The 144,179-nt window shown below is 43.2% G+C and overlaps 1 protein-coding gene across 2 annotated transcripts; it reads right to left on the minus strand.

Annotated features, from left to right (window-relative positions):
• Window positions 1-49,158: 49,158 nt before the first annotated feature.
• Window positions 49,159-93,957, minus strand: C7H10orf71 (chromosome 7 C10orf71 homolog). 2 transcript variants are annotated; one of them, XM_029609620.1, is made up of 3 exons: window positions 93,824-93,957; window positions 93,633-93,727; window positions 49,159-56,724 (listed from the first exon to the last, which is right to left on the minus strand). In XM_029609620.1, the coding sequence occupies exon 3, from the start codon at window positions 56,563-56,565 to the stop codon at window positions 51,043-51,045; it is 5,523 nt and encodes a 1,840-aa protein (XP_029465480.1). In that variant the 5' UTR covers window positions 56,566-56,724; window positions 93,633-93,727; window positions 93,824-93,957; the 3' UTR covers window positions 49,159-51,042. The 2 variants fall into 2 exon arrangements, with proteins under 2 accessions (XP_029465480.1, XP_029465481.1); XM_029609621.1 differs by having other exon boundaries at window positions 93,842-93,954.
• Window positions 93,958-144,179: the final 50,222 nt, after the last annotated feature.

The following is a 144,179-nucleotide window of genomic DNA, read 5'->3' on the forward strand; positions in this document are numbered from 1 at the left end:
CAACCCAGGCCATAAGAACCTGGTAAGTTCCCAAAAACTAAGTCTATCCCATGCTACTGATGCTAGTAATAGCAGTGGCTATTTTATGTCAACTTAATTAATAGCAGGTAATGGACTTCTCCAAGAACTTCTCCAAATCTTATCCAATCCTCTGGAGGAGTAGCCTAATGGTTAGAGCAATGGGCTATGAACCAGGGAAACCAGGATTCAAATGTCTCTGCTCATCCTTGTGTACTTGGGTAAGTACAAACTTAGCATCTCATTTACTAAGCATTTTTCCCATAGACACAGAAAAGGAGAAAAGCCATAGTAAATCAGACTGTTAGATTGTGGCACACTCGAGACAAGGAAATACCTACAGTACCCAAATGTAATCTGCTTTGATTGAAGTACCTGTAAAAAACAGAATATAAATCAAATGAATTCAATAAAAAAATCTCTAACATCCCACCCAATATGACACATACATGTTTAGCACCAGTCCCTTCTCTCTCACACACACATACAAACACTGCCCCCTATCCTTGTTTCCCTCTCTATCACACACATAGACCTACTCTCTTCAGCTGATCCTTCTCACTTCTCACCCTCTAATGATCTCTATACAGCCTCTCCTAATCTCCCCCAAATGATCCTTCTTTGTTCTGTCTGCTGTAAGCTCACTCCCCCTCCTCTCCTGTTCCTGCTGCCTGGAGGTGTGGGGTTGGATCAGGAAACAGTGCTATTCTCTGCTGAGTGGGATTCAGCACAGCAGAAAGGCACAAAATCTTCAGCAAGTCTGCTGACCCCCAGATTTTTGCCGCCTTAGGCTTAGGCCTGGTGTACCTATTGACAAATCCAGGCTAGGATATAACTACAAAGAACACTTAGGCCTCGATTTTCTAAAGTCGCAGACCTTAGAAAATCCGGCGGTAATGGGGGGCGTGGTGGTGAAGTGGTGGGTGGGCCTGCGAAAGCCGTTGCTAGTAATAGCAGTGGCTATTTTCTAAGTCAACTTAATTAATAGCAGGTAATAGACTTCTCCTCCAAGAACTTATCCAAACCTTTTTTAAACACAGCTACACTAACTGTTCTAACCACATCCTCTGGCAACAAATTCCAGAGTTTAATTGTGTGTTGAATAAAAAAGAACTTTCTCCAATTAGTTTTAAATGTGCCACATGCTAACTTCATGGAGTGCCCCCTAGTCTTTCTATTATCCGAAAGAGTAAATAATCGATTCACATCTACCCATTCTAGACCTCTCATGATTTTAAACACCTCTATCATATCCCACTGTCTCTTCTCCACGCTGAAAAGTCCTAACCACTTTAGTCTTTCCTCATAGGGGAGCTGTTCCATTCCCCTTATCATTTTGGTAGCCCTTCTCTGTACCTTCTCTATTGCAATTATATCTTTTTTGAGATGCAGCGACCAGAATTGTACACAGTATTCAAGGTGCGGTCTCATATCTGTGGAGAACCTGGTGCGGTGCGGTCTCATATCTGTGGAGAACCAGGAGTCAAGAGCAGTAAGTACTGCTCTTGACTCCTGGCTTTCTTTTTCCCACTTCTGCTTGTCATTGAGAACAGTTAGCATTCAGTATCTCTGAAGATTTGTCAAAGACCAGCTTTGAGTTTTTCAAAGTTGTAAGAGGGATCAGAAAATTTGTCTACAATAATACATGATTAAACTATACCTGTAACCCCATCCTTCATAGATTTCATAGAAAAAATATATAGATATATTTATTTATTAATACATTTATACTGCCAATTTACAATTCTTATAAAGATAAGATAGATAAGTTGCAAGAAGCTAAAGCAAGAATTTCAAATTTGGTTAATTTTGCTTTATCATCTAAATTGTACTGTCATTTATATCTCTCACCTTAAAATTATCATGAAACTGAATTTTAACTGCAAGAGTGGAAAAATTATAACTACAGCAGATGCAGATTTGGGATTTTATCTCTAAGTAGTTCTTATGTTTCCTTGAAATTTTTATGTACCAACAGCATTCCAGACCTTGGTTGGACTGGATTTCATCTGTTAGGGAATTATATCAGAAACTACAGTACCTACTTATTTGAAATGGGTGATTTTTTTTAATTACAGGAAAACAGTAGAATTTAAGTCTTTGTTGTAGCACAGAGACAAAAAATAAATGTATGCTTTTTAATTCTACTCATCTTAAAAGCAAGGTGTACATTTTATATACTGAGTGACAGATTAATGAAGGTAGAAACTAACATATGTATATGTAACACAGACACACACACACACACACACACACACACACATATATATATATATATATATATACATATATATAACTTGCACAGTTGATTAATGGAATATATGTTCAACACTGTAGGGTCATCTTCAGATTTCAGCTTAATTACTATGATATGAGTTTGGTAGTTTCAGCTTACTACTCTGTGTAAATTGGACATGTTTGCTTATGTGAGATCTAGGACTTAATCATAGTGGGCATCAGAAATCAGCATTGAAAGTAATGTATTTAGAGCTATGCAAAAGACTTATACTGTACCTGTCTATGTTGTAACTGGTTTCAGCCAGTGTCAAGAGTCTTAACTTTTAAAAGGATCAAGATTAATGATGATGTTGCAAGAAAGTTAATTTTGCTCCTTTACATATACATCTATACTTCCTCTAGCATGACACTTGAAACTGAAATAGTATGCTTTTCTTTATCAACCCAAATTCCTCATCGCTACTTTAACCAGGAATTTTTCAAGCACTGCTTCGCTATTATTAGATCTGGACTTTAGCATACTCCGGTCTTAATTTTTCCTCTTCATTTCTTTTTACAGCCTTTAGAATATAAGATATGCCATGTTGGGTCAAACCAAGGTCCATTGAGCCAGGAGCCCAGCATCCTATCACTGACAATGGTCAGATCCCAGAAAAGTAGATCTTATTATTGTTACTCACTCCCAGGAATAGTGATGACCTTTTGTAGTCTACATGGCTAATAATCTTTTATGGACTTTTTTTCCAGGAATATGTCCAAGCCTCTTTTTAAATGTATATCCCACCTTTTGGCATTTCAAAGTGGATTACATTCAAGTATTGTAGATATCTCCCTAATCTAAATTTGTACCTGAGGCAATGAAGGGTAAAATAACTTGCCTAAGGTCACAATTACAGTGGGATTTGAGCTAGGACTTTGCTGGCTGCTACTCTAACCACTAGGCTACTCCTCCACTCTGTATGCTAGTTACTTTGACAAAGACTGCTGACAACAAATTCCATAGCTTGTTACACGAGTAAAAATGTAATTTTTACAATTTTTCAAAAAGTCTGCTGGTTGTTAGTTTCATGGAATGTCCCCTTGTCTTAGTATTATTTGAAAGGGTAAACAACTGTTCTTTATTTATCCATTCCACCCCACTCATAATTTTATAAACTTCTTTCAGATCCCCCCTTGGTCATCTCTTTTCTAAGCAGAAAGGTCCTAACCCATGTAGCCTCTCAACATAGGAAAACCAGTCCAGCTCATTTACCATTTGTGTTGCTCTTCTCTGTACCTTTTCTAGTTCTGCTATTTCTTTTTTGGGATGGGTTGACCAGAACTTCACACAATACTCACAGTGTGGTTACACTATGAGTAATATGATATTTTCCATTTTATTATCCACCAGGGATATGCATTCATTTGAAATGAATGTACAATTTGAACAAAAAATGCTCTATAAAGTCTTGAGTGGGGTGGAACAGGTAAATAGAGAACAGTTATTTACCCTCACCAATAATAGTAAGACTAGGGGGCACTTCATAAACTAATATGTAGCACATTTAAAACAAATCAGAGAAAGTATTCACTCAACACACAAACTGTGGAATTTCTTGTGACAGGATAAAGTGAAAGCAGTTAGCATAGGTGGATTTAAAAAGGGTTTAGACAAGTTCCTGGAAGAAAAGTCCACAAACAATTATTTGCCATATAGACTTGGGGAAAGCCACTGCTTATCCCTAGTTATGAGCAAGAAGGACTGGAACTGTTCTTTGGGATCCTGCTGAGTACATGTGACTTGGATTGGCCAATGGCCAGTATCAGAGACAGGATGCTAGGCTTCATGGATTTTTTGGTCTGATCTAGTATGGCATTTCTTACATTTCTTATGCTTCAGGTGGTAAGAGAGAATGATGCCTCTTACCTTAGGGATGAACTGACCTGTTATGTTGCAAATTGTCAACTCTGCTCCAATCAAGGGGCATTGTTAACAATTCCTACTGTGTCTGACATTCATAAAGTACAACTGTGAAACAGAGTCGTTTTTATGGCGTCTCTCTTCCCTTAAGAATAAGGTCCTCTTAGAAATCCAGTTAGAAGAGAATTATCTTACCTGCGAAGAAAGCTTTTAACCTGGATTTTTCCCTAGTGAAGCTAAATGATTGGCTGGGGATGAGCAGAGAAGGAGTGTAGGGTGGGATAAAATGTAAGAGTTGTAGGTGGTAGTATGGGCTTATAGTGGTCTAGTATACATTGGTTTACATCAGCTGGGGTGATTATGGACTTTCTTCTCTAGTTTGTATATGTTCCAAATTATTTGTATTGTTTTATATTTATTTTCATTGTCATTTATTTATTTATAAGATTTGTGGGCTGCCTACTTCCACAGTTCTAGGCAGCTTACTACATAAAACATTCATAATAAAACATAAAACCAATCAAAACACATAATACATGCTACAGTGAAATTAGACTTCCTGATCAGTATAGGATTATATCAGTTCAATTAGCTGCTCTCATTCAGTAAATGACTGCTGAAATAGAAATGTTTTCAACAAGTAATAAGATGCAGCACTTCCTGTAAGGAGTTCTATAGGATATGTCCAGCTGCCAAAAAGAACCTTTCATGTGTTTTGGCCAGATGTGCAGAACAAATTCAAGGAACATCTAGAAGCTCTCTTTGTGATAATTTCAAAGCACACATAGAATTATAAATGTGTAATATAGAGTTCATCCATGGGAATGAATCTGTGAACAAAGTAATCTTAAATTGCACTAGCCATTAATAGGTAGGGATGTGAATCGTTTTTTGACGATTTAAAACAATCGTCAGATATATTTTAAATCGTCAAAAATCGTTCAGAGTCGCGATACAATAGAAATTCCCCCGATTTATCGTGAAAAATCGTAAATCGGGGGAGGGGGAGGGCGGGGAAAACCGGCACACCAAAAAAAACCCTAAACCCACCCTGACCCTATAAAACGAATCCCTTACCTTCCCCCACCCTCCCGAACCCCCCCAGAACTTTTTACGAGTACCTGGTGGTCCAGTGGGGGCACGGGGACCGATCTCCCACTCTCGGTCCATCAGCGCCATTTTGGCTGCCACTCAAAAATGGCGCCGATGGCCCGATAAAAAAAAAACCCACCCGACCCTTTAAAAACGACCCCTTAGCTTCCCCCACCCTCCCGATTTCCCCAAAACATTTTAAAATTACCTGGTGGTCTAGTGGTGGTCCTGGGAGCGATCTCCCGTTCTCGGGCCGTCACATCTCTATTAATAGGTAATGAGAGAAGGTCCTTCAGAACAGTGGTGATACGGACTATCCTATCAAACCCCGATATCAAACCTGCAGCCGAGTTTTGAAGAATCTGGAGAGCCCGTAGGGCAGATGCAGGTAAACCAAAAAATAGTGAATTACAAAAATAATTTATGTGGAATTTATGATCCACTTAGCATATCGTCAGTATTTATCAAATTTTCAGTTGGCTTATTATATTCCATCCACCACTTTACAGCAGAAAGACATGGACACCATGTCAAAAATGAGAGATCAAGATGATGCAACAAGGACAAAATGTTGGGGTCGCCGGCCACAAACCTCCGCGGCCAGCTTCTCTCATCCTTCGTGGCAAGACTCTCACCCCTGTGTCAGCCAGGCATGCTCCATTCCACCACCAGATCCGCGCTCCAGTCACGCGGCAGGGAGTCACCGCCTCTTCGTCCAACAACGTCGATGCCATCTCCCTCACTGGCCTTCCTACATACATGCATGCACTTCTCTCCCCAATTTAAAGAGCCAGCAGCAAGAAAGCTCCCTGTGGCCCCGACTGATGACGTCTGGCTGGGGAACTATTTAAGACCAGCCATGCCGCTCCTTTCTTGCCTCAGCAACAGGTCCATTCCTGGAGAGTAGCTGGTTGCTTCCTGACTCCGTGCTCCTGATTCCTGACTCCGTAGTGCTGATTCCTGGTTCCTGACTCCGTGCTCCTGATTCCTGGCTCCTGTTTCCATGTTCCTACATAGAAACATAGAAACATAGAAATGACAGCAGAAGAAGACCAAACGGCCCATCCAGTCTGCCCAGCAAGCTTTCGCACTCTTTTTTGTTTCTCATACTTAACTGTTACTCTTGCCCTTAGTAACCTTCTGGTTCTATTTCCCTTCCACCCCCACCATTAATGTAGAGAGCAGTGTTGGAACTGCATCAAAGTGAAATATCTAGCTTAATTAGTTAGGGGTAGTAACCGCCGCAATAAGCAAGGAACACCCATGCTTATTTGTTTACCCAGACTATGTAATTCAGTCCTTGTTGGTTGTTGTCTGTATATATATCCACTTTTCTTCATTCCCCCTGCCATTGAAGCAGAGAGCTATGCTGGATATGCATTGAAAGTGAAGTATCAGACTTTCTCCCCTGCTGTTGAAGCAGGGAGCTAAGCTGGATATGCATTGAAAGTGAAGTATCAGGCTTATTAGGTTTGGGGTAGTAACCGCCGTAACAAGCAAGCTACTCCCCGCTTTTTTTGTGAATGGAAATCCTTTTTTCCACATTACCTCTTGCCGTTGAAGCTTAGAGCAATGTTGGAGTCGCATTAACCATATGTATGTTTATTGAATAAGGGTATTATCTCCAGGTAGTAACCGTCATTCCCGCGAGCCACCCACGCTTCATTCACATCCTCTAGACTTTATGGATCCACAGTGTTTATCCCACGCCTCTTTGAAGTCCTTCACAGTTCTGGTCTTCACCAATTCCTCCAGAAGGGCATTCCAGGCATCCACCACCCTCTCCGTGAAGAAATACTTCCTGACATTGGTTTTGAATCTTCCTCCCTGGAGTTTTAAATCGTGATCCCTGGTTCTGCTGATTTTTTTCAGACGGAAAAGGTTTGTTGTTAACTTTGGATCATTAAAACCTTTCAAGTATCTGAAAGTAGAGATGTGAATCGTGTGATCAATCATCTTAACGATCGATTTCGGCTGGGAGGGGGAGGGAATCGGATCGTCGCAGTTTGGGTTTTTTAAATATCGTGTAAATCGAAAACCGGCACACTAAAACATCCCTAAAACCCACCCCAACCCTTTAAAATAAATCCCCCACCCTCCCGAACCCCCCCAAAATGCCTTAAATTACCTGGGAACCAGTGGGGGGGTCCCGGTGTGATCTTCCACTCTCGGGCACACTAAAACAACCCTAAAACCCACCCGACCCTTTAAAATAAATCCCCCACCCTCCCGAACCCCCCCAAAATGCCTTAAATTACCTGGGGTCCAGAGGAAGGGTCCCGGTGTGATCTTTTACGCCGTATGGCCGGTGCCATTTTCCGTACGGAAAAACGATTTGCGAGCAGGAAGTCGTTCCCGGACCCCCGCTGGACTTTTGGCAAGTCTTGTGGGGGTCAGGAGGCCCCCCCCAAGCTGGCCAAAAGTCCCTGGGGGTCCAGCGGGGGTCCGGGAGTGATCTCCTACGCTCCTGACGTTGGGGGACAAAAAACAAAATGGTGCCGGCGCTACCTTTGACCTGTCATATGACAAGGCAACGGTAGCGCCGGCGCCATTTCTACAACGCACCGGAGGCCTGAGAGTAAAAGATCACACCGGGATCCTCCCTCTGCACCCCAGGTAATTTAAGGCATTTTGGGGGGGTTCGGGAGGGTGGGGGATTTATTTTAAAGGCCCAAGGTGGGTTTTAGGGTTGTTTTAGTGTGCCGTTATTCCCGCCCTCCCCCTTCCCCCAATTTACGATTTTTTGACGATAAATCGGGGGAATTGTTATTGTATCGCGGCTCTAACGATTTTTGACGATTTAAAATATATCGGACGATATTTTAAATCGTCAAAAAACGATTCACATCCCTATCTGAAAGTCTGTATCATATCTCCCCTGTTCCTCCTTTCTTCCAGGGTGTACATATTTAGATTCTTCAATCTCTCCTCATAAGACATTCGATGAAGACCATCCACCTTTTTGGTCACTCTTCTCTGAACCTCCTCCATCCTGTCTCTGTCCCTTCGGAGATACGGTCTCCAGAACTGAGCACAGTACTCCAGGTGAGGCCTCACCAAGGACCTGTACAAGGTGATAATCAATTCCCTTTTCTTACTCGATATTCCTCTCTCTATGCAGCCCAGCATTCTTCTGACTTTAGCTATCGCCTTGTCACATTGTTTCGCCGACTTCAGATTGTTAGACACTATCACCCCAAGGTCTCTCTCCTGCTCCGTGCACATCAGCCCTTCACTCCCCATCAAATTCAGCTCTTTCGGATTTACACACCCCATATGCATGACTCTGCACTTCTTGGCATTGAATCTCAGCTGCCATATCTTTGACCACTCTTCCAGATTCCTTAAATCCCTTCTCATTCTCTCCACTCCTTCTGGCATGTCCACTCTGTTGCAGATCTTAGTGTCATCCTCAAACAGACAAACCTTACCTTCTAACTCGTCCGCTATGACGCTCACATAGATATTGAACAGGACCGGTCCCAACACCGATCCTTGCGGCATTCTGCTTAACACCGCTCTCTCTTCAGAGTAAGTTCCATTTATCATCACACATTGTCGTCTGTCCGTCAACCAGTTTGCAATCCAGGCCACCACCTTGGCACTCACTCCTAAGCTTCTCATTTTATTCACCAGCCTTCTCTGTGGGACCGTATCAAAAGCCTTGCTGAAATCCAAGTAGATGACATCGAGCGCTCTTCCTTAATCCAATTCCCTAGTCACCCAGTCGAAAACATCAATCAGATTTGTCTGACAGGATCTTCCCCTGGTGAATCCATGCTGCCTCTGGTCCAGCAATTCTTCAGACTGTAGATAGTTCACTATTCTTTCTTTCAGCAGTGACTCCATCACTTTTCCCACCACCAAGGTGAGGCTAACCGGCCTGTAGTTTCCAGCCTCCTCTCTGCTCCCACTCTTGTGAAGCGGGACCACCACCACTCTTCTCCAATCACTCGGCACCACTCCCATTTCTAGTGACCTATTGAACAGGTCATGCAGCGGACCCGCCAACACATCTCTGAGCTCTCTCAGTATCTTGGGATGAACCTCATCAGGCCCCATGGCTTTGTCCACTTTCAGTTTTTCCAGCTCTTCCCACACATTCTCCACTGTAAACGGAGTTACATCTACTCCACTCCCCTCCAGTTTCTTGTTAACTAGCGATGGTCCTTCTCCTGGGTCCTCTTTAGTGAACACTGAACTGAAGTATTCATTTAGTATTTCTGCCATTTCTTCGTCTCTCTCTACACATTGATACTTTTCACCTTTCAATTTCACTATACCACTTTGAACCTTTCTCCTTTCTCTGATGTATCTGAAAAATGTTTTATCATTTCTCTTTACCTCTTTGGCAATCCTTTCTTCTGCTTGACATTTTGGGTTCCTGGTTCCTGTTTCTATGTTCCTGGTTCCTGTTCCTATGTTCCTGCTCCTGGTCCCCTGTTCCTGCTCCTATTCATCAGAATCTTCAGGCTGCTTCTCTGGCTCTGACCTTGGTATGTTTTCTGGACTCTGCATTGTATGCTGCCTGCCTTGATTGTCTGCCTGTTCTTTGGATCTCATCATCTCACTGCCTGCTTCGACCTCTAGCCTCCAACCAGACTCTTCTCGCCACCGGCCTCAACCTCTGGAATGTCTGACCATGCTTTGCCTTCTTACTCTATGGGATTCTTCACCGACCAGCCTCGGTATCCAAGGGCTCAACCTGCGGGGAACGAGGGCCAGTACTGGTAAAGGTCCTGTTGGGTCTCCGCACTGACAGTATCTGCCTCCTGATGACAAGGACCTGCAGGGGGGTTAATGCCTGCAAGTAGCACCAACCTCGTCTCGGCAGAGGAGTCCACCAACCAACACAAAAATTAGTATGTCATCTGCGTATAGACTATCTGGCACAAAGCATGATCAAATGTCTGCAATTTGGAGCCATATACAAGGCAGAAAATAGAGCAGAACACTGTGGGACACCTATTGCCAATGCCTGTGTTAGCATTCTCTGTTTCTTCTGAGATTATGTCTTCAAAGTGGAAAGGTAAGGTTAGGGTCACCCCTCCAGAGTCTCCCTTCATTTTGGACCAGCAGCAAATGACCTCCTATATGATTCTTCTAGCAGCTTTGCAGGGAACCAAGGAGCCTGTTGTGCTTCATGTTGAGGGAGAGCTACATTCACCTATGGAGGATGCATCCCTGAGCTCCGACCAAGGAATCCCTCTTACATAGAGAGGCATTTCTTCCACTGGTCTGGTGGTGCACAGCAACAATGCAGCTAGTGAAAGTGCATTGGAGAGGACTGCTGTAAGGCTTTCATCTGAATCACAGATTTCACCTTTGCTCCTGGAAGATCTTGGTCTAGAGGACATGGTTGCTGTCTCTTCACCTCTCTCGGTTCCTGCGGGACCAGGAATTTTGGAAGCAATTGAGGAGGCAACTTTGTCGGGTTTGTCTTGTAAAGATCAGTTTGCCTCCCTTGGTGAGTTTTGCTAGATTCCACCATGTCCAGAGGAAGTGACACTAGACTATCTGGGATTTAATAGCTAGCTTCAGGAAATTCATGCAATGCTAAAATAGATACTTTGTTAAAAATTTCAGTAAATAACTATTAAGTTTGAAGATCAAATTACCACTGATAAATCTAAGGGTCACTAGAAATTGGAATACTATCAAGAATCAACAAGTTTTTAATTCATCAATAATGAAAGATCGTAATGCTCTTTCTAGATGTATTGTTCTGTTTGGCAGCTTGCAAGCCACCACATTCACCTCCCATTCCCAATGCCTCTCAGGCTCCACAAGCGAGGAGGCTGCCTGAGCCCCTCTCCCACACAGCCATGCCTACAGCCTCAATGGCCATCCTCAGAGTGTCTAGAATGCCATCGGCTCCATCTTCCATGACTACCGTAGGGACACATGGTGCGCGTAACCTCCGAAAAGCTGCCCCTTCCACCCCCTGTGCACGCCGAGCTTATCTTGCATAGGCTCAGCGGCGCGCGCAAGCCCTGGGATGTGTGTAAGTCTTGGGGCTTTCCTGGGGGGCGTGTTGCGACTGGCACATTATTGGGGGGCGTTCTAGGGGCGGGGCCACGGGCATGGTTCCGGCCCAGGTGCATTCCGGGGGCGTAGGCATCGCCTCCGGGGGGTAGGGCTGGGGAAGGGAGAGGAAGGTGGGGGAGGAGGCCGGAAGGAAAGTTCCCTCCGAGGCCGCTCCGATTTTGGAGCGGCCTTGGAGGGAACGGAGGATGGCTGCCGATTTTGCGCAGCCTTGTGCGCGTCGACCCTGTATTTTATAACATGCACGCGGCAGCGCGTGCATGTTATAAAATCGAGAGTAGATTTGTTCGTGGCGGGTTGCGTGAACAAATCTACTCCTGTGTGCACCTTTTAAAATCTATCCCAATATGTACTCAATGATAGAAACATAGAAACATAGAAATGACGGCAGAAGAAGACCAAACGGCCCATCCAGTCTGCCCAACAAGCTTTCGCACTTTTTAAAAAAATTTTTCTCTCACATACTTATCTGTTTCTCTTGGCTCTTAGTAACCTTTTTTATTCTATTTCCCTTCCACCCCCGCCATTAATGTAGAGAGCAGTGTAGGAATTGCATCTAAGTGAAATAGCTTAGTTAGTTAGGGGTATTAACCACTGCAATAAGCAAGCTACAACCATGCTTACCTGTTTATCCAGACTATGTAATTCAGTCCTTGTTGGTTATTGCCTGAATATAGATCCACCTTTCTTCATTCCCCCCTGCCGTTGAAGCAAAGAGCCAAGCTGGCTATGCATTGAAAGTGAAGATTAATATTGCTCCCCTGCTGTTGAAGCAGAGAGCTATGGCTGATATGTCAAACTTTCTCCCCTGCCGTTGAAGCAGAGAGCTATGCTGGCTTTGCATTGAAAGTGCAGTATCAGTCTTGCTCCCCTGCTGTTGAAGCAGAGGGCTATGCTGGATATGCGTGAAGTGTCAAACTTTCTCCCCTGCTGTTGAAGCAGAGAGCTATGCTGGCTATGCATTGAAAGTGAAATATCAGGCTTATATGGTTTGGGGTAGTAACCACCATAACAAGCAAGCTACTCCCCGCTTTTTTGTGAATGCAAATCCTTTTTTCCACATTTCCTCATTGCCGCTGAAGTTTAGAGCAATGTTGGAGTCGCATTAACCGTTTGTATGTTTATTGAATAAGGGTATTATCACCAGGTAGTAGCCGTCGTTCCCGTGAGCCACCCACTCTTCATTCACATCCTCTAGACTTTATGGATCCACAGTGTTTATCCCACGCCCCTTTGAAGTCCTTTACAGTTTTGGTCTTCACCACTTTCTCCGGAAGGTCATTCCAGGCATCCACCACCCTCTCCGTGAAGAAATACTTCCTGACATTGGTTCTGAGTCTTCCTCTCTGGAGTTTTAAATCGTGACTCCTGGTTCTGCTGATTTTTTTCCAACGGAAAAGGTTTGTTGTTATCTTTCGATCATTGATGGGGAAACTAGCATCAGTGCTCTCTGATAACATCATCGTCTTGGACCTATATAAGCCTCAGTCTTGCAAAACTTCTCTGCCTTAGCAATGTGTCTTCTGCATTGTTGATATAGTGTGTGTGTCTTGCCGATTCCTGTTCCTGTTGTCTTGCCTTGTCTAACCAGCCCAGCCTTGCCTCCTCTCCAGCCTCACCTTGTTTCATAGTTCCAGCTTAGTCTTGCCTGCTTGCCCAGCATCATCTTATCAAATACCCCCTGACTCCTGTCCTTTCTTGTCAAGTCAGTCTTGTTCCTTGTCTCTCTGCCTTTCCTTGGACTGATTTCTGGATCTGACCCTTGCCTGGACATTGACCATTCTTCTGTGTCGCCTGCCCTAAACCTATCCTGGCCCTGGATATGCACTTACACCATTTCCACAGAGACTCTCACCTAAGACCTGCCGGCCCTCAGAACCCAAAGGCTCAACCCAAAGGGAAAGGGGTTGTAATAGGCGAAGCTCCTATATAGGCTCTTTCCAGCATAGCTCTGCCAGCTGTCAGTGAGGACCTAAGGGGCTGACCCCATAGGCTGAGCCAACCTCACCACAGAAGCAAGTGTATTAAACACTTGAAAACAATTTGAGACATTTAAATCTTTGTTTTTTCTTTAATTTCCCCAAGGTTTTGGGTGAAATTAATTCCTTATGTGACTTTAAAGAACTATTTTCTTGACGTTCTTAAGTTTTCTTCTGACCAATTGCCTTCTGTGAATAAGTCCTATTTTATTTTCTTCCTAAGTGTTCCTCTGCTGTATCTCAGCAAATTACTAATGCCCAACCCTCTTTAAATTTAACCAATTTTCCTGAAAATTCCTCTGGTGAAATTTTTGAACACTGTACTTTACTACTTTCATTTATCTCTTCTCATGATTTGAGTAATATTATGCATAGTTATTATAGGAATTTTTCTACTCAGTTTCATGGTAAATCGATAAGGATTTTCCCTGATTTTGCACAAGTTACTCAAGTGAGAAGGAAGGTTTTTTTTGCCCTTTGGCAAGAAACCAAGCATTTCAGTTTTCCTTTATACTTCATTATCGCTGCAAATGTGGTGTTAATCAAAATAATGAGTGTTTCATTTTTTCTTACCTAAACAATTGAGAACTTTTTGGATTCCTGAAGACCTGTAACATCATCCCCAGTGTCTACTAATTAATGGGGTATTTGCTTTGTTTCTGCTAGCTTCCTGTTCAGCCAAATGTTATTTAAATTTCTTGAATTCTCCTTAAGAGTTTCTCTTCTCTCCTTCTTTAATTGTATTGCTTGGGTTTGAGTGACCGTATTTTGTTTTATAATTTCTTATGTTTATTTAGATTATCTGCTTGTTGTTATTTGCTCTCTTTATACTGGAATCCATATACTTCTGTAACAAATGTAATTCTTTGTTATATATTTTAAAAATGTATAAATGGAAATAAAAAAGAATGTCCAAAGTTGCAGAGATATTGAGTAATACTAAAACAAATCCACTATCAAAATCCTTGCCTAAACACATCAAAACTCAAAAGCAGCAGTGCTTCAGCAGTCAAGGGTTTTCTAAAGCCTAATTGGAATTGAGCTGGAGCCCGGACCGAGGCCCAGGCATTGGGACTCAGCCTCTGGGCTGGGCCCCAGGATCAAACCAGAGCCAAGGTCTTGGTGTAGGCTGAGGCTTAGGCATTGGGACCTGGCCACCAGCACGGGTCCCAGTGTCGGGCCCAGACCTGGACACAGCATCAGATCCCTGATGGAGAAGGTAAGTGGGGGTTGGAAAAATTTCCAACCAAAGTACAATTTTTGGGGCCTGGGCCATTGCTTGGATCTTAACTGAGAATCCATTATCAGGCTTGGGCCTAGGCCAAGACCCCAGCATCGCACATGGGTATAGGCTATGACCCCTGCATCAGGTCATGGCCTATGTCTAGGTGAAGCTCCAGCCTTAGGCCTAGACCTAGGCCTGATGGATGGCTTTTTAAAAAAATGTTTAAAGCAAAACGAGATTCCAATGAAATTGTGTTGATATTTACATTGTTTCTTTTAAAAAATAATCCAAAATGAAATAGGACATTTCATTGTCATTTCCTATTTCATTTCTCCCAAATGCACATCCCTAAAATGGAGTGATGCAAGAAGGGGTGAATAATTGGGGCAGAAGATGGGGACAGTACAAGAGGGTAGTCAGTGCTTCTCAGGGGAGTGTAGAGGGGTAAATGTTGGAAGAGAAGTGCAGGAGGAAGAATACTGGGAGGAGGCAAGAAAGCAGTGAAATGTCATCTTGTTCCTCATCTTCTTGAAGCCAGCAATGCAAACTGATTTCTCTGGCCCCTTATCTTTCTCCAAGGTCTATGCTGCCACATTTTCTACAGTAGGGGTGTGTGTGTTGGAGTGAAGGGGGGGGGGGGGCTAGAGCTAGGATGGGGAGTAGAGAGGCAGTGAAAAATGTCTGCAATGGGAATAGCATGAGAGCCAAGTGTGGGAGGAGGATGTGTGTGTATATGTGTGTGAATTGTTTGGAAGGAGTGAAGGGTGCATGAAAGAGTTGGTGCATAGGTGGCAGACCTTATGCGTCACCTGGATAGGATTTTAGACAGTGCTGGGGAGGAGCCAGCTGACATGGTACATGTGGGCACCAACAACATAGGAAAATGTGGGAGGAATGTTCTGGGAGCCAAATTTAGGATCTTAGGTAGAAAGCTGAAAACCAGAACCTCCAGGGTAGCATTCTCTGAAATACTCTCTGTTCCACGTTCAGGTCCCCAGAGGCAGGCAGAACTCCAGAGTCTCAATGCATGGATGAGATAATGGTGAAAGGAAGAGGGATACAATTTTGTAAGAAACTGGGGAACCTTTTGGGGAAGGGGGAGTCTTTTCCAAAGGGACGGGTTCCACCTTAAGCAGAGTGGAACCAAGCTGCTGGTGCTAACCTTTAAAAAAGAGATAGAGCAGCTTTTAAACTAGAACAAAGGGGAAAGCCAGCAGTCGCTCAGCAGTGCATGGCTCAGAAGGAGGTATCTTTGAAGGATACTAATGAAGCATTAGAGTTAGGGCATCCCAACAGAGAAGTTCCAATAATAAGAAAAGTAGTCCATGAGCTAATAGATTCCAAATTATCCCTGACAACTGAAAAGCAAACTGTTAATAACAAACAAGAAACACACTTTGAAATGTTTGTATGCTAATGCCAGATGGGAAGGTTAGAGGATATAGAAGTGAATGATGACATAGGCTTAATTAGCATCTCAGAGACACGGTGGAAGAAGAATATCCAATGGGATAGTGTTATACCAGTGTACAAATTATATCACAATGATCGAGAGGAACAACTAGGTGGTGGGGTAGTGCTTTATGTCTGGGATGGCATAGAGTACAACAGGATAAAAATCCTGCAAGAGACTAAATGCACAAGAATCTTTTTGGGTAGAAATCCCTTGTATGTTGGGGAAGAGTATAACAATAGGAGTATACTACTATCAAACTGGCCAAAATGATGAGCGGACAGTGATATGCTAAGAGAAATTAGGGAAGCTAGTGCAGTAATAATGAGATTTCAATTACCCCAATATTGACTGGGCAATGTAACATCAGAACATGCTAGAGAGATAAAGTTCCTGGATGGAATAAATGACAGTTTTATGGAGCAATTGGTTTAGGAACCAACAAGAGAGGGAACAATTTTAGATCTAATTCTTAGTGGAGACCAGAATCTGGTGACAGAGGTAATGGTGGTGGGGCCGTTTGGCAATACTGATCATAACTTGATCAAATTTGATTTAATGACAGGAAGGGGGACAGTAAGTAAATCCATGGCTCTTGCACTAAACTTTAAAAATGGAAGCTTTGACAAAATGAGGAAATAGTTAAAAAAAAAACCTGAAGGTGTAGCTACAAATGTAAAGAATGTGCAATAGTAAATCACCTGGACTGGATGGTATACACCCCAGGGTTCTGAAAGAACTAAAAAATGAAATTTCAGCCTTATCAGTAAAAATTTGTGACCTATCATTAAAATCGCCATTGTACCTAAAGACTGATGGGTGGCTCCAGGGTATATCCAGGAAACTCTAGACCGGTGAGCCTGACTTCGGTGCTAGGAATAATTGTGAAACTGTTATAAAGAATAAAATCATAGAACATTGAGATAGACATGGTTTAATGGGACACAGCCAGCATGGATTTACCAAGGGAAGCCTTGCCTCACAAATCTATATTTTTATGAAGGAGTGAATAAACAAGTGGACAAAAGTGAACTAATAGATGTGGTATATTTGGATTTTCAGAAGGCGTTTGACAAAATCCCTCATGAGAAGCTTCTAAGAAAACTAAAAAATCATGGGATAGGAGGCAATATCCTTTTGTAGATTGCAAACTGGTTAAAAGACAGGAAACAGAGTAGGATTAAATGCTCTATTTTCACAGTGGAAAAAGGTAAATAGTAGAGTGCCTCAGGGATCTGTACTACATCAGGTGCTTTTTAATATATTTTTAAATGATCTGGAAAGGGGCACAATGAGTGAGGTGCTAAAATTTGCAGATGACACAAAATTATGCAGAGTAGTTCAATCTCAAGTGCATTGTGATAAATTACAAGAGAAGGGCGACCAAAATGATAAAGGTGATGGAACGGCTCCCCTATGAGGAAAGGCTAAAGAGGTTATGGCTGTTCAGCTTGGAGAAGAGATGGCTGAGGGGGGATATGATAGAGGTGTTTAAAATCATGAGAGGGCTTGAATGGGTAAATGTGAATCGGTTATTTACTCTTTTGGATAATACAAGGACTAGAGGGCTTTCCATGAAGTTAGCAAGTAGCTCTTTTAAAACAAATCAGAGAAAGTTCTTTTTCACTCAACGCATAATTAAATTTGGAATTCATTGCCAAAGGATGTGGTTATGGCAGTTAGTGTAACTGGGTTTAAAAAAGATTTGGATAAGTTTCTAGAGCAGAAGTCCATAAACTGATATTAATCAGTAAGGATTAGTAGCTTGGGATATATTAATTTAATGTTTAGGTTCTTGCCAGGTACTTGTGACTTGGTTGGCCACTGTTGGACACAGGATACTGGACTTGATGGACCCTATGCCAGCATGGCATATATCATGTTCTTATGTTCACTTAGAGTTGTGACACAGATTTCATGAAAAACCAAAAAATCAGGAAATGTAACAGGCTGAGGGTAAACTTTGTCTGTATTCATTAAATTACTATAGATGGTGCAGGAACCACAAGGGTGATATCCAGGTGTAGAAGCAGACACTCAGGCACTGGCAGTGAGCCCTTGTTTCACAAAGACCAAACCAAGGTATCATTCAGGTTAGAACCTGTTTTATAGGCCACGCATGGAAGGTCCTTAAAATCTGGATACACTTGAAGAATGAGCCAGTGTAGTTTTTAATTCATGTGCCACAGTAGCCCGATTTAAAAAATTGCCAATCTCAGTGAGTCTACCAGGCTCTCAAATATGCATAAGGTATGACTGAGTAAGGGTAATCCTTGTCTAAACATATCCTGGCACAGATCTTAAAGTCTGACAAGGTTTGTTTTTCTGATATAGTCTGCCTAAAAAATAATTGGCAACAAGATAAATTAGTAAATTGGAAGTTCCTCAGGTGTTATCCATCAAATAAATTCACCAAAATGAGGACTATCCAATGTAACTATTAGGGATGTGCAGAGGGACGGCATACGTTGCATTCGTGATTCGGATTCGTCGGGGAGCAAATGCGTTGCATTCGGCCGTATGGCGCCCCGATGCGTTAATACGGCGAGTTATATTCATGTCCCAGCTAAAATTAAAATTAACTACAACCCCCCACCCTCCTGACCCCCCCAAGACTTATAATGCCAATACTCAAAATGGCGCCGATCACCTTTGCCCTCACTATGTCACAAATAAGCGTGGGAGTAGCTTGCTTGTTTTGGCGGTTACTACCCCAAACCAAATTAGCCTGATGCTTCACTTTCATTGCATATCCAAGCAGCTCTCTGCTTCAATGGCAGGGAGGGCGAAGAAAAGAGGATTTATATTCAAACAACCAACAAGGACTAAATCGCACAGGCTGGAAAAACAAATAAATGTGGGAGTAGCGTGCTTGTTGCAGCAGTTACTACCCTGAACCAATCAAGCCTGATACTTCACTTTGAATATATATACAGCACAGTTCACTGCTTCAACGGCAGGAGGGAATGAAGAAAAGAGGATTTATATTCAGACAACCAACAAGGACTAAATTGCCCAGGCTGGGTAAACAAATAGGCATGGGAGTAGCTTGCTTATTGCTGCGGTTACTACCCCTAACCATTTAGGCTTGATACTTCACATTGATGCAGCTCCAGCACTGCTCTCTACATCAATGGCGGGGGTGGAAGGAAATTAGAACCAAAAAGTTACCAATAAGGGCCCTGACCTCAGCGGTCAGAGTAACAGTTAAGAATGGGAAAAATAAGTACGAAAGCTTGCTGGGCAGACTGGATGGGCCATTTGGTCTTCTTCTGCTGTCATTTCTATGTTTCTATATGTTGTAACCTAAAAACTTGTCTAATCAGCAGGTTACTCTTGAGATCACTCAGATACACACTAAAATACCTTACAAATTATTATAGTCCATCGGCTTGTGAAACAAAGATGTAAGACAACCATCATTAGTCAACTTGATCACGAGATCTAAAAATGAGACATATTAATCATCTATAGTGGCTGTAAAATGGAGATGTGGATCTAAAGCATTAAGTCATTGCAAAAATTTTCCACAGAACAAAGATATTGGCTATGTAGAATCTACAACTTAATACATTTGATTTATTGTATATGGATTATCCTCTGTCCAAGATTATTAATTAAAAATGACACAAGGGTTTGCCAGATCAGGAGTGATTGTGGACTCCATGGTAGTCCCATGAATTCGTTGACAAAAGTGATAATTAAAAGCAAAAAAATGTTTAGTCAATGCTATATTTAATTTACTTGTGTAACCAAAAAGTAAGTGGGTACCCAATGTGGTCTAGGTCTAGGTCCTGAATCCAGAAAAAGAGTTGCAACATGAATGGTCTTTCAATGAGGAATGTTGGTAATTAAAGCTTCCACATCAAGAGTGGCCATTAACACACCTTTAGTATCCATGTGCATCTGTTCCAATTGTAAAGTCATATCTTAAGAATTTTTAACATAAGATGGTCGGGAGGGGAGGGTACAAAGGGAGCCAAGAAGTGATCCAGAAAAACAATTAGAGGTTCCAATAAGGAGGTTTGTCCTGAAACTAGTGGGTGTCCCAAAGGATTGATTATACTCTTGTGTATCTTTGATAATATATAGAACAAGAGAGTTTTTGGAAAGGCTTTTTGCAAAAGGCTGTCTCCTTCATCTTCAGCTATAAGGGCTCTCTAGTACTTCTGAATGATGTAACAGTGTGATAAGGTTTGGTCTGAGAGAAAACATGGCAAAGAACAGATAACTGTACTCCTCTTAATGCAGTATTTTATCCAAAACACTGGTTGCTGTCTGGGTTTTTTCTGGACAAGTAAATAAATAATAGATTTTTTTTTATATAGGGAATTGGTATGCAAAAGCTAAGAAGAGTATTTAGAAAGCATATATCTTTCATCTGGATTATTAAAATCATTTTCATAATTATTTTGGACTTTAACATAAAAACATCTTGTTGGGCTTGTTTACATCACTCTATTTGAGGTAAATGATTGAAAAGACCAGTGATCTTTTAGTTTTCTGAATCATCGACAGGCTTGCTGACACCTTTTATTTAAAGTAGTGTTTTTATATTTAGGATTTATTTTGATTGTCTCTTTCTGTGGCTAATATGGTTACCACAGACAAACCATTTCATGTATTATTCACAAGCTTATCTGCCTAAGGACCAGAAAAGTCATGACACCAAGGATTTTGGGAGAAATTCCTTGAGCACTATAGATTGTCAACTAGAATCCATAATTGATCAGAGAAAAAATTATGAGAACCAGCTAATAAAATACATTTTATTGTTAATATGAGTAAAGGAATCTTACATTACTTCATATGGTCCCCAAGGAGACCTATAACTAGAATGATTTAACAGGACTTTGATAAGCATGTTGAATATTTTGGAATCAGCTCAAAAGCAAAACTAGAGACAGCATGTTAGCTATTTAATACGTGCACATAACTGCAGAATGAACGAGTCCACTGGGTTCTCTCCACATTACTTAATTTTGGATGGGTAGCACATCTCCCAGTTGATCTTTGTTAGAAGTACCAGCTGATGATATGCTGCTTTGCTGCCAGAAATCTATGTGCAGTGCATTCAAGGGCTAAGAACACAAATGCAAGAAGCTTACTACAAAAGAGGCCAAGTATCAAACTAAGACCTAGATTCATCATTTTGCTATAAATATAGCAAACATAGTGCTTGCGGTAAAAAAAAAGCGGCATGTTTAGGGTAATGTGCTACCAGTGGCAGCGCATTGCTAAATATCGTGCGTAGCGTTGTGTCAACGTGCACAGCATTGTTTCATTGCATGCCATGTTGTTTCATCACACACAGCGTTGCATCACTGAGTCGTGCATTGCGTCATCTCACGGCCTGTTATTTTTCAGGTTATATATACAGCCTTCCTGCAGCTGCCTCTTTGAGGGTGTGTCGAGGCATGGTTTAGAGGAGAGGAGGTTGGTTGTGGTGCTAATAGGAGAGAGTTTATATTGCGAGTTCTGAGTGCGTTGTCTTGTGATTTACTGTTCTTCCTTTTGTTTACCTTTCCCTTTGTCTTTAGTTTCTTTCTGTGTGTGAAAGTTTGTGTTGGTTAGTGGTTTGTCTGTCTTTTTCTGTGGTGGAGTGAGGTGAGTGGAGGAGTGGAGGAGTAGAGGCAATGGTGTGTGGAGGAGTGGAGGAAGTGATGATTGGAAGAGTGGTGTGTGCACAAGTGGAGGAATGGTGTGTGGAGTGGTGTGTGGAGGAGAGGAGTAGCTGGTGTGTGGAAGTAGTGGAGAGCATGGAGTGTGAAAGGTTTGGAGACAGAGGACAGGAGAGGCATGAGGAGAGGAGGGGGAGGAGGGTGCAGAGGATGGGAGAGGATGAAGGCAGGAGTGCTAGGGGAAGGAGGTGTAGGAGTATGGACAGGGACAGGAGTAAAGAAAGGCAGCATGGAAGGGAAAGGAGGAGGTGGGTGGGGGAAGGGGATAGCCAGCAGAGCATGGAGGGAGAAGTATGCCAGGCTAGGGATAGACAGAGAGAACAGAGAGGAAGGGAGTTTTCAGGAAAGGTCCGAGGGGGAGGCGGGGAAGAAGGGAGATGAGAGGGGAGAAGGACAGAGAGTAAGGAAAGGGAAGACACCTCTCTGGAAGTGGAAATGGCATTCCCCTCTGCAGCCAGGCAGCAGAGCGCGGTCATCTCTGGACCATAAAGTTCAGCATCATTGAGAGCGAAATAGTAATTGCAGGAGTCCTGCTAAATTATACCACGCTGTTTGGAAACCGGGCAGCCAAAACATCCAAGGGACATAGTAGCCAAGTCCCAAATCCAGTCTGGAAGCCCCAGTGCTGCCTTGGATCAGAAAGGTCTCCCAGTAGGAGAACATCACCCTGGTGTAGCAGGAAGTGATCCTGTAGCAAGGACCTGCTCTCCAGGTGATGTATTGTCCTCTCGCACTGAGGACAAGTCTCCCAGGGCTACTGCCCAGGAGGGAAGGGTTAGGCCGGCCATCATAGTTGGTGATTCAATTATTAGAAACATAGATAGCAGGGTGGCTGGTGGATGTGAGGACCACCTGGTAACTTGCCTGCCTGATGCGAAGGTGGCAGACCTCACGCGTCACCTAGATAGGATTTTAGACAGTGCTGGGGAGGAGCCGGCTGTCGTGGTACATGTGGGTTCCAACGACAGGAAAATGTGGGAGGGAGGTTCTGGAAGCCAAATTTAGGATTTTAGGTAGGAAGCTGAAATCCAGAACCTCCAGGGTGGCATTCTCTGAAATGCTTCCTGTTCCACGTGCAGGTCCCCAGAGGCAGGCAGAGCTCCAGAGTTTCAATGCGTGGATGAGATGATGGTGCAGGGAAGAGGGATTCAGCTTTGTAAGGAACTCTGGAAACCTTTGGGGAAAAGGGAGACTTTTCCGAAAGGATGGGCTCCACCCAGTGGTGGATTCCTGATGAAGACTGGCCCAGGGATTCACCACCCAGGCCGGCCCAGGAGATACCACGTGGTCTGCTGAGCGCGGCTCTGTCACGGCCACACTCGGTAGACCATGTGACTAGAGCAACCGGCCCACCAGAGGATGCCTGATCCCCCGATAGGCCAATCCGCCCCTGGCTCCACCTTAAACAGAGTGGAACCAAGCTGCTGGCACTAACTTTCAAAAAGAAGATAGAGCAGCTTTTAAACTAGAACAAGGAGGAAAGCCAACAGTCACTCAGCAGTGCATGGTTCAGAGAAATGAATCCTTGAAGGATACTAATGAAACAGGAGAGTTAGGGCATCCCAACAGAGAGGTTCCATTAAAAGCAAATATAGTCCATGTGCCTATATGTAAAAAATCACCGAAGCTAATGATTTCCGAATTATCCCTAACAACTGAAAAGCAGGTTATTAATACAAACAAAAAACACACTTTGAAATGTCTGTATGCCAATGCCAGAAGTCTAAGAAGTAAGATGAGAGAGTTAGAGTGTATAGCAGCAAAAATGATGAGATTGACATAATTGGCATCACAGAGACTTGGTGGAAGGAGGATAACCAATGGGACAGTGCTATATCAGGGTACAAATTATATCGCAATGATAGGGAAGACCAACTTGGTGGGGGTGTGGCACTTTATGTCCGGGAGGGTATAAAGTCTAATAGGATAAAGATCATACAAGAGACTAAATGCTCAGTAGAATCTATATGGGTAGAAATCCCATGTGTGTTGGGTAAGAGTATAGTGATAGTATACTACCGTCCACCTGGACAAAATGGTCAGACAGATGATGAAATGCTAAGAGAAATCAGGGAAGCTAACCAATTTGGCAGTTCAATAATAATGGGAGATTTCAATTACCCCAATATTGACTGGGTAAATGTAACATCAGGACTTGCTAGAGACATAAAGTTCCTGGATGTAATAAATGATTGCTTCATGGAGCAATTGGTTAAGGAACCAACAAGAGAGGGAACTATTTTAGATTTAATTCTTAGTGGAACGCAGGATTTGGTGAGAGAGGTAGCGGTGGTGGGGCCACTTGGCAACAGTGATCATAACATGATCAAATTTAAACTAATAACTGGAAGGGGGGACAAAAAGTAAATCTGCAGCTCTAACACTAAACTTTCAAAAGGGAATCTTTGATAAAATGAGGCAAATAGAAAAAAACTGAAAGGTGCAGCTGAAAAGGTTAAAAGTGTTCAACAGGCATGGACATTGTTTAAAAATACAATCCTAGAGGTGCAGTCCATATGTATTCCACACATTAAGAAAGGTGGAAGGAAGGCAAAACAATTACCATCATGGTTAAAAGGTGAGGTGAAAGAGGCTATTTTAGCCAAAAAAAAATCCTTCAAAAACTGGAAGAAAGATCCATCTGAAAAAAATAGGATAAAACATAAGCATTGACAAGTTAAGTGTAAAACATTGATAAGACAGGTGAAGAGAGAATTTGAAATGAAGTTGGCCATAGAGGCAAAAACTCATAATAAAATCTTTTAAAAATATATCCGAAGCAAGAAACCTGTGAGGGAGTCGGTTGGACCATTAGATGACCGAGGGGTTAAAGGGGCTCTTAGGGAAGATAAGGCCATTGCAGAAAGACTAAGTGAATTCTTTGCTTCCGTGTTTACTAATGAGGATGTTGGGGAGATACCAGTTACAGAGATGGTTTTCAGGGGTGATGAGCCAGACAAACTGAATGAAATCACTGTGAACCTGGAAGATGTAGTAGGCCAGATTGACAAACTAAAGAGTAGCAAATCACCTGGACTGCATGGTATGCATCCTAGGGTACTGAAGGAACTAAAAAATGAAATTTCTGATCTATTAGTTAAAATTTGTAACCTATCATTAAAATCATCCATTGTACCTGTCCTGAAGACTGGAGGGTGGCCAATATAACCCCAATATTTAAAAAAGGCTCATGGAGTGATCTGGGTAACTATAGACCAGTGAGCCTGACTTCAGTGCTGAGAAAAATAATGGAAACTATTCTCAAGATGAAAATCGTAGTGCATATAGAAAGACATGGTTTAATGAAACACAGTCAACATGGATTTACCAAAGGGAAGTCTTGCCTAACAAATCTGCTTCTTTTTTTTGAAGGGGTTAATAAACATATGGATAAAGGTGAACCGGTAGAAGTAGTGTATTTGGATTTTCAGAAGGCATTTGACAAAGTCCCTCATGAGAGGCTTCTAAGAAAACTAAAAAGTCATGGGTTAGGAGGCGAGGTCCTTTCATGGATTACAAACTGGTTAAAAGATAGGAAACAGAGAGTAGGATTAAATGGTCAATTTTCTCAGTGGAAAAGGGTAAACAGTGGAGTGCCAAATGATGTCAAATCTTCTGTGCTGTTTGTACGCCGCATCTCAAAAAAGATATAGTTGCGATGGAGAAAGTACAGAGAAGGGCAACCAAAATGATAAAGGGGATAGAACAACTCCCCTATGAGGAAAGGCTAAAGAGGTTAGGGCTATTCAGCTTCGAGAAGAGACGGCCGAGGGGGGATATGATAGAGGTCTTTAAGATCATGAGAGGTCTTGAACGAGTAGATGTGAATCGGTTATTTACACTTTCGAATAATAGAAGGACTAAGGGGCATTCCATGAAGTTAGCAAGTAGCACATTTAAGACTAATCGAAGAAAATTCTTTTTCACTCAATGCACAATAAAGCTCTGGAATTTGTTGCCAGAGGATGTGGTTAGTGCAATTAGTGTAGCTGGGTTCAAAAAATGTTTGGATGGTTCTTGGAGAAGAAGTCCATTAACGGCTATTAATTAAGTTTACTTAGGGAATAGCCAGTGCTATAAATTGCATCTGTAGCATGGGATCTTCTTAGTGTTTGGGTAATTGCCAGGTTCTTGTGGCCTGGTTTGGCCTCTGTTGGAAACAGGATGCTGGGCTTGATGGACCCTTGGTCTGACCCAGCATGGCAATTTCTTATGTTCTTATGTTCTTAAGGCAGCCGAGGGCTAGATCTGTTGAAACCCAGCCTAGGCCATCACTAGGCATAGCAGAGTGACAAGAAGGGAGGAGTAGGTCACCCGCCAGTATAGGGATTAAAAGGCCTAGCTGAAAGCCAAAGTGGCAGCCCAAAACAAATACTGATGGCAGATGGGAGGAGGAGCCCCTTGTTCCATTGTCATCACCAACATGGAGAATCAGCCGATCCAATGGCTGGGACCTGATGTATTCGAGGGCATGGATGAGCAGCTGGACACCACGTGAGCCGCAGCCGCACGTCTAAAAGGGCAGGCAGCAACGGGTGTAGCCATATTTTGGCATAAGATCCTCACAATGCAAAGTGCACCTCTGACTCCAAAAGAAAAAAGGGTACTTGCTCCCATTGGTACTTATATTTTATGTTTTGTTTCCACAGCTCTCAACCACCAAGCTGTCAATCCCAGCCAGGATGCCCCAGAGACCAGCCAGCAAGTCCCATAGACCAGCTAGCCACCACCAGGTTTTAAAAAGGCCTTTCTTCATGGATGCTAGAGATGTGAATCGGAACTGGAATCGGTTCCAATTCACATCATGCATTTTTTTTCGTGCGGCCCGATCTGTTTTTTTTTTATCGGCTGCGCCCAAGCCGATACTTGGGCGCAGCCGACACTTCAAAACAGCTCCCTTGGCTCCCCCCCCCCAAAAAAAAACCCCAAAAAAACGTTTTAAATCACCTGGTGGTCCAGTGGTGGTCCCGGGAGTGATCTTCCGCTCTCTGGTCGTCGGCTGCCTCTAATAAAAATGGCGCCGATGGCCCTTTGCCCTTACCTTTGCCGGCCGTCCATTACTCCTACCATGTGACTCGTATGTTGAAAACACGCATACAAGAACATTTAAGCTGTATTAGAACACAGAAAGAAGGAGCGCCTCTAGTGGGCCACTGGTTGGTAACCTCCCACAATCTAGAAGAGATCAGAGTGGCTGGCCAAGTACAAGTTCCTTGGTCAGTCCGAGGAGGAGACCACAGTTTGAAACATGTGGAAATGGAACAACGGTTTATCTTTAATTGGAACACCAGGTTACCACAGGGCCTTAACAAAGAGATAGAATGGTCAGTGTTTTTCTGACCATTAACAGGATTTTGATTATATTGACAATGGTGTTCCTAGTTTAAATCTGTTAGTGTATTAACTATAGAAGCACGTATTTTCCAGGAAATTGGAAGTGACAGTAAGCTTTTCATTTACTTACACACACAGCACAAGGTTGCAGTTTATTTTTTGTAGCCTCTAATATAAGTTATTATGGGCTCTGATCGTCAATACAAAAAGCTGCCAGAGAATTAACAATATAGAAAAGTTTTTTTCAGTAAATTGGGAGGGATAGAAGGTTGATCTTGTATACATCTCAGCGGCCCCAAATGAAAGATAGTATGGGCAGAGGTCCTGTTTGTGGATAAAAAAATCTTCCTTGAGTGGGGATTAAAATCTCTTTTGAGTATGGACATGAATGGTCCCTTGTGCAACTTCATATAAAATTGCATTTAGAGATATTCATTCATACCCTAATGTGATTGTTTTATATATTCAGCAGCTTCTTTTTCACTAGTGACACCTTATGGACCTGAAAGAAAACTCACAGCCTAAAGGCTTTCTTGAGAGGGAACTGCAATACTACTTTCCTTTTTGCATGTTGGACGTGAAAGAGAACTATTTCCTCTCCAAGGTTAGAAAGAGATTTCAAGGCTCTTTGAAAAGTTCCTGCCATTCTCCGCCAGATAAGGGCGGGACATAGTTCCTTCGCAAGTCACCATTGGTCCCGGGTTTCTTTAAATGTATAGGAGGATAACATGGCCACCGTCCGATATATAGCAGCGGCATCCACTTCCCAGCTTGACGTCACAGTAAGTTTGAAATTATTATTTGTGTTATAGACCCTGATGCTATCACTGAGAATTATTTTTATACCAACAGTTGCCTCTCCGGCCCCTGAAGCAGGCATTGATTGTCGAAACACTGCCAGTGTCAGGTGGCTTCACAGAGCCTAGAAAAAGTTATCAGCAATGTGGGAAGCTTTACAAGCGCCTAGAGAAATTCATCAGTAACACGGCGGATCATTAAAAGAGAAGTTAAGTTGACAATATCACTTTCATTTTGTAAAACAACTTTATTATGTTTGATGTAAACCAATGTGATATCTCGATCGAATGTCAGTATATAAATACAAATACATAAATAAATAAATTTAGATGATCCTAAATACTTTAAGGCCTCTGGTTATTATGCAGAGATGTTTTAAAAAGTCTAATAGATTATTAATATACATATAATGAAGCACAAGCACTAAAGCTCACATGTCAAAATAAAAGTAAAAACGGTATATATTAATATTGAGGTACTTCCTTTTGGTTGTTACCCATAAGGATACCGGACATTAGGGTCTATTCACAAAGACTTGTATTTTCCCCATGTTTTGTTTGTTTGTAACTTTAGGTTGCTTTTCAAAAACAGAAATTAAGATACATATATGCTGACAGTATGCAAAAAAAAAAAAAAAAAAAGATCAAAGAGAAACATGGATACATAATCATATTGTTAGGAAGCAAATGTAAAGCATTCATAGTCAAGAACATTTAGGATTGAGCGGTGGTGGAACCAGAATGGGGGGTGGCGGAACAATAGATGGAGTTGCCAGTGGGGCATGCAGAACTCTGGTTTGGGGAGGCACCATCCAGGGTGGTGTTGCTGTAAAGGTTGGTAAGTGCTGCATTGAGGGAGGCATTACATAGTAGGTGGATGATGGAGCCTGCAGCTGGCAGAAGGGCATATGCTGCACATCTCCCTCCACACTGCAGTCTGGGCCTGAATTTCATCATAAATGAATTAACTGCATCTGCTCTTGGACGACATTCTTCAGGACCTGCATGTCATTCCGGAGGCCTGCAAGCTTCTCCACCACTCTGGCACTTAGTTCCATAATATGCCTCACACCTGGAATGGCCTGCATTTTCTCTTCTTTAGCCAAGGTAAGGTCCTCCTCATTTGATATGACCTCCTCACCAACTACTTGCTGCCAGAGGTCTGGTATACTTGACAGAGTTACAGTAGGCTGGGTTTCTGTCTCCTCCTCTTCCTTCTCCTCTATCATAGGGTATCAATGTTCTGGGGATGAGTGCTCCTCTGCTGATCCCTTCTCCTTCTCAGTTTCCTCTTCTCGGCTTCCAGGCAGCACCTGTGAATGCTGTCTTGCCTGTTGGAGGCCATTGGGTCTCGGTGCATAGAAGTCATCACCTGGCTCTGCTCCTGCAAAAAGGAAAAGTGTACATACTTCAATATACATGTTATGTGGGGTTTTTCTCTTTACACTCACTGCTCTTCCTTTCTGCTTAACAGAACAGCTCCAGGGGCCCTACTCTAGTACCTCCTGCTATATCACTAACTGCATTGAAAGAATTCCCATAAAATCTACTATCAAAGCACTTGTAAAGCACCAGCAGGCAAGGACAGAGAGGACTCACAAATAGGTGTGGTTCATGACTGTTGGCCCCAGGAGCCTTGTGCATCATTTCATATTTCTAATAGGTAAGATATCTAAATGAAAGGGGATGGCCATTTTCTATCCTTTGGAATATATTCCAGCCCTTTACTAATATCCTGTATGTGGCTTTAGCTGATCTGAGTGCCCTCAGTATGACAGAGGTCTCACCAGACCTAGCCTATCTGATGTCAGCATAGAGTCAGTATGCAATGCAGGTGCAGCACTCTCCCACTGGGTGGGAGTAGTAGTATAGGGCTGGTATATCCATAGAGGAGGGTCAGAGGATAGCTGAGGAGAAGGATACTAGGTAAGGACTTCTGGGAAGTGCAGAAAGTTGAAGAGGAAAAGAGGGTCCAATAAGCTGTGGGCTAGGGTACACGGAGGTGTTAGAGATAGGGTATCCTGCTAGGGAACAGTCACCGGAGTAAGCAATTCAAGACTGTAAGGAGAGTGAACATAACCTAGGAAAAAATATTTAAGCTAAATAATATCTACTTGGGGAGGGAGGTGTGTGTGCCAGGGTGGAATTGGTACCGTTCCCAAAGATCTGACCCGTGTAGTGGATCTTGAAGTGACAAGAAATTATTTCATAGTAGTTTCCTTATCCATACAGATACTGTGGGAACAGTATACAGAAAATTGTCATTGTTAGACATCCATTTCCCAGCCATCCGTCATCATTTTCTATAAAAGCGCAGCTGTGCAGAGTGTCTTATTGATGAGATTGACTAATGAGCAGGAAAAGTATCTGTTACTAAAACAGCTTTATGACAATGAATATACTCTGCATTTCCACCCTATGCAACAACCCTTGGAGATCATGAGACCTTGCATGGTCTATGGGCCTCCCTGTGTTCCCACATGTCCAGGATCTTCACTGGATTGGAACTACTTATATAAAATAATACCATGCATTATTATAGTCATTACATATAAGCAATTTATATACCTTTGCTCACCTTAATGGCCAGGTCCCTCTCTTGGTCTGTGCATGATAGTGTTTCCCCCCCCCATCAAATACAGCTCTTTTGTATTACCGCACCCCAGATGCAGGACTCTGCACTTCTTGGCATTGAATCGCAGCTGCCAAATCTCTGACCACTCTTCAAGTTTTCTTAAATCACTTTTCATTCTCTCTCCTCCTTCAGGTATGTCCACTGTGTTGCAGATCTTAGTATCCACATAAAGCAAGTTTTCCCCTTTAACCCCTCCTCACTGTCGCTCATTGATCAGGACTGGTTCCAAAACCGATTCTGAGGCATTCTACGTTTCTGTTATCAGAGCGGGTTCCGTATATGATACATATCATTTCAGTTTCAGTTAATCAATAGTAATCCACTCCACCACCTGGGCGCCCATATGAAAGGTGGTGGCACTAAGGTGGTGGGGTGGATTACTAAGTGGCTGTGGGCAATAGGAGAGCAATGGGGCAATATGGGTTTAGCGGTGGGGTTGGGGGTATTAGAGGGTTGGGGAAATAGGGGAGAGATAGGGGAGTGGAATTGGAGAAAACAGTCATCTATTGCGAGTCTGGGCTACAGCCCCATGCAAGACCTTGCAATACACAGTGGGTCTTGGAAACAGGGCAGCAGGAACAGCCAGGACAGGATGTGTTGCCTCATTGGCCTTGGGAACAGCCCCTGGATCAAAGGCAAGTATAGGACAACCCCCCCTAAGCAAAGGTGGGGGCAGGGAGGGCGATACGCAGCCCCTGGTATCTGTATTGTATTGATTCTTGTTAATAAATGCTGCAACCACATATTTTCTCAATCTACCCAATGGCTCAAGACAGGGCCAGCGTTAGCTTTTTTGTTGCCCTGTGCGAACAATTATTGTGGCGCGCCACCTCCCCCAACACACACACACACTTCATTCACTCTCTGTCTCAGATCTGCCATAAAAAAAAAAAAAAGCCCAGTTCTTTCCCGTGACCTAAACTTTAAACACTATCACTCCTCTATCCTCCGGACCTTCACCCCCTCCCCTGGAACCCATTGCTGGTGCAGGAGTATTAGGTTCCCTAGGCAAATCTTATACCCTTGCACCCCCACCTCCTGCTCTCATCGCAATTAAAAAATATGCATTTATAATAGATTTTGCATGAAAAAGAATATTCAAAGTACAGTCTTCTGAGGTAAAATAAATATCACAAGTATTTGCATGCACTTCTTTGGTGCCAACCAGAAAACCCTAAGACACTTGGAACCCATATGGCATTAGGGCTACTGTAATGCGTGTTAGATGTGGGCTTGACCCTCCGAAAGCCATGAGTAAATTACAATTAAAATATAATAAACCTCCCACACCAAAACAGCTCTAACTGCCAGCACTTAAAAATGTAACAACCCTATCTATGAAAGGGCAACACTGCAAATATTACACCAGACCCTAAAACCCCAATACACCTCGTATTACAAAATAGAACAAACCAGGCTGTTATAAATTCCTACACGCTAGCAGAATCTCTCATCTCAATCACACATGCAGAGCACAGGCAGACCCTCACCAAATACAGGAACAGAAACCATAAAGTATAAAAAGAAACATGCAGGGGAAAAATTGAATAGGAAAATTGCAAAAAGTCAGTCTCTGTGCAGTGTAACAATGGAAAAACAGAAACCGTCACCAATCCTCAGACATTAAACAATAAAATCAAAACATATAGCGAATACATTAATCATAATAGTATAAACATACTAATAAAAAGAATATTTCAACACAACTGGTAAACAGAAGATCCATTAATTAAAAACTCGTAAACAATTTGTTTTAAATGTCTCAAATACCAATAAAATATTTCAAAACAGCAGATGCAAATAGCATACAAAAATTAAAAATAATAAGAATAAAATAATTCACGCTCGCCATACCTGGAAACTTTTGATTTCTAGTCACTCAGATTGTTGTGGATCAGTGAGAGAGGGATGTATAAACTTTCTCCTCTCTCATACACATGCACTGTAACTCATACACGCACATGCTCACTCCCTCTTACATACACATGTTCACATGCATATGCTCCCTCTCAAACACATTCTCACTTACACACATGCCCATACATGATCCCTCCTACATACACTTGTTCACACACACATTTCCTCTTACATACACATATACAAACAAGATCCCTCTTACATACACAAACACATACAAGATCCCTCTTTCTCTCATATACGTTCTCAGACACACATACACACACTCACAAACCCGGCCCTGCAACTTCCTCTTGTTTGCTGCTGGTCCTTGGGCTCCTCCTCTTCTTCCCACATGGAGGTTCCTAATCCAATATGCCAGTCTGCCCATGGCACTAGCATGCCTAGTGAGGACCCTGAAGAGAGGGCAGGAAAGCTTCAGGTCTATAAGCTTGGCCGGCCCCTTTCACATGGTAGGAGCACAGGATGGCTGGTGCCATCTTTAAAAAAGGCACGGGCATAGCCGGCGCCATCTTTAAAAATGGTGTGGGCATGGCCGGTGCCATCTTTAAAGATGGCGCCAGCCATCCAGTGCTCCTACCATGTGACAGGGGCCGGCCAATGGCACGGATACCCTGTCACATGGTAAGGGCAAAGGGCCATCGGCGCCATTTTTATTAGTGACAGCCGACGGCCCGAGAGCGGAAGATCGCTCCCGGCACCCCCACTGGACCACCAGGTAATTTTAAAACATTTTTGGGGGGGTCGGGAGGGTGGGGGAGGCTAAGGGGTCAGTTTTAAAGGGTCGGGGTGGGTTTTTTTCTTTTATGGGCCATCGGCGCCATTTTTATTAGTGGCAGCCGACGGCCCAAGAGCAGGCGATCGGTCCTGGGGGCTTCACTGGACCACCAGGTGATTTTAAAACGTTTTGGGGGGGTTTGGGAGGGTGGGGGAAGGTAAGGAATTAGTTTTAAAGGGTTGGGGTGGGTTTAGGGGTTGTTTTGTTGTGCCGGTTTTCCCACCCTCCCCCCAAATAACTCCCATTAGTGGACACAAACCCGATTAACGATTTTTCATGATAAATCGGGGGAATTTCTATTGTATCGCACTCTTTAATGATTTTTGACGATTTAAAAAAAATATCGGACAATATTTTAAATCGTCAAAAAACGATTCACATCCCTAGTGGAGACAGACACACACTAGTTTTTTATTAAACAGTATATTGAACCACCAGAGGTGGAAGTAGTGAGCTGAAGTGCCCGGCTGGGCTGTAGTCCCTCAGATACTGGAACAGCGATCCTGGATAACTGAGCTGTAGACAAACTGAATATAGTGAGTAGGCAGGGTATGCAGAGTTCAGGAACAGAACCTTGATGGTAATACTCACACAATAGTTTCTTGGAAGCAGCCCAGGAGCTGAGAGAAGTAGGCCCTCGAGGAGCGAGTACCTGGTTCCAGGGAATGCTCTGAGAGAGGGAAGGTAACACACTGATGTTGGAGGCAGTGATGACTTCCTGGCAGAAGTGGTAATCAGTAGCAAGTCCGGGAACGAGGGCCCTCGAGGAGCGAGTACCAGTTCCAGACTGCGATCTGAAAAGCAAAAGAGAAACGAGGCCCCCGAGGAGCGGGTACCCCTGGTAAGTCCGTGGAGGCAGAGTAGCTTAGGTAGAGTAACCCGTGTACCATAACCTTTGCTAACTCGATTAGTTAGCGATTTCAGAGACCTTATATATCCGGTGCGGATGACGTCACCTGAGGGGGACGCCCCTGAGGTTTGCGCCACTGCTGGTACTTCAGTCGGGACCACGCCGCACGCACGCCCTTAGGCTCCGAGGAAAAATGGCGGTGTGCAGCGTCTAGCCGGTCCGGGGACGCCGGAGGAGGATGGCAGGAGGACGCCGCGGCAGCCAAACTTCCAACAGGCAAAGAGGGAGTCGCCAAAGCGGTAAGGTAGGTGTAGTGGAGACATCGGGCAGCGATGGTCACAACACTTTTGTGGATTGCAAACTGGTTAAAAGACAGGAAAGAGAGAGTAGGATTAAATGGTCTGTTTTCACAGTGGGAAAAGGAGACAATGGAGTGGCTCAGGGATCTGTACTTGGACCAGTGCTTTTTAATATATTTAGAAATGATCTGGAAAGGGTTATGACAAGTAAATTGATCAAATTTGCAGATGACACAAAATTCTGCAGAGTAGTTAAATCTCAAGTGGATTGTGAAAAATTATAGGAGGATCTTGTGAGATTGAAAGATTGAGCTTCCAAATGTCAGATGAAATTTAATGTGGACAAGTGCAAGGTGATGCACACAGGGACAAATAATAACCCTTGCTGTAGTTATAGAATTTTAGGTTCTATCTTAGGAATTACTATCCAGGAAAGAGATCTGGGTGTCATAGTGGATAATACAATGAAATCTTCAGCTCAGTGTGCTGTGGCAGTCAAAAAAGCAAACAGAATGTTAGGAATTATTAGGAAAGGAATGGCAAATAAAATAGCGGATCTCATAATGCCTCTGTATTGCTCCATGGTGAGACCGCACCTTGAATACCGTGTGCAATTCTGATCGCGGCATCTCATAAAAGATTTATTTACACTGGAGAAAGTACAAAGAAGAGTGACCAAAATGATAAAGGGGATGGAATGGCTCCCCTATGAGGAAAGGCTAAAGAGGTTATGGCTGTTCAGCTTGGAGAAGAGACTACGAGGGGGGATATGATAGAGGTCTACAAAATCATGAAAGGACTTGAACAGGTAAATGTGAATCAGTTATTTACTCTCTCAGACAATAAAAGGACTAGGGGGCACTCCATGAAGTTAGAAAGTAGCTCATTTAAAACAAATCGGACAAAATTTCTTTTTCACTCAATGCATAATTAAGCTCTGGAATTCATTGATAAAGGATGTGGTTATGGCAGTTAGTGTAACTGGGTTTAAAAAAGGTTTGGCTAAGTTCCTAGAGGAGAAGTCCATAGATTGTTGTTAATTAGTAAGGAATAGTAGCTTGGGATCTATTTAATGATTTGGGTATTTCCCAGGTATTTGTGACTTGGATTGGCCACTGTTAGAGACAGGATGATGTGCTTGATAGACCCTTGGTCTGACCCAGTATGGCATGTCTTATGTAAGTAATGATTTTGTTGCTGTGCTGAATGTTGCCAGATAAGTAAGCTAGAGACTTCCTGATATGACACTCTAATTCTGAAATGTTACCATACGATAGGTGATGAGAGTCACAAATATAGGGGCTGTGACTAGAACAAAGAGTGTCTGCAGATTAACCAAACGAATGCAAATCATATCAGGAAAGGATCAGTAGATAAATGGAGAGAGAAAAGAAAGAAGAAAGTTGCTTTTGTTATGTAATATGGCTGTCTGAACTAAAAGACTGAGAATATGAGATCTGGAAGAGCAGCCAAATACGGGTAACCTATGGATCGCATTTTGGCAAATTATGGAATTAAAGTCAACAAACAAATTGTAGGTGAAAACCTTAATTCTATGTGTCCAAGTAGACCAACACAGTAAGCACAATTCTTTGCTCATTTTGGTAAAAGGAATTTTATAACAAATATTAAACTCATATAATGTGCTACAGTGATATACTCAGGCTGGGCAGTAGCTAGATAAAACAATGCTCCAGCAAGGGTTAATTTAGCACCTCCCTTTCCTTTCATGCTTACATTCTGGCAGACTCACAGACTGACTTAACCGTCAGCCCCTTAGCTTGGCATCCTGGATGGTCACCCTCCTTGTTCACCTCTGTTGACAGTTTTGTTTCCAGTTACCTTATCAGAGTAACAAAAAATATACAAGTTAGATGCTTTTCCATCAATAGTTAGGGCTATTGCTAGAGACATGGGAACTTTCGCCAAAAAGGTAGCACAGAATTCCATGAACCAGCGGGAAATTTCATGGATCGGTCTGGTGATCTCATTTGTACGAAACAATGAAAAAAACATGTGACTCCGCAGCCCTACCAATGATTAGTACAGAGGCATTATAGCCTTTTTTTTTTTTTTCGTGCTAATCATCCTAGCATTTCACCAGCTCTTATGGCTGCCTTGTCACTCTGTTTTGTAACCTTAACGTTATCATATTTTGTACCCATCATTCCTTGTTGGTGCTCATCAGTACTTCATCCCCCATCATACATCTCTGCACCCCAAAAGTCCCCACTTTCCCGTGGTAGCTCAGGGAGAAATAGCAAGAGTTCAGAAGCTAGCAATTCAACAGCACATTCCCATGATTTTGTATAATATTTATATTATTTGATATGTAAAACTATTTTACATTAAAAAATACTTTGCCAACCTTTATAGTGTACTTGGATATTTTATTTTATTCTTTTTTGCTTTTCTTTCATTCTTTTCTCCATTTTGGTTTTCATTTCTTTTTAAATATTCTATTGCTTCTTCCTCTGCTTTCTTCTGCCACCCCTCAACTCTCAACACTATCACTAAAGGCCTGCTTTTTTCCCTCTTCAAGAGGCCATTCCTCTAGCCTGCCTCCACCTATCTACTGTTCTCTCTTCTTCCCATATTCTCTTCTTCCTTCTCTATCCTGTTAGATAGATAGCTCCTGAGTACGTCCTCTCTCATCCCTCTGTCTCCCAGTTCCAACTCCTGCGTTTCTTCTCATGCAGCCTTACTGCCCAATCTCTCATCCTGATTGCATTTCCCCCTTCTTTGTTCCTGCTCCCATTCCTGGACCTCTGCCTTTCCTTTCCCATTCCCACCTCATCCCTCATTTATTTATTTATTTATTTATTTATAGTTTTTTTTAATATACCACCCCACTCTATCCTCTCCACTTTGCGTCCCCCAATCCTTTCACTGTCATCCCAGGTTGATCTGTTGCTCTCCCTTCCTGTCACTATCCCTTCCCCACTGATACCCTGCTTTCCCTTCCTCTTTGACCCTGCTGATCCTCTCTTTTCCTGGCCTCCCTGGCCAGTCCTCACCTCTCAGGTTTTGTCCCCCTCCCAGCAGATTCTCTTCTTTAGTTGGGGAGGTCTCCTTCCCCTACATGTAGATACAGTGGCAGGAAGTGGAAGGCAACAATAGGGCATCATGCTGCATCTGCTTTTTCCAGCTACTTGGGCTATATTCAAGGTTTGTAAGACACCATATTGCACAAGGTTCAAAGTGACAGTAGGGCCTGGGTAGCAAGAAAAGGAAGAAGAGGCATGAAGTGCCAATGCATTGCTTTCTTCGTCCTCCTTCTCCTGCAGGATCACTGCACACCAGGGTATAGGGGGATCCCTGAGGGAGGGCTGCACTGTGAACGCAGCCAACCACCATACTCTTCTGGTTTCCTGTAATTTTGTGGGGATTACCCTCAGACTAGGGAATTCCATAGTAAGTGCTAAATATTTCAGTCCCCATGGCTGCAGAATCACAGAAGATTTCATTAGGGAACAGACACAGAAGTCTGTTCCCTAATGTATAACTCACACTATTTTTGCATTCAGTCTTCATTGTTAAACTATTGCCCATTGCTCAGCTTTCTTAGATCACTCATCATTTCTTTGATACCATCTTTATTATGCACCATGTTAAGAACATAAAAACATGCCATACCAAGTCAGACCAAGGATCCATCAAGGCCAGCATCCTGTTTCCAACAGTGGCCAAACCAGGCCATAAGAACCTGGCAAGTATCCAAAAACTACATCTGACCCATGCTACTGTTGCTAGTAATAGCAGTGGCTATTTTCTAAGTCAACTTAATTAATAGCAGGTAATGAAATTCTCCTTCAAGAACTTATCCAATCCTTTTTTAAACCCATCTTCACTAACTGCACTAACCACATCCCCTGGCAACAAATTCCAGAGTTTGTGCGTTGAGTGAAAAAGAACTTTCTCTGATTAGTTTTAAATGTGCTACATGCTAACTTCATAGATTGCCCCCTAGTCCTTCTATTATCTGAAAGAGTAAATAACTGATTCACATTTACCTGTTCTAGACCGCTCATGATTTTAAACACCCTCTCAGCCATCTCTTCTCCAAACTTAACAATCCTAACCTCTTTAGTCTTTCCTCATAGGGGAGCTGTTCCATCCCCTTTATCATTTGGTCGCCATTCTCTGTACCTTCTCCATCACAACTATATCTTTTTTGAGATGCAGTGACCAGAATTGTACACAGTATTCAAGGTGCGGTTCACCATGGTGCGATATAGAAGCATTATGACATTTTCCGTTTTATTCACCATTCCCTTCCTAATAATTCCCAACATTCTGTTTGCTTTTTTGAATGCTGCAGCACACTGAACTGACAATTTCAATGTGTTATCCACTATGTCGCCTAGATCTCTTTCTTGGGTGGTAGCTCCTAATATGGAACCTAACATTGTGTAACTATAGCATGGGTTATTTTTCCCTATATGCATCACCTTGCACTTATCCACATTAAGTTTCATCTGCAATTTTCCAGTCTCACAAGGTCTTCCTGCAATTTATTTCAATCCGCTTGTGATTTAACTACTCTGAATAATTTTGTATCATCTGCAAATCTGATTACCTCACTCGTTGTATTCCTTTCTAGATCATTTATAAATATATTGAAAAGTACAGGCCCCAGTACATATCCCTGAGGCACTCCACTGCCCACTCCCCTCCACTGAGAAAATTGTCCATTTAATCCTACTCTCTGTTTCCTGTCTTTTAGCCAATTTGTAATGCATGAAAGGACATCGCCACCTATGCCATGACTTTTTACTTTTCCTAGAAGCCTCTCATCAGGAACTTTGTCAAATGCCTTCTGAAAATCCAAATACGCTACATCTACCGGTTCACCTTTATCTATATGTTTATTAACTCCTTCAAAAAAGTGAAGCAGATTTGTGAGGCAAGACTTGCCTTGTATAAAGCCATGCTGACTTTGTTCCATTAAACCATGCCTTTCTATGTGTTCTATGATTTTTATATTTAGAACACTTTCCACTATTTTTCCTGGCACTGAAGTCAGGCTAACTGGTCTGTAGTTTCCCAGATCGCCCCTGGAGCCCTTTTAAAATATTGGGGTTACATTAGCTACCCTCCAGTCTTCAGATACAATGGATGATTTTAATGATAGATTACAAATTTTTACTAATAGATCTGAAATTTCATTTTTTAGTTCCTTCAGAACCCTGGGGTGTATACCATCTGGTCCAGGTGATTTACTACTGTTCAGTTTGTTAATCAGGCCTACCACATCTTCTAGGTTCACCGTGATTTGGTTCAGTCTATCTGAATCATTATCCATGAATACCTTTTCCAGAACAGGTATCTCCCCAACATCTTCTTCAGTAAACACCGAAGCAAAGAAATCACTTATTCTTTCTGCAATGGCCTTATCTTCTTTAAGTTTCCCTTTAACCCCTCGATCATCTAATGGTGCATCTGACTCCCTCACAGGCTTTCTGCTTCTGATATATTTTAAAAAGATTTTACTGTGAGTTTTTGCCTCTATGGCCAACTTCTTTTCAAATTCTTTCTTAGCCTGTCTTATCAATGTCTTACATTTAACTTGTACATGCTTATGCTTTATCCAATTTTCTTCTGAAGGATTCTTCTTTCAATTTTTGAATGAAGATTTTTGGCTAAAATATCCTTTTTCACCTCACCTTTTAACCATGCCAGTAATCGTTTTCCCTTCCTTCCACTTTTTTAAAGTGTGGAATACATCTGGACTGTGCTTCAAGGATGGTATTTTTTAATAATGTCCATGCCTTTTGTACACTGTTTACCTTTGTAGCTGCTCCTTTCAGTTTTTTTCTATTTTTCTCATTTTATCAAAGTTTCCCTTTTGAAAGTTTAGCACTAGAGCCATGGATTTGCTTACTGAACCCCTTCCAGTCATTAATTCAAATTTGATTATATTATGATCACTATTGCCAAGCGGCCCCACCACTGTTTCCTCTCTTACCAAATCCTGTGCTCTACTTAGAATTAGATCTAAAATTGCTCCCTCTCTCATTGGTTCCTGAACCAATTGCTCCATAAAACTGTCATTTATTCCATCCAGGAACTTGATCACTCTAGCATGTCCCAATGATACATTTACCCAGTCAATATTGGGGTAATTGAAATCTACCAAGCAGAGACATGAAGCAGGGGTAACTTGCACAACAGTCAAATCAATAAGTCCAGCGTGCAAGAAGCAATAACAAAGTCCATCAATAACTTTATAGCAGATTTTTATTAGAACCAAGATATCAACTGTTATTTATGGCAACTCCATATACCTTCAAAGATGCAAGTGCAAGAGTCCCCCGACACGGTCCGTGTTTCGCGGTCGCTGCATCGGGAGGGACCCACAGAAATAATTTCATCTACAACATATAAAGAGTAATAAACGATGAACCGAAGAAATGTGGCCATTGAAAGTTAATACAGGGTATAAAAAAGCATACCTTATGTGTTCATCCTGGAGCGCATCGGCTCATACAATAGGTAACTCATTTAAAGAAGCAATTTGGCGCCAAAGACAGGAGATATCGCGATAGTATCAGGAACAATCGCGATAGAATCAGAAATCAACATGAAAACCACGCCCCCACTGTGAACAATTCAGCTAAATAAAAACCACTCAATATCTTTATTGAGACCTGTTGGGTGGACAGAAGACAGTTTGAAAATCCATTTTTGTTCCCGTCTTCCTAGGATTTCAGAATAGTCCCCTCCCCGGAACGGGGGTGTCACAACCTCCAGAACTGAAAATCTTAAATCAGCAATACAGTGATGATGCTGAGTCCAGTGCGTGACAAGGGGTTCGTCCATCCTAAGAAGACGAATATTCGAACAATGTTCTATTATACGGGTTTTGACCATCCTCGAGGTCTTACCCACATATAATAAAGGGCAGGGGCACTGTATAGCATATACCACACCCCGAGTGGTACAATTCGAACTATTCCGTAGCTTAAACCGAATCCCCGTGTTAGGATGGATAAAAGAGTCTGACAAGGCAGTGTGGCTGCACATAGTGCAGTGGCCACACGGGCCGTGTTGGCCCTCCCTACTCTCCATTGTGGGTCTGTTGAAGCTGGCATGTACTAAGTGGTCCCGGAGATTAGTCCCTCGCCGAAAAGTAAACCGCAGCGATCCATGAAAAAGAGAGGATAGGGACAGATTATTCCAATGTCTACGAATCATTGCTGCAATATCTTTGCTAGCAGTAGAAAAAGGTAAAATACAATTGAAGCATTGATTCTCATCAGCCGCAGAGGGAAGGAACAACCAGTCACGATTGGTGTATAAGGCTCTTTTAAAAGCCTTCTTCACCACGCGGAGAGGATATCCTCTATCCACAAACCGCTGAGACATCAGCTTCGATTGTGCCAAAAAATCAGTACGGGATGAGCACGGATGATTACGGATACAAAAAGAGCCACGTCTCCATACTGAGAACTCTGCCTTTATATCCCGTTGGAATCAAATTTTAAATAAATGTTCCTTGGACCTTATGGTCCTTATTATTGAGTCGAACAAAGAGCTTCAAGAGACTTTAAAGGAGGAGCTCTCGTTTAAACTTGATCTGCTCAAACACTCCACCCTTGTGGACACGTTTCAACAACAGCTTCAAGAGTTTGAGGACAACTTGACTAAATTCCGTGAGGATTTAAAGTCCCTTAAATTCAGCAAATTTCAACGTGACCTCTCTGACTACAGTACTGGTTATGTCTACAAATGGATGATCAAGAAGCCTCAAAGAAAGGTTACCTTTGCGCAGGGCTCCTCCTCATCATCTTCGGAAGAATCTGGCAGCGAACAAATCCCTCGGGGCCGGGGACAAGGACGCAAGACTCGCGGAACTCTTCCTCCCCCCAGTGCTCTCGCCCCTACACAGGCACCAGTGGACAATGTACAATCCTATACTTCTGCTTCTTCACGGTACTCCTCGATAGCGGCGTCTTTTTTAGACTCCGGTCAACCCCCCAGGGACATACGCATAACACGTTCTCGCACAGGTCCAATCCCACCGGGACAGAAAATGCCTCGGACACCGCGGCCTCCCTCGCGCCTTCCAGAGGCATGGCAGTAAGCTCAGAGACAGTGTTTAACCTTTCCACTCGTGCTTTGTCTGATGTTGAAATGAGCTCCTTACAGAAAGGTTTGTCATTTGTACCAACTACCCGGTGTGATCAGTTCGACTTACAGGTGCACCTTTATCGTTTCTTTCGTATTCTGAAATTAAAACTGTTTTTTGCTGACTCCCCACCCACTGTGGACAATTCAGTTATCACTAACAAATCTAGATGGACCCCTCCTGGCCCTATCAACCCTTTATTGGGGGCTTTTGAACGTCTAGTAAGTACAGATGCTCAACTGTTAGCTGTTAAGAAATCATTTATACAATACAACTTTTCCCAACAAGAGGCTGCAGCAATTAGGGGTTTATCTAAAGATCCCTCTGTTGTCATCAAACCAGCTGACAAGGGTGGAGGGATCGTCGTGTGGGGCAAGGCAGATTATGAAGCGGAGGTGTTGCGTCAACTTAGCGACACCTCCTTTTATAAACTACTTGACGATGACCCGACACCAGGTTTATTAAAAACCATTAAAGAGCTTGTCCAAGAAGCCTCTGATTGTAAAATGCTTACCAGTAGAGAAGCCAAATTCCTGGTTAACTGTGCCCCGATTATGCCCCTGTTTTACCTTTTGCCCAAAATTCATAAAACATTGATTTCCCCTCCAGGTCGACCCATAGTTTCAGGAATTAATTCTCTGTTAGAGCCACTTTCACAGTTTGTCGACATTTTTTTGAAACCATTTGTTGCCAATATTAGATCCTACGTGAGAGATACTGCACACCTCATTACAAGACTATCTAATTCTACTGTCCCCCCGGCTGGCTTTTTCTTTGTTACCTTGGATGTCATCTCATTATATTCCAATATTCCCCAGTTGGAAGCACTTCAGCTCATCGAAACCATCTTGGACCAACGTCCGGCCCCTCACCGTCTAACCACGTGTTTTCTGGTACAACTAGCCACTCTTGCTCTTACCAAAAATTTTTTTATGTTTGATCAGCAATATTATCAACAGATTAAAGGGACGGCAATGGGGGCCACTATGGCCCCCTCGCTTGCCTGTCTATATATGGATCAGTACGAGTCTTCATTGGTGTATCCCTCTGAATGGTTCTCCTTTATTGATTTATGGTTACGGTACATTGACGATATCTTGATCATTTGGAAAGGGACAGATATTCAATTTTTGATGTTTTATGATTGGTTAAATTCCCTTAACCCACACATTCAATTTAACTTCTGTATTCACCCCGATAAAATTGCATTTCTTGACATTGTCATTTCTGTAGAAGAGGATCAATATATGACCACCCTATTTAGAAAGGAAACTGATAGGACCACGTTACTGGCATATTCTAGCTGTCACCCTAAACCGCTGAAGGATAACATCCCTACGGGACAATTTTTAAGATTAAAGCGTTTGTGCTCATCCCGTACTGATTTTTTGGCACAATTGAAGCTGATGTCTCAGCGGTTTGTGGATAGAGGATATCCTCTCCGCGTGGTGAAGAAGGCTTTTAAAAGAGCCTTATACACCAATCGTGACTGGTTGTTCCTTCCCTCTGCGGCTGATGAGAATCAATGCTTCAATTGTATTTTACCTTTTTCTACTGCTAGCAAAGATATTGCAGCAATGATTCGTAGACATTGGAATAATCTGTCCCTATCCTCTCTTTTTCATGGATCGCTGCGGTTTACTTTCGGCGAGGGACTAATCTCCGGGACCACTTAGTACATGCCAGCTTCAACAGACCCACAATGGAGAGTAGGGAGGGCCAACACGGCCCGTGTGGCCACTGCACTATGTGCAGCCACACTGCCTTGTCAGACTCTTTTATCCATCCTAACACGGGGATTCGGTTAAGCTACGGAATAGTTCGAATTGTACCACTCGGGGTGTGGTATATGCTATACAGTGCCCCTGCCCTTTATTATATGTGGGTAAGACCTCGAGGATGGTCAAAACCCGTATAATAGAACATTGTTCGAATATTCGTCTTCTTAGGATGGACGAACCCCTTGTCACGCACTGGACTCAGCATCATCACTGTATTGCTGATTTAAGATTTTCAGTTCTGGAGGTTGTGACACCCCCGTTCCGGGGAGGGGACTATTCTGAAATCCTAGGAAGACGGGAACAAAAATGGATTTTCAAACTGTCTTCTGTCCACCCAACAGGTCTCAATAAAGATATTGAGTGGTTTTATTTAGCTGAATTGTTCACAGTGGGGGCGTGGTTTTCATGTTGATTTCTGATTCTATCGCGATTGTTCCTGATACTATCGCGATATCTCCTGTCTTTGGCGCCAAATTGCTTCTTTAAATGAGTTACCTATTGTATGAGCCGATGCGCTCCAGGATGAACACATAAGGTATGCTTTTTTATACCCTGTATTAACTTTCAATGGCCACATTTCTTCGGTTCATCGTTTATTACTCTTTATATGTTGTAGATGAAATTATTTCTGTGGGTCCCTCCCGATGCAGCGACCGCGAAACACGGACCGTGTCGGGGGACTCTTGCACTTGCATCTTTGAAGGTATATGGAGTTGCCATAAATAACAGTTGATATCTTGGTTCTAATAAAAATCTGCTATAAAGTTATTGATGGACTTTGTTATTGCTTCTTGCACGCTGGACTTATTGGTAATTGAAATCTCCCATTATTACTACATTACCAAGTTGGCTAGCTTCCCTAATTTCTCTTAGCATTTCACTATCTGTCTCATCTTGGTATACTTGGTATACTCCTATCACTATACTCTTCCCCAGCACAGAAGGGATTTCTACCCATAAGGATTCGATTGTGCATGTAGTCTCATCCAGTATCATATGCAAAAAAAGCCAGTCTTTTCTACTATTTCTTCTGAAATATCACGTATGAAAATATTGAAAAGAAATGCACTCATGATTGATTCCTGAGGCATTCTACTGTTAACCCTTCTTTCCTTGGTGTGATGACCATTCATTACTACCTTCTGCTGCCTTTTACTAATCTATTTCATACTACTTCAACTTATTTCATTCTTATGCTAAGGATGTGGAAACTTTGGTGATATTTTGAGATTAATGGCCAAATTCTGAACCTTTGGATTGGAAACATCATCAGTAATTTGAGGTTTTGAGAAGTCTGAAAACATCTGTAAAGAAGACCAAAATGCAAACTTTCATTTTTGAAACATAATAAATATGTGTAAGCATAAGCAAATCTAGTAAAAGAAGGGTAACACAGATTGCTCTGCTGTGACTGGGGAGTGTGAAGGGTTCGAGAGAGAATCCAAGATGACTCATTGTTCTCTTGCCTAACTCTAGTATAAGTTAAAGATGAGTGATCTGGTTATGCTCTGTTTGAATTTCAGACCTGTTTTGCTTCAAACTTTTCTGTCAATTGCTAAACCAACTGTTCAAATTAAAATTATAATTTTCCTATCTTCCATTTTTGTCTGTCCATTTTTCAGTGGTTCGGTTTAGATTTTGTTATGAGTTAATTTGAATTTATTTGGAAGCTAGCTCAGATTTTCTGTTTTCTAAGTGGGGTTGGCCTAGAATGTCTCATGATCAAAAATAATTTTCTACATAACCAAACTTTTAACAGAAATCTTAAAGCAATCAGATATTTCGGCTTTCATTCTCATAAATAAACAGGGTGTGCAAATCTATTCCAAATATCTTTTATGCAACAAAAGTCAAAAAGCCACAGGCTGAATATTGCCACATTTGCTATATAGTACAAGAGGTTTTCACATGCGAGCTCAAAGTGATTGTCCACATTAAAGTGTGGCAAACCTGCTCATGTGTGTAATTAGCCAACTCATGTTCTGCTTGAATTCTGAGTGAGTTTGATTCTGTGCAGGCCATGTTTGATTGAGTCTGGTTCATATGGGGGTAATTTCCAAAAGGTTTATGTGCGTAAATCAGTCTTAGAAAATTATCCTGGAGTAGTCCGTGGAAAAGTGCACGCAGAACACAATTTCACACATGCTTTTCTCTGGAATAGCAGAAGGTGTTCAGGGAGTGGAATCTGGTGGCTGGGATGGGAAGCTTTGTACGTGCATATTTGTGATTTTTGCTAGCAAATACATATGCAATAAGTTGTACCCACTCAAGAGCAGGTTTTTTTTCCGTGCATATCCTCCCCAAAACTACTGATAGCACCTATGAGATTTCAAATGGGGCTTATGCACGTAAGTCTGCTTTGAAAATTCTGGCTTCTGAAAATTACCCTCCCTATAGGGGTTATTTTCTAAAGGCTTATCGCATGCAATACGGCCATATCGCGTGCGATAAGCCCCTATCGCATGCGAAAAGGCCCTTCTCACGTGCGATAGCATACAAATTTGAGTCGGGGCGGAGTCGGGGTGGGGGGGAGGGAGGAGTCGACGGTGTCTTCGCTACCGGCGATAACGTTACCAACGTTATCGTCGGCAGTAGCGCGCCGAATAGCACCACCTTTCACGGTGGCGCTATTTGGTGCGAAAGCTGGCAGCGAAGACACCGCGGTGGTGCGAAGGCTGCGGGCTTTCGCAGGCCCGCCCCCCCTGTTTTCGCTGGATTCATCATTCTGCAATGAATGATGAATCCAGGCCTATGTGTGGATTTTTTCATCCTTCAGTTCAGAGACAGTTTAAATCTAATGCAAAAAAGGCCACTCATCCTTAGTATAAATTTATGTTTCTCACTTTGTACCCTATTCACTAAAATTAAAAGGAAATCATTGAAAAAGAGTATTTTAGCATTCTGTTCTCTATGTACTTTTGAGCAAACGTAGGAAAGTAGATGCCAGAGAATGTCTTTTTCAGTATCTTTATTGGCTGGAGACGTATGAAAACAATAAAATCGCCCATGTACTTTTGCTACTTACATGAAAAATATGCAAATATAGTGGAGTATTTATGTTTGCAAAGCATCTTTAATATTATCAAAACAATTGTCAAATTAACACCAGCAATCTGAATTGGATGCTCTCTTTCAGAATTTAGAATGGGTTTCCAATGATCAATGCATGACTAAATTAGAACTTCACATATTCTAATTTCACATATGTGGCATCACACGTATGTGGCATCACGTATGTGGCATCACATTATACTGCAAATGAATGAAAAAATTTCTGCAGATGCAAGTAATGCAACAGTTTGGATAATGAAATAATCATTATTTTTTGATACAATTGAATACCTACACTATATATTTTAATAGAACATATTCAGTCAAAGTGAATAATACAGCATGTAAAACAAAGTAGTTTTGGTATAATTCACAAACATTCCTTTGTCAAATCACAGCATGAAATATTTAAACAAAGAATGTTTTTGCTTTCTCTTTAGAATGTCCATTACAGCTACTTTTAAAATCATTTATCAATATAGGTGGTGAAGAGTCAATGAAAATTCTCATCCTATTATCTAATTCTGGAAATTTTAATTACAAATGACTCTTTGCCAATGTTTTCTTGTGAAATTTAGGGCCATATTTCAAAAAGAGTTCTACCATTCTGCATATGTAGCAAAATTATTTTAACATCTTAAAATTAGGACTCTTATAGAAGCAATGAGGTAAAGTGATGGATACCCAGTGTTAGAAATAATGATTAAGTTAGGATTAGAATCTGCAAATCTCTGTGATTTAGCCCCATGCTGTATATCTCAATATCATTAATACAGTAGTTGAAGAATAAAGATGCTATGTGGTAAATAGAAAAGCTACTTTTTTTCATTTCAAATCTGGAGGCCAATGTTCTGCTGCAATTTACTGAAAAGTTGAGATTTTATGTGCATAAATTTTCTACCAGGACTCATATGCAAATGAACCTAATAGAAAAGTTGGGCATACAATTTTCCTACAGCGACTTTGCAAAAGAGATGATGTGTAGTTATCATTTTAGCGAAAACCAGTATGAAAAGACATCTTTGGCCTGGATTTATCAAAATGCGGTAAGTACCGCATGCGATAGCAAAAGGGGTGTGTTTTATGCTAATATAGCATTTATTGCAATTTGCACTAATTACCTGTGCAAATTGTGATACCCTTTTCAGATTCTGCGATAAGTGCCGACCTGTTGTATTTCCTGCATTCAACCACTGGGGGACCATTGTTAATGAGAGAGAGAGAGAGAGAGAGAGAGAGAGAGAGAGAGAGAGACTGGCTATAATGTCATGTCATGGCCCATAGGTAGGTATTTGTATCCCTATGGTAGGCCCACCTAGTAACTCGAGGTGGGGATTAGGTAAGAGTGTAGGGGGTTAGGGGCCACTTTGACATTCTATGTGACACCTACGAACAGAACAGTGGTCTCTTGTGAAGATTTGATGGCCTTTGGAGTGAGGAAACTCACTCCAAGATGAGATTTGGGCAATTTTCTCTCAACCTAGCTTGATGTTACCCAGGTAGAGAGTCCATCAAGCTAGGTTGAGAGAACCTTGCCCAAATCTCATCTTGGAGTGAGAGAGTCCATCAAGCTAGGTTGAGAGAACCTTGCCCAAATCTCATCTTGGAGTGAGTTTCCTCACTCCAAAAGTCATCAAATCTTCATGAGACCACTGTTCTGTTCGTAGGTGTCATGTACAATGTCAAAGTGGCCCCTAACCCCCTACACTCTTACCTAATCCCCACCTCAAGTTACTAGGTGGGCCTACCATAGGGATACAAATACCTACCTATGGGCCATGACATTATGGTCTCTCTCTCTCTCCCTCTCCCCCCATCCCCAGGGCTCTGGACCCTTCAATTCACCTGAAATAGGCCTTACAGGAGACATCACAAAGGGCAATGAAACCTTATCACACAGCCTAATGCAATCCAAAGAGGTGTAGTTAAAATTGGCATGATAGCTCTTCACAGACAGGCTAACCCAGCCCACAATCCTCCTATTTTCAGAATTTGCATCACACCATACGATATGGTGCGATCGCACGCGAAAACGCCTTATCACATTTTGATAAATGACCCCCTTTGTGTGTTGGTTTTTTCAGAATTCTGAGAAAATGAGTTGCTTTGCAGACTATGCTATTAAGTTTACTATGTGCAAAGGGGACATTTTTTCAATGTTTTCGCAAACAGACCCAATCTGTTTAAATATGGAAAAGTGAGAAATTACAGCATTTTGGCACAATTTTGGGAATTTTGCACATATTTACATTCTTAATCCCCCATCTGTGCAAACCTTTACAACTTAATATATCAACCTCTTTATTGCAACAATAACCATGTTAATATATAACATGATTACTCTGATTATAGCATACACTCCCACATTAGTGCACAATACTGTTACTTGGTTAATTCACTTTGACCACTGATTTAATTTCAGTGATAATATACTGCAAATATTTTATTTTTTTCAGATTCTAAACAGGAGTCTTATTGTTTTTTTTTATATATGAGAAGCTGAATGATCACTCAAGGATATCTAAACAACTTATACATGAACTGTTACATTATACTAACAAATCAAGTCAGAAAACTTTGCCTTACTAAACAAACTACTTGCTTTCTTTGGAAGAGATGGGGAGATAGGGTACAGAATAATTCACATTCCTTTGTCTATCTGGTGTTATTTACAGGGCAATACATGTCTTGATTATGATTCTTTCCCAGCAGTAGGAGAAAGGATGGCAGTTGCCTATCATCATATTCTGCTGGTTAAACCCCCCCCCCCCCGTCCCTCTCTTTTCCAGAATCATGAGTTTTGCTTCACTCTAACTATGGCCTCTACTCTCTGCAAGACAGATGTGGGCAAAAAAAACATTCTGCACAGGGGTAAATCTCTCTGGGATAAAACCAAACTTCTTCTGAGATGGGCTAAGTATATTTTTAAAAGCATGATTACAAATGACAATAACCAAAGGTATTCAGCTATAATTGTGATGCTCAGGAGCTTTGCAGAAATGATGCCTATAGATTTATCCAGAAAGGCATATATGAATTCCCACTTGTATTTTGACTATCTATAGATAAAAGGCACTATCCACCTTAAACTATTTTCTTCGAAGTTAAGTTGGAAGACCACAGTGTGATTTAGACTTTTCATTTGACATTTACTGGAATACTAGAAATATGTAAAAATGCTATTGTGGAAAATGCCCATTGTTCTTTGTGGAGCTTTACTATGCCCTGCAGTTTTCTGAAGAACCTCATTCCCCAAGCGACAACACATTCTGTCTAAATGAATGAAAAGGAAATGGAAATTGTTGCTCAAAATATTTGGTTGAAAGACTAAAACTGCACACTGAGCATTGCAGAAAGAACTAAAACTTGTTGAATTTACTAATTTTGTTGGTACAATTTCATTTGTCTCTTCTCAAGTAAAACCTTTCCTTTCCATGACAATAGGAATATGCCTACACAATCCTTCATAATAAGAGCAGTTCCTGTCTGCTTATCTATTCTGTAGAGTATCAGATGTCAAATGAAAACTTTAAATGTTAATAAATGGGTCAAAGGCTTAAAAAATGGTCCTGGTTGTGCATTTTGTGGGTTTTAGTTTCAGTACAGATAAATGGAATTTTACAAATGAAGTGCCAAACACAAGCTCAGAACCCACAAATGTTACTACACAAGTCAAAAGTCCAAAATATGGTCCTAGATTTACCTTTTGTGGGTTTTAATTTCAGTAGCAGACAGTAGTAATTCATTGTCGTTACAGCTATTCCAACCTCTGCATGAATGGGTATTATACTAGTATTAGTTTAATTAAAAATAGTTACTTTTGATTGCCTTTTTCCTTTCAAGATAACCCTTCTATTGCAAAGTCATCCAAATCACTTATAGAAATGATGTCTAATCCTCTAGAATCAGTGAAGTCTTTTTCAGGACTATATGGAGTTCCAGTTATACTTTGACTGTGAGAATCACACACAGGCTCAATATAGGGTTGGTTTTCTATGTATTCACTGTAAGTATGGTCACGGTTCCAGCTTGCACTTTGTTCTTCTTTGTGTTGTTCTAACATTAATGTAGCAGGTGCTGAAAGCTGTGATGATGATCTCATAGGTGTTAAAGAGGTCACAGGTAAAGGAAGAAAACTCGGGCATACTATATATGGTGTGTTTAAGACCTCTAAAGAGGATGCATGAGATAAATTACTGTCTGATGAAGGTACTGACATTTGGATGTATTTGCCAGTCTCTGGGTCATAAAAGGTCTTAAGACGAATTTGAACTGGTATGTCTACCATAAAGTACTGTCCAGAGTCAGGATCTTGAAGAAGTTTCCGTTGTGTCATAGGGAAAGAAGGTGTAGGAGTTAATGCCTGGGTGTTTGCATATCTAAAAACATTTGGGTCTGTAGGAGTATAAGATGAATGAAGATGTGCTAGAGATGGTGGAGAGCTCACTGAACGTAAGGGTGGAGGTGAGAGAGCCTTAGGAGATGGCATACTCAGAACTGAATTTGTATCTATGTTTTCTATGTGATGTTTTTTCTGTGCCTCTGTCTTTCTTCTTTTGTTGTTTAGTCGCTTTGCCCGTCGCAATGCTTTTTCTGTCTTAGGTGGAACAGTTGGGGGTTTCCCTGACATTTTTCCTGCATTGTCAATAAGATGTGATCGCTCATGTTCACTTTGTGATCGCTCATGTTCACTTTTGTTACCTTCTGTATTCTTTGGCACTGAACTATGTGTTGCAAAGTTAAGTATATTATCTGATATCTCCTTGACTGAAGTTGATTGTCCTTTAGTTTTTGATGCTATATTTTTCATGGTAAGTTTCTCATTGTCCTCAGCTATTTCTGATGCTGTTGTTTCACCTTGGCTTATAACGTTCTCTGATGATGACCTAATTGCGAGACAATGTGAAATGGTCTCCAATGTTTCATCAGTTACAGTAGAGTTTGGGATGATCTCAGATATTGGACTAGCTATCATAGAGCATGATATGTTGTTTTCTGACATTGGACTAATTACAGTAGAACATAGGATTTTTTCTATCACTGGATTGGTTACAATTGAGTATGAGATACTTTCTGACATTGGACTGGTTATTGAAGAGCGTGCAACATCTTCTAAGAATGAATTTGTATCATCAAAATGGATGACACTATCTGATGCTCTGCTTGTGATAGGAGAATATATTCTGCCTTCCAAAGCTGAACTTGTAGGAGAATTTATAATCTCTTCATTAATTTTGTTTTTAAGAAGAGAACTTTGATTCAACACTGTTTGATCTGTACCATTCAGTATTTTATTGTCAGCATCAGAATTTAAAACACTACAAACCATGTTGTCATCTAAATTTGAAGTTACTTGAACAGAATTGAATTTTGCCTTTATGAATTTAGGCTTATCTTCATCTCCATCTCTGCTCCTTCTTTTTTCATTGCTTTTTTCAGCTACTTCCAATAATCTGTTCATTTCCATTGAATTATCAACATCTTCCTTCAACTTTTGTAATGAAAAATTCACAGTTTCCTCCAATATGGGAATTCTGACTACTGGATTAGATCTCAATCCTTGAGTATTTTTATGAACCTCTGTCTGCTTTGCAATGCGGGATTTTACATTTAGTTCTAGAGACTGCTCTGTTTCATGATCATTAGTAATGTCCTGAAGCTCCTTGAAAATAGACTTTTCTTTCTGCATAGTACTTTCTAATTGACTTTCTGTTTTCTTCCTACCACATATTAATAAATCTTCTGACATGCTTCTAAGCAAAGGCAACTTCACTGCTTTTATTATAGGAGATGACTTAAATGTGTTATCTTTAACAGTAAACATATTTAGTTTTAAAGAAGCTGAAGAAGCCCTTTGAGGCACTTCTGAACTGGAACCTTTGCTAATGACTTTTTCTGTTACAGAATTAGGACAGTTGTCCTCTTGTTTGTCAGATAGTTCTCCCATTAGGTTATCTTTTGAACTTTGCTGGCATTCATACTGTAACATCTTAATCTCACTGTCCTCTAGTTTGGTACTATAGTTACTTAGAGCATAGTACTGCAGCTCATCTTTACCTTCATCCTTACATTTCTCCTTGCTTTCTTGACCACCAGCTACATTCTTTCCACTTTTTTCACCGCTCATCTGTTTCTTTATATAATATGATTTCTTTTCTTGCTGCTCCAAGTTTAGATCATCATCTAAGCTTAAATAAGGTTGTTTTGAAGAACCTGCACTTCTCTTATCAATATTTTCATTGTTTGATTCGAATACAATTTGTCTTTCATTGAAAAGAATCTCTTCTGTTTGTGAAACATGACTTAAAGGTATGACATTTCGATTGTGATGTAGATTTGGTTTCTCAGAACTTTCCTTTATTGCATAATCCCGTACAACTGAAGTTTGTAATTGATTATGCTCTTGATTTCTTTCCATTTGTTGTTCTGCATTTAATTCTCTATTGTCTTTCTTGTAAAGGTTCAATGATGGATACTCTAGATTTTTTCTTAAATTTTGCTCATTGATCTGGTGACCAAACATGATAGCTTTTTTACTGAGTTCTGTGTCTTCAAACATTTCTTGTGTATTTGGATACTCATGTTGTAAATTATTACTGTTGTGGTGGAACAAGCTGTCATCTGTGTTTCGTGGTGAACTTAAGGTGAGGTAATTATCTGTCAGCTGTGTACATAAGTCAATTTTACCATTCCTATCACCATTTTCTTGGGAATTTAAAGTCTGCACAGCAGGTAAATAAGCTATACTTTCCTTTATGACATTCTGTTTGCTACTTTTTCCAAGCAAATCATGTGTTGTAATATTAGGTTTCACATTCTCTTGTTTTACATTCTCCCTAAGTTTAGCTTTGTCATCCATATTTTTCAACAGAGGAGAAGTGCTGTAGGTACTTTTAACACGTTTTCGGACATCCTTGAGATTGAATAATAGACTTGGAGCCTTGGACTTATAATTGTCATGTGATTTGTAATCAATAACACCTCGATACTCTTGCTCTTTTATTGCTGTAAATTCTGTTAAGGGTGGTGTTATCAGAACTGTTTGGTCTTCTAATGAGTCTCTTGTATGTTTTCTTTGTATAATTGGTGTTAAAAGTTGTAAGATATTAAAAGTAGAGTTATCAGATTCAGTCCAGTTGCTCTGCATATTTACTTCATTTGCAAAAGCACCTGCAGCTATATTCCTTTTAAACATAGATATATCTTCTTCCTTGGGCTTCTGTTTTTCATTTGAAATCTGTTGTGATATTTCAAGACTTTTACTGACCTTAGATCGTCTCCAAGGTGCAGAGTTATTTCCCAGTTCATCTTTTGGTTCTGAATTGGAGGACTTTCCCTTATATTGCACTTCACCAGATTCAAATGATGATGTAGCTTCAGATATATCTTCCTCTTTTCTTGCCAATATTTTTTTGGTAAATAAGGATAATGGTGAAGACTCCCCAGTTATTTTTGTATCCTTCTCTTGGTTTGTAGTCATGCTCCTATTAGATATGCCTTTTGTTAAAGATGAGCAACTTATATCCATGCTTTCATCCTTTTCCTGGTTTGTAACCCCAGTCCTTTTGATGACTGGAGATATCAATAATGAATAATCTGCATTCACAGGAACTTTCGTTTCTTTGTGTTTGGCATTAATCTTTTTGCCATGTAATGATGACAATGAAAAACATTCAGTCATATGGACATCTTTTTGTTGGTTTGTGGTTACGGCTCTCTTATTAAAAGAAGATGAGGAAGAAGAATCTTCATCCATTAAAATATCTTTTTCCTGACTTGTCATTTTAGACCATAATTCTGAAGATACTGGTGAACCTACATCCATAAAAACGTCTTTATCCTGGTGTGGGACCATATTCCTTTTGCTATATGAAACTGATGTAGATGAGCTCAAACCCTTAAGGACACTCATTTCATGGTTTGGAACAATAGTTTTGCTGGTAGATAATGATGATGGTGAAGACCCTTTCTCTAACAGAATATCATTGTCCTGATTTAAGACTGTAGTCGTATTGCTATATGATGATGAAGATATTAAGGGATCCATATCTATAAGGATCTCATTTTCCTGATTTGTTGCCATTGGTATGGCTGTAGGTTTGTTAGATGGAGAAGGATATGAGGAACCTATATCCATAAGGATCTCCTTTTCTTGGCAAGAGACTGTTGTTTTTTTGCAAGACAGTAATGATGATGATGATGATGATGGTGATGGTGGTGAAGAACTAACCTCCATGAGGACCTCTTTTATCCGTTTTGCTCTACTGATTGTTGGACCAGTATTCTTAACTGCTTCTTCTTTCTGTCGTGATAACATTGACAATTTAGTAGCTGATGACTTTGATGAATCTACATTCATAGAATACTCCTTTTCCTGGGTTGTAACCAAAGCATTTTTACTGCGCAATGTTTTGTGCACAGGCAGATGAATGACATTTAATGATGGTGAATCTTCATGCCAGTTAAGAAATTCTTTTATTGGTACAAATTCTGTGCATTTTTCTTTTCCAGTCAGTTTTTTCCTATGGTCACTCCACGATTTGAAAGCACTGTGTTCACTATGAAGAAAATTGCTTGTATTTGTCAGTTCTTTATTTTCTCCTGTTCTATGTTTTCTGGTCCTTTGGGGGGAATTATAGAAGTTTGACGCAGATATATGTGAAGTTGTCATTAATGCAGTGCTTAAACCATCCTGAGCATGGTTTTCCAAATCTGTTTTAATTCTTCTTCTCTGTGTATCATATTTGTCATTTAGCCAGTAGTTTACTTGACATGCTTGTGAAAATTCAGATAGCTCTTTATGATTGATCATTACTGTGGCATTATCCCAGGGAGCAGATTCTTTTTCTGAGTATAATTTAAATTTCTGAGAACTTTTTGGAATACACAGTTTTCTTGTCACTAAGGGTGAACTCCAAGGATGCTCATTTTCAATATTATCAAATGTCTTTATCAATGAGGATACTTTGGACCTTTGTTTTTTGTTCCTCAAATCAGGCACAGGCAACACAACCATACCTGATTTGTACTTAGAATCATTTTCTTCGCGAGCAAATCTGGGTAACTGCTTGAATGCTGAGGCAGACTTTGCATAGTCATTGGATTGTGAAGAATACTTGTTAAAGATGTTACTATTATGCAAGGTATGACTTAATGATCCCTGGTTAGATTTACTTGAGAACTGTAGAGTCATATCAGGTGACTGTGAAATTACAGGATTTATATTTTCCTCCTCTGCAATGCATAAACTTCTAAAGGCACGATCTGTGAGACTGCTGACTTCCTGGTCTGTATCATCCATAATACTTCCAATGCTTGAAGAATCACTCAACCCATCAGCATGTTTCTTATGTTTCTGCATTGTCTCAATGTAAATAGTTAATTTATTTTTCAAGGTACTGCCTTCTACAGATGGGCCCTTTAATTAATTTCAGATCTTTGAAAATGTTGCTATTTAGTCTTCCTCTTGAATATTCTGTGTTCATTCACCTTACAGAATCACAAAATCGGAAGATTCTCTCTGAAAGACCAACAAAGACAAAAATAGAGCTAAATATATAATACAAGATATGACATGATACATAACATGGCGTATATTTTATTATAATATGACCTAGATATTGATAGTGTATGCCACTAATTTTAATACCTGCTGGAGCTGCTATTATGATGTTACAGCTAGGTAAAAACATCAGAAAGACTTCACAAACCACAACATTCAAATAAAATTGATTAATTCTATAGACTATTAAGATACCATAAAATTATTACTGCTTCTTATTTTTCTAAAGATCTACTAGAGGTACACACAGTAATGTACAGATACACAGAAGAGATACTCCTGCATGGAGTTTATAATCTAGTTAAGTCAAATATACATGACAAAAAAAGAGTATATGGGGAATGTATTTATTACAAGGAAGTGGTTAAGTTTAAAAGCAGCCTCAAAAAAAGTGAGTTTTTAGCTTGGATTTGAATATGGCCAGAGAGAAAGCATGACGCACTGACTTAGAAAGTCTGTTCTAAGCATGCAACATAGCAAAGTGGAAAGCATGGAGTCAGGAGTTGGCAATAGAGGAGAAGGCACAGATAAGGGTAACTTGCTGATGAGCAGAGTTCACAAGATAAGTTATAGGCAGAGAGAAGATAAGTAATGAGGAGCTGCAGAGTGAATGTATTTGTGGCTGAGTAGGAGAAGCTGGAAATGTATGTAGAAGCAGATGGAAGCCAATGTAGTGACAATGTAGCGACAATACATCATGCAACTGAACTTTGGAAGAAAGAAAAGTCATGCATCTAAATTTTGGAAGGAAGATAAGTTGTAAAATTGAATTTTGAATAGATTGCTGTGGAGAAAGATGATTCAGTGGGAGGCCTGTGAAGAGCAGGTTGCAATAGTTAGGCAGTAGGTGATAAGAGAAAGGATGAGTTTTCTGGTATATTGCTCACAAAGAAATGGAAAGATTTTAGTGATGTTATATAGGAAGAAATGGCCTGCTTTATCAGTGTTTTGTATGTGTGTAGAGAAAGAAAGAGAACCATCAAAGATGACCTGAAGGTAATGGGCCAAGGGGACCAGGGGGAAGAGAGTGTCTTTTATTTGATCAGCTCACAGGACCTTGAAGGTAACATAGTCATTGACCATAATTTCTGCTGTTTTCTTCATTTCTACACTGACTGGCCTGTATTTTGACCTAGAAGTTTCTTTTTGCTTCTTTAGGCTTCCAGCAATCAGAACCAGCTGCTACCGGGATTTGGTGCTATGAGCCTTCCTTTGTACTTCCTGGGGAAGGGGGAGGGGGGGAGGGGAGTGGAAGAGGGGTTTCTTCTGCATTTAAAAAAAAGTCTTATTTATAGAGCTGCTAATTAAACAAAACAAACTTGTACCAACAGTAGTGAATTGAAGGACTTAAGGAAATGCAAATTATAAGTAAATTAAACCACAACATATGGAAAAAGGAACCAGTGTCCCCATTTTATAATATCCCCAGCTCTCACTAAGCCCAGCCATCACAGCAATGTTCCCGGGCCCAGGGGGCACAGGCTACATATCACACACAGCACTTCTCCCAGAACCAGGTACATCTGCACCATGAACGGGTGATTTTCAAAGGGATTTAGATGCCTAGGGGGTATTTTTTTAAAGGATGTACGTGCTTATTCCTGGGTTTTACATATGTAAATGCACTTTATGAAGTCAGCTTTCAAATCGCCGTGAGGGTGTTCGTCGGTTTGTTACCAGGAATACAGCCATTTTATAACTTGTATGCGCATATGCACACATGCTATAAAATAACCTGGCCGAACGCTCATGTGTGCCAAATTTTAAGTGGGTGTGTGCAAGTGCACGCAAATGTGGTTTCTATTGCATAAATTGGGGGATTTTAAAAGGATGCACGTGCTGACATCATTTCCAGTTTTACCAGTTCATCCCTAGTTCATCCAGTTAAGAGTTAGGTCTTCCAAATCTTCCTGGTTTAACTAGCCTTCACTCCCCCCAGTTATTCACAACCCTTAAAACCCTGCCGATCTGCCTATTTATCTTTATTTTATAACATATGGCATCCAGAGCAGCAGTAAAGTTATGTGGCAGGGGACCCCAGAGCATGTAAGTATTTATGCGCACATCTCAGCTTTACACTCTGAAACGCCCATTTCCCGCCTAGACCACACCCACACCCTGCCCTTTTTAAAAAACTTCTGAGGTGTGTGCACTGTGGCTTTTATGTGCGCATCTCAGTGGCTTTTAAAATCTGCTTGGTGCATGCAAACCCAACAGATATCCACATCCCCTAATTAACGCGCACATTGGGGCGCGTACCCCCCAAAAACCTGCCCCAAGTTCCCCCTGCGCGCGCAAGCCCCAGGACGTGCGTAAGTCCTGGGGCTTTCCTGGGGGGCGTGTCGGGGGCATGTCGGGTGGGCGTGTCACGGCGGTGTGTCATCCGGGGCAGGGCCGCGGGCATGGTTCCGGCCCGAGGCATTTCAGGGGCATGGCCAAGGCCTCCGAAACTTCTCCCGGGCCGGGGAATCGTGCGGCCGGCGTGCGCGAGTTACGCCTGACTCGGGCAGGCGCAACTTTTGCAATAAAGGTAGGGGGGGTTTAGATAGGGCTGGGGGGGTGGGTTAGGTAGGGGAAGGGAGGGGAAGGTGTTGGGGGGGGGGGTGGAAGGAAAGTTCCCTCTGAGGCTGCTCCTATTTCGGAGCACAGGAGGAGACAGAGGCTAAGAACATAAGAATTTAAGAAATTGCCATGCTGGGTCAGACCAAGGGTCCATCAAGCCCAGCATCCTGTTTCCAACAGAGGCCAAACCAGGCCACAAGATCCTGGCAATTACCCAAACACTAAGAAGATCCCATGCTACTGATGTAATTAATAGCAGTGGCTATTCCCTAAATACACTTGATTAATAGCCATTAATGGACTTCTCCTCCAAGAACTTATCCAAACCAGCTACATTAACTGCACTAACCACATCCTCTGGCAACAAATTCCAGAGCTTTATTGTGTGTTGAGTGAAAAAGAATTTTCTCAGATTAGTCTTAAATGTGCTACTTGCTAACTTCACGGAATGCTTCCTAGTCCTTCTATTATTCGAAAGTGTAAATAACTGATTCACATCTACTCATTTAAGACCTCTCATGATCTTAAAGACCTCTAACATATCCCCCCTCAGCCGTCTCTTCTCCAAGCTGAACAGCCCTAACCTCTTCAGCCTTTCCTCATAGGGGAGCTGTTCCATCCCCTTTATCATTTTGGTTGCCCTTCTCTGTACCTTCTCCATCGTAACTATATCCTTTTTGAGATGCGGCGACCAGAATTGTACACAGTATTCAAGGTGCAGTCTCACCATGGAGCGATACAGAGGCATTATGACATTTTCCGTAACCATTCCCTTCCTAAAAATTCCTAACATTCTGTTTGCTTTTTTGACTGCTGCAGGACACTGAGCCGACGATTTTAAAGTATTATCCCCTATGATGCCTAAATCTTTTTCCTGGGTGGTAGCTCCTAATATGGAATCTAACATTGTGTAACTACAGCAAGGGTTATTTTTCCCTATATGCAACACCTTGCACTTGTCCACATTTAATTTCATCTGACATTTGGATGCACAATCTTCCAGTCTTGCAAGGTCCTCCTGTAATGTATCACAATCCGCTTGTGATTTAACTACTCTGAATAATTTTGTATCATCCGCAAATTTGATAACCTCACTTGTTGTATTCCTTTCCAGATCATTTATATATATATATTGAAAAGCACCGGTCCAAGTACAGATCCCTGAGGCACTCCACTGTTTACCCTTTTCCACTGAGAAAATTGACCATTTAATCCTACTCTCTCTTTCCTGTCTTTTAACCAGTTTGTAATCCTCGAAAGGACATCGCCTCTTATCCCATGACTTTTTTAGTTTTCTTAGAAGCCTCTCATGAGGGACTTTGCCAAACCCCTTCTGAAAATCCAAATACACTACATCTACCAATTCACCTTTATCCACATGTTTATTAACCCTTTCAAAACAATAAAGCAGATTTGTTAGGCAAGACTTCCCTTGGGTAAATCGATGTTGACTGTGTTCCATTAAACCATGTCTTTCCACATGCTCTATGATTTTGATCTTGAAAATAGTTTCCACTATTTTTCCCGGCACTGAAGTCAGGCTCACTGGTCTATAGTAACCTGGATTGCCCCTGGAGCCTTTTTTTAAATATTGGGGTTACATTGGCCACCCTCCAGTCTTCAGGTACAATGGATGCTTTTAATGATAGGCTACAATTTTTAACTAATAGATCAGAAATTTCATTTTTTAGTTCCTTCAGTACCCTAGGATTCATACCATCCTGGCCAGGTGATTTGCTACTCTTTAGTTTGTCAATTTGGTTCACAGGTTCACAGCGATTTTGTTCAGTTCGTCTGACTCATCATCCTGAAAACCATCTCCGGAACTGGTATCTACCCAACATCCTCATTAGTAAACACGAAAGCAAAGAATTCATTTAGTCTTTCTGCAATGGCCTTTTCTTCCCTAAGAGCCCCCATCACCCCTCGGTCATCTAATAGTCCAACCCACTCCCTTACAGATTTGTTGCTTTGGATATATTTAAAAAAAATTTTATTATGAGTTTTTGCCTCTATGGCCAACTTAATTTCAAATTCTCTCTTCGCCTGTCTTATCAATGTTTTACACTTAACTTGACAAGCTTATGTTTTATCCTATTTTCATCAGATGGATCCTTCTTCCAATTTTTGAAAGATGTTTTTTTGGCTAAAATAGCCTCTTTCACCTCACCTTTTAACCACGACGGTAATCGTTTTGCCTTCCTTCCACCTTTCTTAATGTGTGGAATACATATGGACTGCACCTCTAGGATTGTATTTTTAAACAATGTCCATGCATTTTGAACACATTTAACCTTTGCTGCTGTACCTTTCAGGTTTTATTTTTTTCTTTTGGACTTAGGTGGGCCTCGCAGGATCTCCCAGAAAGGAAGTTCAATGGTGTGCCCACCAGGATCAAGGGTGCATGGTCGACATCAGGGTTGGTGGTCTGGAGGACCAGAGAAGGTCTGAACAGTGTCTGAGATGACAAGGCTAGGAGCAAGGCCTGTATCAAAGAGGCATGGTCGGTTATAGCAGAGGTCAGGTTCCAAAGGTCAGTCCAAGAGTAGTCAGCCAAAGCAGAGGTCAGGTTCCAGAGGTCAGACGTGGTCAAGTAGACAGGCAGAGGTCAGTATCTGGGCAGTGGTCAGATTAGTCACAAACAGGCAGAGGTCAGTACCAGAGAGTCAGCCCAAGAGGTACTACTTGGGGGAACATAGGAACAGACAGATGCTGGAACAGAAGGACACTGGAACAGGAAGATGCTGGAACAGGACTGGAACAGGACTGGAAAAAGACTGGAACAGGCGATGAGACACGGAGGCAAACTAGTACACACACGGTGTGGACCCGATTGCCAAGGCAAGGAAGTGCAAGCAGGCACTTCCTTTTCTACTGCGCTCAATCAGGGTGGCCCTTTAAGGGCTGGGCGTTCTGCGCGCACGCGCCTAGGGGCGGGGCAGACGCCACAGAGGACGCCAAGCCCCGCCGTGAGGCCTGGTGCACTGAGGAAGGCCTGGCGACTGCCACCGCGGGACGCCAAGGCCTGGAGGAGCTTGTGGCTGCTGCTGGAGAGGCCGACCCGGGACCTGCAGAGGAGTTGGAGAGGTGAGCAGACCCGTGCGTGGGCCGAGCACTGATGGAGCGCGCAACACATTGGGCTTTTAAAATTCACCTTTTAGTGTGTCAATGTGCATTTGAAAATTGATGCAATATGGGGCAGATTTTCAAAGGGGTACGCACGTAAGATAGGTGTGTACCCCCCGAAAACCTGCCCCAAACTGCCCCTGCGTGCATAAGCCCTGGGACGTGCGTAATTCCCGGGGCTTTCCTGGGGGGCGTGTTGGGGGGCGTGCCGCAGTGGCGAGTCATCCTGGGGTGGGGCTACGGGCGTGGTTCCGGCCCAGGGGCGTTTCGGGGGTATGGCTGAAGCCTCCGAAACTGCTCCCGGGCCGGGGAATCGCGCGCCGGCAGCTGGCCTGCGCGCGCGAGTTGGCAGGCGTAACTTTTCAAAGGTGGGGGGGGGTTTAGATAGGGCCGAGGGGGTGGGTTAGGTAGGGGAAGGGAGGGGAAGGTGCGGGGAGGTGGAAGGAAAGTTCCCTCCGAGCGGCCTCGGAGGGAACAGAGGCAGGCTGCGCGGCTCGGTTCGTGCAGGCTGCCGATTTTGCACAGCCTTGCACGCGCCGACCCTGGATATTAAAATCCGGTGTACTCTTGTTTGCGCCGGTCGCGCGAACAAAAGTACACGCAGGCGTACTTTTTAAAAATCTGCCCCTATATGAATTGTCAATAGGTTTTACACGCGTAAGTGCACCTTAAGTATGTCAATGGACTTTTGAAAATTGCTACGATAGTATTTTATATTTACATGTGTAACTCCTTTGAAAATTATCTCCAGTATGCCCACTGCATGCTGTTATTGTGCAATGGCTGAGATTCCCTCCCTCCAGCAGCTATGAAGTCTGTGCTCTGCTTATTTAAATGTACAGTTATTTAGAAAGATAAATACTTTCCATGTTAATGCTGTATAGATTATCTAATGTATAACATGAATTACAGTGTGCCAGATGGCTGCTGTTGTTAGAAATTATAGTTACAAGTTTGGAAGAAAGTAAAGTTAGAACAGAAATGAAAGGGTGCTAATCTCAGCATTGCCTGCAGAAGGCAGGACTTTATTCTCATATCAGTTTCTTAAATGGCATCAACACAGACCACTGTGGTTTTCTAGTTCCAAATAGTTAAGAAACAAAAGCTAGCACCCTGTTTATCTGGTCATAATCTGTAACTTAAACCAGATCCGAAGTCATCAGTCGACATTACTATTTATAGAAATTTGATCTGTAATCAATCAACTAATCTAACAAATAAATCTAAGAAGTCAGTGCTTTAAACTGCACACTTCTGTTCACAAACAACTAAAACATTTCTGCACATAGACTTTGTGAGCTATTGTATAGTTTTTGGCTTGCAGTGTTAGAGTACTGCATTCTCTTTTCATATGTATAATAAAACCTACATAAATTTTGATTAACTTCACTGTCTCTCATGTACACTCTTCCACACACACACTCACACACATACAATATCAAGATAAGTTATTAATAAATAAAAGTAACAGACAAGCCTTAAATCACATCTGAAATCGTGCCTGTGATGTAAATTGGAATAGAACCCATACTTTGTGTGTTGTATATTTATTTATTTATTATTTATTTATTTGAGTGTTTTATATACCGTCATTCCATGTGAGAATCACTTGTTCACAACGGTGTACAGGACAGGTTTGACACTTAAATGTTTGTACTTAAAAGTTCTCTCACACTGTACTTGTGTTTGGTTTCCCAGCTTCCCATCTATATTGAGAAGTTAAAAATAGTTCAGCAGAATAAGATTTGACAGAAGTGGTGACAATCTTAATGTGTGCTTGGCTTTCAGTTACTTTGACCTTAGATAAAGACTGTTCATTAACATTCTAACATAGGTTCAGCTGATTGGCAATGACCATGTGCTATCATTGCATTTATTAGCTATTAATCTAACAAATGCAGCATTCATATAGAGGTGCCTTCCAAACAAATTCAACATGCTTTTGTGAACTTGAACAAAATACACACACATACGTGTCTCTGTCTCTCTCTCTCTAGATATATATCCTAAAAATGGCAGTGAAACACATAAACAAAAATAGTGTTCTCCACTTATAAATAAAGAAAACCAGAAAGAAGGGGGTCACACACAATTATATAATCTCTTTTGAAGGATGAAAAGCCAATTCATATCATTGAAGCAAGACTGTAAATAACAGTTTTGTCAAGCCAGTTCAAGGTGTGAATAACTAATGCTTTCAAAAGCATCCTTTATGTCCCTATACAAGGGTCCATAAATATCTAAAAACACACATTTACTTTCCACAATGCTCTCAAAAATGCTTTTCATAAAAATTAAATTATGCAGCAGTTTTTTAAACCCCAAAATGCTCCACCCCAAATTCAACATGACATAAAATCCAAAACACATGGAAACCTCAGACAAAGGTTTCTGTTTTTCCTAAGTTAGAATTCTTCAGGGAGAACAAATAGCACTTAACTTGTGGCATTCATATAACTAAAATTAATTTTTGTCTTTATTTTATTTTTTAAACACTTATGTTGTAGCGTTCATATAGTGAAAGTCCATCTTTATCCATGTAGAGACCAGGTTTATCCATATAGTAAAGCCCATATCACTGCAGATTAATTTTTTTTGTTGATTACTGAATTTCACTGGCCAATTTTTCTAAAACAAGATTAAAAAAAGAAAATCTTGGGGAATGCTAATAGATCCACATTTTATACGAGCAGTAAACAGAAACATGTTCCGACCAGTTATTCTCAGGGACAATAACTTTTTCAAACCGGCGCATGAGCACACATGTTCATCAGCTGGTGCCCAGGGACACAGCCATTTTATAACACTCACATGTGCATGCAATTTAAAGTGGACGCACGCCTATGCATGCAAATGCCGCTTCTATCGTGCAAGTGGGGGGATTTTAAAAGACACGTGCGCCAACTCTATTACCAGTTTTCCCAGTTCATTACTAGTTTTCCCAGTTCATTCCCAGTTTGCTCAGGTAAGGAATAGGACTTCCATACCCCCTAGTTTAGTTGCTTCCCATTTTAGGGATGTGAATCGTTTTTGAACGATTAAAATTATCGTCAGATAATTTTAAAATCGTCCTAAATTGTTAGAGTGCACGATACAATACAAATGCCCCCGACTTATCGTCAGGGGCATTTGTATTGTATCGTTAAATAGGGCACGGGAATTATTTGGGGGAGGGCGGGAAAACCGGCACACCAAAACAACCCCTAAACCCACCCCGACCCTTTAAAACCAATTCCTTACCCTCCCCCACCCTCCCGAACCCCCCCAAAATGTTAAATTACCTGGTGGTCCAGTGGGGGGGGGGTCCTGGCGCGATCTCCCGCTCTCGGGCCATCGGCGCCATTTTGGCTGCCACTAATTAAAATGGCGCCGATGGCCCGATAAAAAAAACCCACCCGACCCTTTAAATTGACCCCTCTTAGCCTCCCCCACCCTCCCAACCCTTTTGTTTTAGGGAGGCCCGCGCCGCTAAAAAAAACAAACTATACTCTATAATAGGGGCTGATGAGTAAAGATAGCCGGCGCCATCTTTAAAGATGGCGCCGGCCATCCAGTGCTCCTACCATGTGACAGGGGCCGGCCAATGGCACGGATACCCTGTCACATGGTAAGGGCAAAGGGGCATCGGCGCCATTTTTTTTTTAGAACAGCTGATACCTGGGAACGGGAAATCTCTCCCTGAGGCCCCCCTGGACCTCTCCTCTCCCCGAGGCCCCCCTGGATCTCTCCCCGAGGCCTTCCGAGGCCCCACTGGACCACCAGGTAATTTTAAAAGGTTTTGGGGAGGTCGGGAGGGTGGGGTCGATTTAAAGGGTCGGGTGGGTTTTTTTTTTTTAGCGGCGCGGGCCTCCCTAAAAAAAAAATTAGCGATGTGAATTGGAATCAGAAACGATTCCAATTCACATATCTTAACGATCAGATTCCCCCCCCCCCCCCCCCAGCCGAATCTGATCGTTAAGACGATCTGGCACATGATTCACATCTCTATCCCATTTCCCCTTTTAGCCCCGACCCTTAAAACCCCACCGATTTGTCTATTTATCATTGTTTTATAACTTGCATGTCATCCATAGTAGAAGTAAAGTTGCACAGCAGGGGACCCCGGCACACGCCTGTGCATGTATTTGTGCACTAATTTCAAGTTAAAATCCAGGAATGCTCATACCCCACCCAGACACGCCCACATGCCACTCCTTTGTGTTAACTTTTTATTTGTGCACACAGTGGGAGATACACGCATGCTCAGGCGGTTTTTAAAATCCGCTTGGCACGTGCCGGCCCAACTTGTGCACATATCTCCTGGTTTGGGCGTGCGCCAGGCTTTTAAAATTCACCTATAAATATCAAAAATTATTTACTAAACTGTTTTGGTTTATCTGAATATATCATGGGCAAATCTTCTTCTTAAATTCACAGGAGCTCATGAAAAACTGGAAGCACATGTGTACTTTGAAATATTTATGGACAATTGAATAAGGACATAATGGAGGATTTTGCTAGCTATGATTATACACACCTTGATTTGGCTTGGCAAAACTATTATTCAGTCTTTCTTCAAGGATATAAACTGGATTATCATCCTTCAACGGAGATTGTATAATTAAGTGTGTCTCCTTTTTTCTGGCTTTTCTTTATATTTATATGTATATCTATCTCTATCTATATATATGTATGCGTGTGTATGCGCACATGTGTATTTTGTGTGTGTGAAAATACTACATCTATTTATTTATCTATCTATCTATAAGTGAATGGGGATTGCTTCTGACCCATTTGGTTTGCTTTGACCCTAGGACTCCATGACCCTAGGACACCATGAATGTGGTAAGCTACTGTCTTAGGCTAGAATCTCTAATTTGCATGTTTTCTGTTTTACCTGTATTTCTTTAGATTAATTAGAGTAATTTCCTTGTTCTGAATGTGGTAAAAGTTTCAGAAGGAAGACACAACTAGAGCAACAGCAGAAAATCAACAAAGAAAAAAGATTGTGTTCAGCTATAAAATATGGTAATACCTTTTTAAATAAAGCAACCTTTAATGAAGGTTGCTAAGGGAGTAGGGGTGGTTAATCTAGTATAAAGTCCTTTAACTTTATTTGGTGTATTTTAGGTTAGTTTGCAATGACCTTTAAGGGGACACATCTTCAATCATCAGCAATATCTCCTTCTGCTCTCAATACTCCCAAAATACATTTTTTTCACTGAATTTTTCATTTTGCTTGAAAATGAATGTACACCATGGGGTAGATTTTATAATTTTGCGCAAGCGCGTACTTTTGTTCGCGCACCGCCGAGCCCAGCGCGCGCTGCCTGTTCCTTCTGAGGATGAAAATTTCCTATGAAGGGTTCCCTTTTGAAAGTAATTATTCCAAAGGGGCAAAGGTAATCTTTCTTTTGATAATGTCAGTAAAGCCACAGAAAGGTCCATCACTTGGATTGTCAGCACTAAGCAGTATTACCATACATATGAGGAGGGTTATTTTAAAAATATTTATCTGGGTAAGTACTCGTTTTTCAGGGTAAAAGGACTGTCTGAAAATTGTCCACACTTAACTCAGCTAAAAGTATGTGAGGGATTCCACATCATGCACACTTTTAGCCACAATAAGAGGAAACATTTCCAGGGGTGTGTTTAAGTTGTAGGAGGAAAATAATGTAAGTTATTTTCCATTCAAATTACCTACAAGAAAAAAGAGGTGCAGATGTCCATGGGTATTTTGTTCTCTGGAGATTTTCAAAGTGGAACAATGCAGGTACTTTCACTTTGAAAATGAGTGCAAAAACTGCAGGTAAAAAGTACCTGCAGACTTTGCAGCAATGTGGGCAGTTTGAAAATTGCCTCCAAAAAGGACAATGTTCTTAGTCATTTAGGTAGGTAAATAGCAATTTAAATGGGTAAATTGATTGTCTGGGAATTGCCATCCCTGAGTCAAGCTAAAAGCATGTTTGGGCTTCTAGAGCTCATGCATTTGAACTTGGACTGTGAGGAGGTGCTTCCAGAAGCAGTGTTTTCCACTGAAATTTGGCATGCAAGAAAAGCAGGTGCAAAGTTTGTGAGTACTTTGCACCCATGGACAACTTTTTAGAGGGAAAATATTCACCTACAACATAATGTTGCCAACCGCACCTGATGTCACTTTGGCACAATCCTCCAGGTGGTAAGCACCATTTTTAAACAAAATTGGTGAGGCAGGAGCAAATGAGCATTGCTCCTGCCCGTTTTTGGATCATCTACCCACCATGGAAGGGCTAAGTGAAGCCTGGAGAGGTTCCCATTCCTAGGAAGATAGTATGGGTTGGAAAGGCCCAAGGAAGCCCTGTCTGGGCTAGGCTCAGCCCAGCCGGGTAGATCTGAGCCCCAAGACTGGTTTTGTATAGTTGGAGGGGGAGGTCAAAGTCACCTGGGCTGGCCCCGGCTGGACTTGGATAGGGCCTCAAGGATGGTTCAGTAGTGGGAGAGGGGTGGAAAGGCTTTGGGGAGTCACAGTTTGGATTTTTTGTTTGTTTGTTTTGGGGAGTTTTTGATTCTTTAATGTTTATTTTTTTTGGTTCAGGAAACAAATTGAACTAAAAAAAATCCGAAAATATTAAACAAAGCCCCCCTCCCCCCAATTGAAAACAAAAAGAAAAAATTAACCAAAACAAAATTATTGGGCCTGCACATTCCTATTGATCATCATGAAGGGTGACACCTGGTGACTGGATTTAAAGTCCATAATGCAAGGTTTCTGAATGAGCACTGCCACATAGTTTCTGGTCACAGGACCATTGCTTCAATGATCAAACTAGGAATAGTGGAAGCCTGGGAGTCTATTGAAATAAGGAAAAAAAAATCCCTGGATAGTTCTAAATGAAAGATCCTGGCAACAGAATTCCCATACTGGTTTTGTTTAAGAAGGTAAAATTGCCCATCTTGACAATTGATGTGGTGATGTCATTTTATTCTTCTCCTGCATCTCTAGTGAGAAGTAGGGGTTGAGCTGACATCACTGACTGGTCTGTTGTTACTGGCACAAAATTGGTACTCCCACATGTATACACTGCTGGAGTGCTGCTTGTCTTTAAAAGTTGATGTTTAGCCAGGCAGGCAGAGTTATATAGCTAGACAATAATCCTTTGACCATGAAAACTGTATTGTAACTAATTAAAGGTGAAATTTAAAAGCCAGAGACACGCATTAATTAGGAGATGTGCGAATAAATTGGGCTTGCGTGTGCCGAGCAGATTTTAAAAGTCTGATACTTCATGCATATCCAGCATAGCTCTCTGCTTCAATGGCAGGGGAGAAAGTCTGATACTTCACTTTCAATGCATATCCAGCATAACTCTCTGCTTCAACAGTAGGGGGAATGAAGAAAAATGGATCTATATACAGACAACCAACAAGGATTGAATTACATAGTCTGGGTAAACAAATAAGCATGGGTGTAGCTTGCTTATTGCGGCGGTTACTACCCCTAACCAATCAAGCTAGATATTTCACGTAGATGCAACTCCAACACAGCTCTCTACATTAACGGTGGGGGTGGAAGGGAAATAGAACCAAAAGGTTACTAAGAGCCAAGAGTAACAGATAAATATGAAAAAAAAATGCTAAGCTTGCTGGGCAGACTGGATGGGCTGTTTGGTCTTCTTCTGCCATCATTTCTATGTTTCTATGTCTCTATGAGATGCGTGTGAGTCTGCCGGAGCGTGCACACCTTGAAAATTTTCCAGAAGGGGCAGGCTGTGGGTGTGGGTGCGGTATGGATGTTTTGGGGTGTGAATCTATGATGTGTGTTGCGTGTCCCGTCCGTGCTCAGCCCACACCTGAGCCTGCTCACCTCACCTCTGTTCCAACGAGACCCGGGTTGTCTTCCCCCGCTGCTGCTGCTGCTGCTAGCTCGGCCTCGGTGTCCCATGGCGGCAACCGCCGGGCCTTCCACCTCCTACCAGGGCTCACAGTGGGGCTCGGTGTCCTCCATGGCGTTGGCCCCGTCCCTATTGTAAATTAAGGTGGTTTCTCTGTTCTTGATTTTAACATGTATACTGTCGTCCTCTTTGTTCATAAAATTTTAACTGTAATTTACTTAATTCTAATTTATTATTGTTAAACTTAATATTTACTTAATCTTTTACTACCTATTATGATTTAATATTGGGTTTGTTTTTAATTACTATTTACTATTAATATTAAAATGTATGTAATTTCAGAGCCCCTGATGCAGCCATAAAAGGCAAAACTTTGGCCAGAGTCGGGCTGATTATATCCAATTGATTAAAATTCTTTTACCAAGGCTCCGGTCTTGCTTTGTTTTTTCACATCAGTGTCTCTTGTTCCAGCGTCTCCTGTTCCAGTTTCTTCTGTGTCTCCTGTTCCAGCGTGTCCTGTTCCTTCATCTCTCCATCCCTGGTAGTACCCTTCGGACTGATCTCACGGTACTGACCTTTGCTTGTTCCTGACTACTCTTGATTGCTCCCTGGATTTTATCTCTGCCTGTTCTATGACTACTCTTGATCGCTCCCTGGAACTGACCTCTGCCTGACTTCGGACTACTCTAGGGATGTGAATAGTTTTTTGACGATTTAAAAAATCGTCCGATATTTTTTTAAATCGTCAAAAATCGTTAGAGTGCGCGATACAATACAAATTCCCCCGATTTATCGTTAAAAATTGTTAATCGGGTACGTGAGTTATTTGGGGGGAGGGCGGGAAAAGTGACAAACCAAAACAACCCCTAAACCCACCCCGAACCTTTAAAATGAATCCCTTATGCTCCCGAACCCACCCAAAATGTTTTATATTACCTGGTGGTCCAGCGGGGGAGTCCAGGTGCGATCTCCCACTCTCGGGCCATCGGCGCCATTTTGGCTGCCACTAATAAAAATGGCGGCGATGGCCCGATAAAAAAAAAACCCACCCGACCATTTAAAACTTACCCCTTAGCCTCCCCCACCCTCCCAACCCCCCCCCCCCAAAACCTTTTAAAATTACCTGGTTGTCCAGTGGGGGCGCGGGGAGCGATCTCCCGCTCTCGGGCCATCAGCTGCCACTAATAAAAATGGCGCCGATGGCCCTTTGCCCTTACCATGTGACAGGGAATCCGTGCCATTGGCCGGCCCCTGTCACATGGTAGGAGCACTGGATGGCCGGACATGCCCCGCGCCATCTTTAAAGATGGCACCGGCTATCTAGTGCTCCTACCATTTGACAGGGGCTGGCCAATGGCACGGATTCCCTGTCACATGGTAAGGGCAAAGGGCCATCGGCGCCATTTTTATTAACGCAGCCGATGGCCCGAGAGCGGGAGATCGCTCCCCGCGCCCCCACTGGACCACCAGGTAATTTTAAAACGTTTTTTGGGGGTTCGGGAGGGTGGGGGAGGGGTTTTTTGTTATCGGATCGGGCGCAGCCGATAACACAAAAAAAATCGAACTGGACGATAAAAATTTTAAGATTTGAATCGTAACCGGAACCGATCAGATTCCGGTTCCGATTCACATCTCTAGACTACTCCTGATCGCTGCCTGTAACATGACCCCTGCCTGACCTGACTACTTCTGGATTGACTACAAGTACTGACCCCTGCTTCGGCTGACCATTCTGGACTGATACTCTGGCCTTGACCCTCGCTATTCACTTGGATTCTCTGTTCTAGTTTCCTGTGCCCTTTGGACCTTCTGCTCTGAACATCGACCGCACATCCTTGTTTGTGGAGGGCATGCCCCTGTGCTTCCTCCCAAGGAGATCTAGCGAGGCCCACCTAAGACCAGGCGGCCCGGGTAACCAAGGGCTCAACCTGAGGGAACCCCAGGTTGCTATTGGTGAAGGTCCAGCTAGCCTCTGTCTCCTTCTGGTGACAGGCGCTCTCTGGGTCTGATAGGAGGACCGTACCAACCCTGCACCAGGCCAAGGGTCCACCTCCAGTGCAAGAGGTTGCCAAGGCCATGGACTCGGCGGAGTCTCCTGCCTTGCAGGCCATCCCTGGCCTAGCCGCCCATGTTCGAGAACAATGAACCATTGGAGAGATTATGGTCTCAGCTACAGGACTCTGTCATGGCCAATTTGGGAGGTTGGGCTCAAACCCCGCCTCCACGGACATCCCTGGCCCTTCCAGCTCCAACCCGTTTCAACGGGGATCCGCTTCATCAATCAGTGCTTTATGCAATTTGCACTGCAGCCTGCATTGTTTCCAAGTGAGACCACCAACATTACCTTCATCCTCTCACGCCTTGAAGCGAAGGCCCTGGCATGGGTTTCCCCACTTTGGGAGCATTCTGATGACATCCTCCGTCATCTCTCCCACTTCATGATGGTCCAAGCGGACCTTTGAGGACCCCGACCGACAGGCGGTTGCGGGTCATCAGCTTCTCCACCTCCATCAAGGCTCAAGTTCACTCACCAAATTCACTGTGGAATTCCGAACATTAGCCACAGAACTGGGGTGGCAAGAGGACTGCCTATGGGCAATCTATATGGACGGCTTGTCTCCTGCCCTCAAGGAAAAGCTGGCTGCTCGTGAGATTCCTATATCTCTAGATAACCTGATATCCCTGGTTGGCAAGATTGATCATCGCCTTCGTCAGCGACACCAGGAGGTAAAGGTTTCCTGGCCGCCGGCCTCACAACCAGTCCATGCTACGAATCCCCAGTTGAAAGCCTTACCGGCACTTCCTCCATCATCAGAGGAGCCAATGCACCGGCACTTCCTCCATCATCAGAGGAGCCAATGCGGGCGCTTGTCTCCTGAGGAGTGCCTTCATTGCAAGAAGGAAGACCTTTGCCTACACTTGTTATCGGTTAGACTGCAGAGTTAGCAATCTGTAATAGGTTAGACTGCGGAGTTAGCAATCTGTTGTAGGAGCTGCTAGGAATTAGCAGTCTGTTAGGGTTTGCTCCTCCAAAGGGGAGAAATTAGCATTCCTGTTGAGCTTTGTTCCCCCAGAGGGGAGGAGCTAGCAATCTGTTAGCAACTCTGCTAGGGTTAGCAATCTATTGGCAAACTGTTATGGAGTTGCTCCCCAGAAGGGAGAGGTCAGCAACCATATAAGATCTGTTCTTCCAGAGAGGAGGAGTTAGTATCTGTTATGGATCGCCGCACAGAGTGGCAACCTGATATACAAGAGTTCCCCTGAAGGGAGGTGTTGGCCATCTGTATGGTTCCTGCTAAGAAGTAGCAATTGGTTATGATACAGTTCCTGAGGAAGGAGATGTTAGCAACAGTTGAGGGTTAGACTGAAAGGTAGCCGTTTGTTGTACTCAGCTCTTGAAGTGTGAGAGATGAGCACTCTAATGTAGAATGGTGAATCTTTGGGCCAATGGCAGATGACAGCGCCCTCAAGAAGATATCATGAGAGGGACCACTGACTAGGCTGGAGCATGGAGACAGACACAGATAGTTCTTTATTAGACAGGTAGTAGAACCACCAGAGGTGGCAGTAGTGAGCTGATGTGCCCAGCAGGGCTGAAGTCCCTCAGATCCTGGTACTGCTATCTCCGGGCTTGCTGAGCTGTAGAGAGAGACTCATAGATAGTGAGTAGACAGGGTATGCTGGATACATAACCAGAAGTAGATGATACACTCACATTGATTAATAAGAAGGCTCAGTAGCTGGAGAGAGTTAGGCCCTCGAGGAGCGAGTACCTGGTTCCAGGGACAGCTCTGAGAGAGCGATGTTAACTCACAGTTATCTATCTCTAAAATGGTTTCTAGGCAATTAGAGAATAGTATATTCAGGAACAGGAGCTTCTAGGTGAGTACTGTTCCTATATGGAAACTGAAATAAGAACTCACAATATCTGTATATGAAATAGCTTCTGAAATAGAAGAGAGTCTTTGGAGGGTTTTAGGAACATGGGCCCTTGAGGTGCGAGTACCGGTTCCTATCTGCAATTGGTAATAATAACTCACGATCTCCGTACCTGCTATAGCGTCTTAGACAGAAGAGAATCTTCAGAGTTCTAGGAACATGGGCACTCGAGGAGCGAGTACCGGTTCCTATATGCACCTGGAATAGAAACTCACAATCTTCATGTCTGCGATTGCTTCCAGGCAATAGGGAGTCTTCTGAGTGTTCAGGGACATAGGCCCTCGAGGAGCGAGTACCAGATCCCAACTTAGCAATCTGAAAACAAGAGGAGAGAGAGGGGCCCCCGAGGAGCGGGTACCCCTGGTAAGTTGGAGGAGGTAGAGCAGCAAAGAATGAAGCAGGTCGAGATGATCCCCACAATCAATCCCTTGCTAACTCAATTAGTAAGCGTAAGCAAAGACCTTTTATGTTGGAAGCGGATGACGTCACTAGGGGGGGGATGCCCCCAAGGTTCGCGCCCTTGCTGGTACAAACTTCGGAGCGCGCACGCGTGCATGCCCTACATCATCAGGAACATGACGGATCCACAGAGTCAGGCCAGCCCGGGGACTCCGGGAAGAAACGGCGAGGAGAAGCCGCGGCAGCAACTGTCCATCAGACTCAAAGAGAGTCGCCTCAGAGGTAGAGAGGGTGGAGCGAGGGCAAGAGCAGGCACAAACGCAACAATACTGTGGTGGTTCCAGACACCTTCGACAATCCTGCCCTGTACGTCCGGGAAACTGCAGAGCCTGAGCCTGGCGGGGGTCCCGAGCTTGGGCGCTACTGTTACTGGCCCTCAATTGCTGCTTCCGGTGTCCCTTTCTATGGAGTTACGTTCTTTTGCCACAACCGCGCTTGTGGATACTGGCACAAGTGGTAACTTCATTCTGGACGATATAGTCATCCTGCTCCAGATTCCTCTTCAGTCTCTGGAGGTGCCCCTTCGCTCAGCGTCCTTCCAGGGAGAACACCTCCCCGGATGCCTCACTCATCGCACTGTGACCTTCCGCCTCTCCGTCGGAACCCTTCATGAAGAGGAGATCTACCTGTACATCCTAAAGCGTTCTATGCATCTGGTAATCCTAGGACTTCCATGGTTCCAGGTTCATGGACCCCAATTCGACTGGCAATCCCTACAGCTGCTTCAGTGGGGACCCAGTGCCAGGACCACTGTCTGCGTCAGGTGGCTCCAGCAGTCACCATCCTGAACTCCACAACCCTTACCAGGTTACCTGCTCCATATTCCAATTTCCAAGATCTATTCTCTAAACAGAATGCTGACATCCTACCTCCACTCCGCAAATTCAATTGCCCCATTGAGCTCCTACCAGGTACCATGCCTCCCAAGGACCGGACCTACTCTTTCTCGCTACCAGAAACTAAAGCAATGTCTGAGAACCTGAGTAAAGGTTTCATAAGGCCTTCTGATTCCCCGGCAGGAGCCGTATTCTTCTTTGTGAAGAAAAGGGATGGCAGCTTACGTCCTTGCATTGACTACCGTGGGCTAAATGCCATGACCTGCAAGGATCGTTACATGCTACCACTCATCAGCGAACTTTTCAATTGTCTACAAGGAGCCCAGATCTTTACTAAGTTAGATTTTCGAGGGGCCTACAATCTGGTAAGGATCCAAGCAGAGGATATCTGGATGTTATGGTTTTGAGGTGTTGGAGTGGATTCTTGGGTACTGAGGTGATGGTACCACCCATGGGGAGGAACCCCCTGAGGAACCACAGTACTAGGCTAGTCTAGGGGTTAAAGGGGCACTTAGAGAAGATAAGGCCATCGCGGGAAGATTAAATGATTTCTTTACTTCGGTGTTTACTGAAGAGGATGTTGGGGAGGTACCTGTACTGGAGAAGGTTTTCATGGGTAATGATTCAGATGGACTGAATCAAATCACAGTGAACCTAAAAGATGTGGTAGACCTGATTGACAAACTGAAGAGTAGTAAATCACCTGGACTGGATGGTATACACCCCAGAGTTCTGAAGGAACTAAAAAATGAAATTTCAGACCTATTAGTAAAAATTTGTAACCTATCATTAAAATCATCCATTGTACCTGGAGGATAGCTAATGTAACCCCAATATTTAAAAAGGGCTCCAGGGGCGATCCGGGAAACTACAGACCGGTTAGCCTGACATCAGTGCCAGGAAAAATAGTGGAAAGTATTCTAAACATCAAAATCACAGAACATATAGAAAGACATGGTTTAATGGAACAAAGTCAGCATGGCTTTACCCAAGGCAAGTCTTGCCTCACAAATCTGCTTCACTTTTTTGAAGGAGTTAATAAACATGTGGATAAAGGTGAACTGGTAGATGCAGTATACTTGGATTTTCAGAAGGCGTTTGACAAAGTTCCTCATGAGAGGCTTCTAGGAAAAGTAAAAAGTCATGGGATAGGTGGCGATGTCCTTTCATGGATTGCAAACTGGCTAAAAAACAGGAAACAGAGAGTAGGATTAAATGGACAATTTTCTCAGTGGAAGGGAGTGGGCAGTGGAGTGCCTCAGAGATCTGTATTGGGACCCTTGCTTTTCAATATATTTATAAATGATCTGGAAAGAAATACGACGAGTGAGATAATCAAATTTGCAGATGATACAAAAAAGGTCAGAGTAGTTAAATCACAAGCAGATTGTGATAAATTGCAGGAAGACCTTGTAAGACTGGAAAATTGGGCATCCAAATGGCAGATGAAATTTAATGTGGATAAGTGCAAGGTGATGCATATAGGGAAAAATAACCCATGCTATAGTTGCACAGTGTTAGGTTCCATATTAGGTGCTACAACCTAAGAACGAGATCTAGGCATCATAGTGGATAACACATTGAAATTGTCAGTTCAGTGTGCTGCAGCAGTCAAAAAAGCAAACAGAATGTTGGAAATTATTAGAAAGGGAATGGTGAATAAAACGGAAAATGTCATAATGCCTCTGTATCGCTCCATGGTGAGACCGCACCTTGAATACTGTGTACAAATCTGGTCACCGCATCTCAAAAAAGATATAATTGCGATGGAGAAGGTACAGAGAAGGGCTACCAAAATGATAAGGGGAATGGAACAGCTCCCCTTTGAGGAAAGACTAAAGAGGTTAGGACTTTTCAGCTTGGAGCAGAGACGGCTGAGGGGGGATATGATAGAGGTGTTTAAAATCATGAGAGGTCTAGAACAGGTAGATGTGAATCAGTTATTTATAGAGATATGAATCGGAACCGGAATCGGTTCCGATTCTGATTCACATCATTAATTTTTTTTACTGAGGCCCGATTGTGTTTTGTTTATCGGCTGCACCCGAGCCAATAAACAAAAAACCCACCCCGACCCTTTAAAACTGACCCCTTAACTTCCCCCACCCTCCCGAACCCCCCAAAACTTTTTACAAATACCTGGTGATCTAGCGGAAGTCCCGGGAGCGATCTCCCGGTCTCGGGTCGTCGGCTACGCTAATAAAAATGGCGCCGATGGCGCTTTGCCCTTACCATGTGACAGGGTATCCGTGCCATTGGCCGGCCCCTGTCACATGGTAGGAGCACTGGATTACTGGCGCCATTTTTAAAGATGGCGCCGACCATGGCCCGTGCCATTTTTAAAGATGGCACCGGCTATCCAATGCTCCTACCATGTGACAGGGGCCGGCCAATGGCACGGATACTCTGTCACATGGTAAGGGCAAAGGGCCATCGGCGCCATTTTTATTAGCGCAGCCACTTCTACCGTGTAAGTTGGGGGATTTTAAAAGGCACGCACAACAATGCCATTGCCAGTTTTCCCAGTTTGTTCCCAATCACCCAGTTAAGGGATGGGATTTCCAAACTCCCCTAGTTTAATAGCTTTTCTTCCCCCCTGTTAGCCCTGACCTTTAAAACCCAGCTAATCTGCCTGTTGTTTTTTTTTAATTGTTTAATCACCTACATATAATCCATAGCAGAAGTAATGTTATGCAGCAGGGGACCCCAGTGCACACAATTGCGCCTAAGTACTTATGTGCTAATTTCATGTTAAAGTCCTGGAATGCCCATGCACCCGCCCAGACCACGCCCACTCCACACCCCTTTTTGGAAGCTTTTCATTTGTGCACGCACACGCATATACGTGTGTATCTGGGCGGTTTTAAAAATCTGTTCAGCACGCACTGGCCCGACATATTCGTGCATTCCCTAATTTTGGAATGCCTTGGGCTTTTAAAATTCACTTTTTAGTTTTGAGTTGAAAATTGAAATGCTTTTATTTTTTAATAGGTTGCATAGAATGTTTAGTGATCCTGAGGTCCATATTTAAAAGTATTTAGCCACATACCTTGTGAGTAATCCAGCTAAACGTCAGCTTTTGAATATTTTGTGGACTTATCTGGCTAAAGTTTAGCTGGACAGCTCATTATCTACTAAAATGTAACTGGATAATGTAGGGGTGTTTCTGGGTGGAGTTAGGGTAGCCGGATAAATTATTTGGCTATTTCTGATATTCAGAGTTAGTTGGATAATGTATTTGGCTAATATTGGTCATGCCAAAAGTCCTAAACTCTATATTCAATGGTACAGCTACCTGATATCCCTCCAAAGTTTATCTACCTAATTTTACAATCCAGCCTGTGACTGAACATTATTTCCCCCCATCCCTCCTCCCCATATCTAAAGCACTCAAAGATTTGGCCCTGTCAAGGACTCAAACTACAGAGAGTTTTGGGTTGGCCAAGAATCAATTCATTTATAGCCTGGCATGATTTGTGCTTTTCCTAAACACTTTGCCAAGGTTTAATAGCACCTGGTGAGCAGAATCAAATTCTAAAGAGCCAATGCGGGAACAGCCTTAAGTACTGCATGCTTGAGGCATTAGGTTTTCAGGGCTTCTAGTCCATAGATGTGCAACTATTTTTATGGAGACCGAATGCCATGCTTTTAAAGTAGTAAAACCTAAGAGAAGCTGAGACATTTTATGTGTTTCCTTTTAAACCTGAAACGAAAACATTGTTCAGCTTCCAGTCTTGAGGTATCATCAGCAAAATCAAAATCTCAAACTTCTGAATAAGGGTTTAAGTTTGAAGAACTAAAGATCTGTCAAAAATGTCACGGTTAAGACGAACGCATCGGCTCACCACAGTATATACTGCATTCTTCACATTAAAATGTTTGATTACATCTGTACATGAATTATGTCTAATATCATTTAATGAAAGATAATTGATTAGTGCATTAATTAGTGCACATGCTAATGCATATTCATGTGCACATGCTAACATTCATGATTAGTACATTCATTAGTGCAAAGGCTAATGTAAATTGCCATGCATGCTAATGATAGTGCTGATTAGAAAATCAGTAGCACTACTTAGGGATTGATTCACTAATTAGCACTATGATTAGCATGCATGCTAAGTCACTATAGCATGTGCATTAATGAATGTGCTAATCACTAATGATTTGGCACATGTGATAGCATGCTGAATTGCGTGATTGTGTTATGCTAAGAAAGAGCATTGCTGTGTACCTAAATTATTCGAACAGCAGCCTAATGTGCTCATCGACTCATTTCCTCCATCCTGGAGCAAAATTTTGCATCGCTAACTTCTGTCCAAATTTTTTCCATGCAAAGGCGTGAGATTAAGAAGCTAGTGCTTCACTGGTCCCTAATCCACCGCCCTCCTTTGGCAGTTCTTATCATCCTCCTAGCCACAATGACAGTAGCAGGTCTCCTGTGCCCTCTAACTTCCAACCCTGTCAACAGTAGCAGGTTTGCTGGGCTGTACCCCAACAAGGACCCCCGAGCCTCTTATGTTCCTACTCCAGCAAGCAACAGAGGCTCTTCCCTCATGCTAGATTGTCATGCATTGCTGGAATGACAGTGCTTATTACTGCCTCATACTTTGACAACATGTTGCATAATGTGCAATGGAAATGTGAGGTGGCACTGAAAGCACCCATTGCAGTAAAGGGCAGCATACTGGCAGGAAGTAAGAGCCTTTGCTTTTTCTGGTTGTTGGGGGAGAGGGAGTTTGTAGGGTGGGGGGGGGGGGGGGATCAGGTTCCTTTGGTGGCATCTAAGGAATCCTAGGGAGTGGAAGGAGTCCATGGAGGCCTGCTACTGTCATTGATGAGATGGTCAGGGAAAGTTGTGGTAACTGCTACTATCAAGGGTTAAGGGAAGGGACATTCAGTAATTAGGTTCCCATGGGTTAAGTAGCCCATTTATTTTGGGCTGGTTAGCAGAGAGGAACCTAGGGTACTGATATGTTCACTGCTCCACATCGTGCATCTTTTTAGCATGTGCATGTACAGAATAGCATGCATCTCATTAATCATGCAGAAAATACTGTTGCTGTGCACACACAGCAACAGTAACTTTCAAATGAGTGTGCAGGCGTGCACATACACTTGTGTGTGTTGGCACCAAAATGTGCGGCAAGTTTATAACATGCATGCACATATGCACATGTATTATAAAATAGCTGAGGCATGCATATATGTGTGCCTCATTTTAAGATTGTGCGCACCCAACAGCATAAGACAGCTTATGACCAGTTTCACCAGTTCATCCCCCAGTAAGCCCAGTGTTCAGCTATGTCCTCCAACCCCCCCTGGTTCATTAAACTGCACTCCTCTCAAACACTTCTTAGATGCCTGGAAATTGTTTTATTCAGACATACATTTCCTCCATAACAGAAGTAAAGTTATGCGGCATTGGACCTGGATGCGCGTTCAGGTTCATAGCTACTTGGACACACATCTCTTGGCCACAACCCAAAATGCCCATGGCTCATCCCTTTTTTATCCAATGGGAAATATACGCACATCATAAGTTGTGCACGCATCTGGCCACCTTATAAAACTGGATGGAAATGTGCAACTGCTAGATGCATGCCCATCTCCTGATTTTGACGCACATCTACCTTTGAAAATTCACCTTTAAGTTCACCTTCCAAATACTTGCATTTTATTACTTAGCCCTTATTACATAGCCCTTTAGTTTATTAACATTTTTTACATTCACACTATTCACTAGTTTAAGAAATGTTATTTTAAATAATTTTTTGTTGTATCTTTCTGCTGCATATGAAGTCCAGAAAATCATTAAAGGATGTATAGTTTATTTTGCTGAATTGTCTTTTAGACTCAGATGCAGGGAACTGGTGTGTTTACTATTTTTTGGCATGAAGATAATTGCTTGGATAAACAGTTACCATTTTGATAATTTTACTACAACTACTCTTAGGGGTAGATTTTAAAAACCTGCGCCCGCGCGTACTTTTGTTCGCTGACCGGCGCAAACAAAGGTACGCCGGCTTTTAATAGATACACACGTAGCCGCACGTATCTTTTAAAATCCGGGGTTGGTGCGTGCAAGGCTGCACAAAATCGGCAGCCTGTGCACGCCGAGCCGCGCAGCCTGCCTCTGTTCCCTCCAAGGCCGCTCCGAAATCGGAGCGGCCTCGGAGGGATCTTTCCTTCCACCCCCCCCCCCCGCACCTTCCCCTCCCTTCCCCTTCCTAACCCACCCCACCAGCCCTATCTAAAACCCCCCCTACTTTTGTTGGAAAAGTTACGCCTGCCCAAGGCAGGCGTAACTTGTGTGTGCCGGGCCGGCTGCCGGGTGCCATGTTGCGGTCCGGGGGCTGGCCCGGAGGCCACGGCCACGCCCCCAGGCCAGAACCACACCTAGGGCCCTGCCCCTGGAATGCTCCTGATGACATTCCGGCTGCGACACGCCCCCGACACGCCCCCCCAGGAAAGCCCCAGGACTTACGCATGTCCCGGGGCTTTGCGCGCGCCGGTAGCCTATGCAACATAGGCTCGGTGCACGCAGGGGGAGCTTGGGGCAGGTTTTCAGGGAGTACGCGCGTATCTTACACGTATCTTACGCGCGTACCCCTTTGAAAATCTGCCCCTTAATGAAGTATATAGTGACAATTGAGGAATTTCACAATTAATAATGATTTTTATTGCCTGTCTAAATGATAGAGACGCATAAAGATCCAGTGAGCTTGCATTCAAACTTAATGGATCTAGCATCTGTCCTTGATACCCCTAGAAACCATGGAAAGGCACTTCTGAAGGGAAACTTATAAACCTATGTAACCCCTGGGAATGTGTTCCTTCACAGGACCTTAAAGACAACGCCTTAGTTCATGGGTTTAAGTTTGGTTAACTGTCCTTTCATGATGTTAAGCCCCTCAGAAATCCAAGATTCCCTGTCAGGGGGGGAGAACATCTTCTGGCACTAAGGCCTAGATTTTCTAAGACACCGCAGCATCGTGAATCGTGCGGTACAGGGGGGCGGGCGAATCGGGGGGTGAACCTGCGAAAGCCGGCAGCAATCACTCCTCTGCGGTGCGATCGCTGCCGGCTTTCACACCCAATAGCGCCATCATAAAAGGTGGTGCTATTGGGCGCTAAATAGGCAGTGAAAAGGGTTCTTACCTTTTCACTGTCCACATGTCTTCGCGTGCGATCGCTTTGAAAAATGACCCCCTTAGTGTTGTTCAATAATCAATTCAACATTAAAGTCTGTTTTACACATCAGTAATAATCAAGCTGAAAGAATTTGATGGTGTCCAGTTTAACGTTTACTGATTAAAGATGGAAAATTGATGAACATGTTCAGTTATAAGTTCTAAGTCTTTACAGTCCATTTGTAGCTTTAGTTTTTTAATAAATCTGTGACTTTATACTAGTTTATTTATCTTGTTACTAATGTCACTTATTTCTCTTATTCATGATCCTTATCGATTAATTCTTCCCAGAATTTCATGGATAGGCTGGTTAATATTAATATATAGTTGCGATGGAGAAGGTACAGAGAAGGGCGACCAAAATGATAAAGGGGATGGAACAGCTCCCCTATGAGGAAAGACTAAAAAGGTTAGCACTTTTTCGCTTGGAGAAAAGATGGCTGAGGTGGGGATACAATAGAGGTATTTAAAATCATGAGAGATCTAGAACGGGTAAATGTGAATCAGTTATTTACTCTTTTTGATAATAGAAGGACTAGGGGGCACTCCATGAAGTTAGCATGTGGCACACTTAAAACTAATTGGAGAAAGTTCTTTTTCACTCAACGCACAATTAAACTCTGGAATTTGCCAGAGGATGTGGTTAGTGCAGTTAGTGTAGCTGTGTTTAAAAAAGGATTGTATAAGTTCTTTGAGGAGAAGTCTATTACCTGCTATTAATTAAGTTGACTTAGAAAATAGCCACTGCTATAGCAACAGTAACATGGAATAGGCTTAGTTTTGGGGTATTTGCCAGGTTCTTATGGCCTAGATTGGCCACTGTTGGAGACAGGATGCTGGGCTTTATGGACCCTTGGTCTGACCCAGTATGGTATGCTCTTATGGTTACTTCTAATTTAGATATCCTGAACTCCCATATTTCATAAATGTAGTCCATTTGTTCAGAACAGATGTTCTTACACCTTCTTCTTTTCCCTTACTACCCTGTTGGTACCAGGAGGGTACCTCCATACTCCTTTCTTCAGTATCTTGGTGAAATGATCATGGTTACCACTGGATTGATTTCACTGGTCTTCTCTGTACTCCTCATTTCTCCTTTTCTCACAGGAATGAATAGGGATTCATTCCCCTGCAGGACTTCCAATAGTCTATTGGAACTCTCCAGTTGAGAGAATTCACCTTCTTACAGATGTTACTGCTCTGAATTCCTGGATCCAAGGAAACTTAGACAGATGAGAAAAAAAGAAAGTTCTTGAAAATAAGAAAACCCAAAAGGGAGTAAAGAAGGATGGAAAAACTTCCTGCACTGCAACTCAAAAGGGCAAATATTGCATTCTTCAAAAAGGAGAAAAAAAAGGCATCCTTTTCTCTATTCCAAACCCAAGTTTCAACCCTAGAAGCTGAAAGGTCTTTTCCCCAAAAGCAACAAAAACAGGAGGAGGCATGGATACATACTGATTTCTGAAAGGGCTAACTCAAAACCAATACCCTAAAATGGTGGCACTGTGGTTTATACTCTGAACATTCCACAATTTCGGACTCCCTCATGGGAGGGGGGGGGGGGGGAGCTACTTTTGTTCCACCTTGATTGAAATGGGAACAACTTCTCAGTAAGAACCCGTAGAGTTTTCTACAACTATAGGAAGTGGAAGGAAGGTATCTGGAAGAGATTTTCTTCTGGAAAGTTGAAACATCCAATTTTTGGTTTCTGAAATGCAAATTGCCACTTTAAAACTCAACTGTTACCTCATAGGAAACTAGTGAAGATTGAAAGGTGTTATAACTGTATATATCCAAGGATCAGATAATTTAAAGGCCATCCTGATACATTTTAAACTACTTGTGAGCACTGGATTAGCTTTGCTCTGTACCTTTACTATGGATGAACATTAAGATTGGCATTGGATAGCTGCTGAAAATTTGCATGGGTGAGTCACTCAAGACCAGAATTGAACCCTGGATTTCTATCACCTAAAAGAGGGCAATTTTGAAAGTAATTTACCAAGTTAAATAGTGATTTATCAAGGTAAATTGACTGAGAATTGCCCATCCTCAGTCTAGCTAAAAGTACATGTGGTCTACAATAGATTGGGCATTTGTAGCTAGATTGTGAAGAGGTGTTTCCCAAGGTATTATTTTCCATTGATATTTGAACCGCATAAAAAGTAGAAGCAAAGATTGTGGGTACTTTGTACCCATGGACAATTTTCAATGGGAAAGTATGCACATTCTACATAAGGACATCAGCTTCACTCAATGCCACTTCAGCACTGTCCTCCGAGAGACCAACACCATCTATTAAAGTAATCGGTGAGGCAGTAGCAAAGGGCATTGCTCGTATTCCTTTCTGGATCATCATCCCCCCCCCCCCCAACAGAAGGAGTATGTGGGGGCCAGGGAGATTCCCAGCCCCGGCAAACTATACAGTGGGGGTTGGAGGGGCCCTGGAAGGCCCTGGCTGGGCTAGACTCAGCCCAGCAGGTAGGCCTGGGCTTCGGGGCTTGTTTTGTGTGACTGGAGGGGGATTAGAGGGACCCAAGCAGGCCCTGGCTGGGTTTGGCCTGGGTCTTGAGGTTTTGTTGAGGGGCAGGAGAAAATTTGAGAAGCTTTGGGAAGGTACATTTTGTTTTTTGTTTATTTGTTTTAGAGGGTTTTTGTTTATTTTTAATGTTTTATTTTTGGTTCAGAGAACAAAATGAACTTAAAGAAATAAAAATTAAACAAACCAAAAAATGAACCCTTCTATCTTCTCCCCCCCCCAAAAAAAAAAAAAAAAAATATTAGCTAGCTTGTTCTTCCATCAGAATCCTGAGAAAATGTGGGAAATAATTCAAATTTGACTTTATTCGGTTTTGGTTTTAACTGTGTGCAAGGTTGAATGAATCCAATGTACTTTATGTCAGATTACTTCCAGAAAATGCTTTCTCTAACCATAGATACTAAGGGACCTCATATACTTTTAGAAAATAACTACTGTTTGAAGGGGAATGGAATACTAGTTGGATCAGTACAGGTATACAGAATTGTATACCTTTAATTTGTACACAGGGAGCCCAACTTTCAAAACTGTCCATGGAACACAGTTTGCATGCATAAGTGAATGAATGGAGATTTATGCAAGTGTCTTATAAACTATGTAGTAGGTGCCACATAGTTTATAAGACTATAAGGGTAGGCTTTTTTAAGGGTAGGCTATAATAAAGCCTACCCTTAAAAAAGCAGACCTGGATCCATCTGAACCGGCTAATTATCGACCAGTATCAAACCTCCCGTTATTATCAAAAATACTAGAAAAGGTCATAAACAAACAACTAACTGACTATCTAGAGGAAAATCATTTACTCTTCCCGTCGCAATATGGATTTAGGAAGAACCATAGCACTGAAACACTACTAGTGTCCCTTTCAGACTCCATACTAAAATCCCTTGATACTGGTAACTCTTATATTCTGGCCCTTCTGGATATCTCCTCAGCATTTGACACGGTGAACCACAATACACTCCTCTCTCTCCTTTCACAAATTGGCATCACCAGCACTGCCTTATCCTGGATACAATCATTTCTGAAAGATAGGACTTACAGTGTCAAAGTGGGACACCATACGCCAAAACCTAGAAATCTGTCACAAGGTGTCCCTCAAGGATCCTCACTTTCCTCAACTCTTTTCAATGTATATCTATCTCCACTCTGTAATCTACTGAAGAAATTGGATCTCCGGCATTTCATATACGCCGACGACGTCCAGATCATTATTCCAATCAAGGATTCACTTGCTAAGGCCATGGAAACCTGGGAATCAGCACTTACTGAAATAAAAAATCTACTCATGGAAAACTTTCTTGCAATCAACACCAACAAGACTGAACTACTCATTATAACACCACACAAGAACACCTCAACTAACACGCAACATGATCCCTCCTCAACAACAGACCATACCAAGCTAAAGCAGGTCCGCAGCCTTGGGGTTATTATTGATAATCACCTTACTTTGAACAATTTCATCTCAACCACAATCAAGAGTAGCTTCTTCAAGTTACATACTTTGAAAAGAATTAAACCGTTATTACATCCTCAGGACTTCCGGACGGTGTTACAAGCCACAATTCTACCAAAGATTGACTATTGTAATGCACTACTACTGGGTCTCCCTAAAAGCACAATTCAACCTCTTCAGATGTTGCAGAATGCCGCTGCTCGTTTAATTACTAATACTCGACGGCATGAACATATTACTCCAGCACTCATGTTCCTACATTGGCTACCCGTATCCTTCAGAATTACTTTTAAAGTTCTCTCACTCATCCACAAATCAATTCACAACCAAGAGATGCAATGGTTCTCTGATCAGCTCATTTTTCGCACCTCCAACAGACCAATTAGAAATATTCACCAAGCGAAATTAGCTGTCCATCCACTAAAACACATCAAACACGTTTCCACCATAGACCGATCATTTTCCATAGCGGGTATCAAAATCTGGAACAACATGCCGTTGGACCTGCGTCTTGAATCCTGTCACAAAACCTTCAAACAAAACCTTAAAACATGGCTGTTTGAACAAGCATTCACTCTATGAATCTCATCTAACCTAAAAATTCAGCTATCCCTTATTATTCCTCACTGGCTCCAAGTTCTTTTCCTCGCATTTTGTATTTACATTCTGCTATTCCATACCCCCCCACTGTTACTCAATTTAGGCTATTGTATACAATGTGACATTGGTCTCGCTGCTGACAGTTAATTTGCTCCTGCGAATACATGGTTATTTATATTTTATTGTTTGATATTTAATGATGTATGCATATTATCTTTAAAAACCTTGTTTCTGTAAAGCCTGTTGCTGTCAAATATTTTACTGTTTTTTTTTTAAACTGTTACATGTAAAGCCTGTTGCTAATTTATTGTTTCACTGTAAACCGAGGTGATGTATGTCTATACGTACCACGGTATAAAAGAATCTATAAATAAATAAATAAATAAAATAAAATATCATGTATGTCTGCCTTAAAAGTATGCATGAATGTAAGCACGTATATTTGCAATGCCAGAAAACACATATGCTTTATATGGAGAATATAAAAATTGGCTAAAGTAACACAAAATCACAAAATACAAATAAATACTCTACAAAAGGGTAACTGTACAAAAATCAATTTCAAAACAATTAATTTAAAAAAGTATAAACATCAACAATTTTTAATTGAGGTATCCAATTACATAAATCAAGTTTACTAATTTTTCAAAACATATAAAAAATATTCAAAACAAATTTCCAAAAATGTTTTCATAATATGGGGTAGATTTTAAGAGGCGCGCGAACAGCCTACTTTTGCTTGCGCATCAGACTCAAGCAAAGTACGCTGGATTTTAGTAGATACGCGCGGAGCCGCGCGTATCCACTAAAATCCGGGATCGGCGCGCGCAAGGCTATCGATTTTGTATAGCCTGCGCGCGCCGAGCCGCGCTGCCTCCCCCCGTTCCCTCCAAGGCCGCTCCGAAATCGGAGCGGCCTCGGTGGGAACTTTCCTTTGCCCTCCCCTCACCTTACCCTCCCTTCCCCTACCTAACCCACCCACCCGGCCCTGTCTACACCCCCCCCTTACCGTTGTCGGGGGATTTACGCCTCCCGGAGGGAGACGTAAATCCCCGCGCGCCAGCGGGCCTGCTGCGCGCCGGGCCGCGACCTGGGGGCGGGTACGGAGGGCGCGGCCACGCCCCGGGCCGTAGCCACGCCCCGTACCCGCCCCCAAAACGCGGCCGACACGCCCCCGAAACGCCGCGTCGACCGGGCCCGCCCCCCGACACGCCCCCGACACGCCCCCCTCCGAAAACCCCGGGACGTACGCGAGTCCCGGGGCTCTGCGCGCGCCGGGAGGCCTATGTAAAATAGGCTTCCCGGCGCGCAGGGCCCTGCTCGCCTAAATCCGCCCGGTTTTGGGCGGATTTAGGCGAGCAGGGCTCTGAAAATCTACCCCTATATGCATACATAAATGATCAATTTCAAAACAAAGAACATATGTAATAAACAAATCATATATAAAATACAAAAACACTAAACCCCAATCATACCCACCCAAATAATAAATCATAAAGAAAACAAAATTATATAAATACCAAATATATCTATCTTCCTAATAGTACAAAATTAACCCACCCAAATTTTCAAAATATATCAATGCTGCAGTATTGTTCTCAAAATCTGGCAATACACAGTATCACATAAAACCTCTGATGTTACAATATCACATACAAAACTTTCAGAAGATATAAACTCATATCAATACTGCAGTATCATTTTCAAAATCTGTTGTAGATAGTGTCACACAAAGCTTCCAATATTATTTATCTCATATAAAACTCTCAGCATAAAACCTTAACAATGTACTAAATTGACTCAGCAAGCACCATGTCCCATATCATTCTCAAAATTATTGGTTTTGAATATTTTTGTATTGTTTATATGTTATAAAAATTTATAAACTTAATTTTTTGTTTTATTGGTATGTATTTGGATAGATCTACCTATTTTATAAACATATTTGCATGTAAAAATATGTAGCGTATCCACCTAACAACTTGATTTAAATGCAGGGACAAGTATTTTATAAAGTGTAAGTGCATACACTATTCTGAAAATACTTGCATGCATACTTGGAATCACCTTTTGCTAATACCTCCACCAGTTCATCCAGTTCTTCTCCAGTTCACTTAGACCTCTAGCACAGGGGTGTCCAACTCAGGTCCTCAAGAGCCACCAACAGGCCAGGTTTTCAGGATATTCACAATGAATATGCATGAGATAAATTTGCATACAGTGGAGGCAGTGCATGCAAATCTATCTCAGGCATATTTATTGTGGATATCCTGAAAACCTGGCCTTTTGGTGGTTCTTGAGGACCTGAGTTGGCCACTGTTGGTCTAGCACTTCACCTTGACTCTCCACCAGTTCACCCAGACCTCGCATCTAAAAACTGAGGACAAAAGACTAGCATCAAAAAATACCAAGGTGGAAACCAAAACAAATTACCATCTATAGTAGCTTAAGAAGGTGTCAGCAAGCCTGACGTTGTGTGACTTTTTCACAAGACACCAACCGGTCTTTTCAATCATTCACCTTCTTTAAATTTTAATGTTTTCTCAAAAAAAATGTTTTTTTGTTAATATTTTTGCTTTTTCTTTAAAATTAGTCCTCCATTTATGAAAGTAGACTCTTAACAAATTTCACTTTTCTATATAGTAGCCTAACACGGCCAGTGTTTCACTGTTAAGCTTCTTCGGGGGCGTGTATAGAACATATAGATAAGAGTCTTTATCCCGTTCAAAAGGACGTAACGTCTCAACTGTTGTAACCGGAACAAGGAGGAGGAAAGACCGGTTGTTGTCTTGTGAAAAAGTCACACAACGTCAGGCTTGCTGACACCTTCTTAAGCTACTATAGATGGTAATTTGTTTTGGTTTCCACCTTGGTATTTTTTGATTCTGGTTGCGGTGGTTAACTGGTGACTCCTTTTTGATAAGAGACAAAAGACTAGCCCAATGTCAATTGTGCAAGTCTATTAGCAGGTATAACAATGTTCAGAAAAGTTCAGGAATGTATGCACTTATTCCTCTTACAAAATAGCAACTTGTGTGTGTACTTCTGAACTCCATCCTAGAATGCCCCAGAGCACCCCCTTTTTTTCCCTCCGTAAAGTATACATGCCATACTGCAAATACACACACACTCTCGAGGTTTATAAAATAAAATAGCATATAGGCTAGTATATGATACTCACATGCATATATGCTATTTTTATACACAAACCCCCTTAGAAAATTCACTCCATGGTGAACAGCATTCATTGCAGTGTAAGAATTATTGGTAAATTAACATAAAATTAATTGCTGGTTTCATCCATTATATAGTGGTGTTTACCATATCAACGAAAAAAACAAAAACAAACCAAATCAAACCAAAACTGAACAAGGAAATTATTAATAATTAAAATATCAAATGCAATTTCTAATAGTTGACACTCCAATTTCATAGTAACAAAACATAGATGCTGATGTATATACTACCTTTTTTTTTTTTTTAGAAAAGGGCTTCAAATGAAAAATGCACAGAAAATGTCAAAAGTTTGGAGTTTTGTGCATTTTTTTTTCACTCAAAGGGGGTTCATTTGCTAAACATTCTTCCCATAGACACAGAATAGGAGAAAAGCCTTAGTAAATCCAGCCCAAAGTAACTTTTGAAAAAAATGTCTGCAGGCTTTGGCCTTCACAAATACTAAAATGACACACATAGTACCACATCTAGTGGGGCAGCATCGGGAGCAAGAAGAGGCCCGTGTTGCCGCCAGTGGACCCGATTCCAATAGCAGCGGAAGATTTTTGATTTTTCTGCCACCGGTAGATTGGGTCCACCGGTGGCAGAAAAAGCAGGAAGTAGTTTTGTACCAAGGGGGGGGGGGGGGGGGCAGGGGAGCATGCAACTTTGATCGGTGCATCCATGGTGCAGCTCATCCCACCATGGCCCGAAGAAAAATTCACACCCAGGTGCTGCTCCTCCTTCCTGCCTGTGCAGCCCCGGAAGAAAAACATTACCAGAGCCGTGCGGGCAGGAAGGAGGAGGAGCATCAGAGAAGCAGTAGCGTTTGTAGCAGGACTACCATGGATCCCACCTCGCAATGACTCGAGAAGATCAGAGCCGCTGAGGAACCCATCTCATGGTGACCTGAGAAGAGGAGGTCAAGAGGTGAGGCCCTGTAGAGTGTGTGTATATGTGTGTTTGTGTGAGACAGCATATGAGTCAGAACCTATGTGTTTGAGAGACAGCATGTGAGAGCGAGCGTCTGTGTGTATTAATGTAGTAGAGTGAGCATTTGAGAGAGCCTGTGTGTGTGAGACAGCATGTGAGTGTGAGAGCCTGTGCCTGTGTGTGTATGTGTGAAAAGACTGACAAGAGGAGTAGATTTGTACAATGCAGCTAGAACTGCAGTGTACAAATCAACTCCTTTTCATCACTTATAAGGGCTATAATTCTTTACTGATATCAATTTTACTATAAATACTTCTGAATGTGTCTGTAACAACACCCCCCACCCCAACCCACCTCCCGAAAACCCCACCCCGATTGAAACTGCCCCTCTACAATGGTACCTATATATAGAGCATATCAGAGTGACCCCCATACAGAGGTGTGATCTCTCTTTCTCTCTCTCTCTATCTCTCCCCCCATGAGGAACAGTAGTATAGTTACACAGGCAACATTGCCTTTGCAAAATTTGTGGTTACACACATCAGTCTGGGGTATGCCCTTTTCTGCCTCCTGAATGCACATTCATGCATGTACACACAGCCACACGCCCTTTCCTGCTTCTTAAAATTCATGCTCATATATGGCTGTTTTTGCGCATGCAATGCTTTTAAAATCTACCTCTAAGGGTTTTTTCCCCATAGATACAAAATAGGAGAAAAGCCTCAATGAATCTGGCCCATAGTTTGCTAGGTTCACACTTTTGCTTACTATTATTATTAATGAGATCCTGCAATTCAATAGCATGCAAAACAGTTCATTAATTAAGAATTTTGTGCAGTCACATAAAAATTATTTTTGTTTTTATAAAAAAGATAGCTACACCTCAATGGGTTGTAGTTTTCTTTTCTTCTTTTTGTTTGAGGCTCTTGTTCCTAATTTTCTCAAAAAAAATTTGCTAAGCAGCACGTTTGCCTCAATAGCAAAGTTTTGAAGTAATGGGCCACTAACCCATGGGAACCCCAGGGGTTATTACATTGGCCTCATAATACCATAGTAGATGAAGACAGATACATGTAAATTGATCCATTCAGTTTACCCAGTTGACTGTAGAATAGAGACTACAATTGGACTAGGAAACCATTCTGTTTTTTCACTTAGGGAAGCAGTACCTAGATATTATGCTTTCGACACATTCAGGGGATAGTCTTAGGAAAACATGTCTCAAAGACTGCTGTCTTATACCCATCCTGTGCATAAAAGATTTCAGTTTCCAGTACTATCAGTAGGGCACTTGTCATCAAGATTAAATCAATAAGAAATTAAAACAATCCATAAAAGAGATGCCCCGTTTGTTGCTATATAAATTGAAAAGCAGAAGGTACTTAGGAGCCTCTCATCCCAGACTATATTTGCTTCATGACAAGTTTTGATTTCACCAGCTCAGAGGCTCGCCTAAGATTTTCTTTCCAGTCGTCTGCTTATTTATAGACACTTTGGATAAGCATAAGCTAAATCATCAGGCTGGGTTCTCAAATCCCTTAGGAAAACGTAGTATTATTTTTCTAAAACATGGTGATGATTTTTGCAACTGGGAATATGAAACTCAACTCCTTATGATAGCATTGCCAAGATTTCATTTCACAACAATGCTTGATACCCTTGTACCAGTAGTTTTCCTACATCTTTAAAATTAATACATTTAATACATATTAGTTTTTAATGTCATTATTTTAAACTATTGTATCATTCTTCTGATGCATTAATATGTAATGTAATATCAACTTAGACCCACATTTTTAAATAGTTCCCTAAATCTGAAATAGTCTACAGCATTTTGAAAGACCATTAAATGTAAAAATAATTAATAAGTGTAACATAGGACTGGTTTAAATTACCTATACTGGAACTTGGCGGCAAAAATGACACATACGGCAAATATTAAATCATATTTGGAAATATTTTCAGAAAAGTAAAAGAACTAGTGTTGGATGCCACCATTTTAGTAAGTACAGAGCATAAAATCTAAACTTGTATAACATCAGAGGTTTCTTTGAAAGATTCTTTAGGTACCTATAGCAACAACAGAGTATTTATTGTAGCATGTGCTTTTCCAGTTTTTGTATTTTCAATTTTAATTTCATCTCTCCACTTTACCTTCAGGATGCCAGATTTATCTCCAGGAGAATATCAATATGAGGCTATCTTCACTTAAACCAGGAACATGTCCCCACTTTCCTGCCGAGTGATCACTAGAGCAAAACAAGTACTCTCTGTTATTCCGGACATGATGCCATCCAGTTCAGTATAATCCTACCGACTAGAAAGAGGAAGAAAACAAGCCAAACCTCTTAGCTCTTACAGACCTGCCAAACCAGGTGAAATGAAGGGAGGAAGGAATCCGAAGTTAGTAAAAAGTACTTAAATAGATATCAGGCACGGAAAGGAATCAGACAGAGTTCACCATAGGGAACAAGCAAAACATGCGTATTGGAATAACCAGTTGGTGTCAGATAACAGGCTGATGAAACAAACAGACTCATCAGCTGTTTTATATTTGGATTGCTGGGGAGCTGCCCTACAGTCATTTTGTCTGATGTGGCTGCTACGGGCTAGGTTTGAAAAACTAGGAAATTGTGCCATTATGGTAATGCAGGCACGAAAGAAAACAATTATTAGAGTCAGAATTAAAAATAGTGAAAAAAAGAAATTGCAGCGCAGCACAGGAATAGCACATGATTCTCCTGCTGAGGCTTGCCTGCATAAATAGCAAGTTTCATCAGAAACACTGCATCAATGTGTCACAGAATGAGACAGGATCCATTACTCAAGCAGCTCTTTCAAAACAAGCGATCTCCAGTTAGCAAGGCTGGGTAGCAATAGGCAGGATAGTAAAGAGCTAGAACAGACAGTGCAGGTTAGATTGGCAGGAGTAAATAGGAAAGGTATAGATCAGGGCTTCCCAAACCTGTCCTTGGGACCCCACAGGCAATCGAGTTTTCAGTAGGGATGTGCAGCAGGGACGGATTCGTCCCATTCGGGATTCGGATTCGTAGGGGCCCAAATCTGTTGCATCCATTCTCGGGGGCCCCCAATCCGTTCATATGTCAAAAATGCATTCGTTCCCCCCAAAAAACCCCACCCCAACCCTTTAAAGTTATTTATCTACAACCCCCCCACCCTCCTGACCCCCCCCCCCCCCAAGACTTGCCAAAAGTCCCTGTGGTTCAGTGGGTTTCCTGGAGCGATCTCCTGCACTCGGGCTGTGGGCTGCCGGTATTCAAAATGGCACCGATAGCCCCTGTGACATAGTAAGGGCAAAGGCTATCGGCGCCATTTTGAATACTGGCAGCCGACGACCCGCGTGCAGGACATCTCTCCAGGACCCCTGCTGGACCACCAGGGACTTTTGGCAAGTCTTGGGGGGACTCCTGACCTGGTGGTCCAGAGGGGATCCTGGAGCGATGTCCTGCATGTGGGTCGTCGGCTGCCAGTATTCAAAATGGCACCAATAGCCTTTGCCCTTACTATGTCACAGGGGCTATTGGTGCCATTGGTCAGTTGCTCCTACCATGTCACAGGGGCCGACCAATGGCACCGGTAGCCCCTGTGACATAGTAAGGGCAAAGGCTATCGGCGCCATTTTGAATACTGGCAGCCGACGACCAGCGTGCAGGAGATCGCTCCAGGACCCCTGCTGGACCACCAGGGACTTTTGGCACGTGGGTCGTCGGCTGCCAGTATTCAAAATGGCACCAATAACCTTTGCCCTTACTATATCACAGGAGCTACCGGTGTCATTGGTCGGCCCCTGTGACATGGTAGGAGCAACCGACCAATGGCACATGGTCAGGAGTCCCCCGCCAAGACTTGCCAAAAGTCCATGGTGGTCCAGCGGGGGTCCTGGAGCGATCTCCTGCACTCGGGTCGTCGGCTGCCGGTATTCAAAATGGCACCGATAGCCTTTGTCACAGGGGCTATCGGTCCATTTTGAATACCGGCAGCCGACAGAGCACGTGCAGGAGATTGCTCCAGGATAAATAAATAATATAATAATAATAAATAAATAAATAAATAAATAAATAAATAAATCTGAATTCGGCCCGCGGCTGTCGGGCCGAAAACCGGATGCTCAATTTTGCCGGCGTCCGGTTTCTGAGCCTGTGGCTGTCAGCGGGCTCGAGAACCGACGCTGGCAAAATTGAGCGTCGGCTGTCAAACCTGCTGACAGCTGCCGCTCCTGTCAAAAAGGAGGCGCTAGGGGCGCGCTAGTGTCCCTAGTGCCTCTTTTTCCCCGTTTCTACCGCGCCACCTAATTTGAATACTGCATCGCGCGCACCGGGAGAGCAGGCGTTCGTTCACTCTCCCGCGGACTTTACTGAATCAGCCTGAATGTGGGTTTGAAAGGAAAAAATGTTCATGTATGCACGGGTGATTTTTGTATTACATAGAGAAGAGAGAGGAACAGGAGGTGAGAAATAAGTGTTGTACCAACAGCTATTGAGGGGGATATTCATATTTTGTGTTTCTGTTCAACATTATGATTATAATAGCTGCATGGTTACTCAGATCTATACAGCTCAGAAGAGAAAGAGAGGAGAAGAAGAATGCAGAGGAGGAGGTACCCCTTACACAGAGTTTACAGGACTTGGACACATTTTCTGGATCTGTCATAGAAGGAAGTAATGTGCAGGTTCCGATTTAACAGGGAAACCATACTGTACCTATGCCAACTGTTAGGCCAGAACTGCACCCTACCACCCAAAGGAGCCTTGCCTTGCCAGTACATGTCAAGGTCACTACCACCCTGGCCTTTTTTGCTACCAGCACCTTCCAAACTCCTCTAGGGATCACATGTGGAATCACTCAGTCTGCCACCTCTAGATGTACAGAGCAGGTCCTGGCTGCCTTTCTCAGGAAAATACAATACTTTATATCCTTCCCTTGTAGAAGACATGAACAATGCCAAATAATGACTAATTTCTATCAAATTGCACACTTCCCCTCAGTCTTGGGTGCTATTGATTGCACTTATGTGCCCATAAGGGCACCAGGAGGAGATGAGGCCACCTGCCACCAACCACAAATACAAGGGATTCCACTCCCTAAACATGCAAGCGGTCTTCAACGCCAAGGGCATCATCATGAATGTGGGGTCCCACTTTCCAGGATCCATTCACAATGCCTACATTCTTACACAATCAAGAATGCATGACCACTTCCAGCAAGGACCCATCACTGGGGGATGGCTTCTAGGTAGGAAGACACCCACCACTTCTAACACATACCCATTTCCCTTCTTATTTTTCTCACCCTTATATATAGGGTGCCACTGCAGGGCACCTCTAAACTAGCCCTGGGAGCTGTGCCACTATGAAACCCAGAAGATATATGTAACCCTGATTTTCTGTGCTTCTCCTTCTATAGGTGACAGAGGCTATCCACTGGCTCATGATCCCCATTGCCACCCCTGGAACTGCAGCTGAGTGTCACTACAACAGGGCACACCATAAGACCAGGGCGTCATAGAGAGAACCTCTGGCTTACTTAAAACATGCGTCCACTGTCTGGAAAGATCTGGAGGATGCCTTCTTTACAGCCCCCCCTAAAGTGTGTGAGATCTTTCTAGCCTGCTGTATGCTACATAACCTTGCACTAAACAGACACATGCCTTCTCTGGAGGAGGCGAGAATGAGGAGGAGGAAGAGCATCTGACTCAGGAAGAATTGCAGGAGATACATCGCTTGAGTCAAAGGCAGGCTATACAAGAAAGGAGCACTCTCATTGAAAGACATTTCAGAAGGTGATAGTGCATTTACTTACAAAAAAGTGCAGCAAAATAAAGGATATGAAAGTAAAGCATCACTTCCTTGGCTGGCCTCTTTTTCTGGCTTCAGGAAGGTTAGGCTGCCCCAGCCTGGAGCTCCTGCACAGTGGACTCCTGCCACTGCTCACACTACCCTCAGAAGGAAAGGAGGTTGTGGCTGTTCAGGTTCATGGCTGCAGAAAGGTACAGCCGGAGGCAGCAGTGGCTGTGGTGTTGTTGGTGGCAGAAGCATGACAGGTGGTGCAGGCAGGGGTAGTGGTGCCATTCACAGATAGCCTGGTGCAGGCTGAGGTGCAGGTGGCTGGGGCACAGCGGGATCTTCAGCATGGGCAGGTACCATCCATGGGAATGGTGGCCCATAAGGTGGATGGTACTGCATCCAGGCACCATGAAAGGCCATGGAGCCACTGGTGGCTGCGGCTGCAAGGAGGGGGGGGGGGAGGGGGCATCCACTGCAGCATCTCCCTCCACACTGCAGTTTGCTCATCTTTTGCCCAGCACAGGTCCTGTATTGCCTGCTGAATCCCCTGCCCTTCCTCCCTGATGGTATCATGGAGGGCACCTGCTTCATGCCTCACCACATCATGGAGGCCTGAGATAGCATCCAAGAGGCTGCTGTATTAACAGCCTCTCAGCCTGACTGGCAACAATTTCAGGTTTGGACTGGTCCGACGCACTGCTGTCCTGCGGGTGGTCCTGTATCAGATCAGCCAGTGTGTCCTCCGGCTCCTCTTCCTCCTGCTGCTGCTGCTGCTCCTCTTCCTCCTCAGGCTGTTTTAGCTCCTCATGGGCTCCCTTTCCCTCCTCATCTGAGCTGTCAGGGATTACCTGCAGATGCTGGTACTGCCTTTGGGCCTGTGTAGGTGCAGGTCCTGGATGCTCATCATCTGGCTCCTCTAGAAAAAGAAATAGGTAAATGTCAAACACTAACATTCAGTGTTTTCTGTACTTTGGTTCATAAGCCCTGCATGATTAGGCCTAATTACTCGTCCTTAGGAGCAGAGCTATAAATGGCCATAGCATTCAATATTGCCCCACCCTAATTTATACTCCAGGTGGGAGTCCCTGAGGCAGAAGGCGGGCTTAATCCAGGCTGCAGAGGGCTTGGATATTATGAATGTCTAAGGAGACAGAGCACTTTAAGTGTGCGCTACATATTTGGGTCACAGTCTACCACTGACACAAAGACAAGGCCCTGTATTTTATTTATTTATTTATTTAACACTTTTCTATACCGACCTTCATGGTTTAGGACCATATCAGATCGGTTTACATCGAAAGGGGGAAACTGTAACAAACCATTGGTAAAAAAAAACAGGAAGGACAAAGTTACATTCAACATGGGTAGTAAACTTGGAAGCCAAGACTGCTAGAAAGAAAGGTCTAAGGAACATAGAGATTAGGATAATAAAAACATTTAAAGAGACTGAGTAGGCTCTTAATCAATCAGAGCTTGAAGTTGGTATGGAGATCCATAGTTCAAACAGGGTATTGAAACAGAGTAATGAAAGGGGGGAGAAGCACAGAAAGTCACAAAAATACCCCTAATGTAATTTCCACTGCTGGGACACAAGACATAGTCAAGATGGACTTTTGGAGTCACTGTGTGTGACAGTTACTGTGGTGAGGGATGCATTCACTGTTAGCTGATCTCACCCCACACCATGGAGGCTAAGCATTTGCACAGCCTCTGCCTTGAAGAACACATGGCTAGGAGATAGAAAACCATTACATCCTAACTTGTTTACATCTTGGGGCCCTGCTTGTACCTGCACACACATTTTACACACTCATGCTTTAAACACACATCCTGTTTTTGCAGGCTCCTTTGTAAGGATGCCTTTTCCCTTAAGCTGTAGGAAAGCACAGAAAAAACACACACTAGATGTTACCTCTGCCATTGTTATAGAAGGTTTTCATTGTGCCCACATATATTTGCTATCCCTTGGAAAACTTTGATAGGGAAACTGGCAGAGGAGATAGCCCCCAACAAAGAACATCCCTTATGCTCTTTAATATACAGGTTAGGCAAGAACACATTAAATATTAGAGATGTGAATCAGAACTGGAATCGGTTTGGATTCCGGCTCCGATTCACATCGTGTTTTTTTTTTTTCGTCTGGCCCGATCGCAGTTTTGTTTATCGGCTGCGCCAGAACCGATAAACAAAAAACCCACCCCGACCCTTTAAAACTAATCCCTTAGCTTCCCCCACCCTCTCGACCCCCCCCCCCAAAAAAAAAAACAAAACATTTTACAGGTACCTGGTGGTCCAGTGGGGGTCCCGGGAGCGATCTCCCGCTCTTGGGCCATTGGCTGCCACTAATAAAAATGGCGCCGATGGCCTTTGCCCTTACCAGGTCACATGGTAGGAGCATGGAATTTCGCTGAAATTGCCTAATTCATGATAAACGAATGCACATCTCTATGCAGGCCCACTCAGGTGATGTCAATCTCCTATGGGAAAAAATGAGTAAACTGAACTCAGAAAATGATGCCATTATGAACTAAGGGCAAAAGCCACCTCATTTGCATATTTCATAGACACTTTTTCTTCCCAGCCCCAAATGATTCAAGGGAGAAAATTTCAGCTTTCACATACAAAGAAAAAACTGTTATTACAGTTAATAAACTGCCAGGACCTTAGTTTGCTGCAGAGCATGAGAAACTGCTGGCATATAAAGTCAGTATCTAATTCAAATTTTAATTTTGGGCTTGTATATTGCATTTCTGATCCATCAAGGTCCATCCAATGCAGTTTACAATAATAAAAAAAATACATTGTCAAAATACATAATAAAATACATAATACATAATCAAATACACATAATCAAACACATAATAAAATGCTCCTAAAATGCATAATCAAGTAAATATATAATATAATCAAATACATCCTAAAAACGTCAGAAATATATAAAATGTAATAAACTATATATAATTGTTGCAGCCGCAGACGGCTGCGACCACTCTGCCTCACCTCTCTTCTATCCTTTTCCTCCTCCCTGGGAAGGATGGCTGCCTCTGGGGTTGATTGCCGAAACCCTCAGCATCTCCGACACAGCATGGGTGTCCCCGTCCGCCATACGTCTTCCAGAGGCCTCCTAGGCTCGCGTGCATGCCACCTACGCTTTTGAATACGTCATGGCGGGAACCTCGGGGGCGTCCTCATCACATGACGTCAGTACCTCCGCTCCGCTATAGCCCAACGAGTTAGCAAGGACTTCAGTTTTACTACTCTGACCGCTTCTAAGCTGCTCGCTTGGATTCCTCTCCACCCTCCGGGGTAACTCGGTCCAACAGAAGCTCTGGGTACCTGCTCCTTGGGGGCCTCTCGCTTCTATCTGCACTTCGAGGTTCAAATACCTAACATTGGACACCCGCTCCTCGGGGGTCCTATCTACTTTCTTCCAGGATCCTTCGGTGCTCTAGGTACTTGCTCCTCGAGGGCCTATCCTGCCATGGTATCCTGCACCTCGGACCTTGGGTCTCTCTCTCCATTCTTCTACCAAGGAAGTTATCAACACTGCCACTCTGTGAGTATCGCTACGCTCCAGCTCTCCTTATTCCACCCTTCAGGTTCGGCTTATCCCGCGCTGCGGAACACTACCCAACCTTGCTACATCCGGGTAAGACCATCATCTACAGAGACTGTCTGAGCTCACTGTGATGTCGCTGGCCTACAGTATTATCCCATCCTTGAAGCAAGATTCTACTACATCAGCAGTACAATAAAGCTTTCTTTCCTCAGTGTCTGCTTACTAGAGTCTAGCCTATCGCTGTGGTTCCCCACGGGGCCCCTCCCTGTGGGAGGAGTCATCACCACTTCGACCAAGTGTCCACAATATGCCATAAACCCAACAATAATCAAACCCCTGCCTATACAACAGACTGGCCATGCCCCCTCTCTCACCAAGAGACTGAGCAGTCATTATCTCGTTAACCATTCAACTAATTAACTAATTTCTCTCTTTCGTCCCCTCCCTTCGTAAAAGTCTCAAAAACCATATAAAACATATATTAATACCAGTATGCCCAATTTCCTTGGATCTGGGAATGATCTAGTCTCTCCCCCCCCACACACACACACTTGTGCAGGCTCCTTTGGTCTTTGAGTGCTTTGCATTGGTGCCTCTACCAGGGGAAGAAGGCGTTAGTGGTTGGGATTTCCCTCTCGTCACCCCAGGAAAATAAAAGAAAAACAAAAAAGAGATGGTATAGTAAATAGGGCTGGGAGTATTACCAGTATGTTCAAGTTTTATTAGTTTACATGAATACATACATTTCTGCAAGATATTAACCAACACATGTAGCTACTTGGGGGTATCAGCCCCACAGAGTACTACCATACAGAAAAGAAAGAACACCTTGTGCTCCATTTGATCCAATATTGTTATCCTTCCTCTTTTTCCCTTCCTACTTTATCCCAAGCCTCACCCACGTGAAGAAATGCAACTGGGATGGTTGGTATTGCAAGTCATAAATAGGGGATATCTATTGCATCCATTCTGCTTCTGCCATGTCCTTTGCTCTATCACTGCTTTCCTCTTGGGTCCGCACACCCTTGGAGACGAAACTTGCTCCTCAATTTCACTGCTGGGATCTGTGCCCTCCTGGGAGACCCAACTCTGCCTCCTGAGCTGCCACTGTGGTCTGCACCCTCTTGGGGAACCCAAGTCCACCTCCCCATCAGCTTCTGGAGTCTGCACCCTCCTGGCAGATACAATTCTACTTCCTGATCAGCTGCTGGGGTCCGTACCCTCTTGGGAGATCCGACTCCATCTTCTGATCAGGTGCTAGGGTTCATGCCATCCTGGAGGACCCAACTCCACTTCCTAATGAGCCTCTGGTACCCACATCCTCCTGAGTAACTTGACTCTACCTCTCAATCAACTGCATGGGTCCACATGGACCTGGGGGATCCAGCTCTATTTCTGCAAGCAAACAGCCTATAGCTTTCTTTCTCAGTGGGATGGATTTCTGTGGCTAGGGTTCATAGCTCAGCTAGGCTTATGATTTGCCGATTGCTCAATGATTGCTGCTCAGCAAAGTCCATTAGGAATGTGAATCGGGTGCCCAATTGTTCCCGCTTTCGGGTTCGTCTGGCCGCGAGAAAATCTCGTTTTCCCGTGGATCCCCATTTTCTTTTTAGTGAAAAATCGTTTTTCAGGTTAGTGCACGCTAGCGGGAGTTATCGCGCGCTAACAAAAAATAGAAAAAAGTAACAAAAAATAACAAAAATAAACGGTTTTTTGTTAGTGCGCGCTAACATGAGTTAGCGCGCAGTCACTCCCGTTAGTGCGCACTAACCCGAAAAACGATTTTTACAAAGATTTGGGGGGAAAAGTGATCATTGCTTTTTTTACCCGATATATTAACGAATTTAGAAATATTGTACGATATTTCAATTCGTTAGAAAAACGATTCACATCCCTAAAGTCCATGACCATTTACTTTTACTCAGCTGTGGAGGAGAGTTCCCTCCTCTCAATTACAAGGCTGAGATAGAAACAGGATTATAAGAAAAGAAAGCAGTCAGACAAGCCTGCCCTGCCTAGTTTCTCTTTCTTCTGGTCTGTAAAGGGATCTTTTGACACTCTTTTACTGTCATGCGCCCTACCTGCGATCTTCCCGCCCGCGGGACCGCTCACCTTCGGGGTCACCCAGCTGGTTCCGGTCCTGTCTCCCTCGCGGCTCTCGCAAGCCCGGCTAGGCCCCGGCATCCTGCAGCGGAGGTCGCCGGGCCTTCACTCGCACGCCAGGCCTCACGCCGGGCCTCGGCGTCTCAACAGCCAGCCACGTCCCTACGTGCGCGCATGCGGATCAGCCACCCTGATATGGGTTCGAGGGCGGGTCCTAGTTCCACAGCGCACCCTGATTGAAGGGATGTTAAAAGGAAGTTCCTGGCCTCACTTCCTTGCCTTGGCAATCGGGTCGGTTTGTTCCTGAGATTGCCCTTGCTCGTGTTCCTGCTTGCTTGTTCCTAGTCTCATTCCAGGATCCTTCTGTTCCAGTTCCGTTCCTGCTTGTACCTGCTTCCTTGCCTGCTTGTTCCGGTCTTCGTTGTTCGTCTTCCCAGTCTTACCTCGGACTGCCTTTCTGGTAAAGACCTCAGCTTGTTCCTAATTCGTCTGCCTGCCTGCTGCCTGTCTACAACCTCAGCCTGTTCTTGACCTTGCTGACCTCTGGATCTTGACCCTTGCTTCGTTGACCACTCCACGGACTGATTCCTGGACTTTGACCTTGCCCGTCTGACCTTGCTTGATTCTGGCTCTGTCCCTAGCCTTGTCATCGCCAACGCTCTTCTGGTTAGCCTATCTCCAACCTGTTCCTAGCCTCGAACCCAAAAGCGCTCTTCCTGCCTCTGTGGGCACGCAGGACTCTGTCACTTCCAGGAGACCCTGCGAGGCCCACATAAGTCCCAGTGGCCCGGGTCCCTATGGGCTCCTCCCGGGGGGGACCGCGGGCTTCCAGTGGTGAAGATCAACACTGCCTCTGTCTCCTCTCGTGCTCTGCCCTCTGTGGTTGGTCTCCGCACTGCCACAGGCCAGGGGTCCACCCCCGAGCGCAACATTTACATTCAGGATGAGGTGTAATCTAGTTGCTAACATTGACTTTCAAAACATTTCCATCACAAATTCCTCTTTTAGTCAAGGTTCTGCAGTCTAGTACTTTGCTATTATTGGTTTGTGATGTGATATTTGACTCATCAGTAATAGTCAGGGGTTGTCATATGCAAATCCCCAACCTGAAACTGTGACTCCTATCTTTATAAAAGGGGCTGATCACCTTCACAGTAGGGGTTTGATAACATTTTTAGCCTTGCTGTGGCAGCTTATGTACACTGCTTCTTCCTGTTGTTAGCCATTTCAATGGTAGCATGGCTTCCATTCCCCTCCCGGGAGGGGGGTTTCACATAACCCATTACAGCAGTACTGATAACACAGCAAAACTCTATAGATTTTGAAAAGTTCTCCTGATGGGTCTGCTTGAAGGGGCACGCTCAAAGAGGCGAACGTTTTTGGTTTGCCCTTCACTAGGGTTACCAACTTTTTCATGACTGGACACTTGAGGACTGGGAGGAGGAGGTGCCCCATTCCTTTCCAATATTAGCATATATTTGTCTCCTGCTCCTGTCTCCTCTTTTCCCTCCATTCCTTGTACCTCAACTGTCTCTCTTTCCCCTCCTGTGCGCTCCCTTGTCTCTTTTCCTGTCTCCTTCATGCCCTGTGCCCCTCTCTCTCCCTTCATCTTCTGTGCCCTCCTCTCTGTTCATCCTTACCCCCTGTGCCCCTAGACTCTTCCTCCAACCTCTCCTGTGCCCTATTGACTCCTTTCTCCATCCCCTGTGCCAGTCCCTCCAGCCCTGTGCCCTCCTCTATCTCTCTCCCTCCTTCATTCTCTGTCCCCCCTCTCTCCCCTTCCTTACATGCGGCACCTCTGGTTCTCTCATCCAGTCCGTGCACCTCCCTCGATATCCTCTCAACTCCAGTCTGTACCTCCCCCCTCCAACTCCCTTCTCCATGCCCTGCATCCTCTTATTTTTCTCTCCCATCCTGTCTTTTTTTTGCCTTCTCTGTGCCTCTTTCCTTCCTCTGAGGCATTCCTGAGATATGCAGGAAGTGCTGCTAGAGCAGCGGAGAGGAGGGGAGACTGAGCTGTGTTTCCCTCCCCACTCCCCACAGCCTCCAATCACAGCACGGGGAGAGGAGACAGAGCAGGGCTGCAGCTCCACTCTCATGCTGTTCGTTCTGTCTTAGTCCCCTCCCTCGCTTGTAAACAGGAAGTGGTGCAGAGCTGTAGGGGAAAGGAGCTGTCTGAGGCAGGAAACAGATTTTTATTCTCCGGTCAGTACTTCACCAGTGGGCAGGTAAAAACATCCAGGAAAATAGGTTAGAGACAGAAATAGGACCGCCCGCTGTTCCTTGCTCCAGCAAGAATGAGCTTTGCGCAGATATACAGATTATCTTTCTTGTTTACGTTGTATGCATCCTGCCTTTCTATTCTTTCTTCAGGTTCATTATTGTAACTGTAACCCTCTGTATCTGAGAATGGCTCCCCACTTTTTTTTTTTTTTCTTTGAAACCCCAGAGTATGCAGCAGCCTCTCCAAATGCCCAGTGTGTTCAGTGTGGCAAACTAGGGCATACCATCAGGGGATGCATGCATGCTCTCTCTAGGGTTTGCTTGGGAGGTAAAGAGATGTCCGTTTTTGGAAGTATACTTTCCTGCTTTGCAGCAGCTGCTTTCTGTGTTGTCTGTGCTGCATCCTGAGTGAGTGTTCCTTTTTTTTTTTTTTTTTTTCTCACCCAGACATGCTCATGTTCTCCAACTGGCAGCAGCAGCATAAAGAGAATGAGACAGCAGCTCCTTGGAGGTGGGGCAGCTGCTGCATAATCCCCTTCCTCGGGACATGGCCACCCTCTACTCTTTCTCTTGCTGGAGTGTGAGTGCACGTTCTGGTAGTGTAGGCATGAGAATGAGTGTGAAGGTGATGTATGAATGGGGGGGGGGTACTCCTGTGGTTAATGAAGGGCAGGGACTATCAAAGCTGCTTTTCAACAGACATGTGTGGAGGCACTTGCAGTGATCACAGATACTGTCTCTTTTAAAGTGCCAAGAAAAGCTCCCAAAAGGGACTTTTTCCCCGTAACCCTTTTCTGACACTTTTTCAATTACATTCCAATGAGAAATGACAAGAGTTTGAAGGAAATATTAAGTGGCATGGGTTGACTCCCATGATTTTCCATGGGAGGAAGAGAAAAAGAAATAATTTTCCCCTCCTACAAGAAAGAATGTTAGGGTATGTGAGCAAAAGGAAGGCCATCCAGGCCTAGCCCTTTTGTGAACAGGAGTACATCTCTTCAGGATAGAGGACTTGGGAGAATATATAAAAGCTGAATAGCACCATTAGGGGTGCGATCACATGCTAAGTGGAGCCCTGTATTGGAGAGCACTGTAGTATTTGCCTCTTGTGCACTTTGATTTTTCAGATCTTTCTAAAACCTTTATTTCCAAACTGCATGCATAACGTTGTGAATATCCCCTCTTACAATAGTTGATATTTCAGAAAACTCTAAATTTGTCTGCTATTTGCCAAGTGGAAGGCCAAACCTTTGGGGCTGAATTGAGCACTCAAGTTCTTAGATGATAAGTAGATGGTATAAGATTTAATGGTATTTCTATATCGGTAAGGGTCAAATAAGTGAGGATTAGGTAGACTAAACTCTCCATTTGTTTGTCATAAAAATGAGAAAAGTATGTGCAGTAATTTGAAAGTTTGAGGAGAAGAATATTATTTATTTTTAACATTATGAAAATATTAAGTTTCCACTCAGAGTACCAGCAGTACCCATATTGTTAGTGATGCTAAAATGTGTTATAACAATGAAATAAAAGATTCTGGGCTCTGTCTTCATTCAGTGCTTATGACTGAAATAATTCCTTGTAACTAAAAAAAAAAATGCCTACGAATGAAATCATCAGAGAGAGAAATAAGAAACAGACAAATTCATATTTTAAAACATTATCCTAAAGGGCACTTTCTTGCTTTTAGGGAAACACAATTATCTTAAATAAAGAGTGCCACACCCATTGAATTTCAATTACTCTTATTTCTTCTCTTCTGGTAGCTTTCAGGGGCTGGCATATGTGCTATAAAATGTATTCAGCTATTAGGCTTGTGACTTATAATAAAACAAAAGAGTGTGTTGATGAAAATATGTTTGTGAAAAGGCCTAACAGAAGAACACATGAATAGCCATGAGGGTACTGGTTACCTCTTTAAAAGAGACCCACAAACCAATTAAATGAACCTCTGGGTTACCTACAGACTTTTTAGATTGGTTTGAAAAGGCTCTTAAAGGAGGCAATATGCTAATCAGCAGTATTTACCATGGATTCGTGGCTGTTTTGCATGGAACTTTGCTCCACACAGGTAAGTGCATCAGCCGCTTAAAGATAGACCAATAAATGTCAAAATCTCTGAGATATCTGAAGAATGGCAAGTCTCCTGTTTGCAAATGCAGATGTTTCCTCTGGCAGACACCACACATTCTTTTTCTAGCACCTTACAATGTATGAAGGCCTGGGAAAAGGGGAATTGGATTTAGACAGCAACCAACGGGGGCCCCAATTTTTTTACAGTTTGGGAAACTGATAAGCAAGGGAGTTACCTGAACAGAGCAGCAGTTACTACCCTTAATAGAAGGCATGGATTACTACTCTCAATAATAATAAGCCTTGATGCTTTTGATGCAAGTGCAACATTGCTCGCTGCTTCAAGGGAGGGGGGTTGGGGGTGGAGGGAGAGAGGAATTTGGATTCAGAGACAACCAACATGAGCCATGACTTTTTTACACTCTGGGGTACTGATGCGCAGACATTAAGGAAACAAAAACCACAGGACTGCTTCTACAGCCAAGTCCATAAGCAAAGCACATGAAGCAGCATTGACTGATACATAGGGGTAACCTGCACGGCGCGGCAGATACTACCATGGGACGCTTGCTGGGCAGACTGGCTGGACCATCGGTCCTTTTCTGCCATCATTTCTATGTTTCTTTTCTATGAAATGACTTATTGGTTCAGGGATCTCCTTGGGCTGTTCGGGAATTAGTGCTGCTCAAGTAGAGCTTGGCACCACAGAGAAAGGGTCAAGCAAAAGAGAATTGGTATAAAGGTTTTATATTGACCTACTGAAGAAATTTCATTCAAGGAGAAAAGCAGGAGGAATTTAATAACATCTTGGAGGCTGTGCATGAAGATTCCTGAATGGGAGCTGGATGGGATAAAAGTTAAGGAAGAGATCTTTATATAGGAGCATTAACAATACTGAGCAAAACAGATGCACACATGCACAATTGTGCTGTTTCTGAGTCAACAAAATATGGGAAAACAACATAATCTCCCTAACTCAGTTATTTTTTTGATGACCCCTTTTCTAAGAGTCAAAATAGTATATCAAGTGTGTAATTAGATATTAGAAACCTAATAGCATTTCATAAAATTCAGTTTTTTTGTGGAAAAACAGGAGAAGAAATTAGAAGAGATTTAAAAAGCATAGCAATGTAGTCATGTAAGTATACCAGTTTAATAAAATGATGTAACAGCTCAACACACAGTTAAAGATAATTGGGTAAAACAGATGTTTGGTTTGCTAAACGCGAAACGCAGAAGGGCTGACTTATTAAATGTTTGTAGCAGCGTGTTCCCCTTTGAGAATAACTGTGGGAATTTACCATTGCTATAAATCTGGTACAAGTTTTGCACCAGAGAAAAAGTGGTGCAAACCCGTAAGAAACGAGTCCTTAAGTAGTCAACCTGACTAAGGGCCTTATTTTCCAAGGCTATCGCAGGTAGCGCACACCTGCGCTACCCTCACTGGGGCGGAGTCGGCCCCGGAAGAGGAGGCATCACCAAGGCCGACTCTGCGCCGCCGCCGCGGACAGCGAAAACGTAAGGGCCTTTTCGCTGCCTATTTTGCGCCCAATAACTCCACCTTCTATGGTGGAGTTATTGGGCGCGATGCCGGCAGCGATCACATTGCGGAGGAGCGATCGCTGCCGGCTAGCGCAGGACCGGCCCCCCACCCCTCATTACCGCAGTTTTCTAAAGTACCGCAGGCCTGCGGTACTTTAGAAAATGAGGCCCTAAGCCTCTACCCATGGGCATTAGAAAAGCATCTGCTTGACTGAGTTCTTGTGCGTTTTGAATCTGGAGCTGCTCTGCTTCATGGACCAAATATTTGACACTATATCATTTTGCAGTCGCATATTTTAATTCTTCCTGCACCACTATTAAAAATATTTTCCCACAGACATTCTAGGGCTGATGCAATACTGTACGCTCAGCCTCGTGCACAGCTTAACGTGCGGCTGGATGTGCTAAAATAATTCCTGATGCAATAAGAGGATTAGTGCGTCCAAAAACGCATGTAGCACCTAATAGCATCACATGTAAATGCCATGTAGATGAGGCTATTATCTATGGCCCCCAATGCAGAAAACCCCCTGACACCCAGCACACACTCGTTAACGTGGCAAACTTAACGCCAGCACCGGAGTTGGCGTTGTCATAAGGCGAGCCAAGGACTCTAGAAAAAAAACAAAAAAAATCCTACTGTCAGTGGTTCCTCCTGTTGCGCTGGAGGTGTACCCTTGGCCTGGTGCAGGATTGGTACGGCTCTCTGGTCAGACCCAGAGAGCGCCTGCCACCAGGAGGCGGAGCACACAAGGAGACAGAGGCTAGCTGGAGCTTCGCCAATAGCAATCTGGGCTTTCCGCAGGTTGAGCCCTTGGGTACCCGGACCGCCTTGACATAGGTGGGCCTCCGAGGGTCTCCCAGAGAGGTAGCGGAGAGGTGTGCCCATCACGATCAAAGGTGCGCGGCTGGTGAAGATAGGATGGGCTAGACCAGGATCACCGGAGACCTCCAGAAGGAAACAGGAAGTGAAGGTCCTCTGGGTGAGATAGGCCGCGCCTATTGGTCTAGTTGAAGGTAGGCCGTGGTCAGAGTCCGAGCAGGCTGGTCTGGTTGTCACAGGAGCAAACAGAGTATCCGAGTGTACCACAAGGGTCAAAGCCAGGGTATCAGTCCGAGGATGGTCAGCTAAAGCAAGGGTCAGTTCATACGAACTCAAACAAGCAAAGGTCAGTTCCAGGCGGCAGTCAAACTTGGTCAGAAGGCAGGCAGTGGTCAGTTCCAGGCAGTGGTCAAAGTAGTCAGGCAAGCAGAGGTCAGTACCGTGAGTAAGTCCGAGAAGGTACGACAAGGAGAGGAGCTTGGAGTAGGAGGCAGGAGAGACATTGCAACACAGAGAGGACCACGGGAACGCAGGAGCACTGGAACAAGACAGGAATGCAGGAACTCTGGAACCAGGAAGCAGGAGAACACAGGGACGAGGAACAGCAAACTAGCTACACCGAAGGTGTCGACCCGATTGCCAAGGTGAGGTTCTGGGGACAGGGCCTCGCCTTATATACAATGGTTAATTGATGTCATCATCGGGCACCGCCCTTTAAAGGGCCGAGCGGTCCGCGCATGCCTAGGGGCAGGGCCGACATTGAGGAGGACGCTGAGCCATGGCAAGAGGAGCGCTGCAAATCTGAATTCCCCGACGGGCCTGGGGATGCCATGGAGCGCCGCGGGCTACAGGAGCTGGCTGTGGCTGCAAGGTAGGATGGACCTGGACCTGCCTGAGCAAGGTGAGCAGGCCTGCTGTGGCACTAGCGCGACCAGGACATGCAACACCTCCTACTTAGTATCGTTCTGATTCTAAGATCCACTGCTTGAGGGGATTGAAATTTACAAAAAAAGGAAGGGCTCAATAACAAAAAAAAATTGTGGGCCCACAATATAACACACAATATACAGACTGCAGGCGTGCATGTATATTGGGCATGGGAGTTATCTGAGAGGGATAAAGCAGATGCTCGTACTGAGCATCCATTTCCTATCTCATGCACAGCCATCTCTCCAGGGCGCACAGTGCTTTTGAGCGCTAGGGATGTACAATGTTTCCCTTGTGCCTCTTTTTTAGTGCAGGCACTAATTTACATATTGCATCAGGTGCCCAGGATCTGTGGGTGTGCACGCATACCATGCACTTTTAATGCTTCAGCCCCTGTTCTTGGAGAAAAGTTGTTAGATTGCTCCCATTCCCTGCCAGTGCTGCAGTTCTGCTGCCACCAACTGCAAGCACTGTGCCCCATGCTGCCGGCAGTGTGTGTGACTGCACTGCTTGCATATCCCCTGCCACCGCATACCTCAGACCATCAGCCCTCACTCAGCCACCCCAAGCTTTTGATGGCTGATACTGGCAGTGCTGGACTGGCCCAGTGCAGTTTAAGTATATAAAGTTATTTTTGAAATGCTGTCACTTTCTTTTATAATACTTACCATCTTGCCATCTCTTGACCTGTTGATCTTGTTACTTCAAAGCACCTATTATGTGCCGAGTATTGTGTGTGTGTGTGTGTGTATGTGTGTGCTGGGGGTTGGGGAGGCTTTATCCTTACATCTAGTGGCACTCAAAAAACATTCCTTTAACAGACATTTTTATATTTCAGTTTACTCTGTTTCATAAATTATCATTGATATTACTGCTTAACATTTTATTGTGCCTTTTCCGATTCTGAAATGACATCTAAATTTATAGCATGGTGTACGAGATTAATATAATTAACTAATAACCTCTTGCTACAGCTCATGAGGCAAGCTATAATTAGATTACAGGGAAGCTCGGGCAAACGCATGGGAGCTTTTCTTCTAATGCTTACCATGCACACTAAGGCTGTTTAGCGTCACTCAGAACAGCGAACTACACACTAAGGTCTTAGCATGCAAGCTGAAGGAGTCCCTGAGGATGTTAGTGTGTTCCCACATGCAAACAGAAACATAGAACATGATGGTAGATAAAGACCACACAGCCCATCCACATCTTCTCATCGGCTTTATAGTACCTTCCTATCTCTCTGCTTGCCCCATTTTCTCCTGAATTCCAATACTGTTCTCATCTCCATCACCTCCACAGAGACTGTTCCATGTATCTACCACCCTTTCTGTAAAGAAATATTTTCTTAGAAGTATATTTTCAACTGCAGTCTGGCCAGCAAAGTTAGCCCGATAAATTTATCCAGCTAACTTTTTCAGGATTCAATACACAGTACCTGGCTATCTTAAAGTTAACCAGATAATTTCAGTACTGCTAAAGTTACCCAACTATAGTAAATTGGCATTGTAGGGTCAGTCATTATTTTGCAATGTGTGATAAGGCCCTACCGCATGCGATGCTGGTCACATGCCGGCAGTATTATTTAAATTAGGGGAAGGGGAGGAGTGTGGGCGGGGTTTGGTGGAGTTATCTCCCGGTAGCCCTGCGGTCGATAATGTTTTTCCACATTATTGCTGGCAGCACCGTGGGAAATAACTACACCATTTCCAGTGGCGCCATGGGGGCGATAGTGTGCGGTGCCGCTGCACCACGGAGGGCAAAAACACACCACCACCGTGATGTGGCTGGCTGTCCACTATCGCCCTCCCCCCCCCCCGCCCTTTTTTTCGTGACTCATCATTCTACTATAAATATAGCAGAATGATGAATCTAGAGGTAAGTTAGCTGGATAACCGGCTCTGCCCTGGAATCCTTCTTCCCCATCCCGAGCTAACCAGATAACATTTTAGCTGGTAACATGTTATCCAGCTGTCTTGGGACTGGTTAGCATGACAGGATTTTAAATCAGATTTAACAGGACAAGCCGTGCTGAATATCGGCCTCTCTCATTCTTCCTGAGTCTGCCCGTTTTCACCCTCATCACATAGCCCCTTGTTCCAGAGCCTCCTTTCTGCTGAAAGAGGCCTGCCCCCTGTGCATTGATAACGTGAAGGTATTTAAATGTCTAACATATCTCCCCTTTCCCTCCTTTTCTCCAGGATATACATATTTAGATCTTTTAAAGTTGTCCCCATATGCTTTATTATGAGGACTGCTGACTGTTTTAGTAGCTGCCCAAATGATGTTTTACCAGAGCTAAAGTCACCTTCTTTAACCAACTGACTATTCCTTTCCCTGTGCCCCCAAGAATCCTTCTGGATTTTGCCATCACTTATCTATTTATTTGGCCATTTTAAGATTATCCAATATGATCAGTTAATCACTCCCGGATCCCACTCCTGTTTTGCACACAAAAGAACTTCACCCACTAAACTTTACTGCTCCTTTGGGATTTTGCAACCCAAATTCTTGATCCTGCATTTTTTAACAATAAATCTTAGCCCCCAGATTCTAGACTATTCCTCAAACTTCATTAAATGCCTCCTCTTGTTTCTATACTTCTAGGGTGTCTATCCTGTTGCAGATTTTGTTATCATCTGCAAAAAAGATATGTCCCATACTTAAGAGTGCTCAGTTTGTTTATAAGTCATCTTTGTGGAAACTCTGTCAAAGGCCTACTGAAATCCAAGTACACTGCATCTAGCACTCTTCCCTAATATAATTCTCTGGTCACCCAGCCAAAGAAATTGATTGGATTTGTCTGCCCCGACTCCTGTAATCCATTCGATTCCAGAAACTGCACTATCTTCTCTTTTAGCAGTGATTCCATTAATTTTCTCACCACCGAGGTCAGATTAACCAGCCTATAGTTTCTATTTCTTACCTTTGTGAAAAGGAACCATCTCTGCCTGCCTCCAATCCTTTGGAACCATTCTCAACACTAAAGAAGCACTAGAAAGGTCAGACAGCGTACCTGCCACAACTTCTCTAAGTTCCCTTAATATCTTTGGTTGTATCTTGTCCGGCCCAATTGTCTTATCTAATTTTAATATTACTAGCTTTTCATGAGCACAGTCTTTTGAACATTGTTTGAGGTCTAACTCATTTACATTCCTAATTGTAGCTCTACTCCATGTTTTTAGGGGTCCTACTCCTTCAGTGACATGGAACAGAAATATTTGTTAAGCAATTCCACTTTCTCCTTGTCAGCCTCTATATTTTCCCAGCCTTCACCTGTGAGTGTTATGATGCCATTATTGCACTTCCTCCTCTGAATGGTATATCTAAAATGAAGAAATATTGCATGCAAATTAGACTTTAGCAGGCACATTGAAATCAGCATGTATGCTGTCTTCTAAGAACATAAGAACATGCCATACTGGGTCAGACCAAGGGTCCATCAAGCCCAGCATCCTGTTTCCAACAGTGGCCAATCCAGGCCATAAGAACCTGGCAAGTTCCCAAAAACTAAGTCTATCCCATGTTACCGTTGCTAGTAATAGCAGTGGCTATTTTCTAAGTCAACTTAATTAATAGCAGGTTGGATTTCTCCTCCTAGAACTTATCCAATCCTTTTTTAAACCCAGCTACACTAACTGCAATAACCACATCCTCTGGCAACAAATTCCAGAGTTTAATTGTGCGTTGAGTGAAGAAGAACTTTCTCTGATTAGGTTTAAATGTGCCACAAGCTAACTTCATGGAGTGCCCCCTAGTCTTTCTATTATCTGAAAGACTAAATAACCGATTCACATCTACCCGTTCTAGACCTCTCATGATTTTAAAAACCTCTATCATATCCCCCCTCAGCCATCTCTTCTCCAAGCTGAAAAGTCCTAACCTCTTTAGCCTTTCCTCATAGGGGAGCTGTTCCATTCCCCTTATCATTTTGGTCACCCTTCTCTGTACCTTCTCCATCGCAATTTATATCTTTTTTGAGATGCGTCAACCAGAATTGTACACAGTATTCAAGGTGGGGTCTCACCATGGAGCGATACAGAGGCATTATAACATTTTCCATTTTATTCACCATTCCCTTTCTAATAATTCCCAACATTCTGTTAGCTTTTTTGACTGCCGCAGCACACAGAACCGACAATTTCAATGTGTTATCCACTATGAAGCCTAGATCTCTTTCTTGGGTGGTAGCACCCAATATGGAACCTAACATTGTGTAACTATATAGCATGGGTTATTTTTTCCTATATGCATCACCTTGCACTTATCCACATTAAATTTCATCTGCCATTTTGTTGCCCAATTTTCCAGTCTCACAAGGTCTTCCTGCAATTTATCACAATCTGCTTGTGATTTAACTACTCTGAACAATTTTGTATCATCTGCAAATTTGATTACCTCATCGTATTTCTTTCCAGATCATTTATAAATATATTGAAAAGTAAGGGTCCCAATACAGATCCCTGAGGCACTCCACTGCCCAATCCCTTCCACTGTGAAAATTGTCCATTTAATGCTACTTTCTGTTTCCTGTCTTTTAGCCAGTTTGTAATCCACGAAAGGACATCTCCACCTATACTATGACTTTTTACTTTTCCTAGAAGCCTCTCATGAGGAACTTTATCAAACACTTTCTGAAAATCAAAGTACACTACATCTATCGGTTCACCTTTATCTACATGTTTATTAACTCCTTCAAAAAAGTGAAGGAGATTTGTGAGGCAAGACTTGCCTTGGGTAAAGCCAGGCTGACTTTTTTCCATTAAACCATGTCTTTCTATATGTTCTGTGATTTTGGTGCTTAGAACACTTTCCACTATTTTTCCTGGCACTGAAGTCAGGCTAACTGGTCTGTAGTTTCCCAGATCGCCCTGGAGCCCTTTTTAAATATTGGGGTTACATTTGCTATCCTCCAGTCTTCAGGTACAATGGATGATTTTAATGATAGGTTACAAATCTTTACTAATAGGTCTTAAATTTCATTTTTTAGTTCCTTTAGAACCCTGGGGTGTATACCATCTGGTCCAGGTGATTTACTACTCTTCACTTTATCAGTCAGGCCTACCACATCTTCTAGGTTCACCGTGATTTGGTTCAGTCCATCTGAATCATTAGCCATGAAAACCTTCTCCGGAATGGGTATCTCCCCAAGATACTCTTTAGTATGTGGTATAAGGAGTGCTTGGAAGGGTTGGAAGGGTTAGGAATTGTAGTGCATAAGGCACAATTTTGCAGTTATAGAACAGGTCCAACCCTCAAGTTCCAATCAAATGCCAGGACTGTGTTGAAACCTTGCACTGCATGTGGTCTTTGTCTTGTCTGATCTAAGATGATATGAACAGTTTGCAAGACAGGTGTTGCAGTAGAGACAAGGGTGCAGCAGTTGCGCCGTAAATCTTTTACAGAAGTCAATGAATGGAAAATTGGAGGGATATTCATAAAGCAGTCTCTTCGTACCCAAGGTAGGACTCCCCTATCCAACCTTCCCACCTCTGATCCATGGCTGTCTGAGATGGCCACCCCTGCATGGTATGGACAGAGTGGATGCCACAGATGGAAGGGGTGTACTTTCAGGTAATGGGACACATGGCGGTGTTGTCAGTTGCTTGAACTCACTTTGCTGGCATATGGTGATAGCCACTGTCACCACTGTGTGTGTGTGGGTGTGTGTGTGTATGTGTGTGTGTGTGTTTTTGTTCTGCAGTTAAGAACATAAGAACATGCCATACTGGGTCAGACCAAGGGTCCATCAAGCCCAGCATCCTGTGTCCAATAGTGGCCAATCCAGGCCATAAGAATTTGAGTAAATGTCATTGCTTATGTTGATAAAAAAAATTAAAACAGGAGAATAGTAGGACGATCCAGCGGGTGGAGCACATACACTTCCCTCCCCCTCACTCACATACATGCTTCTGCACAAACACACACACACACACACACACACACACACACACACACACGTACGTACTTAAGTGTTCCCCACATCCTCCAACAGTCATGACTTCCCCTTAAACATAAAGGCTCTGTAACACAACAGCCCCAAAAACATCTTCCACTTGCACATACATCAGCCCCTCATGTGCTCAACCATATACGCACCATCCAGTCTCCCAGCCACTCTATATTCCTAACCCTTCCAAGCACTCCCTATACCACTCCTCCACACAAATGACCACCACCCACACATCTCCCAAACACAATATCCCCAAAATACACACACACCAAATTCATCACACATACACAAACTTACATCCTTCAGACACCCCTAAAAACACCCAAACATATCTACGTTTACCCTACTCACACCCTAAACTCCCACACGTACACATCCCACACCTCGCCCATCAGAAACCTCCCCCCCCCCCTCCACACACATCCCCACATCACCTCCCCAAAACACACACATTCCTTATCCTTAACGCACATGAATCATCTGAAAGAAACCCACCCACTTCATGCACAAACCACATCACACACACATCCCAAAATAAAACAATTCCATTGTACAAGCACCCCCTTCCACACACATACCCTTCCACACACTGTCCCTATACATGCATAACTTGCCTTGCAAAGTACTCACCATATACTCCTGACACAAATAACCCTCAAAAAATGATTTGGGGTAGGGTCAGATATGGAATAGATTTCAAGGGTGTCACTTTTGTCCTACACAAATGACAGCTGGAGGTAAAGATTGCCTTTAGAAATGATGTTTATTCCATGGAGCACACTCTTCCAATCTTGTTTTTAAGCTTCCATATGACTTTCCTGGGAGGAACCTACCTCTAAGATAAGAGTATTTGCAGAGGCAAATGTTCCTGTGTGTTCATGGAACTGAAAATAAGAGCATAGAAAAATCCAAGTTGCTTTAATTTCTTTGCTAGTCACTGAGGCTTATATAAAACAAAGCAAGTAGAGCTAAAACTGGAGAGCAGGCTGTCTCATGGGGGTGCTCCCGCAGGACAACTGCCTGGGGTGCCAAGCTGGGGTCGGCGCCGCACTGCTCTTTTGAATCAAGCTGTTGATCTGGGAGCACAGGAACATGCAAAAGGGAAGGAGAGGTGCCAAAAGCAACCCTTGCCCAGGGCGTCGTTTTCTCCAGCGATTGCCATGGTAGAGAGGTTTAAAAAGAAGTATGATGCAATCGGGCAACTGAGACAACTTAAATTGGGAAACAGTGTGCTCATGTAACCAAATGATGCAAGGCAGACATATTGGGACATGAGCTTCACTGATTATTTGCAAGGAAGGACAAACAATAGTTTATAGGCTCGAGGTAAAATAAAGAAAGCTGTAGAGTAGCATGGCCTAACTTGGCAGTAAGCGCATTTCTACTAAAACACTGTTATTTTAACATCAGTTTCTATTTTCCAGCAATAAAATTAACTTTTAGCAAGAACTGCTATACACAGAGCTGGGAAGACAACTTTTTTTCTCAGCAACTTTAACTGTTCGCTTGCATGGTATATATTAGTCTCTTACAGGGTCATTCATCAAAATGCATTATGGCATTAACACACATGATAATGCATTAACGCATGCGTTAGCGCCATAACACATGCGATAAAGAACGGTAGCGTGTGGCACAAATGCAAATTTTGAGAATGGGAGGGATTAGGGAGGAGTTTGGGCAGGATTTATGAAAATGAGAGGCAATATCGCACTGTGCGATAGCATATCGCGTACTAGCGCACAGTTTTAATGTCGAAAATAACTACACCTTTTTTCCTGGCATTAAGCTGTGCGATATGACCGAAACGGCCATAACGCAATTCGTGATAAATTTTTCAAATTGCATTTCGGCCATTTCTGGGCTTGGGGAGGGAGGAGTGGAATAGAGAGAGAGAGCTTCTTCCAAAACTCTTCTGGGAAGCTACAGGCCCCACTTTCTCTGCAGCTCCTGGGCAACTGAAACTCTGTTTGAACTGGGCACATAGCGCAAGAACCCCATCCTTTCCTCTTAGGGAGGGGGTAGATGGTCCTCTGAGCTGGGAGCAGAATAAAAAAAATAATCTACAGTCTGAATAAATATAATTATGCTCTTCCTTGTACCAAGAAAAGTGTATGCAAAATAATATATGCAAAAGTATATCTCATGCATATTCATTAGGGATATCTCGAAAACTAGCTGTGGGGGAAAGGAGGAGGCAGAGAACCATTTAAACACCACTGGTTCATGATATAGACTATTTAATGCATTATTAATCTTCATGAATAGTTATAATGCATGAGGACCAAACTGATAGGGATGTGCAGGCCAAAAAGTTTGTGTTGCATCATTTTGTGTCATTTGGGAGCAAATTTCCATGTCGATTTTTTTCAATTTTTTAGGTTTTGGAAATAGCATGCACTAAAAATGATAGAAGGAAAAACACAACATTTTGTGATTTATTTCTATTGTTTCATTTTGAAATTGACATGAAATTGTCTATGTTGTTTCCAATGAACACACATCCCTACAAACTGAGCACAACTGTCATAAGTGAGACATATATTTCTGGAAGCCACACCTTTCCAAGGCATTGAAGGAATGGAAGGAGTTCAGAAGAGGACTTCCAAATAATATAGGTCTTACAACACAAATCCTGCATGGAGTGGCTTAATAAGGTCAAAATGTATTTTATAAAATGGTAGTTTCCAAACCTGACCTCAACAAAGAATATGCATGAGATATACAGTTGTATGCAAACGTTTAGGCACTCCTTGTCAAATTGTATGTATCTAAGTAAGTAGACGCTGACATAATCTCTACATGGAACAAAGTTAAATACACTAATTTAAATAATAAGGGGCAGATTTTTAAAAAGTACGCGCACGCATATCTTTTAAAATCCGGGGTCGGCGCGCGCAAGGCTGTGCAAAATCGGCAGCCTGCGTGAGCCGAGCTGCACAGCCTGCCTCCTTTCCCTCCGAGGCCGCTCTTAAGTCGGAGCGGCCTTGGAGGGAACTTTCTTTCTGGTGCCCCCCACCTTCCCTTTCCTTCCCTTAACTAACCCGCCCCCCCCCCCGGCCCTAACTAATTCCCCCCCCCACCTTTATTTCAAAAGTTACGCCTGCCCGAGGCAGGTGTAACTTGCACCTGCCGGCGCGCCATGTTCTGGTCCGGAGGCCGCGTTCACGCCCCCAGAAGTCCCCTGGTCTAGAACCAAGCCCGCGGCCCCGCCCCCGGAATTTATTTATTTATTGGTTTTATATACCGACATTCATCAAAGATATCACATCGGTTTACAGTATAACAGTAACTTACGCAAAGAATGCATTTGACATAAAACAGGCGAGGATAAACAACATCATAAACAACAACATGATGTGTAGTGAACTAAATACATTACAATAGAACATTATATACATTACAGATACTATTTAAACTGCAGTAAAGGACTAATAAGAATGCTTCAGCTATGCATTGTGTACATTGCAGGTAGAATATCCGTTGCACTACAGGAAATGATATGCCCCCGACATGCACCCCCCCCCCCCAGGAAAGCCCCAGGACTTACGTGCATCCCGGGCTTGCACATGCCACCAAACCTATGCAACATAGGCTCGGCGCGCGCAGGGGGTGGAAGGGGCAGCTTTTCGGGGGTTACACGCATATGTTTCGTGCGTAACCCTTTGAAAATCTGCTCCTAAGTTTGTAAATTGTTTCTAATTTGATAAAAAAAAAATCCATATAAACAATAAATTAGATGAAATGCCGTCAATTTATTTTAGAGGACCATCACATTCAAATGGCCACCATATTCAAGTGCATTCAACAAATAACTTGCTTGAACACGGTGGCCGTTTGAGTTTGAAGGTCCTCTAAAATAAATTGCCAGTGTTTCACCTAAGTTATTGTTTATATGGATTTTCATTGATAACAAATTAAAGACAACATATTTCTGAAATTTTTAATGCAACATTACTATTTATTTGCTGATTTTAACAGACTGAAAATAATTAAATAGTAAGTATGGCATGTGCAAAATTTGCACATCTTTCCAGTTAATTCATTACTGCTTTTTAAATTTTTTTTTTTTAAAGTTGATAATAAGGATCAAAAGGTTGGGCCTTCAGTTAGGTGAAGAGAATTCCATATTTGAACAAATTCTCTGATAAACAAAATTAATTCCAAATGTTGTGGTTCAATAAACGCTTAGAGCCAACAACAGTGGAGAAAAACTTCTTTTTTTATTAAATGCTATAATTAATATAATAAGGCATAGCTTATGGAGAGAGAGACAGACAGAGTGCCATGCAAGATACCAGTAGAAAACTCTTGTCTCAGATGATTTTACTGATAATAAGGCATTATATAGGATTTACACTTTGTATATTTCCAGCCCCTAAACCAATAACTGGGTTACACAATTTGTCAAAATATTTCTATGATTGGCCTTTTATTATAAACAATCCAAATAGCTGTATGTAAATTCCCTCTTGCTTTGCATGTAAATTTGCTCTTGCCTTGTATGCAAATGTTATCTATGGGCCTGTACTAAGCTAAAGGGCCAAACAACCTTGGTGTATTTATAATTCTATAAAACCATGGCCTAGACACTTTACAGCTTGTTCAGCAATTTTATCTAACATCTCCCCTTCTGTGGCATCTGCCTGACTAACAAAAGCCAAGCACAAAACTGAAGCAGAAATGCTACAGAATGCTTATTAGAAATTATAAAACTCTTTATGATCAAAAATTAAAAAAAAATAGAAAAACAGGAATAATTACTTTTTATGTGACGTCAAAAAGTGTTTCACTGCCTCATCAGTGCTCTTTAAGGTTAAGTTTTAAAGCCCTATGTGCGCCAAAGCCAGGAGATATTTATGTGTCTCAGGCCAGTGTGAGCTGTGCAGATTTTAAGAAGTGCCGGAGTACGTGAGCATCTCCTGGTAAGTGTACAAATCAAAAAAGCAAAAAAAAAAAAGTGGCAGGTTGCGGGCAGGGTCTGGGAGGGACATGGATGGTCCGGTTCTAACATGAAGTCTGCACAGAAGTATTTACATGCACACGTGTATCTGGGGTCCCCTACCACAAAACTTTACTTCAGCTATATATGTCATGTAAGTTTTAAATAATAAAATCAAGGCTAGTCAGCGGGGTTTGAAAGGTCGGAGCTAATAGGGTAGAAGGGAGACTATCTAGCTAGGGTAGTTAGAAAGTCCTATCTTTTACCAGGGTGAACTGGGAACATACTGGGGAAATGGGTATTTGCGTCAGCATTCATGCCTAGCAACATTACCCCACATAGGCGGTAGAGACAGAATTTGCCTGCACATGCGCTTGTCCATATAAAATTGAACGCACATATATGTGCATACTGCCGGTTTTATAACATACGCACATATATGCATGTATGACATAAAATGGCCATGACCTTTGGTGCAATCCAGCATACGCACATGTATGTATGCCCACACAGCTATTTAAAATTTATCATCCCCATCACAAGCCATGCCTGCAATTGTGCCCTGTGCACCCACATCACAAATTTCTTGTGAATTAAATATAAATATTAAAAAGATACCAGCAATAACTTCATAAGAACTATTCAAATAAGCGTTCTTAAGGGGACAATCATACCACTTAAGAACACTTCTTTCAGTGGTTGTTATAAGTATATGAAGTTATTGTTGGTGTCTTTTTAGTATTTATATTTAATTAATGAGAAATTTGGAATTTATTTTGTTTGTTTATAACAAATTTTTGCACATGCCATATTCACAATTTTATTCTATTCAGTCTTTTAAAATGACCAAAAATTTAGTAATTATGCATTAGAAATCTGTTATGTTTAACTTTGTGGTCTCTGTTACTTTGTTGAGATATATTTAAAGTTGACTAAATGTAGGGGGCCTACTGCTCTGAGAGAGAGAGAGAGAGAGAAAGAGAGAGAGAGAGAGAGAGAGAGAGAGCACACCTTGCTATAATGTCTATGCCCTAGACAGGTATTTGTATCCCTATGAGAGGCCCACCTAGTAACTCGAGGTGGGGATTAGGTAAGAATGTAGGGGGTTGGGGTCACTTTCACATTCCACGTGAGACGTATGAACAGAACAGTGGTCTCTTGTGAAGATTTGAAGGCCTTCGGAGTGAGGAAGCTCACTCCAAGATGAGATTTGGACAACGTTCTCTCCACCTAGCTTGATGGACACTCTACCTGGGCAACAACAAGCTAGGTGGAGAGAACGTTGCCCAAATCTCTTCTTGGAGTGAGTTTCCTCACTCCGACGGCCAGCAAATCTTCACTAGAGACCACTGTTCTTTCCGTAGGTCTCATGTTGAATGTGAAAGTGGCCCACAACCCCCTACGCTCATACTTAATCCCCACCTCGAGTTACTAGGTGGCCCTCCCATAGGGATACAAATACCTGTCTAGGGCATAGGCATTATAGACTCTTGCTCGCTCTCTCTCTCTCTCTCCACTGCGATATTGGAAAATGAGGCCCTAAGTGTCCTTCCCACATTTCTCAGACTCTTCAGCAAACTTTCAGCTTCTCTAATAGGTGCCAATAACCAGCTGGAGGCATGCTAGTGTTTCAACACTACTTTACTAATGATTTGGAGTAGACACGACATAAGGCAGTTTGCATGAATATCTTCCAAATGATATCCTTAAACATGTCAAGTGAATCTTTGATTCTTGAAATCAAGATTCAGGATCCTTTCATTTTTCTGGATTAGAAATAAAAAGCCTACCTGGATACTAAAAGTAGTAGTGTTCTCCTCTCAATTTAGACTGCACAGACCTTGGATCCAGTTGCTAGACATCAAATTCTCCACTTCTCTCTTTTTTTGTACTCTGATTGTACCTGATGGGTGTAGGACGTGGGTAACATTGGATGGGTGCCCTCAGGCTCTCTTCTCTCATGATTCTGCCCCTCTTGGAAGCACCACAACTTCTCTATTACTTCAACCTTGCTGGCACTATCCCGCTCAGGCTGAGAAATCCAGATGGAAAAAATAAAACCATTTCCCAAACAAAGGAGAAAGGGTGAAACCCTTCCATTGAACTAAAATTCCAGCAGGAAAAAAATCTTCTCTAATCCCAACTGGGGAAGTCTTTTATTTATTTATTTATTTATTTATTTATGTTTTTTATATACCGGTCTTCTTACATTATATGCAAATCAAATCGGTTTACAGAGAACTATTGAAAGGTTTGCTTGGGAGCAATTACATATAACGAATAACTTTTTGAACAAACAGATAAATAGAACTTTTTAAACAAAAGTTAAATAGAGAAATATATTAGACAAATACACTGAGTTATAAATGTCTAAATGTCTTAATGTTTTAAATAAAACTTTTTTTACATCTCCTTGTTCCACTGACTGGAGCCTAGGAGTTTCCATGGAAAAAGGAACTAAAAATTAGAACTCTGCCGGGAGCGAAATCCCAACTCACCTGCTTCTGGCGACCCGGCGGGCTGGAAGACGGAAGCAGTGCTGGATCACCAGGAATGGCTGAGCTGAGACCTCGCTCCTGGCAGGTTTTTATTATTTTTTTGTATAGGGGTGAGATGGGGGGGGGGGGGGTAGGCAGGACTAGTAATACTGTGGGAGGGTAGGAGGGATTGGGGGAGGGAAGGGAACTGCAATGAGATCTATGTTACTGGGAATGATGGTGGTGGTGGTGGTGGGGGGGGGGGGGGGGTTTGCCCAGCGACCTGTTTAAGGAGAGGTTTGGGAGTAGGAGGTATACGGCCCAAGACACCCACATATAAAATATAAAATTTAGAGATTGGGAGGGGAAGATTTGAGCCACTGACCCCTGCTCTAAAAGCAGACCTAAAGTTATCCGGATAACCTAACTGGATATATCTGATATTTAGCTACGTTAGCTGGATATCTCAGCTCCGGAACACCTCCAGAACACCTCTTTTTTTTTTTTTTATCGGCTGCATATCTAGCAATAATTTAGCTGGCTAAGCGGCTGAATATGTCAATTGTGCCATTTAAATGGATAACTTTTTAATATTGAGCTCCTCCTGTTGTTCTTGATATAATAAAGACAAAATCCTGGGAAAAATTAAAAAAAACAAAAACCCAAAAATGAAGATTCCTAATTGTGGAGCAGAGTCTTTATCTCTTGTAGCTTACCTAAATTGATTAAAGTTGTCTCTTCCTCAATAAAAAACACCTATAATCCACTTGGCCTAGTTCTTCTCAATCCTAGTTTCACTAATTTAACCTCAAACCTCTTATTGTTTTATTTTCTTGTCTTAGGGCCTTATTTTCCAAGTGGCTCGCACGCGAAAAGTCCCTTATCTTGTGCGATACCAAAATGGGGGCGGAGTCGGCCCCGGAAGAGGAGGAGTCGGGGCATCACCGGGGCCGACTCCATGAAGACGCCGCAGACGACGAAAAGGTAAGGCCCTTTTCGCGTCCAAGTTCGCGCCCAATAGCTACATCTTCTATGGTGGCGCTATTGGGTGCGAAACCGGCAGCGATCGCACCGTGACGGTGCGATCGCTGCCGGCTAGCGCAGGCATGCCCCCCGTTTCGGCACCCCGCCCCTCATTCCCTAAAGTATTGCAGGCCTGCGATACTTTAGAAAATGAGGCCCTGTGTGTCTTGTCAGTCTACCTTGACTAGACTGTAAGCTCCAATGAGTAGGAACTGTTCACTATATGGCTCTGTACAGTGCTGCACACTTCTGATATGCACTATACAAATGATTATTAATAAGAATAATAGTGATAATAATACAATACAAGAAGGCAGCATTTTCCATAAGAAAAGAAACTCAAATACATGGAATCATAAAGTTGGAAGGCCAGAGGAAATGTCAGGAAAAACTAATTTAATGAGAGAGTAGTTGATACCTAAAATAGTGAAGGTCTTAGGAACAAAAATAGTCATAGCAGTCAAGCATGCTTAGGACAGATACAGAGTACAGTGATACAGGAGGGAAATGAACAGATTGTGTAGAGCATTTGTTGACAAAATGGGTAGGAACAACTGGGATGACTTAGTTGACCAAAGATCTTTATATGATGACAACTACTATGTTACTATGTAGTGTCACCTTGAGACTCATGCTAGAAGCATGCCTGCAGCCTCGTAGATATAGTTTGGGGCTTTAGATAGCCAAATATAAACTTCAAAGTGATGTTGTGTATATACCGTGAGTCCACTGCATCAAAACAAACTTAGATCCATTTTAAAACAGTGAAATGACCCCAGAATAACACATTTTTTAAAAAATATTTTGGCAGCTAGTTACTCTCACCCTTTTATATGGAAACTTTCTGGAGTTTAAAACTACCAAATTGAGATGAACTGAAGCCCCATTTAACTGTTTCAACTTTGGCAAAGATGAAAAGGTATGTATGTTTGAATATAAATACACCATTTCATATCAAGACCTCACTATCAAGAGTTCCTATAATTCAAAGGCAAAATCTTTGCTCCCCATAATCTCCAGAATTCACACGTTACATAATGTGTTCCATCTGTGGTATGTTCAGGACTTTGGAATCTTTTGGGATCTGAAAGAAATTCAAAGCATGTTTGCCTTTAGTAAGTAACTAAGGAGGATCTCTGCTGCTTCGTATAGAAGGTCATAGCCCAAGCGAAGGATCACTACAGCAATAAACTAACGCGGCTTCAAAAATGGTTTACAAGTCATCTTCCCACTCCTTATACTGCCGGCCGATGGGGCTATTATTGGAGCTGGGCCCAAGTGGATGTATTCCCAGGATTCTCTGCGAGGGTGATTTCAGAGTCTGTAGTAATGATGGACACTCACATGTGTGCCCTAGAGAAGGAAGGAGGTCAGTCATCATTCATGAATGCAGATAGAGGCTTATAAACCAGCTCTGGCATGCTAATAGCAGACTTTGTTTTCTTTCTTTCTCGAGGTGCTACATTTTAGTGCCTGCACTGGAACTCTGTACAATGGCTCATTCTAAATCTTTTTTTTTTTTTTTTGGTGTGTTTTCATCACAGACATTTGCCCTACTGGTTCCTTTTAGTGAAACGTCAGATGGAAAAGTATTAAATGGCCTGTTTGAATGTCAGTGCTCTAAGCCAGGCTCCATATTTTAAGGAGCCACCTAGGTATAAAAATAACATAAATAGCATGTGCTTTTGTGGAGTTCATGTTAGATTTTCCATACCCTCTCAAACAAAATATTTGAAAATGCTAATTTGCAAATTATACAGTCCAAAATACAAAAATTGTGTTCCTGGAGGGATGGCAGACAGAGAGACAGAAAAATGCTGTTATAAAATACAAGTGAAAACAGTAAAAACACATAATGGATGATTTTGTAAAGTTTTGTACCAGGTTTGCTTCCAGTTTATTCCACTATATTTTTTCAGTTGGGAAAACATTGGTGGAATATTTGTACCAGTACAAGACTGGCAGAAATCTTTGAGAAATCAGCTCCTCTGTGTAAAAATGAAATTGCTCTCTTCTTCCCATTGTCTTTTCAGATGGTGGCAGGGTTCGATTTTTCCATGTTTTATAATTAAACTCCTATCCTATTATATAGTAAACAATTATAGAATTCCATAGCAACTTAATAGAGCACATTGTATGGCTCTGTGACCTGCACATTGCATTACTGTGTGAATATGTTATAGAGGGGGGAGGGGAAAGAGAGGGCATTAGGGTGCATGAGTATGGGGTATGATGGGTGGTAGATGAGTGAAGGGGTGTGTTGGGTGGCTGTAGAGGACAATGTGTGATAATGGTGGGTATATGGGGTAGGGGGCTTGTAGGGGGTAGGAATGTGTGTGTGGTAGGGTTGATGGATGTGGGGCTCAGGGTAGAGGGGTATGGGTGGGTGGTTGGGGCTATGTGTGGAGGGGTTGTTGTGGTGATGGTGGTGGTAGTGTGTATAAGTGTGTATGTACTGGATGTGTGATATTTGTAGAATTGTGAGGTAGCTTCCCTTATTGTTCAGTTGGGGCAACCACAACAGTCCTGCTTCTCTATCTGCATTGTTCTTCTGGCAAACAGAATTTACTAAGCCCACTCCTCCTTAAAACTTCCCTGAAATAACAATTAATTTAAGAAAAATGAGCAAACAAACTGAAACCTAAACAATATATTTTGCCTGCAACACACAGGGCCAGCTTTTGGATTGTGCAACCTGTGTGGCTGCACAGGGAGTCCTACACAGAGAGGCACCCCCCATGGCTTTCCATATCATGTGGAAAGGGAGCAAAAAAACAGATGTTTGGGGGGGGGGGGGATAATGGCGCTGGGCAGAGGATGATGGGGAAAGAGATGGTGATGCTGTGCCGTAGCCACTAGCCACTATCAAAGTCGTCAGCACTGTACCAGAGCTGCTGCAACCACTGAAGAGGTTGCGGGGAGGGGGCGGGGCAGGACGCTGATTACCTTTGAGCTGTTTCTGTGCACATAACTAACTCTCACCTCCCCCTCTCATCTTTTGTCCTTCCTTTCCTTTCTTATTTATTTCTATATTTATAACATTTCTGTTCTGCCTAAGACAGTCATACTGTGCCAAGCGGATGACAGTAATACACCTGCAATAATAAAAAAACAAACATGTATCATACATTAACAAACTTTTCAAAATATCCTACATTCACTATCCTCTTTGTCTCCCCTGCGGCTTGCCTGGACAGCTATGACGATAACTTACGCTTCCAGTGCTGCCGCCCAGAGCAATGTTGCAAGCACCCTGCAATCCTAGGCCACAAAAAGGGGCTGCCTTTGAGGTATTGGGTGCGTGGGAGAGCTTTGATGGGGTGGCATTGGGAGTTGGGGGAGGGGGGGGTAGCGAGAACGCATTATTTTTTTTAAACCATTTTTCTAGGAAGGAAGGTGGCTGGAAGGCCGGCACTGATATTTTCATTATCGTTGGCAGTCGGTGGGGATGGGGGAGTCCTCAGCCTGCAGGGCGATGAGGAGAAATCGGACTGGGAGGTCCACGACTGATTTTTTTTTTTTTTTTTAAATAGGCACACACTTAATTGGATATCTTTTAACTATATCCGATTAAGTGGCAGTTTATCCAGCTGAGCGAGGCCAGATAATTTAAAATCTAACTGTCTGTAATCCAAAGCTGGCTGGTAAGGTTATCAGCTTAAAGTAGCCAAATAAATTTGGGGGAATACATTCAGTGGGACCTTTATCCCTCTGAATATCTGGGACAAGTTATCCAACTAAGTTTAACTTAATAATTGGTCCTTGTAAGTAAAGTTCATATGTTGCAAAAATATAGCTTATGCTAAAACAAAATGAATGAGTAAAACATCATACACAGGAAAATAAAAACTATAGAAATGTCATAAATCTGAAACAAAACATTATAACAACATCAAACATTTTTTTTTCCATACTCACCCCTAATGTCCATGATCATAATAGGCATTTATTGGAACCCTTGTTCATAGTTTCAGCAGAAAGTCAAATTACTGAATGGTCAAGGACCCCTTGAAAAGGAGTCTGCAATATTAATGCACATGTAGACATGGTCTCCTCAGAGTGACAGTGAGGCATATTCTTAAGGCAACATGGGGGATGCTTTCATGGCCTCTGCTTATACTGTACCTCATTTTTGGATTAAATATGCTGAATTTTTATTGACTAAACACCACACAGATCAAGTTATTCAATTTAAAATCTAAAATTGTTTCTAATCTTTAATGGTGTAAAATATTCAGCATTGGTATATGTGTTGTGCGTTCTTTAAGAAGAGTGCCTGTTGATTAATGGGAACTAATTTAACCACATTCCTGACTAAAATATAAACTGGGCAATGAATACACGGTGTCTGATTCACAACAGGGTTTTCCTACAGATACAAAATGGGGGAAAATATTTGATAAAGCGTGACCTTGATATTTTCCAATGAAAATAGATAGTTAAATTTGATATAGACATAATATATAGATCTGACACATTAAAGTTCTATTGTATTAGAAGGCAGAAGCTGTGTTTTCTTTGCACTGTGTTCTATTGTTTTAGAGCAGTACCACAACATGTTGCTTTCATTTATCTGACAATATTCATGCAGTGATCTAGCTAACAATGTATGTCATGTTGTAATGCTTCTGTTGAGCTGACGCATTCATTCTGCCACTGTTGCTTCTCCCTTGATTTGGAGCAGGAGCTGAGTTCAGGTTTCAGTGAGCACTGACAGCCCAAATCAGGAAAGAGGAATTGCACTGAGACATAAGAGACTATCTTTAGAATATAAGGGAATGAATCACTTTTTTGTTGTAATATGACTCAAACCATGCCTTTCCCCTATCACGCTGAAGTCCACAAATGTGTGGAATTCTTACCCCCGCACCCCCAAACCCGGTCTCTTCGAATTTCCCATTCCACTTTCCATTGTCACTATATGTGTCATTTCTACAGAGGAGGAACATCACACACTTACATTTGATTTTCCATTACAGAGATTACACCTTTGTTTCATATGTAGTTATATATTTAACAGTGTCTCTGCATTTAACTTCTTTATAGCTCTTCAATGGCCCGTAATTTGAGCGTGAGTGTGTGTGTATGTGTGTGTGTGTGTGTGTGACATAATGCAAGTGGCAAAGTTGGAAAGAGTAGAAAAACTTGACATTCTTTTGTGTAACCCAAAATTATACATTCAGACCGTCACGGGGAAGACAATTTTCAAAAGCCATTTCCTCAGGCAAAATAGTGCTATATTTATTATACCCAAGGAAAAAGAGTATTTGAAAAATCCTCCCCCACTCCCCCAGGTAAAAGTTTGCATTCTGTTCATAGCACACATACATTTACCACGACAATAAAGGAGCAGAGTTAGGTCAGGAGAAGGAAACTGCACATAAGAATTTTAGCTTTGAAAGCCCTGTGTGTGTGTGTGTGTGTGTTCTCCTAGGTACTTTTGCACCTGCTTTGAAGCAGGTACAAAAGTACCCACTTTCCCACTGCTACTGGAATTTTCAAAGGGAAACCCTTTTCAAAATGAGCTTGCAGGCCCCTCGGACTGTTTCATTATTGTCCCCACAAAGCACTGTGTAGCATGCTAATATATTATTTGGGGAGAGCCAATAGAATGGAAAGAAAAAGGAGGTGGTGGTACTGGTAATGCCTCTATACAGCCATTGGTGAGACCACATCTGGAATTTCGTGTTCATTTCTGAAGGCAAGCCAGAGAAGGTTTATCAAATTGGTAGAGTGTGCACAAGAAGCCCTATAAAAGGAGTTTTAAGTCCTAATTACACATATCTTTGAAGAGAGGAGCCAGAAGAGGGATAAGGACATTCACATATCTGAAAGGCAGAAAGAATGCATAACATGCACGTCTTTTTCAGGGAAAAATAAAAGTTTTTGAGCCAAAAGGCATGGTATGAGACTAGAAGGAGGTGGAGTCAGGAGTAACTTTACTTTAAGCATGTACATTCATTTAAAACAACATAGAAAAGGCCAATGATATTCTTTAGGGCACTTTTTGTGGTTTTGAAGTCATAGGGGGAGGAGATATTCTAGATGGTGGTGTTGGAAACACAGAAAAAAATCTCCCACCAGGTTGTTTGAACTACAGCTGGTGAAAATGCAGGGGTCGCTGTGGCTGCCAGAGAACATTCTATGCTGAATGCAAATGGCATGGAGGCATCTGCTAAAGTATCTCCCTCCTGACAGAAGTCATAGATTACAATTGCTTTCACAGCACCTGACCAACACCCTGCAACTCCTATCTAACACCTGACAGCTCTTCAAGCAGCACTTCATTGAGTCCCTATATGTCCTGCCATAAGCCTGCAAGCAGGTCTCCCACTCTGTCATTTTGGACCAGCATTTGGCTCTCAGCTGGAATGAAAGGCACCTCTTCATGAGTTCTTGAGAAAATCTACCTTCTTCCATGTCTCTGCCTTCCCCCCCCTCATCAACCACTTGCTCCAAGACATCAGGAGTATGAGCTTTGTTGTAGGATGAGCCCTTCCCACCTATAACAAAGCCTGGGTGAGCAGCTCATCTCTTGCCACATCCTTCTCATGATCCTCTGGGGCTGCTACAGACTCAGCAGACCCCCTCCTCTTCTGACTCACTCCGTGCCTCTGGACTAGGTGGTAGCACTTATGAATGATGCCTTGGCTTTCCTAGTCCATTGGGGCCTGAGTCAACAGAGTCATGTTGTGTGTCATCTCCTGTAGGAAGGCAAAGTAGACAAATTGTCACTACTGACTGTTTCTATCTGTCTTTCTCTCTTTTCACCCACTGGATCTTCCCTACAAGTATGGAGAATAGTTAAATGGATCACAATCTATGGCCTCTAGCTAATGAGCAACCTTCTAGACTAGCATTCCTTAGGGTGTTAATGCTACCATTATACAATTTTTTATAAAACAACAAGGTAGAACAGAAAGTGAGCTGGCAAAAAGTGTTACCCATGATGGCAGGTCTTATTTGTAGTGCATGAACGATGTAGGAGTCAGGGGCAAGATGGGGGTGGCGCGTCCCGGGGAGGGGGGAGGCAGAACCCAGGGGGGCCGGTATGGGGTGGCGTGACTTGACCTGGGGGGGGGGGGAGGACGTTGCATGGCAGAAGTCACCTAGAGCGCCTACTACCCTTGCACTGGCCCTGCTCCTTTCAGTAGAATCCTACTTTCCTGGACTCCTTTCCATACAGTTTGGTCTGGACCTTCACACCCTCCTTGACAAGATGGTTCATCTCCCATTTCTGGAAGTTAGGCTTCCCAAGCAGAGGTCCCTTTCCTTCAGGCATGGTGCAGTTATGAAGAAAGTCTACAAGATATGCACTTGTTATGAATCTGGTATGGATCGTGGACCCTTGGCCCGAAGGGGGAGTTGGCGACCTGGAGGGGTAAACCCCTCCAGGTCTCCACCGTTGGCAGACAAGGCTAAAGAGAGGCAGGGGCCAACGGGAGCTTCGCCACTACCAGCCCACGTTCCCCGCGGGTTGAGCCTTCGGGTACCGGGGCCGGCTGGTCTTAGGTGGGCCCCTGTGAAGACAGATCAAGATGAGGTGGAGGACTGAAGGTGTGATGAGGTCCAGTCCATGGCCAGAGGTAGGAGGCAAGTGAATATCCCAGTCTAGTCCATAGGTCGAGGCAAGAGAGGAGAGGCAAGGTGAAGTACAGTCCAAGAGGTTGGGGCTGGTGGCGAGACAACAGGAAGAGTCCGGTCCGAGGTCAAGTAGATGGGAGATCCATCCAAGAGGGAAAAGGAGAGGCTGGAACTGGAGGTTTGGATAGAAGGATTGGAAACAGGAACAGGTAAGCTGGATCAGGAACAGGCAGGCTGGAGCAAGTAGGCAGGATCAGAAACTGAAGCGAAGGAAGCAGGAATGCAGTAACAGCAACACTGTGTCAGCAACTCAGAGCAAAGAGACCTGTTGCCAAGTCGTTGGGTGGAAGTCTGCCACGGGTTTAAATAGGGCCAGAGCCCTGACATCATCGGAGGAGCCAAGTGGCGACTTCCTGCGGCGGGCCCTTTAAATCCCTGCAAGCGGCGTGCGCGCGAGCCTAGGGGAAGGAGCAAGAAAGGAAGGAGTCGGCAGCGTTCCACGTGCTGGCTGGCCTGGGATGGCCCTAGCGGGAGGAGCTGGGTGCCACGGCCTGAGAACCGAGGGCTGGAGCAGAGCCGGGGAGGCCAAGCGGGACAGCCCGCGGCCAGTGAGTATAATAGCACTTATATATCCTAATTCATGTGTAAAGGCAATGTAATTACACATATACAAGGACAGTTTTATGCATTATAAAAATTGCGTATACTTTTAATAAAATGCACAGTGATTTTTAGTGTGGAAAGTTAACTATATGCATGTACATTTATATAATTATGCAGGTATATTGTCCTTTTATTGTGGCACGTGTATTATTTTCTTATATATATTAAATAGAATTGACCAATAAGCTTAATATTGAGTATAATGAATCCAAGGCATGTGTGCATTATTAATTCATTATCTGAAGCCTTTTCCTATCTTTTAGTGGCCTTAACTCTTCACCTCTGTAGAGAGTGAGATTCTTTAATCATCATAATATACTCAGTGTACATCCTCTGTGTAAAAGAAGACTTTATGATGTTTGTTTCCAGAGGGTCTCCTTCGCTGTTTGTAACCTACATACTCCATTTAATGTTAATTATGTCTGGATGGGAAACAGTTGAGGAATCTGACAGTTCTGATCTTGCTTCAGGTGATGTACCTCATACATGCTATTTTTAATTTCAGTTTGTTGATGATTTCTACATATCTTTAAAACTACAATAGATTGTTCTGATGCAGCAATGCAGCAAAACCTGTACACATCAACAATTGGAAGAGATATATATAGATGTCTGAAATAAAACATTTAGAGGTAGATCTTAAAAAAAGTACGTGAGCGCGTACTTTTGTTCGCGCAACTGGTGCGAACAAAAGTACGCCGGATTTTATAAGATACGCGTGTAGCCGCACGTATCTTATAAAATCCGGGGTCGGCGCGCGCAAGGCTGCGCAAAATCGGCAGCCTGCGTGCACTGAGCCACGCAGCCTGCCTCCATTCCCTCTGAGGCCGCTCCGAAATCGGAGCGGCCTCGGAGGGAACTTTCCTTCCGCGTCTCCCCACCTTCCCCTCCCTTCCCGTATCTACCCCACCCCCCAGCCCTACCTAAATCCCCCCTACCTTTTGTTGTGCAAGTTACGCCTGCTTGAAGCAGGCGTAACTTGCGCACGCCGCCTCGGCATCCCCCGGCACAGGCCGCAGTGCTGGGGGACTCGGGACCGCACTCCCGGCCCGCCCTCAAACCATTGCCACACCCCCGGACCCGCCCCAGACCACCCCCTGACCCCCGGACATGCCCCAGGACATGCCACCGGACTGCCGACACGCCCCCGGACATGTCCCCTCCCACCCCTTGTACGAAGCCCCGGGACTTACGCGCGTCCCGTGGTTTTGTGTGCGCCAGCAGCCTATGCAAAATAGGCGCGCCAGCGAGCGTAAATCCGGTAGGATTTACGCGCACGGGGCTTTTAAAATCTAGCCCTTAGAGTACACACATGCAGAATACAGATAGATTCTCTGAAATACAGAATAAAGAGATAACAATGTATAAGCAGAGACAAACAGACAACTGAACTGGAAACCACAGCAAGCCAGACTCTGTATGCCCTGCAACAATAGAAAACAGAAACATCATGATTCCTTATAAAACATCATATAATAAAATCAAGAAATGGAAAACAATATTATAGTAAAACCATACCAATAAAAAGCATAAATATTTCAAAATAGCTGACAACAAGAAAATTGAATATTTAAAAACTATTTTTTAAAATTTCACAAATACAAATAAAATATTTTAAAACAGCAGACACTTCAAATAATAATGAAAACTAAAGATAAAAAATCCATACCTGGGAACTTTTGATTTTTGAGTCCACTTTGTCAGATACATGAAGTAGCGTACAAGAGTTGTGCTGTACAATTGTCCTGGGCACATTTTCTTATTGTCAGCTATTTTGAAATATTTATTCTTTTTATTGGTATGGTTTTACTATAATATTGTTTTCTATTTCTTGATTTTATTGTGTGATGTTTTATGTGCAAAGGCGGATATGCATGCCTATGGGACACATTTTGAAAATATGAATTGCATATGAATGCATCTCTTACGTACATACATGTTTAATTCTCTGCATGTGACTGTTTGAAAATTAACCCCTATGTGTACATTAGATTTTCTAGTGTATGTATGCTATTTTGCTTCTGCTCAGCTCCCTGCACAAACAGCAGGTAGCTATTTAGTATAAATACCTTGTCGCTGCTAGCTTTCAAAGGAAAACAATACAGGTGGATTCCCTTTGAAAACTGGCTGCAGTGTAGGAAGGATACTTGTTATCATATACCATTTAGAGGTGTTAAGAGAAGAGTGGTTTAATCAAAAATAAATAAATACATTGCAAACAATGCAGGCTATTCAAAATTGCCCTTTGAAAGTTATTTTCTTCTTTAACCATTATAACCCCTAAGGTAGTTTCTTTTCTGTAGATACCCAGTATCTTTAAATCACTTTCTATATTCATGATGTTTATCCAGTAGGAGTTTTATATCTGTGATGTGAAATTGTCATGGCTATGCACTGGAACATTTGAGACATGCCAGGGCAACTTATTGTGAACTGAATTCATAAAATTATTCCTGAAGCATTTTTTTTTTTTTTAATAATCAATAGAAACATGTGAGTGAAAGTATAGGCCAGAATGCTTAACCCGCTCAGATGTGGCCAGAAATGACTGAGTAGGGGAGACTTTTGATTTATACAAGTTTAAATTTTAAAACATTTGACACCATCATCAATGTAGTACTTTGGTAAACAAATCAAACATTGAAATTCCCTTCCCTCCCCCCAGTTCCCATTCCCTGAAATGTGGTAATTAACCCTTCAGTATCATCTCCATTGGGTAATGAAGAAATTTAAAAAATGCATCACTGTGAGCTGAGTAGAGAGTTATTCGTTCCTGCGGCTTAGTTAATTGTCCACCAGCTGACTTCTGAAATGCTGACAAATGTAGTGAGTCACTGTTCACTACTATTTGTTGGAAATATGTCCTTAAGGCCAGCTGACGCAAAAGAGCGGAGCTGTAGGGCACACGGAGTGGGAGAGGAAATTTTAAAGGCTTGCCATTTTCAAAGTAAAATTAATAAACTACCACCAGTTTTATTTTAACTAAAAAGACAGAGCTGCAGTTGAAGGCAAACAGCAAAAGGAAAGATCCTTGCAGTGAGATAAAGTTGTTAAGGTTCCAGTGCTGCTGGGATATATGTTAAAGCAGGGCGAGCTAGTCTCGCACTGCGAATTTAACTGGAGGCAAGTGAACGAAGGGAAGGGAAGTAGTAAGAAGGAAAGGAAAGGGAGGGGGGAGTAGAAGGATGATAGGACCAATGGGGGGAGAGACATTCAAATAGAAGGCAGGGATTGGTTAGGGAAGGGAAGGGAAACAACGGTTGGGGTGTTCGCGCTCAGTCGGCGAGGAAAGACTGAGGCAGTAAGTTGAGGTTTTTTTCCTTCCGGTCGGCGGTGAGCGGGTTGCTGTTATAACAGAAAGGCAGACGTCTATTTTATTCCACTTACCTCAAAATTCTAGCTTTTCCTGCTACAGAGTTTCGGATTCCACAAAAAAAAAAAAAAAAAAACCAAAATTTCCAAATTTCCCACACAGGAGGTGAAGCGTATTGGCTTCCTTCCTCCCTTCTAATGCCTAAGAAGGGGCAGGCTCGCCCCCGCGCCAGCGCCGGGGGCTCCCGCGCTCTGGCCCTGGTTCCGGCCTCCCCCCCCTCGCCTGCCGCTGCCGCCGCCGCACCGGCTGCCTCAGCCCCCCCTCGCCGGCCCCCGCGCAGCGCCCCGCCTGTCCCGGCCCCCTCCCCTCGATGCGACCTCCCTCCGCCTCCCCCCCCCCCTGGCAACATGCCGGCCGACTCGGGCGAGAGCGGCCCGGAGTCCGGTGACGTCCCCCCCTTCCCGGGCCCCCCCTCGGACGCCTCCCCGCAGCCCTGCGAGGAGGACGCTGTCTCTTTATACGCCTCTGCCCTGGATTTCAGCTTCCTGCCCGATGGAGGGAGCTCCCCGCCGCTAGCCGAGCCTATTTCCCTTCCCCCTCGCTCGCCCCCCCCGCGTGCTCCGCCTCATGTTCTCCCCGCCTGGTCCTCCCGATCCCCCGGGGCCCTCCGCAAGCATGCCTCCGGCGGCCGGGCCCGGGCGCCCCCCAGCGCCGTCGGGCGAGCTGGCGCCCGCGCCCCCCGCTCGGCCCCTGTTTCCCGCGGCCGCCGCCTCCCGGGCGCCGTCAACCCTAAGCCCTCCCGTTTCCCCTGCGCCAGCCAATCGCCTTTCCCCTTGCGGGCGGGTGCTCCGGCTCGCGGCCGCAGTGCGCCGCGCGCTTCCCTCCCTCCTACCCCCCCCCCCATGCTCATGTCTCCGGCGCCCCCACCCTTTCCTACCCTCGGGACCCAGCTCACCCTGCAGCGGGCAGCAAAGTTCGGCAGGGGAGGAAATTAGTTAGGGAGAGGCCCCAGGCTCCAGCATGTTCCCTGCCTGGGAGCCGCCGCCCCGGAGGTTCCCAGGGATTCGGGGGCTGGCCAGTTTGGCAAGAGAGAGAGACAGGGAGTACAGGCGTTCCGCCTGGGCATGGTTATGGGGAGGCGCCCCCCCCCCCCCCCGCCTTATCCCTGACAGTTCTTTCCCCTCCCATGGACACCCCCAGCCTGGCGAAAGGGTCGTCCGATTTCAAAGGAGCAGCCTTCAGGGTGAAGCGGGGGGGATGGTAGCGTCTTTTCTTGCTGATGCTGAGGAGGAACCCTTACCTGGGACGTCCAGCCAGGAAGCTTGGCGAACGAGGGTGGTTACAGGAGACACGGCGGCGCCGGAGTACATTGGCCGGGCCAGCCAAAAAAGGGCTAGCGAAGCAGGACAGCAGAGCGATGCGTCAACAAGTGCAGGTGAGAAGGTGCGGGGGAGGGGGAGTGTTAAAAGTACAGCAAAAAAGAGGAGGCGGTGTCCCTCCACCAGTTCCTCTTCTAGTGACTCCGATTCCTCGGACGGCTCTACAGATTCTGGCCCAAGGTATAAGGCAGTTTTGGAGGAGGGGCCGTTACACGGCGCAGGGCAGTCAGCAGGCGCGACTTTGGCTGAATTGTGGGAAGGGGTTCCGAGGAAGCTTCGCCGCAAAATCCGTAAGAGGAGATATGTGAATATTTTCAGGTTACTGGAAGGGAGGAGGGGAGTTAGGAAGGGGAAGAAGAAGGATAAAAAGAAGCGCTCCAGGTCGGGGGGGGTTAAGGTAGCCAAGAATATTGTAAATTGGGTTCGGGGATTTTTCAGGCTTGCTAGTGTAGTAGGGCACTATGACTCATCGCAGTATGGAGCATTACTATCCTACGCGGATAGTATCGTAGGTGCGTTCCGGGATTACGAGGGTTGGGCATGGCTCAACTACGATGAGAAGTTTCGGGACAAGATGGCGGGTTGTAGAGCTATGTCTTGGGGAACTCAGGATATCAATTTGTGGCTCACCCAGATGACGTACAAAGGGGCGAGTGGAAGCAAGGTGTCTGGGGCAGTAGGTAGCGGAGCTGGAAGCGTAGGGGGAGTGAGTAGCAGCGTTGGGGCGGGGCAGTCCTTTCTGCCGGGAGGACAGCTTAACAAAGGGGGATCAGGCGGTAAGGCTCGGGGCGGGGGAAACGATACTTGTTGGAGATTTAATAAAGCCGTGTGCCTGTTCCCCGACTGCAAATTTAGGCACAGTTGTTCCATTTGCGGGGGAGCACATGCCGCCATCAAATGTGGCCAAGGGGGAGGAGGTGTACCGGCTAGGGGGGGAAAGGCGTGAGTTATGGTGCCGAGTTGCAGACACCCCAGTCTCCGTGCAGGCTATGAGCGGGTGGCTGGTCAGATATCCAAAGAGTGCCATGGCGAGGTTTTTATTTAAGGGGTTTAGGGAAGGTTTTGGGATTCCTTATGTCGGACCGGTCGTGGGAGGGAATGACAGGAACGCGCGGTCAGCGACTAACCATGCGTTGATAGCGAGGGCAAAAATTGCAGCGGAAATTCGATTGGGGAGGGTGGCAGGTCCCTTTGCTGAGAAACCTTTCGTTAACATGCATTTGTCTCCCATTGCAGTCATTCCTAAGAAAGAAAGGGGTAAGTTCCGCTTTATCCTGAATCTCTCTTATCCGAGGGGACGGTCCGTGAACGATTATATACCGCGTGCTTGTTGTTCGGTGAGTTATGCATCCTTTGACGAGGCGATTGGACTAGTGCTTTCTGCGGGGCGCGGCGCCCTATTAGCTAAGGCGGACATTGAGGCGGCGTTTAGGCTACTGCCTATCCACCCAGATAGTTTTCCCCTGTTGGGCTTTAGTTTCGAGGGGCGGTATTACATAGATAAGTGCTTGCCTATGGGTTGCGCAGTGTCCTGTGCTTATTTTGAGGCGTTTAGTACTTTCCTGCATTGGGTGGTAGAACAGCATACAGGGGATAGGGGTATCTTGCATTATCTCGATGACTTTTTGTTTGTGGGTCCAGCGGGGACGGATGGGTGTCGGAGGCAGCTGGAGGGTTTCCTAAGGGTGGCACACGAGTTTGGAGTCCCGATCGCAAGTCAAAAGACGGAAGGTCCAGTTTTGCGGTTGGTGTTCCTAGGGATCGAATTAGATTCAGTTTCGTTGGAAGCGCGTTTGCCCGGGGACAAACTTGAGAAACTGAAGGGGCTGGTGCAGCAGACGCGTCGGTTAACTAAAGTTACTTTGAGACAGATGCAGGCTCTGATAGGTACCTTGAATTTCGCGTGTCGAGTTATCCCGATGGGGCGAGCATTCATCAGGAGGTTGTCCAGCTCCACTGTAGGAATACGATGTGGTCATCATTTCATTCGTGTGACCCGCAGGATGAAGGATGAGTTAGGGGTATGGGAAACTTTCTTAGCAGACTTTAACGGTGTGTGCATCATGCAACAGGCGGAAGTGTCCAACGGGGACTTGGAATTATATTCGGATGCTGCAGGGGGTGTAGGTTTCGGGGTATATTTCCAAGGTCAATGGTGTGCGGAGCGGTGGCCAGAGGAGTGGCAGGCTGAAGGGCTGACTAAAAATATTACCTTTTTGGAATTATTTCCTATAGTAGTAGCGTTGTGCTTATGGGGGCGTCAGTTAGCAAACAAGCGGGTGTTGTTTTGGTGCGACAATTTAGGTGTGGTACAGGTAATTAACAGGCAGTCGGCCAAATGTCCCAGGGTGTCAGAATTGTTGCGGACATTAATTTTACAATGTTTGACGTTGAATTTATCCATTCGTGCGCGACATGTGCCTGGGGAATTGAATGTGATTGCAGATGCCCTTTCTCGTTGTAAGTGGCAGGACTTTCGGGAGTTGGCGCCAGGAGCGAATTCGGAGGGAGAACAGTTTCCAAACCATCTCTGGCGCTTGGGACGGCAGCTTGGACGTTAATAAGGAAGTCGTTGGCCCCCTCTACGTGGAGCGCATACGTTCGGGGTTATCGGGTGGTAGCGGATTATTTACGGGAGGAGGGCTGGAGGCGGGGATTTGTCGAAGATGAAACGCTTGTCAGATTTATATTGTGGGCGAAGGACAAGGGATGTTCGTTGTCGGCAGTATGCTCGTATCTGTCAGGCTTTTCTTTTTTCCAGAAATTACACGGGTGGGGCAATCCGGGGATTCGTTTTCTAGTACAAAGGATTCTGGGGGGCTGGAAAAGGGAAGTGGGGATGCGCCCCGATACGAGGCTACCAATTAGGTATAAGGACTTGCGCGCCATAGTCGGCACTTTGCAGGAAGTATGCTGGTCTACGTACGAAGTATTGTTATTTCAGACGGCATTCGTGCTCGCTTTCTTCGGGGCGATGAGAGTTAGGGAATTGGTGGCGTCCTCAACGTCGAATGTTTCCGGATCAGGTTTGCTCGCAGAGATGGTGTGGGTGGGCAATAACGAGGTTACGATTTGCATTCACCGATCGAAAGTAGATCAACTTGGTAGGGGACAATATATCACGTTGGTTCCAGCGGTGGATATGGGAGTGTGTCCAGTGATCAATGTACAGCGTTTTGTAGCGGTGCGGCCTCGGGTGGGAGGCTTGCTGTTGTTACACAAGGACGGTTTGCCTTTGACGGTGTACCAGTTTAGTCAGGTTCTGCAAAAGGCTTTGCGGCACTTGGGCTGGAATGCACGGCGTTTCACGTCGCATTCTTTTCGGATCGGTGCTGCAACTTCTGCGGCGGAGGGTGGCTTGTCTGGGGGTGCAATTCAAACCATTGGGAGGTGGAAATCCAAGGCCTTTCGACATTATGTTCGTACGGGGCAACAATAAAATACCATATTAATAATAAGGAATACATTTGTTATCGCGGTTTCGAATTGTGGGCTCGGCGAGGACGAGGGCGGGGTGTCAAGGACTATGGTATTAATTGTTCTATGTTTTTTGCAGTGAAGCGGGACGTTGGGGGGCATCCAGAATGTGTCTGGGTAGCGGGCCATTCCTTTATACATTGGGCGCAACACAGAGCGGACAGGAGACCGTATGGACGGAACCTCGAGCTCGACGAACGGCGCTGGAGGATTCACTGGATCGGGCAGCGAGGAATGACTTGGGATCGCCTGCTACCTGTGTTGCAAGCTTGTGTATTGGAGATGGGAATTCCAAAAATTTTGATTGTTCACTTGGGAGGCAATGATGTGGGGAAAGGGTCATGTAAGGAATTGATGGAAAAAATTAAGAAGGACTTTAGTACACTGTTGAACGCCATGCCGGATACGCTGCTGGGTTGGTCAGACATCATTGTGCGTTTAAAATTTCTCAGTTTGCCCTTATGGTTTAGGGGAGTTAAGAAGTTGAATAAGCAAGTTGGGAAGTGGTTAGTCAGCCAAGGGGGTTTTTGGGTGAAGCACGAGTGGGCTTCGGAGGTGCTCCCTGGTTATTTTAAGGCCGATGGGGTGCATTTATCCGATGTTGGTATCGATTTGTTCAACAATTCGATACAAGAAAGTTTGGAATCGGTGATTCAGGTTGAGGTTCGCAGTTGGGGGAAACAATGACAACGAAGGTTGTTATTGTTTTTGTGGCGGTAAACCCGAGCCCGAAAGGTTGTTATTGATTGTATTGTTAAAGTTAAAAGGGGGGGAGAATCTTGTGTAGCGCGGGGGGGCTGCTACACGAGATTGCCAAAGAGCAGGAGGGGGGCCGATGCTCGGAGGCTTTGGATGACATGGCCCTACCACTGGAAGAGGTGGGGGGTCCAGGGGAAAATAACATATGTGGGTGGGGGAAAGTTGTATTGTATTTGAATTAACGGGCTCGGGTATTGGAAATAAACTGTGGCCTGCATTATACCAATAAAACACTTGTCTGTGATTTGTAGGACAGATCATAAGATGGGGAAAAGTTGGGGGGGGGGGGGTAAAGGGAACGAGCGAGTCTTGCATCTCTCAGTTATAGTACAGATCAGAATTTTCAGCAGTCAATCACATCCCAGGGATTCTTGCTATCATTCTATAGCTTATGAGAAGGCCACATAGAATGATACTTCATTACTATATCCACTAATGAAAAAGTCAGTTGGTGCTTGCCATCTTTTGTAAGCATTGTATTCCTTGCAGCACTGTTATCTATGTCCACAGCATAGTTTCATTGTTTGTTGTCTGGTTGTCTTATTTAATACATGTCCCCTCCGAGTTATACGCAATGTGTCTGTTTTGCTTTACAACCTGACAACAAAGTTATTGAATGAATGATTGATACAAACAAGTGAATTTTTTAAATACTATCCTGATATTTTTTTAAAATAAAATACTTCTCCAGTAAATAAAAGCCGAAAGCACTACAGTATTTTTTGTATAGGTACAGTCCCAGATGTAGGCGTTAAGTTTGGGTAGTGACCGCTCTTGAGCGTATAAAGAAAAAGAAATGTTGAGCGGAGCCCTCCCTTTGCCAGGTTGTCTTGTAATACCTTCAGTCTAAAACTTTGCTGCAAATTAAATTTAAATAAAACATGAAATGTGCTTTGCATAATTTTACTTCACTGTTCTTTTGCAAACTTTTCCACAGAGTTTAATTTTGACAGAATAATGTTGCTTTAATAGGACATGCATGTTCTAGGAGAATGGGAACAGTAGCAGAGCAAGGCTCCTCTAATTACTGCCACCATGACAGTTCATATGTTGTAGTAATAAAAATAAGCATAAACCTACCTAATCATTAAAGTTAAGCAAGCAACCCCTCACTGTCTCATAATGCAGTTGCTAATAAACCAGGAATAGCATTGGGGTATTCAAGAAGCATCTATACTAACTCCTTCGTTTTTTAAGCAACTTTAGAGACATAATTTTATTAAGCATATGCAAGGCAGAAGATCTTAAACCTTGAGAAGTGTATGCATAATAATTGTGTGCTCTTCTAATGCTCTCTCTAGACCTATTCAGAGTCCATTCTCTAAGAAAATAATATATCAAGAAGTTCTACCAACTTCCTGCTAATGAACGCATGCCAATAGGAGACCAACAATCCTGGCCCCAGTGGATAAAGTAACCACTAGTCTCGGTCTCTAGGTGTTTTGCTACTTTATTTCAGAGTGATTCAAAATCTAATTAAATTTCTAAACTCTAATGAAATTAGAGAAGAAAAATCATTTAGGACTATATTATACACAATTACTCATAGTTGAAAATTACAGTTAGCCGCCTTCCTAAGGATAACCTCTCTGGAGGAAACCTTGTTATTCACATAACATATAAATCTGACACTACTCCCACCATTTAGAGGTCGAGTGTAAAAGTGAATTAATTAAACATATATATTCTGTGCAGTGGTTTGATGATGAGTGGGGATCAGAGCTCACATTGTAAAGTGAAATCAAGATTAACAATGAAGAGGCAGTACTGAATCTAGGCGAGGGTAGTCAGGAATAGCAGAATGATTATGCAGCATCACACTGCATTCTTGTTTCCAGCAAGCAGCCTATGTAGTTCTAGGGATGTTGAAAGCAATAGGCAGAAGCTAGAAATTAAAGTAAATAACTCATATGTCTCAAAGAATATTTTCTCTTTAGAAAAAAAAGCAGTTTATCTGAAAACCGTGTTAGGTACACCTATGCTACATACAGAATCCAAAAGAAAAATAAAATATAAATGAAATTCCATTTATTAGTGAAAGTCACTTTATGACTAATAGTGGCTACCACTACAACTC

The sequence above is a fragment of the Rhinatrema bivittatum genome, chromosome 7 (genome assembly GCF_901001135.1).
Source record: "Rhinatrema bivittatum chromosome 7, aRhiBiv1.1, whole genome shotgun sequence".
Taxonomy (NCBI): Eukaryota; Metazoa; Chordata; class Amphibia; order Gymnophiona; family Rhinatrematidae; genus Rhinatrema; species Rhinatrema bivittatum.

Bases quoted from the DNA above. Each gene is read 5' to 3' on its own strand.
- C7H10orf71 (XM_029609620.1), bottom strand. From the start codon at position 56,565: ATGCAGAAACATAAGAAACATGCTGATGGGTTGAGTGATTCTTCAAGC.